The 108,171-nt window shown below is 33.4% G+C and overlaps 5 protein-coding genes across 8 annotated transcripts; 3 read left to right on the top strand and 2 right to left on the bottom strand.

Annotated features, from left to right (window-relative positions):
* The first annotated feature begins 6,677 nt into the window (after positions 1-6,677).
* On the top strand, positions 6,678-22,113 carry LOC111046687 (ubiquitin carboxyl-terminal hydrolase isozyme L3). The gene is made up of 7 exons (XM_022332295.2): positions 6,678-6,929; positions 8,308-8,319; positions 10,908-11,039; positions 11,887-12,032; positions 15,453-15,670; positions 18,855-18,913; positions 21,379-22,113. Exons 1-7 carry the CDS (start codon positions 6,897-6,899, stop codon positions 21,466-21,468), a joined length of 690 nt encoding a protein of 229 aa, XP_022187987.1. The 5' UTR covers positions 6,678-6,896; the 3' UTR covers positions 21,469-22,113.
* Positions 22,114-24,930: 2,817 nt separating this feature from the next.
* On the bottom strand, positions 24,931-63,759 carry LOC111046684 (protein Star). 3 transcript variants are annotated; one of them, XM_039430384.1, is made up of 5 exons: positions 63,631-63,759; positions 41,301-41,476; positions 35,341-35,535; positions 34,050-34,259; positions 24,931-30,734 (listed from the first exon to the last, which is right to left on the bottom strand). In XM_039430384.1, the coding sequence occupies exons 2-5, from the start codon at positions 41,445-41,447 to the stop codon at positions 30,594-30,596; spliced, it is 693 nt and encodes a 230-aa protein (XP_039286318.1). In that variant the 5' UTR covers positions 41,448-41,476; positions 63,631-63,759; the 3' UTR covers positions 24,931-30,593. The 3 variants fall into 3 exon arrangements, with proteins under 3 accessions (XP_039286318.1, XP_022187984.1, XP_022187982.1); XM_022332292.2 differs by lacking the exon at positions 63,631-63,759 and adding an exon at positions 43,373-43,520; XM_022332290.2 differs by lacking the exon at positions 63,631-63,759 and adding an exon at positions 42,759-43,395.
* A 67-nt stretch (positions 63,760-63,826) lies between these two features.
* On the top strand, positions 63,827-77,265 carry LOC111043977 (6-phosphogluconolactonase). Its single transcript, XM_022329025.2, has 4 exons — positions 63,827-64,612; positions 73,674-73,874; positions 74,524-74,807; positions 76,855-77,265. Exons 1-4 carry the CDS (start codon positions 64,468-64,470, stop codon positions 76,969-76,971), a joined length of 747 nt encoding a protein of 248 aa, XP_022184717.1. The 5' UTR covers positions 63,827-64,467; the 3' UTR covers positions 76,972-77,265.
* LOC120351835 lies at positions 75,700-76,771 on the top strand. Its single transcript, XM_039430385.1, has 2 exons — positions 75,700-75,810; positions 76,005-76,771. The coding sequence occupies exon 2, from the start codon at positions 76,172-76,174 to the stop codon at positions 76,769-76,771; it is 600 nt and encodes a 199-aa protein (XP_039286319.1). The 5' UTR covers positions 75,700-75,810; positions 76,005-76,171.
* A 545-nt stretch (positions 77,266-77,810) lies between the features above and the next one.
* LOC111043978 lies at positions 77,811-107,599 on the bottom strand. 2 transcript variants are annotated; one of them, XM_039430383.1, is made up of 4 exons: positions 107,236-107,594; positions 95,860-96,019; positions 88,019-88,420; positions 77,811-80,447 (listed from the first exon to the last, which is right to left on the bottom strand). In XM_039430383.1, the coding sequence occupies exons 2-4, from the start codon at positions 96,000-96,002 to the stop codon at positions 80,012-80,014; spliced, it is 981 nt and encodes a 326-aa protein (XP_039286317.1). In that variant the 5' UTR covers positions 96,003-96,019; positions 107,236-107,594; the 3' UTR covers positions 77,811-80,011. The 2 variants fall into 2 exon arrangements, with proteins under 2 accessions (XP_039286317.1, XP_022199683.1); XM_022343991.2 differs by lacking the exons at positions 77,811-80,447; positions 88,019-88,420; positions 95,860-96,019 and adding an exon at positions 101,132-102,488 and having other exon boundaries at positions 107,236-107,599.
* Positions 107,600-108,171: the final 572 nt, after the last annotated feature.

The following is a 108,171-nucleotide window of genomic DNA, read 5'->3' as shown; positions in this document are numbered from 1 at the left end:
GAATCTCTTGAATAAGAACTATCCTAGCCCAAAAACAACGAGTTGCATATGAATTTGATGGAATGCCAGTCAATATTGTGATTGTAGAATGTAATCTTTAAAAATAAAAATCGAGCCTCAATTTTTGACATTCAATAACTTTTTTATGTGTGCACCGAATTTGATGATTTTTTTATTTGTGTTCGTTAAGTTCAGGACCAGGTTTATGGCCTATCAAATTTATAATTTGACTTCAGGACACTTTTCTACGGTCCTTCAAAGTTTACATGTAATCCTTATGTGATAAGATTTGTGAGCTGGCCACAAACAGAAATAAAAATCAGCTTTTATAATCATTGCGTCATACAACAGCCGTCGGTAGATAGTAGACAAGAGTATGTGCTGCTCCATAACCGCCCATGTATTTAAACAAAATGACTGTTCTGTGTGTAACCATCCAGCAGTGCGGCCTCAGGTTGAAGACTTACATGCTCTAAAGAAATTGCTTTGTTTCGAAAAATTGTGCTGTCTTCGGTGTTCAGAATTAATTGATTTTTAGTAAATTATTTATTTTGCAGTTGGAAAATAAGGTGTATAGGGAGAAGGTGTAGAGGGAAAAGTTTGGAGCACAATTTTTGACCCCGCAGTTCTGATGGTTAGGGGACGAACAAAAAATCATACCGGTATCAAAATTCCTCACCCCTAATCACTGTGCTTATGCACATAGAAATAAATATTTCCTTCTACTTTGTGACTTATGTGCGATGGGGGTAGTTTAATGGTACCGTAACATTTTTGTGGCTTTCTCATCTATCTCGGAAACTATGCGTCGTATGGAAATAACCATTCTATAGGCTACAAAATAACCACCCCGGAGTATGGGCGCCAATGTATATATTGATACATCAAGTGGTGGCTTTCAACACCACTCAGCCGTAATTTCTAATTTGTTAATTAGAAATAAAGCATTTAGAAATGCGCATTAGGTTTCCTTCTGCCTCCTCACCGAACAACTTTGTAGTAAAGTCTATTATCGTTGTAATGGCAGTGGAGAAAGGTAAGGAGAACATCGTTGCCGATTCTCTGCATTGCCACTGCCTTCTATATATATAAAAAATATAGCTGATACCGGTAGCTGACATTTGATGGATTTAATCGTTCATTCTTGTTTAAAATGATCAATTATATTCTATTCGCTAGGAAAATATATTTATCAATGATTAATAAAAAATTTTCATTATAGAGATTAAATTTAATATTTTTCAGTTAAATATATTTTTACATTGTTAAAAAATGATCTGACAACGTTGCGGAGCAAGAAAAGCACAACTCTTTATGCTTTGTCAAATGATATGCTAATCAAATACTGCATTTACAACATGGACCTCACTATGAAGAGAAGAGATCATCTCATCATAGTCCAGGCAATGAATGCTCAAAAAAGGGTATAGAGGGAAATTTTTGACCCCGCAGTTCTGTTTAGGGAAGTAAGGAGGTGAACATGTCAAAAGTCCCCACCCCTACCCCCTGTGCTAAGGGGGTGGGGGTGGTTCAAAGGTACCATTTATTGGTTTCTCGCATATAACTCGGAAACTAAGTATCTTACGGACATAACTGTTATATACAAAATCTATATCTTCCCTAGTTTTCGAGATATCCCCTCTTGAAGGTGTGACATTTTTGAAAAAACACGTTTGCCTCCAATTTTTTTTCAATGTTTTCTCTTACAACTTTTTCAAAATCGATGGGAAAACTCCATATGCTGATTATGAACTTATAGAGCGTTGAATTCTCTTCAATTTGATGTATAATTTCACACTTTTACGAATTTCCCTACACTTTTTGCAGCAGCTTTAGTGTTGATGTAAAATCTCAATTTTTGCAATAATAGACCAATATTTGACAAAGGAATTTGGAGGTAATGTTTTAAACACAATTTTTGACTTTGCTGCTTTGTTAAGACTAGTTGGGAGAAGAACATATCAAAAGTCATCATTCCTAACTAATGTACTAAGGGGATGAGGGTTGTTTAAATGTTGCATTTTTCATTGTTTTGCTCTCACGCCCATATCTTGAGAACAATACGTTCAATCGAAATAACTAACTATTCAAAAATGAAGCTTAATAAATTTTCTACTCTTTTTGTTCGGTAGAATTTTGAGATATTCCCAACAGTTCCCGAGATGTTCACTCTTGAAGGTATGTAGTTGTCAAAATGACAGGTTTTTATTCAATGTTTTGCTCATTCAGGGCTTATAACTCTCCAACAATGAATCGCAAAAATTCATGCTTATCGTAGGTTTGTAGAGCATTGAATTCTCTTTGAAATTATGTATTATTTCACTATTCCAAGTTTTCCTTTCATTGTTTATAGCAGCTTCAATGTAGGGGGTGAAATTTTCATTGCTGCAAGAATTGATCGTTTGACAATGACATTTGAAGGGGGTGTCAGTGAAACAATTTTTTACTTTGCAGCTTAATTTGGACTAGTTAGTAGGAGAACATACCAAAAGTGCGCATCTTTATCCCCTCTTTTGAAGGTGTGCAACCGCTGAGTTGACACTTGTTGAACCAATGAAAATTTAACCCCCTACATTGAAGCTGCTATAACAATGAAAGGAAAACTTGAAATAGTGAGCAAAACACTGAAAAATGCAACATTTAAACAACCCTTATCCCCTTAGTACATTAGTTAGGAATGAGGACTTTTGATATGTTCTTCTCCTAACTAGCCTTAACAAAGCTGCAAAGTCAAAAATTGTGTTTAAAACATTACCTCCAAATTCCTTTGTCAATATTGGTCTATTGTTGCAAAAATTGAGATTTCACAATCAACACTAAAGCTGCTGCAAAAAGTGTAGGGAAATTCGTAAAAGTGTGAAATTATACATCAAATTGAAGAGAATTCAACGCTCTATAAGTTCATAATCAGCATGGAGTTTTCCCATCGATTTTGAAAAAGTTGTAAGAGAAAACATTGAAAAAAAAATTGGAGGCAAACGTGTTTTTTCAAAAATGTCACATCCTTCAAGAGGGGATATCTCGAAAACTAGGGAAGATATAGATTTTGTATTATGTCCGTAAGATACTTAGTTTCCGAGTTATATGCGAGAAACCAATAAATGGTACCTTTGAACCACCCCCACCCCCTTAGCACAGGGGGTAGGGGTGGGGACTTTTGACATGTTCACCTCCTTACTTCCCTAAACAGAACTGCGGGGTCAAACATTGTCTTCCAAACATTTCCCTCTATAACCTTTCTTTGACTGGTCTACAGTCCACTGACTCTACTGTATGATACCTATGCCTATGTGTTCGCAGCTATTTGTGCATCTAAATAAGGGACTGAAGTGTAAATTTTTCTTATTGATATTATTTATGGTCTCACTCAGGTGGAAAAATAATTGAAATCAATAATAAACACAGTATAATTTTCTTCCTTCATCTATAACAATATTAATAAAAATATATTGTTCAACTTTATCTCTATTAAGTTAAGTAGCCTATTACTTTTTAAATAATCAACTTATCATAAATGAACATAACTAGCATTAATTCGATGTTGTTTATTTATTTTATGTACACATGAAAATGGCTCTTAAACGATTGAAACTGATAGTATACAAATAAAATAGAGTGTACTTGATAGTTTTTTATACTAAGCTTTAATAATCAGTCGCCCTAAAAAGAATAGTAGAGGCACATTCAAGTATATACTTTTTTAGTAAGTTTGAACTTTACTAGCAGACAGGGCCGCCCCGAGGTTAATAGGCGCCCGGGGCGAGATTTTGATATGCGCCCCCTCCCCACAGTATAGCGCGGTAAGGTAGTATTTAAAAGTAAAGCCACATTGCTATTCCAGGAGGAGAACTTACATTATGGGCTGCATCCTTTTCTTGATAATCAAGCTATAGATTTTAAAAGCAGTGTTTAGCAAGCTGATCCTTCTATAGTTGTCACAGGAACAACTCAGTCCAGTCAATATAGACATAAAAAAGGGGGTGTGCTGCAATTTTGTAGTTCTGATTCTTTAATATATTATTTGGATACATGAGAGAAGTCCAGAACCAAATTCTTCATGCAAAATTTCCTTGTGCTAGATACAGTAATCGGACGGAAAAATTTGCTCTCGCCTTTGTTTTAGATTATAAAATTCTGAATAAAATGAGATCATTCGGAACTCTCTATCTCCAATGAGTACTGAGTTATAATTTTTTTTAATGAGTAAAATTTAAAGAAAAAATCAATTCTGATGAATTTTAATTGAAATTCTTTATTCTCCAAAAAATATTAACAATACAATTATATTTGCATGTAAAAAATACATTTCATTGGAGGCTCCTCTTATGGGCACATACTGTATGCCTGATTTTTTTGATCAATAATATCTTCCGATTGTTACCATTTAGTTAGATGTATAATTCAAATTCTCTCTGGGCGTATTTTCGTGCTCTACAATCTAAGATCAGGTAGAGCGCTCTATCTCATATAGATTTCCAGGTAAGCCTGACAACAATGCTCCTTGTATTGTGAAAAACGCCTAATTTTCAGCTTGAACCATCATAGCCAACTACATTGTCCTCACATTGATATTTCGCACAATGACATAAGTTCATGAGATTATGTTCTATAAGAATCACCCGTTAGATGCACTTTATTTCATTATTTTAGTGAACATTGGGACACCTCAAGGATTAAAATTTCAAACACTTATAACTTTTGACATAATGCTAGGATCTCATCGTACTACACTTCATTCTTCTCGGTTCGTCAAGGCGGTCCAAAATCATGCATCATAAGTCCAAATTCGGTCGAAAATTTATTGTTGAGTGTATTCAAGCCTATATTCCAATACACAAGAAATGGCCAATTTCTAGTAGCTAGTGATGATGGTTGAAGCTGAAAATTAGGTGTTTTTCACAATACAAGGAGCATTGTTGTCAGGTGTATCTGGAAATCTATATGAGATAGAGCGCTCTACCTGATCTTATATTGTAGAGCACAAAAATACGCCCAGAGGGACTTTGAATTATACATCTTACTAAATGGTAACAATCGGAAGATATTATTGATCAAAGACTAAAATTCATCAGAATTGACATTTTCTTTGAATTTTACTCATTAAAAAAAATTATAAGTCAGTAGACTACTTATTGAAGATAGAGAGTTCCAAATGATTCAATTTTATTCAGAATTTTTTAATCTAAAACAAAGGCGTGAGCAATGATTTTTCAGTCCGATTACTGGATTTGGCAGAAATAGCTGAAAACTGGAAAATGAACAGAAAATACGAGGTTTTTGGGCCACTCTGTATCTAGCACAAGGAAATTTTGCATGAAGAATTTGGTTCTGGACTTCTCTCATGTATCCAAATAATATAATAAAAAATCAGAACCAATATATAAATTGCAAGCACCAATGTATGTAGTGACTGGACTATATCTCCCTTCTTATAGATTTGACTGTAGCCACTTTCCAAACTTCTGGGATCCTCAATAATTATCTCCAGCATATATTTATCAAATGGAGGAAGAATTTTGAAAAAGATTCCCCCATGCTTGAACAGCTCCATATTCAAAACATCCGGCCCAGCTTGTCTTATCTTATACTCTTTTCTAGCCTTGTATTTTGCAGGCTAAAACCTATTTCATTTTAAATTTCCGTTGATATAACTGAATTTTCAATTTATTTTTAATTGAAAAAGTTTGAATTTATTTTTAGTTGAAAAATTTTCAATTTAGGAATATCAACGAAAATTTAAAATTAAATAGGTGTTAGCCTGCAGAATACAAGGTTAGAGAAGAGTATTAAGAAGTTTTATCACTTAGCTTGGGACAATGAAGCGACCAATGACGACTTGCAGGTTGCAGGAGCAGTGGGCGCGCACAGGCCCACTCATTGACTGGAGAAATAGGCCTATACGCCTATGCTATGCGTAAAGTGACTGCATTTACAAAAGTTTAGTCAGTGAACGTCAAGTTTTATTGTTTATGCCACAATTAACACTATACACAAGTAATGAGTTATACATAGAAATGGATTGATAAGTAATTATTCAAGACTTTTAACGTGAAGGTGAAATAAAGGTACTTGAACCGATAATGTCGGGGCGGTAATCATTATACGACCGCGGCGCCCCCCTAGCTGCGTCGCCCGGGGCGACCAAATTTGCTTGCTAATTGAATAAATTAGATGAACAATAAAGATGAGTGGGACCCACTCACTGCTCGGTCGAGGAAGGAAACTCAGTTTCCGAAAATTTCCGTTTCTAATGTAAGTTTTTAAGTGTTTTCAATCTATATATGTCTTGTGTCTCCTGTTTCAATTTATATTACAAACTTTAAAGTGTCTTCTGTTATGTGCTATATATATATATATATATATATATTATATATATATATATAATATATATATATATATATTTAAATGGCATCTTTAAGGACGTCTGTGAAGTTGGCCCGGACGAAAATTTGATTTAAATAAAGATTTCTAAATAAAGATTTTTTTTAAACACCAAGTGTCTTTGGTAAAATCTATTATAGTCGATTAATCGTTATGGAATAATCGATACCTCGATTAATCGGTATGGAATAATCGATACCTCGATTAATCGAAGCTGTCTGACATCAAATAGTAGTTGATCGATTATTTCTCAAAAACATCGACTATTCCGATTAATCGATACCTATGCCTAGTTCCGCTTGCCCCCGCAACGCCAATTGCCAGCATTAAATTGAGTTTTTGCCGGTCATTTCCCAAGTTTTGTCTTATCTTTCGTCACAAGTGTGACTCATAGGTATTTCAACAAGAATACACTATTATTTGGTTAAAGCCAGAACTTTATTACATTAGGCTGTCCTTTATTGAATTAGAATTCATTTTCTCTATTTCTTGAATTTTAAAACTCAAACTGCAAGATGGCCTGGCTTCCGTTGGAATCTAACCCTGATGTAAGTAGCCTTTCTTTACGTTTTTCAATTTTATAGTTTCTATTACCTTAGCAGGTTTTTACTTATTTAGAATTTCAATTATTTTTCCAAATTTGCTTGCTAATTGAATAATTGAATTAGATGAACAATAAAGATGAGTTATCCACTATAGGTTAACTAGGTACTAGTAAGCCTAACTTAAAACATTTTTATGTTTCACTTTTTTAATCAATTTTACACTTAATGCAATTAGCCTATTATAGTTACCAGCTAATGTATTATTAATAGAATTGATATACGGTAAGGTATTGAAAAAGTGAATACATAGGTAGTTGATAAATAATCATTAATATTAGTCTCCTATACTGTATGTAAAGGCCTATCGATCTTATAAAGTAGAAAGGGACATAGAGTAACTTACGATCATTTGTTTTGAGGATGGATTACTCATGTTGTCGTTTATAAACGGTACTCATACTGTTATAAATATTTTTAATACGTTACGGTACCGTGTTATTACATTCTTAAAACCAACCTTTAAATCGACCATTCAGAAGAGCAGATAGTAATTTATTGAACATCTTTGCCGCTAATGCACGGGAAAAGCTCTTTACTTGGGGGTGCATTTATGTTGGAGCTGTGATACTATATAGTTTGTGTAAAATAAGTTGAGACTTGGCCCTCCATCCAAAGAAATTGCAGGGTTGCCAAATCGTGTAAAATTAAAACTCTCAAATTTCCAATTCAACGTCAGAATTGGATGTAGAGTATCATCCCCGATATCCTAGTAGTACTAAAAAAGTTTCAGGGTTGAAGGATTAAAAGGAAATTTAACTTTTATGACATCATTGGAAATCGAAAATTTGCTTTTCTTTTGAATATCACTTTTCTCAGAATCATAGGGCGTCGTAATGCGTAATAATTTTATATCAAATTAATAGGGAGAATGTTTCCTTTCTATTGGTGTCTGGATCATTTTTATCCAACGTATAGTTATTTTTTAATTAATGATTATGTTTGTCAATGTCGAGACATTTCGAGCAGAAAACATGAAATTTTTGGACATGCTAGAAACCTTTTTTGTTTAAAAAGATAAGCAGGTGGTGAAAGCAAGAAAGATTCTCAGAAATGATTGAAATTATTTTTCCAATTGTCAAACGTACTCGGAAGACAGCTGCTGCTGCTTTATTTGCTGTCTTTTCTCTGCCATTTTTGTGGCTTATTGCCGCAAGCTATATGAACAGCCGATATTAGGAGAGCGCTACTCTGCTAGTAACGCTACTCTTAGTAGCGCTTGTATTGCTTATCACAGCTCCAGCATGAACATCTACAATAACTGGAAAAATCATGTCATGATGGCATTTCTTATATAAAACAGTTTTTTTCTTTTTTGTTTCAGGTGATGAACAAGGTACCTATGATACATCTAGCAGCAATTTTTTTCATTTCTCAATGCATTGGGGCTTGGCAAGTTATATTAGGCTATAATTGAAAAATTAATAAAAACCTTGTATTTATATAGGTCTAAATATCTATAAATTAATCAACTCCCACAGGATCTGAGAATGTTATTTAGAGGGTTGTTAAAAACGCAATTGATTGTTGAGGTATTGTCAAATTTTTGCCGCACTAAATGATCCGTTTTCAATGTATTTTTTTATTTCTTTTCACTTTCCTTGCCCTATTACCATAGGTAAGGAAAGTATTGCTCTTCGTGTGTGTGTGTGTTTGAGTGTATGTGCGTCTGTGTACACGATATTTCATCTCCCAATTAACAGAATGACTTGAAATTTGGAACTTAAGATCCTTACACTATAAGGATCCGACACGAACAATTTCGAGGCTTCAGATACAATTTAAACAAAAAAATTCAAGAGGAAAAGATTGAGCATGAAAATCTCTACAAGTAATGTTCAGTAACATTTTCATCTCAATTTGAAAATAAGCTAGGAATTCGAGAAAATGTGATTATTCAATTACAAACTGTTGGCAACTGTTGATTCTATTAAATCCTATTATATTCAATTACAAACTGTTGGCAACTGTTGATTCTATTAAATCCTATTATATTAAGCGAGGAATTTCTGTATTTATATATCTGGTTATTTATGTTTTAACGGATCTCAAAAACGGCTCTAACGATTTTCACGAAACTTGGAACATAGCAGTTTCATGATATAAATATCCGATTGCACTAGGTCTCATCCCTGGGAAAACTCGCTGAACGACATTAAAAGGATAATTCATGAGAGGAATTTTATCTAGCTAGATAATTTAATCGATTTGATCAACATAATCTGATTTGTTGACATGACATGATAATCCTCCTAAACTAGAGTATATCATCATTTTTAAAGTTAATCATTATTTGACAATTTCAAGTGATTAGTGAGTGTTATTTTGTTATTCAATTTGGTTTGTATATAATCTAAATTATAATTTTTTTGTTTTCAAATGTTTGAACAGCATATTGAACCTGAATTAAAGTGTATGGAACATAACCTACTTTCTGGACTATTTATAGTGTATAAATCAAAATTCGGGAAAGAAACAGTTTTGGGCTGTGCCTGTTAGTACTTCCCCAATCATTTTAAAGAATTGTGTTCGGTTTATTAAAAGTCAATAAATAATTAACGAGCGAAGCTTGGTGCCTCGATATTCATTCACTATGAAGAGATAGCAGACCTCGTGTGTCTCCAGCGTTATTGTCCTGTCACCAGCTGGCTCTGATGTTTGAAAAGTAGACTTGAGATGCACGTGAACACCAGCGTCAGGTGATCAATTTTCATAACGGCAAGGAAAGTTGTGTGAGTGCTTCACACCAGATTTTTATGTTCCAGTTTTATGTTTCTGTGACTCGTCTCCTGTTTGTTTATCAGATGCTTATAGGGTGTTATCTTGAATTGAATTGAATCAATGCTCATTAAATGATTAAGAACGTTATTAATTTATACTTATTTATTATAATCATAATGAGGCTAGAACGACCAAGGTATAATGCTCTTTATACTAATATTTATTAGTACAGTACTTTGATTCTTTAAATATTCTTTGAATATCTTTAGATATTTAACAACTTTGGTGACACAAATGACATTCATTATAACCTTTATATCATGCCAATTCTCATAGAAGAAAATATTTTTATGAGAGTGTTTCTTGAGGGTTGAAAATTTTTATAAATAACGTTTAAATGTATAATAACAAACGTTTTAGAACAGTTTATTTTGATTAAAATGTCTATTATGCTCGTCTCATTAAGCAACCAGTCGATCTACAATGGACTGCCACAGACCGTCCGCAACCTCCAGTTAGTGGTTTCGAGAAAGAAATTGTTACGTGAGAAACTTTGTATTACGTGTATCATTGTATAATATTGGTGATGGTGAGATGGCCAGTTTCTTTGAGTTATTTTGATCTTTACATCTTGAAGTGCCATCTTGATAAACATTGTATTTTAAATGTATTACTTTCATAATTGACGAAATCTATCCAGCATGAGGCTGGTCAACGACTGATTGAATTGAAAAGTCTCGGTCACCAGTGGGTTTCCAGAGAGCAACTATCGGGGGTCATGCGTAAAGCAAGTTTAGACACCAGCCGGCCAGTGTAAATAGAGCAAGAGAAGCCCACGCCCGCGTCTCACTGGTGGCCGAGTCTGGTGCCGTGATTTATTAAGAGCCTCTCTCTTAATTTTATAGAACTTTATCATTGATTGATTTATTATTTAGGATTTGAGGATTACTATTCTATAACCTTTTTTATGAAACTCTACAGCCGTCATTTTGACTGTCGCGGCCCAATTGCGACTCTCGAAGATCGGTTTAATATCAATTGGTTTCGATATCCTGAAGTAGGCCTACCAGAAAATTTGGGTCTGTTGCCATTTCCATACTAGCACACGATAGTCATTAAGTAACCCCACTGATATGAGACTATTTTAAGATGTTTTAAAAAATCTTACCCTAACAGCATGATTAATTTTGGTGTGATTGACAGTTCCTCACTAACCTGGGAATGTCGACTGAGAAGTGGCAGGTTTCTGATGTCTATGGACTGGACCCTGATGTTCTAGCTATTGTACCCAGGCCGGTACTGGCTCTAATCATGTTGTTTCCTTGTTCAGATAAGGTACGTCTTTTTCTATTTCTGTAATTAATCTATTCTTATGTTCAGTATAATCATATATTCTATTATTGTCGTTCTTCAAATAAGCTATTCTTGACATCGTGGGTGTAAATTTTTGTTGTTCAGTATTTTATCCAGAAAGTAGTCTAATATTAATTCGAAAGATTTACAAGTTTCATTTCGTTATGTGTTATCATCACAATTCAAGATATTCTAAAAGCGAAAAAATTGATTTAATCCATCAAAATAATTTGCATCCCTGCGTTGTTCTGCTTTACTGCATAAAATTTAATGTATTCTTTATTCACTTGAAATAAGGAGTTTTTGGTCTCGTTTTTATTGATGTATTCTCTTCATTGAATTTTTATGTTCAGTGCTACACGTTTTCCACAGTTTTATGGATTTCTCTTATTATTTTGATGTTTTATGAAGTTGAATAATTTTATAATCTCGAATAGTGTGGACAACACTATAGAAGAAGCTTCAGCATTGCTAGCGTTAGGCTATTCATCTACTCTGTTATTGACTTAGTAGATGGTTAGGTTATTTTTAAGAAGTTATTTGAAAATTCATCAAACATTCGAGTCTTCGTAATTCTATTAGTAGGCCTAAATTACATATTCAGGCGGTGGGACCTTCCCGCAAGGGACTCCCCACCAACAAAAGCCATACGAATTAACTTTTTTATTAGTAGGCCTATTTGTAACTCACTTTCCAAACCCACACCCATTTGTTCGAATTTTGAATTAATTCAATTCATGGAAATAAACGCAATTTATATTTAATTCATAGTTGAGAATGATATTGTATTTATCAATGTATAAATGAATAAATTCATTTTTGTTTCTAGTATGAGGAGTATAAGAAAGAGCAAGAAGAAGAAATCACTAAAAAAGGACAGACTGTTCCAGGCAACTTATTCTTTGTGAAGCAATACGTACACAATGCTTGTGGTACAATAGCTCTTATCCATAGTATTGCTAATAATCTAGACAGGTAAGCAAACCGAATTATAAAACAGATTTTTATTGAATTTTATATTGATAAAATTTATTGAAAGTGATATAAAGATGAATGAGATAAGTTTATTCAGAACAGATATTGAACTAATAAAATAAATGTGTGTAATCGATTAAACTTCGCTTGATTTTAGTTTAATTGATAGAATCCTCACAGATTATCATGGGCTCAAATCTTTAAATCACTATGGATAATTATTGATAAAATGAGTGTAAGAGAAACATCTATTGAAAATTTGTTGCCTTTGAGAGCGCCAGGCAAACATTATTTCTCTCTTAATTGAATGACATTAATGAAGTAAGTTACCTCACTATTTTAAATAATAAGGTTGAATTATTTTGTTCATTTATTCTGACATATTTAACATATCTTAATTCTTAGTTAAAATGAATAAATAAGTCCATAATGAATAACATCGTTAGGCCTACAGCACTAAGCCCTATAACACTATTTTCGGTAAATCATGTAGTGTTCGTTCCTTTGTAATAAACAATTAATAACACTTAAATAGCTTCAAACTCTATGAACCCTGTAAGATTGTTTTTTGCTTTCCTCTACCCTAAATTCTTTGCTCCTTTGTAATAAGTAAATGAATTAGCTCAAAATAATACATAATAAATATAACATATAGCTATATCCTTTTAAACATATAGCTATATGATTATTTATTATGTATTATTTTGAGCTAATTCATTTACTTATTACAAAGGAGCAAAGAATTTAGGGTAGAGGAAAGCAAAAAACAATCTTACAGGGTTCATAGAGTTTGAAGCTATTTAAGTGTTATTAATTGTTTATTACAAAGGAACGAACACTACATGATTTACCGAAAATAGTGTTATAGGGCTTAGTGCTGTAGGCCTAACGATGTTATTCATTATGGATTCATTAAGCTTTATAACCATTTTGGACTTGGTCCAAATAGAGTCGTTAGTCAATATAATATTCTGATTTAATTTTGAAACTTCTTTATTTGATATAGCTACTTATTCTTTATTTGAAACTTCTACTCCGTTCATTTGATATAAAATTATTACGCATTACGACGCTACATGATTCTGAGAGAAGTGATATTCAAAAGAAAAACAAATCTTCGCGATGTTTCCAATTTTATAATAAAAGTTCAATTTCCTTTTAATCCTTCAACCCTGAAACTTTTTTAGCACTACTAGGATATCGGGGATGATATTATACATCCAATTCTGACGTTGAATTGGAAATTTGAGAAAGTTGCAATTTTACACGATTTGGCAACCCTGTAATTTCTTCGGATGGAGGGCCAAGTCTCACCTTGTTTTACACAAACTATAGGTATGAATTTGATCAAAATCGTTGGAGCCGTTTTCGAGAAAATCGCGAAAAACCCTGTTTATGACAACATTTTCGCCATTTTAGCCGCCATCTTAAATTGCATTTGATCGAAATTGTTCGTGTCGGATCCTTATAGTGTAAGGTCCTTAAGTTCCAAATTTCAAGTCATTCCGTTAATTGGGAGATGAGATATCGCGTACAAGGACGCACATACACACACACACACACACACACACACACACATACAGACCAATACCCAAAAACCACTTTTTTGGACTCAGGGGACCTTGAAACGTATAGAAATCCAGAAATTGGGGTACCTTAAGTTTATTCAGAACAGATATTGAACTAATAAAATAAATGTGTGTAATCGATTAAACTTCGCTTGATTTTAGTTTAATTGATAGAATCCTCACAGATTATCATGGGCTCAAATCTTTAAATCACTATGGATAATTATTGATAAAATGAGTGTAAGAGAAACATCTATTGAAAATTTGTTGCCTTTGAGAGCGCCAGGCAAACATTATTTCTCTCTTAATTGAATGACATTAATGAAGTAAGTTACCTCACTATTTTAAATAATAAGGTTGAATTATTTTGTTCATTTATTCTGACATATTTAACATATCTTAATTCTTAGTTAAAATGAATAAATAAGTCCATAATGAATAACATCGTTAGGCCTACAGCACTAAGCCCTATAACACTATTTTCGGTAAATCATGTAGTGTTCGTTCCTTTGTAATAAACAATTAATAACACTTAAATAGCTTCAAACTCTATGAACCCTGTAAGATTGTTTTTTGCTTTCCTCTACCCTAAATTCTTTGCTCCTTTGTAATAAGTAAATGAATTAGCTCAAAATAATACATAATAAATATAACATATAGCTATATCCTTTTAAACATATAGCTATATGATTATTTATTATGTATTATTTTGAGCTAATTCATTTACTTATTACAAAGGAGCAAAGAATTTAGGGTAGAGGAAAGCAAAAAACAATCTTACAGGGTTCATAGAGTTTGAAGCTATTTAAGTGTTATTAATTGTTTATTACAAAGGAACGAACACTACATGATTTACCGAAAATAGTGTTATAGGGCTTAGTGCTGTAGGCCTAACGATGTTATTCATTATGGATTCATTAAGCTTTATAACCATTTTGGACTTGGTCCAAATAGAGTCGTTAGTCAATATAATATTCTGATTTAATTTTGAAACTTCTTTATTTGATATAGCTACTTATTCTTTATTTGAAACTTCTACTCCGTTCATTTGATATAAAATTATTACGCATTACGACGCTACATGATTCTGAGAGAAGTGATATTCAAAAGAAAAACAAATCTTCGCGATGTTTCCAATTTTATAATAAAAGTTCAATTTCCTTTTAATCCTTCAACCCTGAAACTTTTTTAGCACTACTAGGATATCGGGGATGATATTATACATCCAATTCTGACGTTGAATTGGAAATTTGAGAAAGTTGCAATTTTACACGATTTGGCAACCCTGTAATTTCTTCGGATGGAGGGCCAAGTCTCACCTTGTTTTACACAAACTATAGGTATGAATTTGATCAAAATCGTTGGAGCCGTTTTCGAGAAAATCGCGAAAAACCCTGTTTATGACAACATTTTCGCCATTTTAGCCGCCATCTTGAATTGCATTTGATCGAAATTGTTCGTGTCAGATCCTTATAGTGTAAGGTCCTTAAGTTCCAAATTTCAAGTCATTCCGTTAATTGGGAGATGAGATATCGCGTACAAGGACGCACATACACACACACACACACACACACACACACACATACAGACCAATACCCAAAAACCACTTTTTTGGACTCAGGGGACCTTGAAACGTATAGAAATCCAGAAATTGGGGTACCTTAATTTTTTTCGGAAAGCAATACTTTCCTTACCTATGGTAATATGGCAAGGAAAGTAAAAATGTTGAAGTGACACATAACCTAGCTACATTTGGACTGTTGTAAAAATTAGAATCGAAACCGTTTTGGGCGTAAGCCTGTGGTACTTATCTGAAAGTTGTGTAATTCTGAATGATTAAATCGGTTTGCAGCATCAAACTTGGCGACGGTCACCTGAAGAAGTACCTGGACGATGCAGTGAAGCTGAGCCCGGATGAGCGCGGCCACTTGCTGCAGAATGAGGTGGGGATCATCGACACCCATAAGGAGCTGGCGCAAGAGGGCCAAACCGCCGCACCCCAGCCCACAGACCCGGTCGCCTACCACTTTGTCGCCTTCGTGCACCACGACGGCAGCCTCTTCGAACTAGGTCATTCACTCTCAATTAAATAAGTTTCCAATATTGATCTTCTAATCAATAAATTATTTATTTATTGGATAGAGTAAACAATACAATAGTCAGAAAAGAAAAAATAGTATATTGCCCAAAATTTCAATTACATAATTTTGTCTCAAATTTTCCAATTATTATGTTGGTTATGTCCGTTTAAATTTCTACACCAAATCATCCATCTGAAACTAAAAATATATACATATTCATATAAATATACAATTCAGGTAAAAACACCAGGAATTCGTCCAAAACTGCTTTAAACCTTATCTCAAAATTAAAAACCACTTGAAGTTGGCATTATTTTGTCTCCAAACATGTAGTGAATAAAAAAAGTTTAAGAACATGGTACTTTAGTATATACAGGGTGATTCATAATTATGGTAAAATATTTCAATACGTGATAGTAGAGGTAAAAATAAAAAAAAAAGTTCATATAAACATATATCCATAAACGCTTCATTAGCGAGCTATACAGAGTGAAAGATTTCGCCCGGAATTCAGTTCCTCGTGAAATACGCCGATGCTGAATTGTTCGGCGACTAGTTTTTGAGAAACTTATGCTGGATTCATATGAAAAATATCTGAAAAATTGAATAAAACTAGTCTGGAAGCTGTAGTGTGAGTAGTTTTGAGAAAAAAGTTGTAATATGCAAAAAATCTAAGTAGAAAAACACAGACTTCTACGTTTGTTGCCCAATAATTTTCTTTAATGACCAGTAAACAAATAATTCCTCGCAATAAAAATTGTAGAGAATTTAATTCTGGAAAGAATGATGTAAGCTGTGTAAACTAAATTCAATTAAAAGTTGGATAAAATGTATTCTTATGTAGTACATTACACCACAAAAACTTGCTGTTTTATGAGAAGAGAACTAATAACTCATAAGTTGTAGCTGATTGCAAATAAAATATTCGGTTTTTATGAAAAGTTTTTTTTTATATGAAAGTAGCATATCTAAATGACATTAAACTTATACCAAAAGACTAGTAGATCATGCCATTAAGCCTGGGAGGAAGCTCGAACAGGAGTAGATGATCTCCTACGATTCCTGCCCAAATGTTTACTGAAAACTGATGTTGTGGAAGATTAGGATTGATGGCATGAGGATTCTCAGCTGCCCAAATATGTTGGTTGTGGACGTTAACGATAGCTGTTCTTGTAAAGTGTGCCTCGTCGGTAAATAAAACGGTTGATAAAAAGTTTGGGTAAACAAGTTTTACTAAAAACCATCGGCAAATACCAGCACGGGGAATACAGTCTCGTGGCAATAGAGTACTTTCTGGTGGTGGTATGGATGTAATTTATGCTATTTTAGTATCCTCCAAATGAAGATTGATTGACATTTAACTGCACTGACAATTCTCTTGTGCTCTTCTCTGGATGTTCATAAATTTCATTAAGAACTTGTTCTTCTAACTGAACAGTCATAGTAGATCGGGGTCTGCCTGCATAAATGTGCTCTTTGGATATCAAAGAATCTGTTTCAGACGGACGTTGATGAATAGTGGCAAAAAACCTTGAACTTGGATACTCGGTTAGGAAAGTTCTCTTGATACAAACGTCTTGCTTCAGTACTATTACAGTAGTGTCCCATTCCATACATTAAATGCATGTCAGCTAATTCGGAGTATGAATAATGTCTAAGACTACCTGCCATTTTTTAAAAAGTTAACACTTAACACAAAAGCAAAGTGGAATGGTTACAAATAGCTGGTTAATAGATTAAACAAAAAACACAGCGCGGTTACAGTAGGCCTAACTTAGTTTGTACTCAGTTTGTACTTAGTTTTTAACTCAGTTTGTTTTTTATTTTTTGTTCAACAGTGAGCAAAAATATTTCTGGAAATAATTTTCAGCTGATGATTTCTTTTAAATATTTTCTTATTTAAAACATAATAAATCAGCTGTTTTGGAACAGCTGTTATTAAAATCCATGTTTTATTTGCAATCAGCTACAACCTATGAGTTATTAGTTCTCTCCTCATAAAACAGCAAATTTTTGTGGTGTAATGTACTACATAAGAATACATTTTATCCAACTTTTATTTAAATTTAGTTTACACAGCTTACATCATTCTTTTCAGAATTAAATTCTCTACAATTTTTATTGCGAGGAATTATTTGTTTACTGGTCATTAAAGAAAGTTATTGGGCATCAAACGTAGAAGTCTGTGTTTTTCTTAGATTTTTTGCATATTTCAACTTTTTTCTCAAAAACTACTCACACTACAGCTCCCAGACTAGTTTTATTCAATTTTTCAGATATTTTTTCATATGAATCCAGCATAAGTTTCTCAAAAACTAGTCGCCAAACAATTCAGCATTGGTGTATTTCAGCAGAGGAACTGAATTCCGGGCGAAATCTTTCACCCTGTATAGCTCGCTAATGAAGCGTTTATGGACATATGTTTATATGAACTTTTTTTCTTATTTTTACCTCTACTATCACGTATTAAATTATTTTACCATAATTATGAATCACACTGTATATTATACAGTTTAGAGGTTATTTAGAGATGATTATTTGATTCACACTCAATTTTGAGTCAAAAATAAAATGTATCTACTGAAATTTTGAATTTACAGATTGTGTGTAATTGTGACCGTCTTGCAAGCCTAGTGACTGAATACAGACAATGCTGCATCGACACAAATCATCATTATTTTCATATTGAATTTTCATTTGAATGTTTCGTCTTGATAGGTTTTAGTTTTCATTTTATAATAATAATTTTAATTTTCATAATAATTTTAGGCTTTTAATTTTCACAAGTTACTTTGTCAAAAAATAATCAATTGAGATTAAATTTTAAGCACGAAAGAGCACTGTCACTTTAATCGATTAAATGCTAAAATACAGTTTAAGAGTTGAATTTACGCGAAATAGGTCTTACGCTGAACAGTTAATATAACGCAAACCATATACATTATAGTATATTTTTTAGTTGCAACAGTAATTAAACCTTCAAACGAGCTTTATTGCAGTAGAAATGCATGGGACCCACTAATTAAAAGTATAGTATATTATCCTAAAAGATAGTATATTTTTTAGTTGCATCAGTAACTAAACCTTCAAACGAGCTTCATTGCAGTAGAAATGCATGGGGCCCACTAATTAAAAGTAGATTTGAATTAATTTCCACTTTTGTATTATTTTAGATGGACGTAAATCGTTTCCAATCAACCACGGATCAACCACAAGTGATACTTTACTAGAGGTTAGTACACAATAGTTATTTGTGCAACTAGTGCGCAAAGTGACAGTTTGCTGCACCGAAAGAAACGTTTACGAAGGAATGGCTTCTTGAGTGCAGCAGAGGAACTTTGCTCACGTATTTCACATTAAACTTTTCCTACAGTTACCATTGAATATGAAAAATGAATAATTATGGGTAAAATTATGGCTGAAATCCATCAAATGTTTGTGTGTGTGATGCTGTTATTAATAACAATCTTAATTCGTTTAAAAATTAATAATCCAATTGGAGTTGAAAATTCTCAGCCAAAATTCTCATTTTTATTCATTCAAGAATCAGAAAAAATAAAGATAGAACAAAAAATTCACATTCAACATACACGCCAGCAGCTTGTTGGCTGAACCGAGCTGCAAAATGGCTGAACACAACAAGATGGCTGAACCGACAAGCGCGCGACCTAGCGGGAAGAATCGTACCTAAGTTTGTTTCATCCAGCTAAAAATTACTGAAACACGATTCAGAAATTTAGACGTTTGCTCAAATTACCGAGAAAAATGCTCAATGTAAACTGAGAAATATTTATAAAAATAACATAGACAACAGTGAATATTTATTGTAGTATTGTTATGTTTTTTATTATTTCTATTTATATGAATATCGAACGGTAATCATTTAACCTCAAAATTCGAATTTTATAATGTATATTTGCTACTTTTCTCATTTCTTGCAGTTGAAATAATAATAATTATTATTGATAATTATTATCAATAGAAAAGAACTATTATTTATTATTAAATGATGAGAATTCGTAAATGATGATTATTTAATTATGATTTAGATGAACATTATTCTTGTTTTGGATTTCTAGATTGGGATTTTATCATAAATGTAGGGTAGCCATTGAAATGATTCTTATCTAAATCTAACCACAGTCATTGTTACCAACTTAATTTTTGTTTTCGTGCACTAATCCTCCATATTTAACCCACCAACTATTTTGTGTTGCCATGTTGCAAATCTGGAGTGCAGAAAAGATTTTTCCCGCACTAGAGCGGAAAAGTGAATCTTTGCGTTCTGTAATCAGTGCAGGAATCGTCACTTTTCAAGGTAACTGTAGGAAAATATATTTTTTAACTACTGTTTAGTCGGTTCAGGAAGTGGAGCGACGATATAAACAAACCATGCGAGAGTGGATCTAGGAGTAGCAAGATTGATTAACAGTGCTCAGGAGTAGGAAATAATTAATACTTGACTGAATAATCACAATAAAGCAAGTAATAATCTCCAGAATAAATTCATAAAAAAATCATTGTGAACTGCTGAGTCCAGCAATTGATAGCTGATATGATGAATCAACACTTTCATATGCACACAAGTTTCTGTTATTGTTGCTTCTCCTTTCGATGAACAGACTAAAGCCGAATTTCACATCGTCGTAGTGTTGCTTGAAATACGTATTTGAATAGTCCACGTAACTCCTAAAAATGTTAATCAATCTGTCCATTTCAAACAGGCTTAGCGTATATTTATATTAGGAGATAACGTCGGCTACGTCTTCAAAGCTACGCTACGGCGATGTGAAATCAGCTTAAAATTGAATAAAAGTAAGGTGAAAATACATGAGTTAATCTGAAATTCGGCATCATAAACAAACAATTTTGACGTGACAACGTCTTATAAATTGGTTTGCCGGGTGACACTTCAAGAAACTGCGTTACGTTCCCACGTTATGCGCTCACAATGAGAGCGAGTGAGAGCGTTTGTTTCGGTTCACGGTCGTCTGGAAAGAGCACGAATAGGAGCAGTGGCGAGCAACGCAGCAGCAATCCGAAGGCATTCACCTGGAGAGAGAGTGAAACGGAGCAGTCAACCTGCGCAGGCGCCGCAAGCAATCTCCTGCGACTGCGCCTGCTTAGGTGAATAAGTGAATAGGTTATGTTGTAGTAATCACAATGTTGTGGTTCAGTGCGAGATTCTTTGTATAAATTAATGTTTTTCTTCTTAATTATTCATATTTTATATTTCAGTCATAATTATGAGTAAGCTACTATATTATTTTCCTAGTTTTAGTGTCCTAGTGCAAAGACCATCTTAGTGAAATAAATGTTGGAAAAATACATTAACAGTGATATGGGAGAAGATATTAATAATTATGTACTTGTAGGGTACTCTTGTGTACTTGTAATAAATATGTAGTTGCTTTGTATGATTTGATTTGTATTTTTGTTTTCGTTGGATCCATAGAATTATCAAGGAAAAAGTTCTATAAAAATGATTGTCTCTCATCTCGATCAATGTCCAAACAATTGTTCTGTATTGTGCAACAATAACAGAAACTTGTGTGCGTATGAAAGATTTGATTCATCATATCAGCTATCAATCGACGTCCGGATAACCGATACCAGGATAATCACATCATTTGGTGCTCCACTGTATTTTAATTATTCGATTGCTTTTTGCTTGATTACTTATATTTTCTGTTTCAGGATGCAGTGAAAGTTGTGAAGCAATACATTGAACGTGATCCGGACACTCTGCAATTCACATTGGTGGCTTTGGCTGCAGCTAATGCATAAACTATGCTTACATTTTGCTTCTTGAAGAAGTGGTCAACATAAAATTCAGTCAGCTCAGACTCATATGAATGTCCCCTTTTGTGCCTCATGTCACGAATCACATTACTTATTAAGTTTTAATTTCCAATAAACTAGATATGATTCAATACCCAATGCTTTTACTCATAATCTACACAATATCTTATTTATTGTTTTAAATAAGTTTTATTTATTGTTGTGTCAGCAAATTTTAAGCCTTATATTATTGGTGCATTATTTTAGGACGTATTTTTTAAACAAATTCATTTATTGTAGCCCATTGAAAAAGCTACATAATTAATATTTTTAGAAACGATTTTGAAATTGTTAAGTTATCAACTTGCTTAGAAATATTGAACACATATTTTAGGTTGACTACTCCTTCAATTACAAATTGAGATGTTGGCACCGTTCTTAACTGAGCTGAAAGGCATTTGCTCATTTTTATGCTTGCATTTTACAACGGCTGCCAAAGACTGTTGAGAGTTTTGTTCCTGAGTATTTTTATACAATTTATATACCAGAATAATCGTCTATAGCTTTTGGTGTTGAAAACACATTAGTTGTAATATTCCAAATATTGTATGCTTTAAAAATGCTTAATAAACTCCAGTTCTATTACCTTAAGTTGTTATCAGTATCATTCTCTAACTTAATTTTTTCCTATTGGTCTTTTAGTAGATTGCATTTATTTTTCCAAATAATTTCTATGAATTCCTGGAAATTTTATAGGTACCGTACTCATTATTCTAGATTGTATGTTTATTATTTTCGCTTAAAAGCAATGCGACATTTTTTGTTTTTGAATAGATAGGATTTCCAATTGAACCTATCGTAAAATTTCCCTTCGTAAAAGAAAAATAAGCTGCTTCCATAATTTTCACCAACCCTGTATAAAAAGAAGTAAGGACTTCTGCTAAAGCAAATATTGGCAGACGAAATAATATTTTCCATCTGTTATTTAGTTCTTCGTTCAATATTTGCAGTAGAAGAAGTCCTCAGTTTTATTTATATAGCTTTCATTAGATATTCGAATTAACTATTATTATTATTATTATAAACTAGCAGGTAACCCGTGCTCCGCAAGGGACTATTTTAAAACTTGACGTAATGAAATCTTGAAGAATTGAAAATAGGCCTGTAACCATCATAGGTTAGTTAAGAATCTATGCAAAATTTCAGTCCAGTAGTTCAGACGTGATAATGCGTCAAACATAATCTTCCTATTTAGTACGTGTATAAGCCAGTTTGCCCTTTATAGATTAAAAACTGCAGGGCATATTCATAGTAAATAAATAGTGACTGTTGTGAGTGGTTACAAACTAGTTACTACTAGCCTATACACTATAGTTCAGTCAATGAAAGGTTATGGAGGAAAATGCTTGGTAGACAATATTTTTGACCCCGCAGCTCTGTTTGGGACAGTTTGGCCTAAGGGATAAAAATATCAACAGTCTCCACCAATACCCAATGTGGTAATGGTGTAGGAGTGATTTAAAGGTATCATTTTTGTGGGTTTCGTCTTTATCAAGAAAACGGTTACAATCTTACATATACTATTTCCTTACAAAATTTCCTACATGTTCAATCTAACAAATATTTTTATATCTTTCATCTCAAACATTTTCCTCTATATTCTTTATAGCATTCATTGCCTGGACTACTCTAGTTCTTTTGTAAACAAAAACTTAAAGGGCCGGTTTCCGAGCTCGGGATCTAGCAAAGTTCTAGACTTAAACAGCTGCAGACAGAAAATTGACTTTCCGAAACGGGGCGTAGTCGTAGTCCACGTTTAAATTAAATTTCTTAAAACTAGAAAATTGAACAAAAAATGAAATTAAGAGAAAATAGTGTAAAGTTTCAAATATTTTCAATTATTTCTAGGAATGCTACATTTTGCCAAGGAAAAACGTTTCCATTGTTATAAAAAAGAGAAAATAAAGATTACCATAAAAACTACGACTACGCCCCGTATCGGAAAGCCAATTTTCTGACTCCAGCTGTCTAGAACTTAGCTAAATCCCGAGCTCGGAAACCGGCCCTAAGCACTACCTCCGTAAACAAATTGTATATTAAACTGTACATAAACTGTTTCAGGAGACGAATTAAAAAATTTCTGTCCTCGTCTTACAGTAGGCAGTTGCCAATACTCTATATTATTTGAAATGGCGCTTATTCATTCATAATCAACAGAACTAAAATTCTACTTGACCAAATACGTTCAAATTCGGCAGGTTTTTTCAGTTGGCCATCTGGAGGCGCACTAGAAACAGATTTGAAAAAAATGTCAAAGATACGCTCAAAAATCTCAATTTTTCCAGCGTTTTCAAGAACCAATTGGCAAAAAATGTTCAAACTTGGTACACAGATTCAGCTAAGGTGTAAAAATGTTGTATTAGAAGTTGAATTCCGCCCAAGTTCCGTCCAATATCTGCGGGTTTTGAGCGTTTTTAAGCCTTCTCAAGGACTAACTGACAGATCATGTTCAAATTTCGTAAAGAAGTTTAGAAAGAGTCTAGATATTTATTCTCAAGAGGACTCAGAATACGCCCAAAATAAGCGGTTTTACTGAGTTTTCCCAATGTTCCCTAGCTTATTTTTGTGAGTTTTCTCACATTTTGCAAGAACTAATTCAGAGAAAATGTTCAAATTTGGTACACAGGCTCAACTGAGGTACAAAAATATTGTACTGGAACAGTCTTCGAATAATGCCCAAGTTGCGCGGTTTTTGATCGTTTTCCTGCGTTTCCTACGCCTCCTCAAGAACTAATTGACAGATCATGTTCAGATTTGGTACAGAAGTTAAGCAAGGCTCTGGAAACTTTGCCTTGAGAGGACTTCAGAATTACTTCAAAGATACGTTCAAGATGGATGGATGATTTACTGCGTTTTCCTTGTGTTTCCTAGCGTATCTAATTGAGAAATAAATCAATTTTTATTAATTCTGATAAAAATAAATGCACTTTTTGCAACCCTGCACTAAATAATTCAAAGAAACTTGGTGATTGAATCGAGCCTGAAAGTCTCTTTTGACTTTTTGACGAAAGGAACACTCAAATGAAATGATGATCCTATTTCTGGATAGAAAATTTTAAAAATATGCCGGCTTAACGGATAAGGCGAGCGAAGCGAGCCTACCGGCTAGTACTTGAAGGCTATCAATCATAGGTTTTCCATTTCATCCAGAGCTTAAATTACGCAAAATAAAAATGAAAATAATGCTGAATGAGACTAGTGTTAACCTAAAGGTGCGTACAGATATACGCGCCGCGAACATGAGCAATTCACTTTTAATCAGCTGACTATATCTGTATTTTTACAGAAACGGTAAGATACAGATATAAAAAGCTTGGCATCAGCTGATTAAAAGTGAATTGCTCATGTTCGCGGAGCGTATATCTGTATATCTGTACGCACCATTATAGGTTAGATAAAAAATCCAAATGACGATTGTAGTCTTTCTTTATTTGACATTGGCATACATTTATTTACAAAAAATAAACTCCATTACTGTATACAAACAGAACAAAAATTTTCAAAATAGTTTTGAAACATTACAATTGACTCACACATTCACATACATTATAACTAGACAGTATCACTCTATTGTAAAAACTATTGCAATTACAATCTCACCTCTATCCTCAAACATTATTCGGCATAATACAAGTGAAACCTTAAAATTTAATTGGATCATTATAACTGTGCACTTCTATCATGAATATTATTTTATAATTATGTAGCTAATTTGATCGATATTGCAGATATTATTTCTAGAATATAAACAGGAATATTAAAGCTTATCATTTGTGTTGATCCAACTTGCATGATTTGCATAGTTTAATCTTTTGAAGAAGTATATCTTCAGGAATAATGAATGATAAATTAAAAGTAGCCTACTTGAAAAATGCAGCACCATCCTCGAGTCAAACAGTAAAACTGAGAAAATTCATTTTATTAATGCAAAACAAAATCGAAATTAAATTCTAAGTTACGGTAGGCAGCAAATTTAATATATTTTAATCAAAAAATATTAATAAGATATTTTTTAGTGATCTTACTAAGCCTTGAAATATGGTACAATATCAAATATAATTGAAAATACTGGAAACAATATATCTTATTTTATAACGATAGATAACAATAGAAAATATTTAAAAAACAGTGGTATAAATCAATCACAGCAAAAGAGAATTTGAAATACGGTATTTCCACGACTTGAAAATTTTAATAAAAGCCTTCGGGTGCTTATTGAAATATATCCAAAAAGTATATTATCATTATTTTGAAGAATGTGTTAAAGCAGAGGAAATTCTTGACTAAGTTGTGAGTTGGAAATTCAAAATAAGAATATGATGATTCTTGAAAAATTGAAAAGAGCATGAATAGAATTATCACAACAATAAATAATATTGGTTAACTGAAAATTGAACCGAGTAAACCACTACCTCCGTAAACAAAACCATAGTGCATTCTGGTGACGTCACCACAGGTAGGGGTCCTACACCAATAAAAATTTGTTTATTTCAGCTGATCTATATCAGCTAGTGTTTTTATTACTTTCCTTGCTCTATAAGGAAAGTATTGCTCTCCGAAAAAAATAAGGTACGGTACCCCAATTTCTAAATTTCTATACGTTTCAAGGTCCCCTGAGTCCAAAAAGTAGTTTTTGGGTATTGGTCTGTATGTGTGTGTGTGTGTGTGTGTGTGTGTATGAGTGTATGTGTGTTTGTGTACACGATATCTCATCTCCCAAAATTAACGGAATGACTTGGAATTTGGAACTTAAAGTTACATTATAAGGATCCGACACGAGCAATTTCGGTCAAATACAATTCAAGATGGTGGCTGAAATGGCGAAAATGTTGTCAAAAACAGGTTTTTTTTGCAATTTTCTCGAAAACGGCTCCAAAGATTTTGATCAAATTTATACCTAAAACAGTCATTGATAAGCTCTATCATCTGTCACAAGTCCCATATCTGTAAAAATTTTAGGAGCTCCGCCTCATCTATGCAAAGTTTGATTTTAGATTCCCAATTATCAGGCTTCAGATACAATTTAAACAAAAATTTCAAGTGTAAAAGATTGAGCATGAAAATCTTATTTATTCAATTAATGAAATCAGATTTTAATATGAATAACTTATATATTTTTTACAAATCAACATTCTTTATCTTGCATGTGCTTAATGAGATCAATGATTCTACAAGAATAACCATACTCATTATCATACCAAGTTATCAGCTTGAAAAATTTAGGATTTGGGGACATACTGGCTTTAGCGTCAAATAATGTTCAGTAACATTTTCACCTAAAATTTAAAATAAGCTCGAAATTTGAGAAAGTGTGATTATTCAATTGCAAACTGTTGATTCTATTAAATCTTTCACTATGAAGAGCTAGCAGACATCATGTGTCTCCAGCGTTATTGTCCTGAGTGCGCACACCAGATTTTTGGTGTAGGAGCCCTACCTGTGCTGACGTTACCATCAACCACCTGTCATGCACTATGGCTTTGTTTTCGGAGATTGTGAGTCAACTGAACTGAACTCTTCACAATGTAAGGTAACAACATTATTTTTCTAAATAATTCGAATAACTGATAAGATCACAGAGAATCAAAATACATAATCTCATAGTACTAAAATTGCAGAGTTTTTCTTATAATAATATTATGCTTTACTAATACGATTTAATAATACATTGAACTTGAACAATTCAACACAGTAACTAATACATTTTGCAAGCTGCCGGAATTTGTTCGAAAAATCAATATATTGCAAAGAGCTACCAATTTCTTTTAGATTTGAAATGAATATATTGCACCCAATTTACGGAATAAATAGAACGAAATGTATAGACTAGGAACACAGGAAACTTGTTTCGCCATCTCGTAGCATAGTCTACTCACAAACATAGGCATATGTGGGCATCATCATAAAAAAAACATCATCTTGAAAACTAAATACAGCTAATATATTTGTATTGTTCATAGCGTTGTTCTCAGTCATGTTGTAGACATGTTTCCGTTGGTCCCGACTGCCTAAAATGCAGTCGTTAGGTCATGTCAGAGTCCTGACAATGATCAGTTGCGACCTGAAAACTCTGACACCAGACCTGAGTCCAGCCAGGTCACTGGATATTATTATTATGAGAATTCAGGATATTCTTTAAATAAGAAGTTTTAAAAAAATTAAGATTACAAGTTTAATTCGCTTTGCCCTTGAGAATCAAAAATAAATGTTTTTAATAATTCATACTAAGCTGTCTTAGTAGGTGATGGTGGTACCCAAACAATTTTGCGTTAAATAATTAATTTGTGAATTAGATAATATTCCTAGTAAAAAATTGAGATTAATTCAACGAAGATTAAATCATAATTAAAATGGGTTTCATTCAATTTCCAATACAAGAATTTCAAATATCGATATAACAGTACCTTATCACCTACCTACATGGCACAAATATCAAATACAAACCTTGACAATTTGTTATTCTAGAACAAAACTAAATGGTAATTAGAATTAATTTATGTCATCTTATACTTATTCGTGTCTTCGTTTCCATCATTACTAATCAAGTCTTTCTTCTCAAGTTATGTGGTATTGAATTTTGATTATACGTTACCAGTAATTAAGGTAATGAATTCATTCTTGCAATGGGCGATAAATTTTATAAAGTTAATTATCAACGCAACTTGTAGAATAATTACAAATTGCAATCAACTCCCATGTCGAGAAGATAAACTTCTTGCTTCATTTCAACCGGATTCACAAGAGAGTTGGAAAAGTAATCTATAGTTTCAATAATAAAATTTATAGCAGAGCGTATAACTTTTGGCACGGAAAGTTTGGCTACATACTTACAGCAAGATCAACTAGTTTGAGCGATTTTCTTCTCTTTATCTCAGATCTTCAAAGAAAATACTGTGCATTTATTAAATTTTGAACGAATTACAATTTTATTGATCGGTAAAATATAATTTGTAGTCAAGTTGATCAATAAATATCTTTATCAAGGAGTCAATAAATATCTTTATCAACTTATACTAAGTATACGTTAAGTTAAGATAAAGTCTTTATCTATGAAGCACCTACAAACATTCACTTAATAGATATTTCTAATTAATTAAATTAAAAAAAGAGAGTTTTGAATATTTTCAGGATTTGATGAGACTATATTTTAATTTATTAATTACTACTAAGAATTTTTGGTGTTTTACCTTTTCAATACTTTGCTTTCTTTACAATAATGATAATTTATAATAAAATACGATAATTTTCAAAACATGAGAATATATGGATAGGAATTTACTTCAGGAAAAGCATAAACAATTAAGTTGAATACAGATATGGAACTTAGTTCATCACAAGCTATTCGATTGCAATAATTTACAGCAAGTCAAATCCATGAAATTTTATGTCATACTTTTTTACAGATCCTAATGTCATGAACTTCAAATTAAAATCCTAAACAAAAATTATCTGACAAGAAACTCTTCTAAACGTTATCCAAAAATACTAAAAAAATATCAAGTGAGTGTAGTGTGACCAAGATCTTCCACATACATAACCATTTTCAAACCAGTCGTTGCCTTCTTCCGTTAAATGTATCATGAATAAATAAGAAGTAGCGTTACAATCGACCAACCATAGGGACGGCTAGAGCCGCGTTGTTAGAGCGACTTGAGAACATATCCTATAAATTCCTTAGATTTGTTGATTCATTAGATATGAATGGTAAAAGCAATATAGTAGCCAACACTTCCAACACTTTTCATACAACATGAAAATCCAATGAATCACCGAATCTAATGAATTTATAGGTTTATTCTCTAAAAGCAGTGGCTCTAGCCGCGCGGCTTGAGTCGTCGCCAAGTAATTTCACCTATTCCATTTTCGTCTTAGCGGGCTGGATTTCAAAAACTATTTGTGTTTTCAAACAATAAATATTGACAATATTTTCATTGCACTGAAGATACAACATAATAATTGACAACAAATTACAGTAAATCTAGATATTTAGTAATACTTTAGCAATCTAATTAGACTAGAAACAGCCAACAAATATAAATCAATCAGTACTAGGTACTTCAAACTTAAATAAAATTATTTCGATGTTTTATAACTAAAACCAGTTAACAAAATATAATAGTTTAGTTTGGAACTAGAAAAAAATTGTTTAGAACTTAACAATTATAACTCGTTTCTGTGAAAATTAATCAAGATTCGTGAAATTTTATGCAACAAATATTCTACAATATTATTATAAAATAGTAGATTATTATAATATGATTAAAGTCAGATTGCTATAAATCATGTTTCTATGATTTGCAATACATGTTTTTAATTTTGTTTCCGTGGATTTGGTATGATATCAGATAAGGTCAGTTTATATAAACGTTGCATTTTAGTATCTCTGCATTTAAGCCATTTAAACGCTTCTGGCTGAGTAGCCTAATTAAGTCTTTATTATTTGTTCGATACATCTCAAGTTTTCAGATTATTAAAGCTTACTTTATAAGGGATTTTTCGTAAGTTGCTTACTCACGAAGAAGGGTCAAGATGGCACATGCATTTATTCCTCAAAAAACAATGGACTTCAAAATACTTGGCCCAATTTCAACAATCTGTAGAAACTTGTAATTATGCATGGAATATACAGGAGAAGAAGTTCTAATAAATAAGATTGTTCATTGTTCTACGCTCTTTGTAAGAATGTACATTGACAAGAGTATTGCATTACAAGTGTAATTTTTATACTTAGTTAACAGCCTAAATCAGCCTAAACGATTATTATACAACTATAAACTTGAAAACTGAATTTCAGCGGTTTAAGACTTACGGATTTAGTAGAGGACTAATAATCATTAAAAACTTTTGAGTATTCATGATGTTTGTCAAAATGCATTAATCTAGATGCTCACTGTAATCAATTCACCTCAACTGCAAAAGAGTACAGTAAATCGATTGATGAATTCTTTTTGTCGATTGGAGATTGCAATTCACTGTCAGAGTCTTTAATGTTGCGTGAATCATGAAGATTGTGAATCACTTGGGAACGGCCGTTAAAATGATGTTGCATTTGGCATTTGTTGCATTTCACATCAGACTTTAGTGAAAATGAAATCGTTAGCTAGCCAATCAGGATGAGTGACGTTGCTGTGGTATCGGTAGTTTTTAGATGCCATAAAGTCTAGTATTGACTGTTTTCCTTTGTCAACATGAACAAATTCAACTGACAGAGTCTGAAAAAGCAACATCACTTGTAGATGAATTTTGGAGTTACTACTGCAAACTAATGATATTATTTTAAAGAAAATAAGAGAATATTATTTTTTTGTGTGATTGTGTAATGCAAATTTTTCACGTGACAAGCATTTATAAAATTACTGAATTTATGTATTAAATTGATTCCACTTGACATACATACAATAGGTCTTTAGAAATTGAAAAAAAAACCCTGAAAAGGTTTTCATTGAAAAATATTTATTTGTATATCTATATTAAAAAGTGCTGTATTTTCTCCCTGAGGGAAAAGTTTAAAGCCAGAGGCGAAGCCGAGGGCAACAATTTTCCTGAGGGAGAAAAAACATTTTTCACTCGTGATATACACAACATTTTTCCTCCACCTACATTTTTATAAAAACTGCAAATAAAATAATTTTTCGCCACACTTGGATGTAATGAGCTGGTTTACGTGCGTCATATGGAGGCCGAAAGTGATTCTTTTCCGACCAGGCCGGTAAAACTTTACGGCCCTAGGGCTATAAAATGACCTTGAATAACAGCTGATCGTGTCCGATCTCACAAAAATCATAGAGAGAGATAATCTCATAACGACTGTAATAATCTATATAATTATGTATCGTGAATCGCGGTATTATGTCTATAATATATTTTATAAAATTACTGTTTAATAATTTAATATTTATTATTGTGTTTTTGATATCAAACAATGAATACAATGGCTGCATTGTCCATTGTCAGAAAGGTACGTATCGCAAGTATTTAAAAGTGAAGAATCGAATTTGAAATCAAAGTACAATAATTGTATCAATATTTAAAAGTGAGGTAGAGTAATAATTGTTTCTTTTTTATTATCGAATTCCACTTCTTAATGCAATACAATCAACTATAATAACAAGAAAATACAGCAAAGATCTGAAGTTTAAGGTAAGCCTACTGGTGAAACTCAGCCTTGACTAAAAAATTCCTAGTAATTTTTCCGTAATTCATTATTAAAACTTTTAGATAATTTTTCTTTAATATTGAACCATATAGAGAAAACATTAGGCCCACTCAAGATTGAATCTTCGAATGTTTTCTCTATGATTTCAGAGCAATATTTTGTTGTGAAAATGCCGGCAAACCGGCTTCAAATTAATATGCCGCTATACACTATATTATAGTAGCCTACATACGTTACCTGACTTAATTCAGAGTGAAAATTTTATTGTGAAACAGATAATAATATTAATTTTAATAATATAAGTCATGAGCCAAAGTCTGTTGTACCTTTGACTATAGAAAGAACCTTCTTCTATAGAAAGAACAACCTTCTTTCTATAGTCAAAGGTTGTACGCTTTTTAGGAGTGAAGTAAACTTTTTTAGAAGTCTAGTTTACAGAATTACGTGTATGCTAAGAGTTATCAGTCAGGCCTCTACGTTCAACAATACGCAATAGCCGAGAGCGTAAAGGCGTAATAACAAACACGATCTAGGTTCGAATCTCGGTCAATGACATTTTTTTTGTCGATGAATTTCGACTTTTATTAGCTATTTTTTATATTAGTTACCATAATTTAAATTTCAATCAATTTTTTTTAGATATATTTTGAGACAAAACTGTGAAATGCGCAATTATATTAATTTTTTCATCACATTATTTCAAAATAGTAATGAAAATTCTATTCATCCATCTATCCATGAAATATTGCACCGGGTGCAAAGCGCGAGCTATAAAAATTCAAACAATTATTCGAAATATTGAAATTAATTGATAGTAAAAGTTGTCATAACCAAGATTCAAACTATCAAAATAGGCTGTTTGAATTTTATTAATTTTTCAATTTCTTATAAATATTGGGAAGTTGTTTTTTTGGTGTGGCGAAAAATAGCGTTCGCAACACGGGCAAAAATGTTTTTCCGGCTCTCGAACGCTTCAAGTTCTCGACTTTGTCTCGAACTTGAAAACCGCGATCTCGAGCTGGAAAACGTACATTTTCGACCCTAGGTGCGAAATATACTATTTAAAAACGTACGTGACCAATGTGTTGTTACAACATAATCAAAAAGTAAACAGAAACAGCTGGCTTGTAATCACAGTTCTCCGCCGACAGCGCTATCTGTCGGCAAAAGTTGTAACAACAATGGCCGCCACAACTACAGCTATGATGAAGTTCCCGTTTCAAATTTGATTAGTTAATAAGGAATATTCGTTGGCTGGTATTTTGAATAGCATGAAATATAAAAAAATATTTATACATTTTTTTAGTATAGTGATATGAAGTTTGTAATAATTTTAGCATACAAACATATATTTCATATGTTGATCAAATCTGGTTGAGGTATTGAATTTAGTTGGCTCAATGACTGATCACTCTATATGCTTCCTCATCTGAGCTTAGACCTTCTTACCTATTACAATGTAAGTTTTTAAAATAGAGATGCTTCCCATGTTATTTAAATAGAGTCACTTTTCCTCCCTAGGGAGTTTTTCTGTTTTTTACTACCGAGAGCGAAAAAGTGACACTTCAGTATTATGTTTCAGGGAGTAAAGTAAGTACTTTAGACAGTAGGTGGAGGAAAATATTATTAAGTGATACCATAGAGAAAAGATCGCATAAGAAGATATCCAATGATATAGGTCGTCGTTTTTGTTCCACATTTGAAGCCGATTTATTGTTGTTGTAGGCAACTGAAGCCTATTACTGTCGACTACTCTCTATTATTACTGTTTTGGCTGCGTTAGAGTGTAAAAACGGCACAGTATTAGATTAGATTTCTTTATTTATGTATGTTACAATATTATGAGATAGTATGAAAGACTACCAGCGTCACATATCATCTCGGAAAGTAACTACGAGGATTAGCGGCTTGAGGTAACATTGAAATTTGGAAAATGAACGCCCTATACAATGAGATATCTTCTTATGCTATCTTTTCTCCATGGTGATACTAATACTAATCAGTGAAACGTAAGTAAAAGAATCAAAAGTTGTCACACATCACACTTTACATCAATACATCGAGGGCCGTATTCATAACCGATTCTTGAGTACTTTCTTATCTGAGAACTCTTTGATTGCCGAGAGATTCATATTGTTGTTTGAGAAAAATACCTATTAGTTTTTCAACTAATTCAACTAGTTGAAAATTTTTCAACATGTTACTGTCTCAGTTGTGGCATTTTCTTTTAAAACAACCAACTATGAGGCTGTCTTACTTATTGAGTTCCAATTCTAATATCCATCAACGATTGACGAAATGCAAAGAAGGAAAACAAAAATAAATTAATTTACCTGTTGAATTCAATGATGTTTTAGTAATGATTGCCTACCTTGATATCAACTTTATCAAATGGTATTGTTCTTAGAACATCCAATTCGGATCCTTCCACATCCAAACTGAAGTAGTCGACCTGTTTGATATTCAGGGCAAGCAGGAAAGTATAGAACGGGAAGCACTGGACGTCAGTGTGACCCTTATGTACGCTACCAGGTCTCAACGATGAGATTTTCCCAATGTTATAGTTCTGCTCGAAAGATACCTGTTAAGAAAAATGTGAATCTCCTTAGTATTTGTTAAGCAATTGTTGATCTTGAGCAATAATAATTAAAGGGGTTAAATCTTCAATTTTGCACATGAATATTAAGACTGATCACAACCTATGTGAAGCTATTATAAAAGAAAATATAGACATAATTTTTACTGGTGTAATGCCAATAATCTAGCTCTTAATTTTTTCATCACTAGTTCAAAAGGTTTCAGGCCAAAAAGAGCAAAAAATTAAAGACAAACGTGTTTTTTCAAAAATGTCACAACTTGCGGCCCGGATATCTCAAAAACTAAAAGAGATATGGAAAAGTTGTGAAATGGATGTTGTGAGAAATTTCATTAACTTTTATTTTGTGCTGAATATGTCCGTGAGAACCAATTCACACTGAAGTGACGCGGCGATGGCGTGACACTGACTTTTTGCCACTTCCCTATAAACAGAGGGCCTCGCTTTGTCAGGCCACTTCTGTTTGAATTGAACCATATGTTTATATGGAAGTTGAAAAGGTTCATACTCGCTTATCGCTTGGTAGGGCTGAGCGGAATAGTGTCATTAAAACTCACAGGAAGAATATTTCCATTGAACCGGCACAGAATCTGATACTGATATGTGGGAATCATACACCCTTCATTCTACTAGCACTGCCTGGTCTGCCGGTTTGTGAGTTCGAATCACGTCGGTAAGCATGGACGTTTGATCATCTCATCAATCACCTACTCACTCATTCCATTACAACGCACTAGTGAAAAGCTTGAGTGGTAATAATCTAGAAATATTATTATCGAATAATAAAATAAAAAACAATTTTGCTGTAATCTAGAATCTAGAATCAATCTGAAGATGATGTGATAAAACAGAGTTGGAATAAGAAGTGAGACGGTAAATAAATAACTGTTGGAGAACTAGAAAAAAAATGGAAAAGTGATAGAAGGAGAGTCCCAGTAGCACCTCATTCGCATTATTTTGTGAAACATAAAATCACACATTTTATGAATAAGAAATTCTATACTATTCAGTCAAACTAGGTAAGATACCATATATTTAAAAAAATGAGTTGAAAATTAGCACTCACAATTTCAGGATAAGGATGAATACTGAGACATGTTTGAGACAGCCAAGCTTTCCTATTTTTCTTTACCATATTGGCGTAATTGAGAGGATCGGCTTCTATAAGTAGACCAGTCCAGTTGTGGAATCGCTCGAAGTTGAGTGTATTCGAACGGACTTCACCATCTAGAGCTCCACACTCAATGAAAAAGCCGTTTTTCTGAAAAATTAAAAATTATAAGATTTTTTTTATTTATAACTGAATCAATATTAGCCTATTCTATTTTATAAAAGGAAGTCAATACAACAGATCTGATAATGAAATTACATTAATTATAATTAAGTAATAATCAATCCTATTTAATATAATTTAATTGATTATTTACACTTAATTTGTAATTAAGTTAATTGTGATTATGCAGATTCATAGAATGAATTTTCACACTTAATATCTACATTAGAAAACTCCCGAGGAGTAAATGATGGCGGGAATCATAATCGACATTCTCACAAGAGTTTCCATAGTCGAATAATAAATATATTCTTTATTGGTTCCCAACACAATACTGTAAGAGAACAAAAAAAAAAAATGAAAATTAAACATCTCTGCTAAGATAATAATGAATGACATTACTAAATTCAACTGTCCATTTTTTCTTAGTATTATTTCAAGTCCAAAATTGAATTTTCAAATGTAAAAAAGTTAAAATGGTAACCAGGTTCTTCATTGACATAGGCCTCTCCCAGGTTCCTCCACCTATATCCATCTTTTGCGTACACTGCTGCCCACCTACCCCAAGTCACTCTTACAATGGCATCTTCCCCTCTGAATCGTTGCCGTCCAATTTTCCTTTTTTACCAGTTGGGCTTCACAAAGTGAGTCTTCATCCATCTGCCATCCTCCAATCTGAAGCGTCATGACCTGCCCGCTTCCACTTCTCAGTCTTAATTGTATTCAGTACATCGTCCGATTTTATTATTGCCTTGATGGATGTATTTCCAACTCTATCCAGCGATTTTATGTAGTAGCCTACTGTTTTCTCCAACGCCCAGGTTTTGGGAGCCGTAAATAAGCGCGGGGAAAACACAGTTCCTCAATATTTGTTTGTATTTTCTTTTCAGTAGGCTACTAATCTCTTTATTCTTGAGAATACTTTTCAATGACAGATACTTTCTCCATGCAATTACACATCTACGTTTCACTTATTTATCGGTTCTGTCTGAGAAAGCAATCAGTTGACCAAGACGAATCCAATTTACAGTCATCGAGTGTTATATCTACTGTTTCCCTATTAGTCATAAGATTGGTTTTCCCCGCTTTATCACTTTCAGCAGCTAGACTGGTTATCATCATAGTTAATTCTGATGGAGATTCGGCAATGAGCACAATATCATCCGCAAAACGTGAGTGATTCAGATAATTTCCGTGGATACGTAAACCATATCTATCTCACTTGAGATAAAAAAAAAATGTAGAGCGGCATTGAAGAGAGACGGCGAGAAAGGGTCACTCTTTTTTACACCTTACTGCATGTTGAAAATCTCCTGGTGAATTTGATACTACTCGTGCTGTAATATTTCCGATGAATTCTTCGCATTTTCCATTAGTTGACTGACTGCTTGAAAATGGTTTATTGCCCATAGAATGAATCCATTTCAAAAACACGCCTGTTTAACCTGTTGGCACTTATCTATGATTGGTAGCAGGCGATATTGTAGAATTTTTATATATTTTCCGACACAAGATGAAATCTTAATTGGTCGATAATTGTTGGTGCATTGATCTCCTTTCTTGTACATTTCAGACTTCTTGTAATCTCAAACCGTTTTACAATTCTTTTGTGACCAATCAGAACATAATCCATTCCATTTTTAAATAATTGTTTGGTGAAATCAAAGTCAAGTTTTTGTGAAGAATATGCTACTTGTCCCGTAACCTTATTTACAAACTGTAAATCTCTCACCTTCTCCTGCTTTCCAACCTGGCTGATAGAAATACCAATAATCAAAGTTATATTCTTCCAATTGTTTCTTTCCCTGCGGTCAGTAAATTGTGAAAGATTTGTGTTCTGCTTTCTCAGCCATTAAAGTAGGAGCATAAACTTGGTAGATATGTAACAATTTTTCCTGAGCTCTTCAGCACTGCTATTCTTTCAGATATCTCTTTGAACTCGACGATTTTTTCTTCAAATCCTGCCCAACAAGGAATCCAACACCTTTATGACCTGTTTTTTCTTCAAAGTGGTAGAAGATGAGCTCTCAATTCAATTATTTTTTCGAAGTGTCTTCATACTTCTGATATACCCAGGATATCAATATTAAAGAGTCCTTTAATGCTTCTTCTAGTTCTATAAGTCTTGAGTCTTCTTGAATATTGTCTTGAGTATTCTTACATTGAGTGTTCCAATAATTAAACCTGGGGGTTCGTCTTGATTCCCCTTGATGAACAGTCGTTCTGGGGTGTAGTCACAGTTGAATAGATGAACAAAAAATGGTTAACGAGAGAATTATATGAAATTAACTGCCATTTTTGTAGTATCGAAAAACTTCTTAGTTCGTGGAGGTATCTCGACTCAACAGTGTCCCAGTGGAAAATGTATTAATCTTAGGCTAGGGACACACGAGCGTACAAAGTGCGTCCGTTGCAACTTACTTTTTGACGTCCATTGTAGAAATACATAGAAGTGAATAGGTGACAACACACGAGGTACGTGCGTACCAAGTAACGGACAGTGATTTTTGAACTGCGCGGAAATGTAGGTCGAGACATGCAAAAGTTATTGCTTCGTCTGGTTCAATTGCGTAAAGCCAACTGACGTTGACACACCACACTCAACGCTCGTGTGGTGTCATTGGCGACGGCCGCAAAAAGTAAGTTGCGACGGACGCACTATGTGCGCTCGTATCGCCCTCCTTAGTAATACAGATGGAATTAAATAGAGAATGCATTTATTCAAATGCTAATTAATATATAATTATTATTTAACGAAAATGCTAAATAGATGCTGCAAATCACCCCGAAGACCTCTGCTACTGCAGACATTGACAACAGGGCCAACAGCCAGATGGAAATTCGATGAGAACTACCATCCAAAAACCAGTCGCCAGCCCGGAAATCGAACCCGGCACCTCCAAATTGCCAGTCAGGAACGCCTACCCTTACACCAAACCGACAATATCCGGACAGCAGCGCTCACTTTATACGATGCCTTAGCGGCCAACCAGTTACAGATGGAATTAAATAGAGAATGCATTTATTCAAATGCTAATTAATATCTGTGTCATATGAATAGAGAATTTGTAAAATATTGTTGGTTTGTTGAACAGAGAGAGAACAGGTTTAAATTGAAGTTTCACTTTGAAAGAAAATTTGGCGATAATTTAATTTTTAACACGTTTTTCAAAGACGTTGTAGTAGTAGTTTCAATCAAGTTTGGGTGAAATAATATGTAGCGATAGCCTACATCTTACAATTAGGCAAGGCAAGCTCTCACTTTCCTCAACTATCTATTTTCCTTGTGCTGATATTGCAAGTTTGCATCAAAATTTATTCTCAATCAATTATTATAAAAACTCTTTGAGAGCATTGGAGAGTAGTAAAAAAATCAATGATTGAGTCTTTGTTTTTTTATCATTTATTGATAATTGAATTTCGATTTTATGTTCTTTATCATGAGTTGTGCCAATCACAATAAAAATTATTTATCAATTAAGATAGAAATATGTATTGTGGGCAGAATTTGTGTTCGCTGCTCTGATTGCTTGAAATTGAAGTATCTTTTGTAACACTGATTAAATTTTCATTCACTTGATTGCATTATTGATTAGTAAATAAAGCGGAGCTATAAAAATCTATTAGAAAATTGTGAACTGGGAAGTAACAGTGATTAATATTATTCTCAACATTTAATATTAATAATTAGGAATAAACAAAAAAATTTGTTTTGATAGACTTAACAGAATCGTTCTAGATTGTATCTTTAAAACTATTTCCTATAATTACTCAGAAACCAAAACATAATATAACTACCGGTAGTAATTCGTAATTTTTATAATCAGTATTGAGCTTCCCAATAGAAAGCATGGATATGAAATGATTCTAATTATAAAATCAGTTCCTGCCGATTCCTACAAGATTCATAGCTGAATGGGTGGTATATAACCTAAAGAAAACCCTTACTATCCAAAAGAAAATAGCTTTAATAAAAATGTATAATAAAGCGTGAACTTAAATATTTAAGATCTTACTAAAATCTATTACAAGACACAAGACCGTTTCTGTAAAAACGAGTCCTTGTTTTATTTTGGATTTCTAGATTGGGATTTTATCATAAATGTAGCCATTGAAATGAAATTTAATTTATGAGAAAATTTATTCAACTCTTTATTCTCTTTATTTAATGATTCTTTTAATAAGTACATCATCAAAAATGATAGGGAAAGAAAAAATAAGGTAACTGTGATGTAATTTATCATGAGCAATCAATGGGATCACGATTCACGTAATTATACAAAATGTAATAATCAAATTGATGCCACAAACTCACGACAGAAATTATGGCAATTACTTCAATATTAATCAGAGTGAATTGCTCCCTTGGAGTACACTATAACGGGAACAATGTTTCTAATCTAAGTAGGTGTTTCCTAAGCTGCGTTAAAGTTATGCTAAAGCTATAAAATCAGATGAAAATTGTCAACATTAGTAATGTTATTTTGAAACCATACGCTTATTGGAAGTGAATTCAACATAAACTTCCTATTCATGACCAAAAAGGCAAATGAACTCTTTTATTCTGATAGATAGCAATTTTATACAATAAAGGGGGAAAGGGGGAATTCCCACATATCAGTTGTTGATCAGTGAACAGTGAGAATATCATTCCCATAAGTTGTAATTGGAATATTCCGTTCATACTTGTTCAACCGAGCTGAGTGGGATAACTCATGGAAATATATTTTCACTGTACCGGTCACTGACTCTGAAACTGATATATGATTTTATATCCCACATTGTGGAAAAATACTTTCATAACTCTTCAATTCCAATGATTAGTTTCAATTTTACTGGATGCTACATTTCTGCGTGTGTCATTAATGTTTAATTATTTTATTAAAATTTTCCTGCATTACTTCTTTTCCACTTATATATTTTTTTATTTTATGACAATTATTGGTAGAGTGAAAATAAATTTTAAATCATTAAAAGAATTTAAGAAATGTCAAGCAATAAAAAATACATTCTTGATTCTTATTATATTTTTATCCATTCATTATTATTCTGCATTTCAATAATTTTTCTTCATAAGATAATAGGCTTCGAACATTTTAATTAATTCCTCATAATTTTTATTCCAAATGTATAGTTTTTACATACATTGGTACCAACGTGAAGATTTTTAATTTCATATTTTAATTTGTATCTCGTTTATTTAGACAGGTAAATGATTATTTACTTAAATTGTAGATCGATAGCTAATAATATCACAATGACTGGTATTTGAATATCTTTGTAGACGAAATCATCGCCAGATGATGTCGATTATGCAAAATTTGTGATATTTTAGACTAACTTGAATGTATGATTGTGCGGTGAAAGACAATAATAATACTCTTCAATGTTTGTTTCCATTACGAACTGCTTGTTAATAATCACTTTTGAACAATTAAATTACAACGTAGCAGTCAGATACGACGTTTCAGTCGTAATTCAATTGTTCAAAAGTGACAATAAAAATCTTTGATAATTATGAAAAAATCAAAGAAGAAAATTTTATGACTGAAAGGCACATAAATTTAATATTATTTTTCGGAAGCTCTTTAGGCGTTCGGACTTTTCAAACTATTAAAAGTTCCATAGTTTTTTACTCGGACAAACAAATAGATGAATAAAACCCCTCTTGTAAGATTATAAAAGATTACTTATTAGATTTATTTATGAGAATACTGTATATGATTAACATATATTACAAACAGGTATTTTACCTTATTTCCAAGAATTTCCCTTATCTTCTCAGCTTGTCCCATCGATGTGTCAATAACTGTAGGATTATCTAAATTCAAATCAGTCTTATTCGGAGGTGGCACTAGATACAAACTTCGCAGCTTTTCTATCAATCGTGGATCATCCATTCTTATATTCGGACCATTTAATTTATCATCTGCAACATTAAAATTTTTTAGATCATCTTTAGATCTGTAGCTGATAACATAAAATTATCGAAACAAATATTTTATTCAAATTAAGACGTTATTCACAAATGTGAGCAGAATAATACATTTACTTGGGTTTATATTATTTTGATATAAATACAAGATAGTAGGTCCAAGCTTCTCTATAAAAATGATTATGGAATACAAAATCCTATTAGGTAATTTATGTGTACAGTAATTTTCTATTGACTTTATCGAGTGACCTGGTTAGCTGAGGTCTGCTTTCAGAGTTAACAGCTCGCAATTGTACAGATGCACAGAGACATCAATTTCAACGCCTCACATCAAATGGGTACCCATTACACCATTAAATATTTAGTCTAAGATATTTGATAAAAGTCTGTGACTAGCTTCTATTGAAGATTTGACTCGCTTTTGGGACCTCATCAAACAGTCAAATATTTATTTTACAAAAAATACCTTTTTAAAATTAATGAATTCAGGGCTATTTATTTTTATTTATAAAATAGAATTATAGTACTCTTTTTGAAAATAAATAAAAAATAGTAGGCTAAAACGTTTATTTAAAATTAATTTTTTAAAACCTGATGATGGTGTGGATCACAAAAACTTGTTATAGTTTGTATTTTTAATTTATTATTTTAAAAAAGGGTAGACTACTATAATTCTATTTTATAAATAGAAAAAATATCTATCAAAGGCTTAATTTTCTATCAGGCTCCTAGAGCATAGGCTATGTTGTACTAGCAATTTTTTTTCAAGATGACCTAATACGGTACACCATTAAAGATGGTAAACCAAACATTAGAAATTGTAATGGAAGGAACCCTAGCATGGGTATATAACAATATAAAATATTTTGATCAAAGAATCAAATACATTTTATATTAAATTAAATTTTACCTTTTCAAGTAAAGCTTGATGAAATAGGCATCTGATCATGCAATAAGACCATTAACGACTGGTTTCGTCATAGGCATATGTGACCGACGAAATAATGTTCACCAGAAATTTGGAAGATGCTATGTAAAATATCTTGACCGGCCGGGGATAGAACCCAGGGATTATTTACAAAGCCAGCGTCTAAAATACTTGAATAAGGCCAAAAGTACATACCAAACTAATAAGAACATCCAACTTGATATATTTTAAATTGAATCTGTGTCAATGTAAAAGCTTTGTATCGAGTATTTAATTAACTGATTTGACTAAGCGGAATGAAAAATATAAAAAAGCAGTAAACTACTGTTAAATTTGCTTTTTGCTTACCTCGTACTATCATTGCAGAATTCACCACCAACATTTCGTTCATAACAGAAGTTTGTAAAACAATGAATAACAAAAGCATAAGAAGTAATGAGATGATGAAGAAGAATTTAACATTTTTAAAGTAAAACATAATGTTATACTTGAACGTTGTACTATAAAGATAATTATCAATTATAATAGCAAAAAATAATGTTTGTAAATAAATGTAGGCCTAATACATTTAGTAAAACTTGAATGTATACCTAGTGAATTTCAAACACCATTTGAATTTATAAAAATAATATTAATACCGGTAACGTGATCACATTTAAAAAAATTACCCATTAACTTTTTAAAAAATGTGTTTCTATTTCATCAAGAAAGTAACAAAAATTCAACCTCATTTCATGTAAGACATTATAACATTACCATTACAACAAAAATAAAATAAAAGTAGTATACAACAATATTTGATTTTGTAGTAATAATAATTGATTTCAATTCAGGCAAACTTTCTTATAGAAAATTTACAGTTTCAACAATTATTAACAATTGACTTCAACAACATAACTAACTAAAAAATTAAGCAGCAGTAAAGTTGAAATCTTGCTGTTAAACCGCAAGACGAAACTAACCTTTTTAAATCAGCTGTTTTTGTGTCCCTTGTGCTACTTTGTATAGATCGTTGAGATAATAGACGTACGGTACTATCCTTAGACCAGTTATAGAATAGACCTTAGTTATAGAATAACAATAAGAATATCAATAAGAACAACAATAAGAATAACAATAGAATATCAATATTATTGAATAACATCGGGTAGTTAGGTAGTTATAGAACTGGTCTAAGGAATAGACACGCTGGGAAGTCTAGCCTCTGAAGCCAACAACTACTGCCTTATCGCCCTATCGTAACGTCAGCATCGGATAGGAAACTTTTCTGCAGAGTTGGTTTACATTGTTTTTTATAGCTGATTGTGTCTCTTTCAGATGGAAGTAGATTATTATTATTTGAAATAGTAAACTCCCGCTGAAATATAAAACAATGTAAGCAAACTCTACAGAAGTTTTCTATCCGATGCTGACGTCACGATTGGGCGATATGGCAGTGGATGTTGGCTTCATCGACTTTCAGTATAGCTGTGTCTTTTCTATAACTGGTCTAAGTAAGGTACTATCAACGAGCTAAAATATAGTAAACTATAGAGTGGCTGCTATTCCTGTTACGAATTGAACATGGGCAGCCATGACAGAGAGAGGCAAAAGCGGCGGAAAATTTGAATGGCCCTATTGATATGATGGAAACTTGCATAAAAGACAAGGTGCAAATCAGTTATATTTAATAAATACTACATTGACTTTTCATTGAACATTCTAAATATATGTATTACAGTTGTTATACATCCATAAAATTAACTGTTTGGAATGCTTTACTTGAAGCCTTGGTGAAATTAATTTAGCCCAAGTTACAGTGTTAATACTGCTTAGCCATACAAGTGAGCTCTACTAAGTTAAAATGCCACACCGTAACTGCAAAATTATGATTTTAGAAATTTGATTATTTTTTATGCTATTTTGAGTAGGGAATTCGAAAAAAACCAGTTTTGACTAGTGAAGACGTTTCTTTGATACCAGCTTACGGTACTTATCTACTTTATCTCTAAGTTCAAAACAAGAAGGCAAAGTATGATAGTCAAAAAAATAACAAACTAAGGCGGGAGGCCGGTATTAGACAGTAATATTTCTGATCATATGAAATAAGTTGTAGGAAATCATATTTTCATCTTTTTTCATGTTACCGTCTAATACAATTACTATCTAATACCGGCCTAACATGATCATAATAATATTAGCTGATGTCTATAGTTTTCAGTAATTCAGTATATTCAGTCCATGACCGGCAGTCGCCAGACAGACTTCGTCAAAATATAAAACAATCAAAACACAAATAACGAGAGATGGCTGCAGATAGGTTGTTTTGTGTGGCTCTGTAGATGGACTGCCATAGTAACTCATGAAACAATCTCAAACTGGTCTACAAGTCCACTGGTCTCATCATCTCTCAATGAGTAGAGAGGGTAGTTGATGAGTTTTTCACGAACCAGCCTACAAAACTTCCCATACTCCAGCTCACGAACACAAATTGGCAGTCTGTTAAAAATTTTTAGCATCCGTAAGGGGTAACATTCCTGTGCTTTCGATAGTCTCGAGTAGGGCAGGTCAATGTTGCCCTGTCTCCTGGTATTGTGGTAGTGCAGCTGGCCCCTCTCCTGGTAGGCATGAACCTCACTCCTTAGGAGCTGTAGGGAGCCGTAGGGACATGTACTGACTGTACACTGTCAGTATTTTCAGGCGTTTGAAGATTGGCCGGCAGTGCTCCAGGTAATGCGATGATGTGATGACACGAAGAACTTTCTTTTGTAGAAGGAGAATCTTTCACAGCTACCTGCATGGCCCCATAGTACTATTCCGTAGCTTATATGACTATGGAACAGCCCATGGAAGGCTGTAATTAAGTAGTTGGCAGGCACATGTTGCTTCAGCTTCCGTATCAAAAATGTCACCCTGGCCAGTCGATTGCACAGCATGCCAATATGTTGATCCCATGATAGAGTGGGGTCCATCACAAAACCCAAGAGTTTGACCTCCGCCTCATCATGAGCCTGACCACGCCTTAAGGTGCACAACAGGTTCTGTGTTTTCCCCTCATTTAGACACAGTTTGTTTGATTTAAACCACTGGCAAGCCTCTTCTACAAGAAGATTAGACTGGGCAACAGCAGTTTGGGGGTCCTCATCCTGGGCCAGCAGGGTGGTATCATCGGCAAACAATAAGGCTCTTCCATGCACACTGAAGTCATTGATGAATACAAGGAACAACAGAGGACCAAGAATCGATCCCTGCAGCACACCATAGATCACCTCCTTCAACCGTGATTCCACACCATTCACCGATGTGACCTGCATTCTATTGGAGAGGTAATCCTCCAAGGTTTTCAGGGGAACTCCACTTATCCCATACATTCTACCCAATAGTCCCATTCTACCCTCTTCATTTTACCCAATAGTATGTCATGTGAGACACAGTCGAATGCCTTGGTGAAATCACACAAAGCAATGGAGACCGACTGCCTGCCCTCCATTGCCCCAAGAGCCAACTCCACTAAATACCGCACAGCTCCCGTGGTTGATCTCCCCTGATGGAATCCATACTGGTGAGGTTGGAAGATGGAATTACTCTCAAAATACTTTGAAAGCTGAACATACATCACCAATTCCATGAGTGTGTCAAATACAGGAATTATCGAGACTGGCCTGAAATTTGACAATTCATCAGGTTTACCTTTCTTGAAGATTGAAATTTTTTTTTTTAATTTTTTTAGAATTGTTCTTGATGTCTTCAGCTCCTTGGGAAAAACTCCAGAATCCAAGCAGTCATTGATCAAATCACACAGTGGTACAGCTAAAACATCAACTATTGACTTCAACACCACTGTTGAGATTCCATAGATGTCAGGACTTGTTGAGCTCTTGTATCCCTTGACTATTTTTATCAGGTCTACAGGGGAAATTCTCTCCCACTTCACAAAACTGCAAGTACTGACAGGAACATGATTCACTGCGTCATCAGGTGAGCCGGTGAGAGCCTCCACTATCCCAGCCACCGAGTGAATAAAGAAATTGTTGAAGTCATCAGGACTTGCACCTACTGACAGTACAACCTTCCTGCTTTTGGAGCTGTTGATACCATTCCAGGCTCAGTTCATTTCCAGGTAGTTCATTCCAGTCAAGTTTGCAATATCATCATCATCATAAATATAATAATTGTCATAGAAATCAATTCAATTCACAAAAACACACCTATTCCTGCAGTGGCACACTGGCAATAGAGGCACTTCTTGCCTCACTCTGTCATGGCTGCCCTTAGTTCGCCGTGTAACACAAAGAGCGCTGTAAGCACAACAACAGCCGCTCTATGGTTTACTATAATTATATTAGCTCGTTGGGTACCAAAGACCTTAAAGAGATATCCACAGAGAAGGATCAGAGGGAACATTCTTACCGACTATTGTTTCGCCTAATGTGTAGTATCACTTATACCGGTAGAAAGCGCTTGTATACGCAAATGACGATTTCTGTCTGAGCTGAGTTAGTACTGTAGTAGGGGGACGTAGTGGGGAGTCATTGGCATCCTACACTTCCCTCTCCAACAAACCAGTTCACACCACTCTCTCCCCCCAGCAAAACAACTGCTGACAGCATTTGTGGCTTGAGGCATGTATATGTCATTGTTTTGCTAATAGTACATAGACTAGACATTCATTTTTCTTATTCTAATCACTTGCTACTCTCAACTCTCCAGATCGCATGAACGCTGCTTCTCCAGTGACAAAGAGGATTAATTTTTATTTCTAATCAACAAGAACTAGAAAACAATAAGTGAATGAGTGGCCAGATTTTGTAACTTTATTACATTATGTACTTCAATTCAATAATTGAAAAAAATTTAAATCAATCTAATTTAATCCACAATATTGCGATTTTGAACTTAAAAATTGAGAAAGAGCATGGAATAATTTTAATAATGACATGTTCTTGAGGTGCTGTGTAATGCAGCATTATATTTCTCTATTATTGTTCTAAAATGATTTTAATAAATGATGTCAAAACTGCTCATTAACAATAATATTGTTTCAGTTACTTTTTTTTCATTGAATAGCCAAAGATTGTTAACCTTAATAATATTATTTCAGTTGCTTTTTGTTTTCATTGAATAGCCAATGGTTGTCAACCTTTTTCATGGACTGTACCCATAGTGGAAAGTTCTAATTTTGCATATGAGCTAAATGCTGTTAGGCTAGCCATCTAGCGGGAGATTGGGGAAGAGGGAGTAATTTGAAAATTCAATGAATCTCTCTCATTATAAACTTATAAGAGCCACTATCTTCTTAGCATTCAGTAAAATAACATCCAGTTTCATTGTATATTATAAGGAGGAAATTGATTGATACTCTTTAAAAAGATTTACCTACCCCTGTTATTATGTCTGTGTATTTTTGTCGTAAATGTATTTCCTTTCCTTGATATAATACAAAATTATAAGTAGAGCAATAAAGAGCAAAACTAAAATCGTAAATCGATTTTGAAATAATCTTCATGACCTTTTAGAAGAAACTTTGTGGCTGAATCTGCTAATCAATTCCGACCATGTTGATAAACTTGAAACGCAAAAAATGCTGTTGATTTTATCATTTTTATTCATAGTTCACTTGGAGGCACGGTACGATTCAATCACTTGAAAATATCAGAGATTGAAGATATTCTCCTCATATTCACGATCTCGGTATTTCTAAGATGGAAAACAGTAGTTGAAGATAAATATTTATGGTAACTGAGCTCCTATAGAATAAAATTTAGAACCAATCATGAGTTTCTATGATGTATGATCCTCGTTTAAGAGACTCTTGATTAACAGTGGAATTGCGAAAAAATGGTAAAACTTCAATCGTCACTTTTTCAATCGGTTGTAACTTTCTAATGGTATTGAAATCGAAGTATTGTTGATTGGAGTGAGAAGAGGAGGAAATTCCTCACATCCTTGACTAGATTTTGATTTTATATCTGTATTATTTCATAAGATATGCAGCATTGAATAAATAAATTGTCGTTATTCTGTGTATGGAATATGGGTTGAAGTACAGTGTACACTCAACAAAAAATTTCCCATTTCTCTTAGGAACTTGACTCATGATATATGATTTCCAACTACCTTGACAAGCCGAAAAGAAAGAGCGTACGGGAAGATCTGAACATTGTATCAAAAGTTATGAATGAAATTTCGATCCTTGAGGTGTCCTGAGAATCTTTGAGATAGAGCGTTCTACCTGTTCTCAGATTGTAGAGCACAAAATTACGCCTAGTAGGATGTTGAATTATACATTTTTGAATTGTGACAATCGGAAGATATTGTTGATTGAATACTATAGGATTTATCAAAATTGATTTTCCATGAAATTCTACTCGTTTTGGAAAAACTGTAGGATAGAACTGATTGAAGTTATAGAGGTCTGAATGATTCCATTTTATTCTGAATTTTAGGTTTTTGGTTTGGCCAAAGACCGTTCAAGTCAGAAGGAAGCTTTTCCATCAAGGGCCAAGCGTAGTGATAGAGTATGTGCATATTTTTTGTAAATATTGTTGTTCACTGATGTTTTTCACTTAGTTTAATCTTTATATTTTCATATTTCAAATAAGTGATTTAATACTTCATATTTATCGTGGTATTACAGTATGTTTTTTCACCTTACAAATCGTACCAGATAGAATAGAACATTCATGATTGTGTGCGGCTGTGTGGGCGTTATGCTCATGCATGTTGATGTTACAGATTTTGTGTTAAAAAATTAGAGTTGGGTAGCTTAGGGGGTTAGGTTTTTGTTTGGAATTGCAATATGCTGGAATGGGTTGGAGACCAGATTGAGGTATGTTTATTGAATGAGCGAAGCGAATTCTATGTTTCAAGTCAATCAGCGTTCGTCTATTTGTAAGATTTTTTTATCTTTCCAATCGTGCTTCTAAGCTCAAAAGTGTAGAGAACTTCTATTTCTCAGCGTTCTCCACCGATCCTATTGTATATATCATCATACTCTAAATCCAATTTGTATGTGTGTTTGTGTGTGAATAGGCAGACGTGTATGAGTATAAATGTTAGTGAGTGTAGCGAGTTCTACTGTTCTCCGAACTAATAGTTATGAAACATTTCATAACCATATAAAGTAGAATACCCGTTTCCTGATTTTATGATACAATGGTAATTAAAAGATTTACTGTTATCTTCAAGGTTTATAATAGTTTTCCAAACGAAAATTGTATAATAAAGTGATTGACCATGTCACCTCAATTTAATTAATTGATTATAAATAATTGATTAATAATTAGTAAATTGGGTGTGAATTAATCAATTAATTAATAATTTAATTAATTGAGCACCTCCGCTCTGTAATTGGCGCTTGTGCGAGTGTGCAGGAAAAGTTTGTAGGATAACTGCAGTGAACCATGATAACACGATTACAAACGCATCCACCCCTAGTAGGCCTAGACAAAAGAATACCTGGACAAAGATTGGGACCCTAGAACAGTCTGGTAGGGCTTCATCTCCATCTTCTCCAACAAAAATTTTTAGCACATGGAATTAGGGATATTTTATTTTTTTCAATTATATCACCTTCTGCTTCTCATACTGAGTCTAAAAGAATTGAAGACCACAGGCAAAGAACATTCTAAGTCATTTTTTTTCAAAAATGGGTTTTCCGCGCCATCTAGTGGCTCAAGCAGAGTACTACAAAATGGTCTACTTATCAAAGGGGAAGAACATTCTGTGTCAATGTTATTAATGCTGGAAAAAATCATATACAGGGAAATATCATTCTATGTCTAACCAGCTGATTCATTTACAGTGAAAGAATATTCTAAGTCACTTCAGCTGTTCGAGTTACCGTGAAGTAACATTCTATGTCTGAAATAACCTCTTAATTCTGGTGTGTTCGTGCAAAGGTGCAATAAGAATCTGTTAGTTTTGTTGTGTTTGCTTATGCTAGTAGGTTGTTTAATAGTAGTAATTGAAATATTTGTGATTTACATGAGTGATAATAGTGATAAAAAGACAACAAAACGTAAACAACATGAAAGATTATCTGACGCAACAAAAAGAATTCGTGCTATTTCTCACATGCCTGGGGATCCTTGTCTTTGTAAGCGCTACAAATGTTTTGAAATCATCAAAGAAAAGGAAAGGGATGAATTATTGAAACAATTTAATTTAATAGGGGAATACAACAAACAAATGGAACATTTGACAGGACTAATAAGTGTTTTGCCGATTAAACAACGTAGGCCAAGAATGAATGAAGAGGAATCTATTTCTCTCAAACAATTTTCTTACAAATACAAAGTTAGGGTTTTCACAGATGGAAAAATAAATGAAGTCAAAGTTTGTCAAAAAGCGTTTGTATCATTGCATGGGATAACAAATCAGACAATTAACACCATTAAGAAATCTTTGAATACCACTGGGAAAGCTCCAGTAGACAATCGTGGTAAACACAAGAACAGAAAGCATGCTAAACCACAAGAAACAACAGATAAAGTCCATGAACATCTTTCATCTTTGAGAGGACGTAAATCTCATTATAGTTTGAAAAAATCCAGTAAAGTTTACCTTTCTGAAGAACTCAACATTAACAAACTGTATAAAATGTACTCTGAGTTATACCCAAATAATCCGGTATCTTACGAATTCTACAGAAATGTGTTTAACACAGAATATAATTTCGGCTTTGGATACCCAAGAAAAGATTCGTGCTCCAAATGTGATGAGTTTAAAGCTAGAAAGGAACACCTCGAAATGGGGAATAAAGACCAGGAACGTGATGAACTCCGTAACTTGTCAACACAGCACCTGTTACATCTGAAGAAAGCAGAAGTATTTTACGCCCGTAAAAAGTGTGCAAAACAAAAAGCAAAAAGTGACCCAAGCTTCGAAGCTATTTGTGTTGACTTTATGAAAAATCTACCCTGTCTCAATCTTTCAACAAATGATGTTTATTATCGTTGTCAGTTGAGCTTCTATCTTTTTAATGTGCATGTACTGTCCAATCATGAAGTTATATTCTATGCATATGACGAAACCATTGCCAAAAAAGGAGCAGATGATGTGTGTTCTATGTTGCATCATTTCATAACAACATTTTTGAAGCCAGAGGTGAAGCACTTGGAAATTTTTCTTGACTCCTGCCCAGGCCAAAACAAGAACTTCACAGTTTTTCGTTTTTTGCATTATGTATGTACTCAAATGGAGCGACTCCAAACTGTGAAATTAACATTTCCAACTCGTGGTCATTCCTACATGGAACCGGACAAGGATATGGGAATTATAAATGTGAAAAACTATTCTATTGAAATGCCAAAAGACTGGGTTGAACAAATAGCATCATCTAGATCTAATCCATCTTCCTTCAAGGTATTTTGCTTTGAACAGACATTGTTCAAGAAGTGGGGAGTGTTCCTTGATGGATTGGGATATAAAAAGAAGTCAGGATTTCCAACTCGTCCAATAACTGAGATCAAGTTTGCTTCCTGTCATCCTAAAACAATTAATCTACGAACCACCTACAATGGTGTTTGGAATTCGTTCATCATCAAAGATAATAGGGGTGAAAGGAGTCAAATTTCAACTGCATTTCCAGCAAATGCCTACTCTGATTTTTTGAATGTATCGAATGAAAAATACAATGATCTACAGGTTTTAAAGAGATTCTGTCGAGAAGAAACACAAACTTATTTAACAAATTTAAAACATTAGCTTTTAACAGTAATTTTGGCAACTTAAAAAACTATTCGTATTGCTTTCTGATTTAAAATATTAACCCTCCAGTAGGCGCGCGGGGTACAGGTGTACCCCATACAGTTTTGTTTACTCAGTAACTTTCTCATCCTGTCACCAGGGGAAGGTGGGCATTACAGTACCTTCAAACCAAATCTTCAGTTACAAGATACAAACGACTAGAAATGTAAACAGGAATTGATAGCTGAGTTATTATAGATTGGATTGATCTGGGGTACAAGTGTACCCCGCGCGCCTACTCGTGTTTTGGTTTGGGGAAACGAATAATATGTGTAATTTACTCATCAAAGGAATGTCTCAAGAAGAGTCATCAGATGAGGACTAAATTTTTATGGAAATGACAATGATGGTGATTGAAAAGATATTGTGATATAAAATATTCAAGATTTCAATGCAGAAGAAGCACTTCAACAACCTTATGAGCTGATGATAAGATTTCGGACATTGTTGAAGGAGATGATGATGTCGTTCCTTTTGCATATTTATACTTGGTGAGAGACAAGGATAGAAATGTTATGAGATGAAGAAATAAAATTCACTTCCAAAAAAATGTGTAAAAAAACATTAGTCAGATTTCCTGGACCTGGAAGAGAGAATAGGGAAGCGGTTTTCGAAATTGAATTTTTCAATTTATTCATGTATGAGAAATTGATCCGACTGATAGTAACTTTAGGCTAACTGACATTTCCCATTCTTATGAGGAAATGCTAAATCAATTCATAATTCAAGCCATCCAAATTCAAAATGTATAGTTTTCATGTTTATCTTGGACTAAAATTTTATAATAATTGTACACGTGAAATTCTAACCTTATTCTGGACTGTGTCACCTATAAATTTAGAAGTAAAATAGCACAAGGACTACCTTATTATTTTATCTACTAATGTTATTACATTAGTGTCATTAGCATTGTAAATAAATAGAATGAGCCATATAAATAAGATTTGAACGATATTTTGTAAAGCGGGAATGAGTCTATATGTTGCATATATATTATTTTCTTGCATGTTTCCATTGCGAAAAATCACCTAAATCCAATAAATTTAGCTCAAGAAATGAATAGTGAATGGAAGTAATTGTTTGTAATTATTTGTTACTTTGAAGAAAAAATTAGTTCTAGAAGCCTAAAGATTGAACAAAATTCTTGACACAAATTTATTAAAAATCACATTTTTAAACTTTGTACAGTATGGTCGTAGCTAGTTTCTTCATTGGGAACATAATCACACATAGTAGTTCAGAAAAGGTGTATAAATGACCTCTTTATGTCATATTGAATCAAAATTCAACTCAAAAGATGATAAATCAATATATTTATTGTGGGGTACTGCTGTACCCCGCGCGCCTATCCACGTTATGAGAAACCACGCGCCTACTGGAGGGTTAACTTACTTGACATTGTTATGATTTAGAAATAGAATTTCAGTATCTGCAATAAACAATATTTTTTCCATTTTTTGACATGCTTGACTGTTTTTTTTTTTTTTTAATAATAATGTAATTGACGATTCATTGCATATAGCTTTGAAAACTTGTGTCCTTTTATAATAATAGATACTTATTATAATAATTATTTGATTTTATAACGTCTTCTCATATGTAATTAATAAATTCCTGTGTACCTCTTCATGAACATAGTATGTTATTTCCATGTTTCAACTTACTTAGACTGTTTTTTCACTGGTTTTCGAGACATTATGTTTGATTTATATTTTTTTTTTAAAAAACATAGACAAATAAAGATTGAAACAGTTTTAGTTCGTATTTCAATTATTTATTGAGTACAGGAAAATTTTTATTGTTTGAAAAATACATATTTCAATTATAATATGCCGTTTTAAAGACTAATTTTCAATTTACTCGGAAGTAAGGAAAAGTGACTTAGAATGTTCTTTGCCTGTGGTCTTCAATTGTTTTATCCACCTAATACGAAATTTAGTTTTATATTGTTTATCATATTGTATGTTGATATTCCAATACGCTCTCAACTGCAATGACAAAAAATAATGAGCTGTCTTTGTTTAAAATGAATGAATTGCCTTTCGTGACAGCTATTCTTTGTAAACTACCTTTGAACAGTTGCTCTAGTGAGCCAGGGTGTCAATTTGTAGATTGTAGATTCCAACCAGTTTGACACACGCACAACTGCCAACGCCCTTCTTGCAGAAAGGTGTTGCTGAAGCCTACGTGAACAATAGTATTTCAAAACGTTGTTATTCGAGGAGCTATTCACAAGTAATTGTCAATAAGGGCCTGTCTATTATAAACTGTAGGATGTTGAACAAACTAATATACAGTCGAACCTCTCTATAACAAACCTCCACCTAACGAAATCCTCTACACGACGAATTTTTACCTGGTCCCATGACATTTTAGAGTTTTTGCTGCTTATTTACCTCTATTTAACGAATTTCGGACCTCTCAACAACAAAGTTTTTTCTTGACTTCAACATACAAAGTGTAGTGTGTATAGGAAGCAGACGGTCATTTTCAAGGAATTCTTTAGTTTCAGCAGAAAGGTCAATAGACTAAAAATAATGGCAATTCAGGTAGGAAGAAGATAGGGTGGTACGATATTATAAGATCCATAGGATCGTGGCAGTTTTCTTGAGAGAACCTCTCAATAACGAATACCTCTCAGCAGCGAATTTTTTCTCGGGATAATCGACTTCGTTATACAGAGGTTCGACTGTATTTTCATTTTCATAGTATTGCTTTTCGTAACATTAAAGGACTGATGAATTTCGAAGTATTTTCTATTCTGGTTGTGAATATAGATGTTATTATGGAATGTTGAATATTATTGTTTAACTTTGGGCTCATATATTCTATTGGTATTCATGATAAATTAAGCTTGGTAAATATATTTTGTTCATTTATAGTGGTTTTGTATAGAATAATTATTGAACTAGCGTGAGTTTTAACTTTTGACTTACTGAAGGACAAAGTCGTTGTCCGTCTGTTTGTATGTTCTACAATAACTTTAGAAAGAATTGATCAATCTTCTCAAATTATGAACACGTATTCTCCGAACCCTTTTACAGGTCAAGTTTGTTGGACAACAAATTGACTCACTCTTTTGTCCTTTTTCAGGATATAAAAATAACATTGAAAGTGCATTAGAAAAAAATTGTTATGATCTATCATTTGGTCAGCTGAAGAATTCTTTGGATGCAATTACTACAGTTTTTCCATTCATTCATTCGTAACATCATCTGAGGTTATTTGGGAGCAAAGTTAGTAGACTGTCTACTAATGTTGATTTGGGAGCAATCACACACACATTCTGTTGTTGTTAAAACTTTTTCTTTTCTTCTCTGCTTTCATCAATTTTCTTCCCACAGTGGCACATGTTTTCCCTTAACCTGTTTCTATGCTCAATTGTAGGCCTATTCTTTTTATAACTTATTGGATAGGTTTTAGATGAGTTTGGATAAGTTAGATTAGTTTTATTCTGTATTTATTATTCATGCTTAGATTATTTACAATTACTTATATATTTGTGAATTGCATGTACTGTATCTCTCATTTTTATTTCTTTTAGTAACTTACTTTATTCGATTGTAAATGGTAGTAAAGACTGTTTTGGGCTTAATGCCTGTAGTCTGTAATAGTTGTTCTGTGATAAATAAATAAATAAATAATATGATTTTAGCTGGTTCATTATACTTTACAACTTTTGTATCAACAAAATGATATGGGTTGATATAATTATCAATTTGCGGTTTTGGCTATTTATTTTCTCTTGGAACTATGTATCGAAATCATGTATCAAACATTTAAAAAAATCTTTGAGTGTCAAAGATGTTGAAGCGACAGAGTAATATTTTTAGAGTAATTTTTCATTTCAAATAACATTCCCAATGGAAACTGCTGTCAAATTATTATTGTAAGAGAAATATTTAGCAGCTTTAGTAATTTTCATAAACTCTGTATAATCAAAAGTTGAGGGTTTCAAACATTACAATGCAAAACAGTTCTTGAGCGAGTTCTCTGAACCACGGGGGTCACAAGTTTATACAGATAGAAAAAAGATAAATTCTTTTAACCGTATATTATCATAATATGCTAGAATAGTATCAGTAGTTATTAGTAATTTTTCATATAGTGATAGCTAATATAGTGGGTTATAGTAATTGCAAAAATAATAGACTATTTATTATTTGATATAGCCTATTACTAAATAAGTTTCATAGAATGTGTAAATTATTTATTATGCAGATTTTTATATAATTTGCATTCATCAATTCCATTGAATTAAATTGAATTTTAATTCTGGGATATATTATGTCACACACTGTCAACAAATTTATTACTTTATATTTCTTTTCTATAAAATATATTATTGAAAGGAAATAAATTATGGAGGTTTCTGTTTTCTTCGTGATCTATTCATTATTTGAGTTTATGAATTTTGTACTCAGAAATAAATATGGCTGTCTAGCAAGTAGTCAAATAGAAAAAAGCATGAAATATTTTTTTCTGTATACCCAGTTTCCAGTAAGTTACAATTAATCCAGAAGATATAAAGAATAATTTTATTTGACTTTAATTTTTTATAATGGACTAATCATATGAATAGATGGTATGGTGATTTAATAATAAATTATTTGATTTGAAGTTTCACTTTGAATTGAAAAAAAGTATAACAATAATTGATGGAGCCTCAATTTAATCATTGATAAAAATTAATCTGGAAGGATCTCATTATCAGATTATTTGCCAATGTGTAATAAAATTGACTCATTTATTTATTTATTTATGCATTCATAGAAATAAAATAATTCCAAACTTATTATGAATTATATTGGAAAAGGAACAACAGCTTTTATGTTGATATCAGCAGCATGAGATAATACTGAGAGGGAAATTATGGAGTACTGTAGTATCACACAGAAAATATATTTTTCGCCCCACTTGGATGTAATGAGCTGGTTTTCGTGCGTCATATGGAGGCCGAAAATGATTGTTTTCTGACCAGGCCGGTAAAAGTTTTACGGCCCTAGGGCTGTAAAATAACCTTGAAGTCAGCTGATTCTGATTTGATGTGAAGGTGTTTACAAAATGGTTTATGAAACGGAATCAGTTTATGCTTCTAGAATTTAATAAGTATTCTGCAATAAGATACTATCATTTTATTTGGATGAATAAAATACAGATAAGATATATATTATAAACTATTCAAATTCGATTTTCAGAGTAGGATAGAACTTCTAACCTAAACTTCCAAAGTCAATGACAACAAGCATTGTTGACGTTGACATTCAGATTGGCCAAATTTCAAGTGTGCTAAAACAGCTGATCAAAAAACTTCATTATTTGTGTTTATTATTCAAGAATCAAAACATTTATAATAATATCATCTTATTGTCATTTGGAAGAATAAAAAGTATAAACTCAACCTCTTACATAATTGAACATAATCTTTTAGGTTATTTAGACAAATCAGAATAAAAAATAAAAATACTTGGACAATTTCCCAATATTCAGATTACCTTAGATTTGCTAGAGCTATGACCTTCCTGTTTTGCTTTCGAAAGTGCCTAATAAACAATTATTCTCATATTTATATTGTTTATTTTTCTGTGTGGCGAAAAATAACGTTCTCACCATGGGCGTAAATGTTTTTCCGGCTCTCAATCTTTTCTAGTCCTCGGCCTACAGCCTCAGACTTGAAAACCGATTTCGAGCTGGAAAAGTCACATTTTCGGCCCTAGGTGCGAAATATACTATTCCTTTCTCCTCTCTGAGAAGTTACTGTACTAGTGTGTGATTCACTGTATGGTGTGTGCATGTGTGCGTGTATGCGCTTCATAAAATTGAAAAGACAGCAGAGCAGAGCAGAGCAAGCCGATCATCTACTAGTAATATTGGATAATTGCCAATCGTGACTTGTTTTTATTTTGTTGAATGTGGATGTAGAATGACAATAGCGGAGCAAGGGGAGGAGGTGACAGAGTACTACAACTGTTGGTGGGGGATTTCTGAATTAGCGGGGAAGGCCTGTCGATGGTACTGATCTCTCGTAGCGAGTTGAAGAACTAACTGTTAGTCACCCACTTTACCCCCCTCCACACCCACTCCACACTGCTGGTCACCCATTTAGCGAAACATTAGATGAGTTCTCTGTCCTGTTCTCTGTGAGATATCTTAATATCTTTGTTGGGTACTATCTGGTCTTTGTTGGGTACTATCCAATTTTTTCAACCCAAGACGGCATGATAGATGGCGCTGTATGATACTGCTTATGAGCAAGGTCTATAAAAATCATTGATATAGAGAATAAGATTAAGAAGAGCGAAGTCCGCTATGATGCCACTGCGCTAGTGTAGCTACCAGAAATTTCGGGCAAGAAGTCGGGTATTTGTATTCGCTGTGTAGAAAAAGAGCCTTTTTCAAATGATAATATTTTTTTATCGAAGCAACAAAAAATATTCAAAGTATGGTAGTTTCATGCAGTGCTTATGGATGTACGAATCTGCATGTGCCAGATGAAAATATTTCTTTTCATACATAATTATTTTTATATTTTCATCGGTCATGTTTCATGCAGGCTAAGCCTAGTGCCAAATGATCGTTTCAAGGAATATTGTGCTTAGGTTGATTCATTAGCATTATTTGCCAAGTAATAAAATATAAGTCTCGGTAATATTATAATAAATATTTTATTTCCATAGATCCAATATAGGTATCCATATTCCATTCCATTAATTTGTCTTATATTGTAATATTTTGTGAACTATGAAAATATTGTATGCTAAATTTGTATTATAAAGAATATTAATTGCTAAAATTGTCTATAAATCCTACATCATTGCTATTGTTTCATTTTTCCCGTTCTTATAATATGTAGTTATTTATTATCTTATATCAAATAAGGAGTATAGAGTATGGTTAGGTACCTATACTTAAGTTGCAAAACGAATGAGAAACAGTTTTACGAAATATTGTGATAATGGTTAATTTATTATTATTTCCCATCTAATAGAATATACAGTAATATTAGCGATCTATAATTTTTGTTTTATTTTCCCGTTCTTATATATGTAGTTATTTATTATCTTATATTAAATATAGGAGTATAGAGTATAGTTAGGTACCTATACTTAAGTTGCAAAACGAATGAGAAACAGTTTCACAAAATATTGTGATAATGGTTAATTTATTATTATTTGCCATCTAATAAAATATACAGTAATATTAGCAATCTATAATTTTTGTTTTATTTTCCCGTTCTTATAATATGTAGTTATTGTTATCTTTTAAATATCTATATATATAAAAGCGAAATGGCACTCACTGACTGACTGACTGACTGACTCACTCACTCACTCACTCACTCACTCACTCGCATAACTAAAAATCTACCGGACCAAAAACGTTCAAATTTGGTAGGTATGTTAAGTTGGCCCTTTAGAGGCGCACTAAGAAATCTTTTGGCAATATTTTAACTCTAAGGGTTGTTTTTAAGGGTTTAAAGTTCGTCTTTTAGCATGTATATTCTTCTTCTCCCAATCTCTTAGGAGACTTGTACACACGTCCGTACAGATTCGCGCGAACAATCGTATGTACATATGCCTCAACATTCACTGTACGTCCTTGTGGACGCGATCCACGTATGCCTCAGCATTCAAAAAGCTATCTGATTTGCAGACGACACGAAGACATGGTAGATGTAGATTTTCCACAACATGACAACAATGGCGTCATTCCATCATTGAAGATAGTTATCACAAATTGCAGCAGAATCATTTTATTTCAATGACTTATATATAATAAAATCAAAAATAAAGCTTGACAAACAATGTTGGTGGGTTGAACGATTGTAGGTTAAAGTAAGGAAATAAATTGCTACATGACATAATATTGACAATTCAATCTTTCTTAGGTTGTCAAAACATTATGTTGTTAATATACTGAATCTAATTCAACTAGTTATCTAAACAAAAAATGATATCATCATGAGGGAAGCAATAACTCCACAAGAACGATTGGCTCTAACTTTGAGATTCTTGGCATTGGGCCGATTCATTTGTTGGTTTCCAATATCTATTCAGAATCTCAAAAAAAGAAAAATTCTACAATAATTCCAGAAGTTTTGATGACCTAATCAAAGCACTTAACACTGTCTCACAAAATTGACAGTCTTCTTTAAGGAAATTAGCCATAAATTGAATCAAATACTAAATTGCTGCCCATTTTAAACTAACTCTGCTCATACACATGACAAAACAAGATTCTCCAAAAGATTAGCTTTAAGATTTACCTTCAAGGGAATACTAGTTCAAAGTTTGAATAAATCTCTATAGATAGCCTAGCTATCTAAAACGTATAATATCATATTAAAGATTACAATTTTAATAAATAACTCTGATTGATAACATGAAACAAACACAAGATGATTTGATAGCCACAGTAAAATAATATTTGAGCTATACTTTCTTGTAGGAACCCTGCAGAGAAGCTTTTTTCACTTAAACTATGCAGTTCTAAATTTGTTAATCATGATAGTCTACAAATTATATAATACTCCATGCATGTTTCTATTTAAATATTTGAAATTCCACATATCCTACAAAATCACAAAAATCCTACAATTAGTTATTGGATCACAATTTGATTTGTCATTCATTAACCTAATTCATTGGAATTAGGTTATGACGCCTTCAATGTTTACGTTTTGCCTCACCCGTATGGCAAAATCGCGTCCACACGTACATTCAATGCTCGCCCGAGGCGCCTTTGAGCACGCCAAAATACCGACAGGGTTCCGGTTCGCCCACATGCCTCAGCGAACAGTGTCCACACGTGCGAATGCAAGCCCATACACGTATGCTCACCCGAGGCAAACGTACGTGTGTACACCGTTTAATTATAATTGAAATTTCCATATCATATGTTACTATAGAACTATAATCTAGATAGAGTACCTCTTCGAAACAGTTGTTAACTGGCAACTGAATTAATAATTTAGTCAGGTTGGCATTAAGTTGAGTTGACTTTGTTAGGTTGGCACCAAGTTGAAGATTTAAATGCATTTATGGCGGAAAAATTGATTGGGCACGGCTACTTCAATCCTGGGAATGTTATATTACTAGCAGTGAGGCTCGCTTCGCTCGCCATATCCGTTTAGCCAACCGTTTAGTCTGGACCCCCGACTGAATTGTCCTAACATTATGATAAAAATGCCCGCGAGCCTGCTGATCTCAATCTTGGACGATCCAGTCGTATCTAGACGGATATGGCGAGCGAAGCGAGCCTGACGGCTAGTAGGAGTATAAGAGTATAGTTAGGTAACTATACTTAAGTTGCAAAACGAATGGAAACAGTTTCACGAAATATTGTGATAACAGTTAATTTATTATTATTTGCCATCTAATAAATCTAATAGGTCTAATAGGTCTAAAATATATGGTAATATTAGCAATCTATAATAAATGTTTTATTTTCCATATCCTAAATACATGGTAATAGGAAAATATTGTAAAAATGAGATTCATTTGCTAATAGAATGGATCAAAATCTGTAGTGACGTAGGTTCACTAAATTAGATGTTTGGTCGAGTTAAAAATAAAGTTCAATGAACAAATCATTGTATCATATGGTAATGGAAATGATGAAAAGTTGAAAAAAATTATATTGAAATCCATCAAGTATGTCGAAAGATATAACGCAATGAAAGTCGATGTTTTCCCATATAAGTCTGTCTGGGCGCCTGACTTCTTGCCCGATATTCAATGGCGACGAAAAATGAAGGAGGCATCATGCTTCCAAACGCTTGATAGCTTAGTCATCTAACATATCAATGCTCTTGTTACTCATGGAGCGGCCATTTTATGGGGTCTTTATGGCGGTACATTTGAAAATCCAATCCAATTCAATTTGCTCGTAACAAAATTGTGCATTTTAAAAACAATATTCTAGTTCAGATAATATGTGAATTCAGGTTTTCAATTTTTTAATAATGAAATTTCAATTATAAATGCTTTAATTATCTATTTATTTATTATAAAAAATTGTTCTTATTCTTGTAACTCAAGGATTATGATTCAAAAGGCATTTGGACAAGACAGAAATATGTGAGGGCAATTTCAAAAAGAGTTTCAAGTTCCTGATCAATTAAATCTAAAAATCAACAATTCAGTTCCTAGTTGGAATCTAAGTATTATTATATTCTGCCGGAACAATTTATGTTACAATTCAAAGCCAAGTAATATCACTTGAACAATATTACAAAATAACACATCATGTTGTTCAATCCATAATGATAACACCTGATAAATTTAAAAATTGGTGAACTAGGACCCCATAAAATTGCGATTTTGCAATGCATCACGGGACTGTGTCATGACCTGTATTTATAGACCTTGCTTATGAGCAACGTCTGAGCGCGTTTTGTGTACACATCTTACTTCATGAATAGTCAAGATTGCTGGCCTATATAAGTAGACGAATATCAGTTGTTTGAAGAGTGCACTTTCAAATGTGAATTATGAACAATATTTTTCTGTTTCTGTTTGGCTTGAGAATGTGCAACACCAGCACGAAATAGTCGTCGCCACACCAAAGAATGTTATAAAATTTATAAAAATACAATAGCAAGAATATTAGTGAAAACAAGATGGATTACCAACAATGTATGAATGATATTCGATAGTGAATTGCCTAGCTACCAAATTCCAAAATTATTTATTCTTAATTTCATCTAACACACGTGAAAGGAGAACTCCAGGCTCTCCTCACTTCAGACCAAATTCAATTCTATCATCAAGGGCTTCCATTGGACAATAGATAGCATTGAGAACAGAAAAAAAGCACTTTTGATTATAGTTTTCCTAAAAACACATGCTGGTGGTAGTATTACTTAAAAACGTGTATATTGTGCAGATTAACTGGACAATTTATTAAGATTAGCAATTGGGACATTGAAAAAAAATCGACTCATGATAATCATTTCAAAGGTGTTAAAACGAGCTATAACCTTTGAATGGAACATTTTTCTCAAAAAACGGAAGCATAAGCTTTTATTAGATAAAATTTGACATTACAAGTAGTGTACGGTAACAATGGGGACTCTTCAGTTCCAGGCGATGTACGATGTATACTAACACCCTGTAAAAATTCAGCTTTCCTATAATTTTTTACACAAAACCATAGATCAAAGATACTGTTTAAGTGAAGATAATAGTATCATTTGTCTCTGGCAGAACCCTGTTTTCTTTTGTCTTCATTTACTGTGCATAATACGATAATAGTCCAGTCAATACAGACATGAAAAAGGGGGAGTGCTTGCAATAATATTGTGGTTCTGATTTTTCAATTTATTGTTTATATACATAAGAGAGGTCCAGAACCAATTTTTCCATGCAAAATTCCCCTAATATTCAACTAGAACGTTGAAAAAACTTGAACAATGTCACAGCCAACTCTAATTATGTTGTATTAGAGGTAACAATGTAAACGCCTCTTTACTGGCTCAATTAATGCTCACCTGTAGCTATGTATGATGGTTTGTTTTTTGATTCCTTCAACAATGGTCGAACTTCACGACGAAAAATTTCTACCGGTCCGGTACCGAACCGAATTCCATTCGGCTAGATAGGATGCTCTGAGGAAAGCTCTCATCGGGCTACCCGAACCCGACAGTTTCAGCTCCCAAAGTCTCAAGTCTACTGTAAAAAGTAGTTAGGCCTACTATTTTTTGTGGATCACTGAATTTAGCGCAAAAATATCTGATTTCAGATTCTTCTCAACCGCATGAATCGACAATATTGAATATTGATTGACGAGTTGTTGAATAGTAGCCTATCATCAGTGATCTACGATAATTTATTTCACTGCAATAAAAACAACATACCAATATTATAGCTTGATAATTTGAGTTAATTTATCAAGAAAACAACTTCACTTTACCAGCCAAAGCCCATGATAATTGATTGCTTGCTAAAAACATCCAAATCAATCGCCTTTGAAAATGACCTTGACCTGCGCCCATGCCCTACTCACTGACGATTGACGACCAAATAGGCTACTATACCGGTATGAGCTGAGATAACACAGAAGTTTTGACGTTTGCCTTTCACAATTTAACATAAGCCAGTGGGCTTCCGCTTCATTTTGGACTACTCTGTAACAAGTAGGCTAGAAGTTGGACTGTGATAACTAAATTCTATCAATAATTGAAAAAAGTTAGGTAGTGTAGGTACCGCTATTCATCAGAGGTAAACTCCATTCGTACACTGATAAAACATTCTCGCACTGATAAGTCATTGTACCTAACTTACCGTTAGATATCCAATTTTAATAACTAATAAACGTGATTGAATAAATGGCTGAGCCGAATAGTAATTTTATTAGGGAAATAGCTGTTGTCAATACAGAGAATGACGTTATTGAAAGACTTGCTCACATATTACAAGAAGAAGCGAATCGTTCGATCAAGGATGATGGATTGTTCAAGATTGGATTATCAGGTGAGAAAATAAATTCAACTTTTATTTTTACCGTGCTGGTTAACTTAGGTAAAGAGGTATGGATCATGAATGTACCGTACCGTAACTATTATTGTTCTATATTCCGACAGGTGGTTGCTACATGTTGCAATCAGCATTTGACAATACCGGTACCATATAATTATAGTAATTTTATGGCGGTATATTATAACGGTATAATTATCAATGCCAAATAGATACAAAATACGCACAATCAAACTCCCTCCCCACACCCGCCCGTTTGCATCAATCACATCACATTACCAAATTCAACAGAGCCAATAAAGCTGCCCCAACAGAAAGAATATAAGGCTATATAACGTTTATAAATTTATAAACTATAATATTATCCCACTCTATAGTTTAAACATCAAAAGTGCTACAGGCCTATAAAGGTACACTAAACTTAAAAATGAATTCAATCTCAATTATTATTGTAACAGTTTACAAACCCCCTGCTGGTTGGGGGAGCTTTGAGTCGAACATCCTACTCAAGCATTATTTTGTTGGAAACCAGAATACACCCACAGTATCCCTGCTTGTTGTAGAAGGCGACTAAAAGGGACCCCCTTTCCAAAGCCCTCCTTCTCCTTCATAACGCTTTGGAACTTTTCATTTCTAGAATGGCTCTTTTTCCATTGACTTAGCTTTGTGCCATTCTTTCTTTCTTTTTCTGTCTGTCGGCCTTCCTTGGTCATATTCTAACTTCTTCTTAGGCCAACCCAAGGTGTAATGTGGTCCTTTCTGATGGGTGGTGCTTTTATATGATGTCTCTAACGGTGCCTGCAGGATACCAGGCGCCTCTCCTGTAGTATTTAGCCTTGCCTGGACATGCGGGGCTCTGTCTGGGTTGACTCCACTTCCCAAGCTGTTCGTGAGGACCACATGAACAAACCAAACCCCAAGGCTACTCAAGAAGTTGCCTTGCCTTTAAATCCATCGGGATCTGCCCCATCAGGGCAGGTTCCTCAATCTGAAATGGGTGCTTTCAGGTACACAGGAGGTTCCGTTACACTCTTATGTAGAGGCTATCAAGATTGAAAAGGCTTCCACTGATTACAACATGGATGACATAAGCTCAATCACACCATACCATCCCAACTGGAGAGGAAGGATGAGCTTCTCAGACCACTGCTCAAAGAAGAACGGCCATTCAGGCAAAACTTATTGGAAGAAGTTGGGTTTTTGACTCTGCAAAGTTTCGGAGGGGCAAAAATAAAAAACCCAAGTGACCAGAGATGAGTGAAACTCCAGGCACAAATGTGGGTCAAGAGGCTGAGTCAAGGGTGGCCAGTCGCCAGGCGCTCTTGAGGCAATTTGGCGACCCCCTCCCTCAGCGGAAGGACCTACAAAAAAGGCCAGGAGTGGATCTCACATAGGTCACGAGATTGCGGGTGGAGAGAACAAACCTCACCACTGCTCAAGGATGGGCGGCCTTTCAGGCAAAACTTCTTAGTAGAGGTGAGGCTTTTGAACCTGCAAAGTTTCGGAGGGGCAAAAAGAAAAAAAAGATGAGACCAGAGATGGGTGAAACTCCAGGCACAAATGTGGGTCAAGAGGATGAGTCAAGGGTGGCCAGGCGTCCTAGTAATTTGGCGACCCCTTCCTCAGCGGAAGGACCTACAAAGAAGGCAAGGAGTGGAACTCACTTATGTCACGAGGATCTATCAGTCTCAAGAGACTGCCAAGCATATCACACTGGATTGCGAGAGACCAAGGGCAAGAAGAAGGCATCTGTTTGGCTGCAAGCAACCAGTTGATGAACGGGATATTAGTGTAGGGAAAACCTCCTGGATCTTGTAAAGGACACAGATATTGGCTTGTCCGCAACTAACGTACTTGGGAACACAACAAGCGTCTGTTGACGTATGGGGTTCTTTGAACCTTTGGATCCTTGAATCCGTCCCTTCAAACATAACATAATAGTTTACAAAATTAAATGCATAACAAAGCCAATATAATAAAGTCAATGCAAAGAAAATAATAAAATCATGTACGATGCTGTATAAAATTAAAAAGAAAAACATAACAAAACTGACATTTATTATTCAATGCTAAACAATCAAATACAACGAAAGCAGTCACTTTACTCAAATAAATTAACTCTCACAAACTCTAAAAAAAACAGCTCAATTCAACTCTACAAAAAATCTATCGAAAAATCGACTCTCCACTCAAGCAAAAAAAATCAATGCAACATATCACCACACAATAAAATTGCTATTCTGGTGCTGAAAGCTAAAATGCAACAAAACTCATGCACACACATCAACATTGCCCCTGCGCACTTGTATGCCACACAACAGACAGACTCAACATATCAACAAACATTAACATGAAACATCATCCTTTTCACAACAGCTCACATGGGCCTATAACATCACAATACGCACTATGAAACAAGAAACATCCAAAATACAATACAGCCATTTCAATATAAAATTCACTTTGCTATGCAAAATAAAAAATATAATACAAAAAATTGAATAATTATTTCGAAATGATAGCGTTTTTAACAAAATTAAAATAATCTAACAGATGGATTTCCTTTTTCAAATTCAAGGTGGATCTCTTGTTACAATGCTACCGAAATCTCTGAAAAGCATCTCAACAGAATGGGAAAATGGAGGTTTTTTTCTGTGATGAGCGTATTGTACCATTTGACAGTAGCAACTCAACATTTGGCGCCTACAAGAAAACTCTCATCGGATCATTCCCAATTGAAGAATCTCAATTTGTTACAATTACTCCAGGTTTATCAGGTTGGTAAACTGAGCTTTTCATATATTTCAAAGTAAACTGTCAGAATATTCAAACTATAATATATAAATATAAATACTTGAACTATCAATTTAATGATTTTGTTTCAAGAGATAAGTTTGTGGTGAAAGCGTGGACGTTTCTCAGAAGTGATTGAAATCATTAATCTAATTGTTGAGAGTAGTTTGAATAAGAACTTTATTTGTTGCAATTTTACACAACGCTGTTATTTTTGTGGATGGACGGCCAAGTCTCATTTTATACGGACTGTGAGTTGAGTAATTTATTTCAAACTTTAATAGAATCTCAACTGAGGAATTACTTTTGAAAAACTTACAGTTATAGTTCAAACAATATTGAAACGATAAGATTACATAAATAAATGAAAATATAAGAATGAACCTTACTATTAATGATAACCATTATTAACGATCTACTCACATTCTACTACGATCTACTCTCATCATTAACGATCTATTCACAATTATTATTTATTTATTCAAATAATTGAGTAGCTCCAAACGGTTAGGTAATATGAAGGTTTTGTTCAGGTAGTGTGAAAACCCGTGCATGGGGATAGCATAATATTGTAAAAATACACGACATTAAAATGAATTGAAATACTCAAGTTGAAAACATTTTTTGTTGCAGCCGAAGATGCAGCCAAGGACTATATCCAGAAGATGTGTGTCTACTTTCCGCCTGACACGTTGCCCAAGCTGGATGTGCTGCTGTTGGGCATGGGCCCTGATGGGCACACCTGCTCCCTCTTCCCCGCCCACAAGCTGCTCAAGGAGACCTCAGTGTGGGTGGCCGCCATCACCGACTCCCCCAAACCACCCCCCTCCCGCATCACCTTCACCTTCCCTGTGCTCAACAATGCGCGCTTCTGCATTTTCCCCATTATTGGTGCTTCGAAAGCGGCTATGGTCAAGGTTGGTTCCATCATCACTCTTCAATTGAATAATCATTACAATAAAATATCATTAAAAAATAGTTTTTTATCATTCAGCCTAGCAAGCTGCCGCAGGACAAATACCCCAGATGATATCTTATTACATATCCTCTCAATGTAAGGATGCCATGTTAATTTCCTGTCCAATAAAATTCCCAAGAATGCTACTTTCTCTTCTTGGTCTAATTCATTTTCCTCTACAACACATTTATTTCTCTATCCTCTACTGAATTATATTTACTTTTGAATTGTAGGAATTGACATTTCTTACTATTTATTGTTAATTGCCTTTGCTTCAAGAATTGGACAATTGACTGTACTCCAGTAAAAGCATTTATTTCTAGACTATCTAATAAATAATTGTTAAAGATAAGCGATGTGTCATCAGCAAACAACAGAGCTCTGTGATCTTTTAACTCTTTTGGTAATTGGTTCACATACAACAGAAACAGTAAGGGACCCAGAATTGAGCCTTGAGGTACTCCAGCCTGGACCTCCAGTTTTTGAGATTTAATTTTTACTATTTCATTCCCATCCACCTTGGTAAGCTCAACACACTGGTTTCTACCTATGAGATATGATTCAAACCATTTTAGTTCTATACCATTCACACCTACAGTTTTTAGTATTTCCAATAATATTCTATGGTTCACACAATCAAAAGCTTTGGATAAATCAAGAAATATTGCGGCTGCCTTCTCACCTGAATCTATTATATCTATTAGTCTTTCAACAAGGGATACTATTGCAGTCTTAGTAGATTTCCCTTTCTGGAACCCATGCTGTTCATCACATATGAAATTAATTTCTTCCAGGTGCATCAATAGCCTATTTAAAACTACTCTTTCAAAAATTTTACTTATTACATTTAGAATACTAATGGGTCTATAATTTTCAACTCTTTCAGAATCACCGCTCTTGAAAATTGGCAAAATTTTTCCTTGTTTCAGATCATCAGGGAAAATACCCTGCTCTAGTGAAGTATTAAGGAGATGCAATAAAGGGTCCAGTAATTCATTTTCACATTCTTTTAAAATTTTGCTTGAGACCCCATCCAATCCTACTGTTTTTTTGTTATTCAAATTTTTTATTATTCTTGACAACTCATCTCTTGATAATGGATGAAATTTAAATACCTTTTCAATTGGCTCAGCATTTAATGTAGTTGTATTATAAGTATTAGTGTTCAGTGACTTTTGGAGATTATATGCAACCTGTTGATAATACTTATTGAAAAAGTTACAAATGTCTATACTATCATCCATATAATTTCCATGTTCATCGATTATCCTAGGGACATTAGTAACTGTATCTTTTTGAGCTGCTCTCCTATTTCTATTAATTACCTCCCAAACAGCAGAGTTAAAATTGGTACTAGTTGTTAATATTTCAGCTGTTTTCTTACACTTAGCTTTCCTCACTTCTTTTGCATAGTTTTTCTTTAGACATTTGTATTTGACTTCACTCGGAACATCCCTCACTAATTTAAATTCCTCATAAGCTTCCCTAACAATATTTCTTTGAGTAAGAATATCTTCAGTTATCCATTCATCTACTTTGTTTAATTTACTTTTTACTTTGACTTTTTTTATGGACAGCATACACTAATGTGAAATCTTAGAGTATCAATGAATTGCTTATATTTGTAATTTAGGTTACAACTGTTATAAACACTACTCCAATTTTCTTGAAGCAGTTCCTGCTTCAAACAATTTATATTTCCTAGCTCATATTGCTGAATTTCTTTCACAAAAGTTTTTTTTCTGCTTGGATTCTGGCCCTGCAACTTAACATCTAAAATTTGATAGTTATGATCTGATAGATCTGAGCTACCTAACCTGACATTACAACCTTCTATATTTGTGAGGATATTATCAATAATTGTCTGTGAAGTTCGAGTTACTCTTGTATATTCGTGGACCTTAATTTCTAAATTATTCATATTAATAATATCTCTAATATCCTCTGTCATTTTATCCTGCCTGGCAAAATCGGTATTGAAATCTCCTACTACTATAACATTTGTGAAACGAGCGGTTGTAATTTCCAAAAGTGTATGGAGCAGCTCACAAAATTTTTGCCAGTCTCCATTTGGTGACCTATAGATACCTAACACTGCTACCTCAAATCGATCATCAATTTTTAACCTTAGTCCCGTCACCTCTAAATCCATCTCAACAGAAAATCTCTTAACAAAATCCAGTTCATAAGTTTGGGTATGTTTAGCATTGCTAGTGAATATACATACACCACCACTTCTATGAGCTATTCTACAAAATTCTGATCTCAGTGAATAGCCTGGAATCCTAACTTGATTTATTTCCTTTATTTTTAAGCCATGCTCTGTGAAAATAATGTCAGGATCCTCCTGTTTAAGAAATACTTCTAATCTGTCAATTTTGTTGCGAAGATACTGAATATTTTGATGATAAATACTAAAAACCTTACCATCTTGTGCTACTCTATCTCTAGCATTTGTAGCTATTTCCCTTTCCCTGTTTTGAGCCAATTTACTAAAAAATCGTTATTTGTTTTTTTGACTGTTTTTAAACCAGAGGATTGCAAACGGCTTTCAATCAGCTCTGCCAATCTATTACAAAAGATTACTTTGCCAGATCGATTTAGATGCAACCCATGATTAGTGAAGTTATGTCTTTTCAGCCTTTCATTTAGAAAACAAATCCCCAGTTGTTTAGAATTCTTATTTTTTAGGCTGTTGATTGTATTATGGATTGATTTGTTTGTCGAATTGATTGCTTCATTTAATTCTGGCCTATCAAACCTATTAGGAATAGTACTTATTATTAAGTTTGTTTTTTTGCTGAGTGGCACAATTTCCTTGATTTTTTCTGTTACTTGAGGAAGATGATTCAAGTTAGGTTCATTTATATTATTTGAGCCACCCAGTACAATTAGATAGTAATTTTATGGCGGTATATTATAACGGTATAATTATCAATGCCAAATAGATACAAAATACGCACAATCAAACTCCCTCCCCACACCCGCCCGTTTGCATCAATCACATCACATTACCAAATTCAACAGAGCCAATAAAGCTGCCCCAACAGAAAGAATATAAGGCTATATAACGTTTATAAACTATAATATTATCCCACTCTATAGTTTAAACATCAAAAGTGCTACAGGCCTATAAAGGTACACTAAACTTAAAAATGAATTCAATCTCAATTATTATTGTAACAGTTTACAAACCCCCTGCTGGTTGGGGGAGCTTTGAGTCGAACATCCTACTCAAGTATTATTTTGTTGGAAACCAGAATACACCCACAGTATCCCTGCTTGTTGTAGAAGGCGACTAAAAGGGACCCCCTTTCCAAAGCCCTCCTTCTCCTTCATAACGCTTTGGAACTTTTCATTTCTAGAATGGCTCTTTTTCCATTGACTTAGCTTTGTGCCATTCTTTCTTTCTTTTTCTGTCTGTCGGCCTTCCTTGGTCATATTCTAACTTCTTCTTAGGCCAACCCAAGGTGTAATGTGGTCCTTTCTGATGGGTGGTGCTTTTATATGATGTCTCTAACGGTGCCTGCAGGATACCAGGCGCCTCTCCTGTAGTATTTAGCCTTGCCTGGACATGCGGGGCTCTGTCTGGGTTGACTCCACTTCCCAAGCTGTTCGTGAGGACCACATGAACAAACCAAACCCCAAGGCTACTCAAGAAGTTGCCTTGCCTTTAAATCCATCGGGATCTGCCCCATCAGGGCAGGTTCCTCAATCTGAAATGGGTGCTTTCAGGTAAACAGGAGGTTCCGTTACACTCTTATGTAGAGGCTATCAAGATTGAAAAGGCTTCCACTGATTACAACATGGATGACATAAGCTCAATCACACCATACCATCCCAACTGGAGAGGAAGGATGAGCTTTTCTCAGACCACTGCTCAAAGAAGAACGGCCATTCAGGCAAAACTTATTGGAAGAAGTTGGGTTTTTGACTCTGCAAAGTTTCGGAGGGGCAAAAATAAAAAACCCAAGTGACCAGAGATGAGTGAAACTCCAGGCACAAATGTGGGTCAAGAGGCTGAGTCAAGGGTGGCCAGTCGCCAGGCGCTCTTGAGGCAATTTGGCGACCCCCTCCCTCAGCGGAAGGACCTACAAAAAAGGCCAGGAGTGGATCTCACATAGGTCACGAGATTGCGGGTGGAGAGAACAAACCTCACCACTGCTCAAGGATGGGCGGCCTTTCAGGCAAAACTTCTTAGTAGAGGTGAGGCTTTTGAACCTGCAAAGTTTCGGAGGGGCAAAAAGAAAAAAAAGATGAGACCAGAGATGGGTGAAACTCCAGGCACAAATGTGGGTCAAGAGGATGAGTCAAGGGTGGCCAGGCGTCCTAGTAATTTGGCGACCCCTTCCTCAGCGGAAGGACCTACAAAGAAGGCAAGGAGTGGAACTCACATATGTCACGAGGATCTATCAGTCTCAAGAGACTGCCAAGCATATCACACTGGATTGCGAGAGACCAAGGGCAAGAAGAAGGCATCTGTTTGGCTGCAAGCAACCAGGTGATGAACGGGATATTAGTGTAGGGAAAACCTCCTGGATCTTGTAAAGGACACAGATATTGGCTTGTCCGCAACTAACGTACTTGGGAACACAACAAGCGTCTGTTGACGTATGGGGTTCTTTGAACCTTTGGATCCTTGAATCCGTCCCTTCAAACATAACATAATAGTTTACAAAATTAAATGCATAACAAAGCCAATATAATAAAGTCAATGCAAAGAAAATAATAAAATCATGTACGATGCTGTATAAAATTAAAAAGAAAAACATAACAAAACTGACATTTATTATTCAATGCTAAACAATCAAATACAACGAAAGCAGTCACTTTACTCAAATAAATTAACTCTCACAAACTCTAAAAAAACAGCTCAATTCAACTCTACAAAAAATCTATCGAAAAATCGACTCTCCACTCAAGCAAAAAAAATCAATGCAACATATCACCACACAATAAAATTGCTATTCTGGTGCTGAAAGCTAAAATGCAACACAACTCATGCACACACATCAACATTGCCCCTGCGCACTTGTATGCCACACAACAGACAGACTCAACATATCAACAAACATTAACATGAAACATCATCCTTTTCACAACAGCTCACATGGGCCTATAACATCACAATACGCACTATGAAACAAGAAACATCCAAAATACAATACAGCCATTTCAATATAAAATTCACTTTGCTATGCAAAATAAAAAATATAATACAAAAAATTGAATAATTATTTCGAAATTATAGCGTTTTTAACAAAATTAAAATAATCTAACAGATGGATTTCCTTTTTCAAATTCAAGGTGGATCTCTTGTTACAATGCTACCGAAATCTCTGAAAAGCATCTCAACAGAATGGGAAAAATGGAGGTTTTTTTTCTGTGATGAGCGTATTGTACCATTTGACAGTAGCGACTCAACATTTGGCGCCTACAAGAAAACTCTCATCGGATCATTCCCAATTGAAGAATCTCAATTTGTTACAATTACTCCAGGTTTATCAGGTTGGTAAACTGAGCTTTTCATATATTTCAAAGTAAACTGTCAGAATATTCAAACTATAATATATAAATATAAATACTTGAACTATCAATTTAATGATTTTGTTTCAAGAGATAAGTTTGTGGTGAAAGCGTGGACGTTTCTCAGAAGTGATTGAAATTATTAATCTAATTGTTGAGAGTAGTTTGAATAAGAACTTTATTTGTTGCAATTTTACACAACACTGTTATTTTTGCGGATGGACGGCCAAGTCTCATTTTATACGGACTGTGAGTTGAGTAATTTATTTCAAACTTTAATAGAATCTCAACTGAGGAATTACTTTTGAAAAACTTACAGTTATAGTTCAAACAATATTGAAACGATAAGATTACATAAATAAATGAAAATATAAGAATGAACCTTACTATTAATGATAACCATTATTAACGATCTACTCACATTCTACTACGATCTACTCTCATCATTAACGATCTATTCACAATTATTATTTATTTATTCAAATAATTGAGTAGCTCCAAACGGTTAGGTAATATGAAGGTTTTGTTCAGGTAGTGTGAAAACCCTTGCATGGGGATAGCATAATATTGTAAAAATACACGACATTAAAATGAATTGAAATACTCAAGTTGAAAACATTTTTTGTTGCAGCCGAAGATGCAGCCAAGGATTATATCCAGAAGATGTGTGTCTACTTTCCGCCTGACACGTTGCCCAAGCTGGATGTGCTGCTGTTGGGCATGGGCCCTGATGGGCACACCTGCTCCCTCTTCCCCGCCCACAAGCTGCTCAAGGAGACCTCAGTGTGGGTGGCCGCCATCACCGACTCCCCCAAACCACCCCCCTCCCGCATCACCTTCACCTTCCCTGTGCTCAACAATGCGCGCTTCTGCATTTTCCCCATTATTGGTGCTTCGAAAGCGGCTATGGTCAAGGTTGGTTCCATCATCACTCTTCAATTGAATAACCATTACAATAAAATATCATTAAAAAATAATTATTTACATTATTCTTAGGCCCGGTTTCTAGGAAACTTATTGTATCTATGGACCATTTCAACTATATTAATGGTCTATTGCATTTAATAAAATAAGTTTAAACCTTATCAAAATAATGGTACATTCTAATCCAAATCTAATGGACCATTACAACTATAGTTTAATGGCTAATAATAATAATCGGTGTCGCAGATATACAGAGGCTGAGTCGAGAATACATCAGGCAACGTTATTCTCCAACGATGGAAGGAAATATTACAAACTTTTAAATAGCAATAAACACGGTGTAGTGCAACATCCTGGTGTTGAAGATATGGAAAAATTTTGGAAGGATATGTGGCAGGAGCCAGTTATGCACAATGAAAATGCATACTGAATAAATCAGGTGAAAAGCAAGATGAGAGATCTTGCTGGAATGCCAGAATGTGTAATCTCTACAGAGGATGTTTCTATTACAGTGAAGAAGAGTCACAATTAGAAAGCCCCAGGGCCAGATGGTATCCAAAACTATTGGTTGAAGAATTTTTCAAGCTTGCATTCTAAGATTGCAGGCTGCTTCAATGACCTACTACAACAGAGATCAGAAATACCAGTGGGTTTTGCATCTGGACTTACTTTCATGATTCCTAAGAAAGAGAGGAATATGAGCCCTGGAGATTATAGACCAATCACATGCCTGAACAGTACTTACAAGCTAATGACATCCACGCTCGCTTCCGAGATTGATAGCCACATCACTCTTAATAAGATCATGGCAACAGAGCAGCTTGGATGTAGGAAGGGTGCTAAAGGCTGTAAGGAGCTTTTGATTCTGGACTCTTTTATTGCAGGGAAAGCAAGTGCAAAGCAAAGAAATGTATCAATAGCTTGGATAGATTATGCTAAAGCATTTGACTCGGTTCCACATAGCTGGCTGTTGTATGTTCTCCAGCTCTACAAGGTGGATGTAGCTCTTGTGAACCTCATGAGGATGGTAATGAGCCAGTGGAGTGTAAAACTGAAAATAGGAAGTGGAGAAACACAAATTCAGACTGAATCAATCCAGATCTACCGAGGAATCTATCAAGGAGATAGCTTGAGCCCACTATGGTTCTGAAAAAATCTCAAAAACAGAAATGCTCACAAAAGTGGAAGGTGAATTCCGCAGCAGACTTGATAGGGTTCTAAAAGGAAAACTATCTGCAAATAATTGCATCAAGGCTGTGAATACTTGGGTGATCCCAGCATTGACCTACACCTTTGGAATTCTGAAGTGGTCAGATACTCGATTGGAGCAGATTGATAGGTGTGTCAGGACAAGGATGACTAAATTCAGGATGCATCATCCACGTGCCTCAGTTGCTCGATTTTACCTACCAAGGAGTATGGGAGGTCGCGGTTTGATGAGGGTATCAAGGTTGTGTGTAAGACAGGAAACGAAGTTAAGATCTTACTTCCAGAATGCTGATTCAGATTTGTTTGTGAAGGTATGCCAGCTGTATAATGGTTACACAGCCCTTGATTTAAGAAACCAAAGAGGGAGCGAGCTGCTATCTGCTCAAGACCTAAAAGAAGAATGGAGGACAAGAGAGTTATATGGACGGTTTTATGGGCACCTTAATTCAGAGCCAACAGAGTATATGTTGCGCCATAACAATGTGGCAAAAATTGTGCACTTGGAGCTGCAGATCAAGTTTTGGAATATTGCAGAGGTCCTCCCTTACTATAACTATCAGCCTCCTCCTCTGGTTGAGTTCAATCACGTCAAGATCTACTGGGATGTCCAAATGATTACAGACAGGCGAGTAGTACACAACAAGCCAGACATCCTAGTATTGGATCAGCTGGAGAAGAGAGCTTATATAATTGATATAGCTGTACCTTCAGATGAGAATGCTCAGAAGACCAGAGGTCTACAATAATTACATTGTATAAACCTGTTTCTTTGAAGGATTATCGAGCATAAGAAATCTTGAAATAATATTATAAATTTTTTTGTTTGCAGAATGTACTTGAGGACGAGTCATACCCTGCTGGACGCGTGAAAACTGTTCAACCAGGAAAGACTGTTTGGATTCTTGATGAAGCAGCAGCTACTGATTACAAGAACAGTTCTACTTAAATTTGCAAAACAATTTCAAGCTTTCCATTATCATTGTTCAACGTATAATAAGTAGTCTCACATTTATTATTGTTTGAATGTTGGAACAATAATAAGCCTTTTTTATTATTGTTTTAACTGTTAAAACAATAAACTAATGCGCCTTATATTTATTATTGTTTGAATGTGGAAATAATGATAAGCCTTCTTATACATTCCAATCACTCGACTGATCAGTTATAAATAGCTGGAAAGAATTGTGCATTTAATAATGTTTTATACACTTGTTTTGTTAATAAACAGTTTTTCAATGTGTATGCTTCCTCCAATATCTTACTCATAATAAGTACCAGCATAAACCCTCCTGATCTTGCATTCTCTCCTTACATAGAGTGCAGCCTGTAGCCTACTGTATGAGTCTCAGTTCCTCAGTTGTTTTGTGGGAGTGTTCTTCTTGGTACATGAACTAAATTTATTTAATCAGTAATATGGAATAATACAGTTGATGTGTTAATATCGTATAACTTTAAAAAATATTGTCTCTATAACCAACATAAAAATACCACTTATTGTAATTTTTCATTTAAACGTCCAGTTATTTCACAACCTTTAATACATTTAAATCAATATCGACTTAACCAATAAATTGAGAAAAGCTTTTACAATCTTCCATATTCATATTCTGAATATAATAAACCACACTTTTTCCATAGAGGACAACAGAATTAATTTACACATTTTAATGAAGCCCACTCAAAACTTCTCAAATTATCAGAGAAATAAGTCAATAATCCAATGATTAGCAATAACTATAAGATATATTTCAAGGAGGAAATAAGTTGTGATTTAAAAGAAACAAATACAATGAAAACGTACAGTATAATATTATTATTCTTTGGTTTTATAAAATTTACTTAAATATACCTAGCAATGATTCAGTACAATATTGAAGATGTAGAAAGATACACTATATTTATGTCAGAAAAATAAGTCTCATAACATTTCCCTTAAATACAAAATTTATAATTAGAAAAAGGAGTGAACCCTACTTTTATAAGAATTAGTTGAAAATTCAGATTTAGGATAATAATTAGAATTACGAAATTAGAAAATATAATGATGAAGGTACTTTTTATTGGAGGGAGTTTGCTACAAAATACGAATATTTAAAGACGTTCTATTAGTTGAATTAATTAGATTTTGTTTGCAGAGGGTGTTGCCTACATAAGCTCTTTTACTTTTAAACTATTTAATTTTGCTCTGGAAAATGACAAGACATCTAGGTACTTCAACAGTTGCTATGTAATTTTGGTGATTTATGAAACTTGAAAGAGGAGAATTGGAAATATTCATTAATTTGAACATAAGGGAGTAGAAGAGGAAGTTAAGTAAATACTTAACCAACTTGAAGTATCAAGCTACATGTAACTTAATAAACCAAAAAATAAAACATGAAATCGGCATTGAAAACCATTATAGTAGTTTCTGATAAGGCACTATGATAATACTTTTGCTAACAGCCAACTTTTACATTGCTTAGTTCATATAAGAAAATAACAATTCCAGCAATTCTAAAAAGTAATTCCGAACTGCAATAACAAGTGTGCTATTGAGCAAAGTGCAAAAAACGCTTATATAATCGGCCTAAATTATGATAATAATCAAATAATAAGAGGCACTGTAATATAACATGATCGAATAATGTAATGTAAACGGAGTTTAAAGACAAATAACGAAGAGTTACAATACTTGTATATTTGAAATATCAGACAATATGAATGACACCCAATATAAATTGAGTTTCGTCTATTTTACTGGAACAGATTGATTTGTTTAGACATATTGGTACCTACGTGTAATAAGTTTGAACAAACTTGTTTCAGTTATGGTCATGCATAATATCAATTTGGTATGATTTTTCCAGTATCTGTCTATCAACCGCTCAATCTAACTCAGACATCGCAGTAAGTTTACCACAGTTTAACGGACTTGAAAAAGTACAAATTTACACTGTTGTAAACTTTCAAAACTCTTATATATATACAATTAAACTCTTACAATACTTTATACAGTAGGAAAAGTTTACACTTTCAAGTACTATTTTCAACTTTCACACGCCAAGTACTGCTATGAAAGTGAAAATTAAAGAAAATCTGATATTAGAAATTAACAATTAACCAAGTGTTCAAGAAAATGACATTCTAATAAGTAATAATACACGACACCATAAAAGTAAAAAGTTTCAGAACTATAAATGATTGAAAATATTCATCAGGATCAATAAGTTATCTTTTAAGATAACTATCTGACAAGTAACTATAGACAATTATCTAATAAATTATTGAACAACTCTAGACAAATATCTTGACAAATTTATGGATGATTTCAGACAATGACTCTAACCAATAAAATGCCCGATTGCACGGTCAAATATGAAGTCAAACATATTTGTTGGTGTAATAGGTAGGTACTATTTCACAAAATATGAAATAGTCTAATGGGGAATATCAAATCTTTCATAAAATTTAGTTAAATTTGATCAAATATTCCTCACACTCTGTTTCTCTTCCCGGTTTTCTCGATAAATTTTGGATAAAAAAACTAAGTTGCATGTTATCCCATTATTATTTCTTAAATTATTGTTAATCATTGAACAACTCTGCGCTCAGGTTTTTCGTACCTTGCAGGGGGAAGTCCCGTTTAATATATTTATATTCAATCCTATTTAAATTGGTATTCCATTTTTCATTTTATATTGTATTCTTTGTGACTTTTTTGTGTTGTAAGCATTATCATTTTAATTATGTTTTTGCTACAAATTAAGAACTAATTTCATTCGACTGTGTGATTTTGAGCTCTAACAAATAATTGGATAATTTTAGACATTTAACTGGTAATTGAATAGCTTTAGACTTTTTTATCTAACCATTAATTTAGAATTGGATAGTTTTATAATCGTCTAACCAACAATACGCATAGAAGACTAGTTCAATTGGTACTCAGCTGTTGAAATGTCCAACAATCATCATAGCAGACTAGTTCAATTGGTAGGTAGGCCTACTCAGCTGTTGAACTGTTTCTCGACGAGTGTCAGAATGTACTCCTCACCCATGCCCGGCTCGAAGACGAGTCCGCCAAAGTGCGGATCTATCTCGACGGCAAAGATGGTGTCGAAGTTGGACTTGAGTGCTCCGTTGTCGTCAATCAGCGAGTGCACGTTGCCTTTCAAGATGGAGTTGCGGGCCTTGTGCGCAAGAGTGGCCTTGCTGTTGTAGAGATCGAGCATGTGTGTGCCGAGGTGATGCACCTCGAGCGAGGGATCGTACATGTGGTAGGACTTGAGCCACATGTCGAGCATGCGCGCATCGCGGTGCGCCACCATCAGCGCATTGCTGAGCAGGCCTTCGCTCTCCAGCGCCGACATCTCGTAGCGCCGCAGCTGCGACAAGTCTCTCGTCACGTAGGCTCGGTTGTCCACGAATATGCCGCCGTACTTCCTGAAATTCAAATAAATTCAATTAGAGGTGTCGCCAGAATAACAAACCTTTGAATTTATTAACAAAAATAAAATAATCAAACATTTCTATTTAAATAAATTGAATCAGAGAAATGAGAAAAATCATAAAAAACAATCAAATCTCTCAACAGAAACATAGAAAAACGCTGTAATCTGCTTTATTACAAAATTACAAAATTTAAAGATGGGGAATTTATTTCTGCATTAGTTATAAAATTATATTTTTTTGAACGGTTTGCTCTATACAATAGATAAATGTATAAATAAATAAATTGAATTGAAAAAAACGTTATTAGGCACATCAGAAGAATCAGCTACAGTTAACATAAAACGAATAGGCTATATATAAAAAATAGAAGACAGCTTTGTGTTCCTCCAAATTTACTCAAATTGAAACATGTGTGCCGGGCACTGTCTTTAATTCAGGCCTTTTCCCAAGTTATAATAGTAAATTTAATACGCAATAGACTAGAGCCATTATTGTAAGTGAGTTAGCGAAATAAATTATTTTCTCTCTCTATTATGAACGGCCATGACTTCGAGTTTCCCATGATAGATATTTAAAAATTGTGGCTCCGAGTCGTCGAGGAATGTAGATTATGGAATTATCTCTAAAACTTAGCCTTCTTGTCGCGACATAAAATGCGATAAGTTGGAAAACAGCAAGCATTGAAATTATAACAAACTACCGATTTTGCAGTTACTATTTGGTCCAAAGGCTGTAGAAGCCACGCGACGATTGGTCAAATTGATTCCATTCGCCCAATAGGAGACCTGTTTCTAAATACAGTAGTGGGGATTCCCCAGTCGAGAGACCAGATTACGTTCCGGAGGACACTTTGCTAGGAGCACTACGAGAGTAAAGATGAAGTCACTATGTTTCGCCCTTTTTGGGCAAGTTTACAAGTTTATATCATTAGTTAGTTTTATTTTTATTAAAGTTTAAATTTTCTGGTAGTGCCATGTCCTGAAAGGTTTAATTGGGTTTCTTCATCATGTACGAATAATTGTTTCTTCAAATAACCGCTAAGGTACGTAAAATAAGGTTAAAATATAATTTAGGGAATTTAATTGATTGAAACTTCCATAAGAGTATTGAATTAATTAAGCCTGTTATTTTTCAAGTTAATAATATTGATTGAGAATAATCCTTTTGATTTTATTAGTGATGGAAGATACTTATAAATTTTTTTTCTACAGAAGTATAGAAAGTTTTCAGTTACGTTACATTTGAGTTATTGTTTCTGGAGATATATTATCGTAGAGTATTGCTGAAAGTCAGGAAGATATCCTTTAAATTGGAATGAAACTTTTAAGATTATGTTCATATTGAGTTTATGACATTTTTTAATTTATATTTTTCAGACTCTGTTTTCTTATGTCATTAAGGCTGTCGAATGATTTAGTAAATTTTTTATGATAGAAATCTTAATAGACGAAGAAGAAAGTTTTTCTTTTCCAGGAAATTAATATTAATGAATGTTCAAATTTTAATACAATTTAAATTACTTTCTATGTGTTTACTAATTTTATTTAATTAAAGGTAAAAATTCCACAAGATGAATCTTATAAGGCAAACATTATCTTTCCTTAAAGTGAAATTTTCAATATTTTTTTCTTTTATTGTGTTATAAAGTGTCTTGTTTTATTAGGTGATAAATTCATAATTTCAGTTGATACTAGTTTTTGGACTTGTATTTGTAGGTAAATCAAATCATAAACTCTGGAATGTTCATTTTTAATTAAGGTTCTGAGCAGTTTTGGGCGAATGCCCGTTATTTACACTTGGATTGCGTCCTATAGTTCATAAATAATAAATAAAAATAAATGTTGGCTGGCGCACAAGTTTCCAACAATACTAGCCGAGCTACTATATGAAAAATTATATTTGATTTCGCAAACCAAACGAAAAATATCATATAAGTTAGCATCATTTCAATTTGATTTATTTGTGAAGAAAGATCCATTAATTCTGATAAAAAGAATCCGTAGTTTAAAGATAAAAATCTATATAAAATGAGGATTCAAAGAATGAGAGAATTTAATTAATTGTAATCAATAGATAACTCCTGTTTTAGCTTTTGATGAATTGTAGGAAGAGTTAGAAATTAATGCTGTAATACATTTATTTACAGCGGTTCATGTGTGTCCCCAAACCAACTTCTTGTACTACCACCCCTTTGGTTCCGCAACTTTATGTAACACCGCTTCAAGACACCCGTTCAGACGACAGGTCTAAGGACGTAAGAGGACGTCGCCGTCAAGCCAAATTCAACCGGTAAAAGCTCACCGCCAAAAACAAGGTACTGTAACCCCGACGATAAAGCAACGTACAGACCAACGAAAGTGCAGTGTAGTGAAACAAAGGTTCATTCGAGAATGTCAATCAAAAGTGGGGTTTCAAAATTATTATGAAATGGGTTATATGGGTTACTATCGACGAAATTTGGGTTCAACGGGTTTTTCTTTCTTGAGTAATTCCATGTTGAAATTAATTGGTTATTTTGTGACTGATCTTGTTTGGTTTTGTGACGTATTGCTATCTAAACGGGGATAGTAATGCGCCCCCGAATCAGATGAAGAATGTCAACAAATTAACATGATATTCTTGTTTCTTGTTTCTGTTGTTCGATTTTAGTTGCCAATGTAATTGAAGCTGTTTGTATTTTTTGTTTAATTATTTCAAAGTGTAGTGTTATTCTATAGTATAAACCTATTAAATCAGGCATGGCAAGATTAATTGAAGTTTTCTTGACTGTAGCCCGTTCACCTGCATGAATTAGGTCTAGACTCAGGTATTTTCTAGATGTGCCGGCCTATTTCTAAATTCTAAATTTTATTCAAAATTATCTTCTTTGGCACACATGGGTGAATTATATTAACTAGTCATAACATTATATTATTTTTTATTTACTGCGGATGATGCCCACATGAGCGTTCTACTTGTGCGTGGGTAATAGAAAGTGCCTTGGTGAATTGATGAGATGATCAAACGTCCATGCCATCGGCGGGATTCGAACCCACGAGCCAGGTGGTGCTAGCAGACCAAAGTTTGTAACGCTCCTAGACCAACCCGGTCAGTATATTAATTGGTTAATTGTCCAACTCTAGATTAACACAATTGGGGCATTTGGAAAAGACCCAACAGATTCATCATTTCATTCATGTAAATGAATGAACATCCAGCTACGGTTGAATTACAAGTTGAGTGTTCTCCCAATTCAAAGACTCACATCTGATAAGAAAGATGTGCCTACTAATCCCGTTAGACGTAAGACCATTTGAACTGATCTATAATACTATTTAGGTTATTTCAAAACAGAAATTTACTACAACATATAATACAATAAAAATGGTTCTTAAAAACATAATTATGTCTATGAATAGGTCAACACTGGGTTATACAGAATAAAAATTGTAATTTATGAGTCTCAAAAGAGTTCGGAATTCACCTTGAGCTTGTAGCATTCGTTTTTCTGTACACTCCACATAAACAGAGTGTTTACGAAAACCCAACCAATACTCTAGTGCATTGTTCCTGGGTAAGAAACATAGTGTGATGGTGATAATATTGAAATAAATAAATTAATTATGGGTTTGTGTTTTCATAGAGATAAATTTAGTATGGGTTCATTCGAAAAGTGTAGAATTAGGACTTCAACAATGAGACTTTAGTGATCTTGTAGCTGAATTTTGTGTGTACATTTTTATCGTGAGAAATTTATTTTTCTGTTAAAAAATAATTTTCTCACATTAAGATTTTGCTAACTTGCGTCCGGGAAGAATCCAATTTTATGCAGGGTTGAGGTATTCTCACGGAACTGTATTTCCGTTAGCGATGGAAAATACTCGTGTATTTGGGAATATTTCAAACTTGCATTATTTTCCTTTCCCACGGAATTATGCTCGTCTCCACGTGGACCGTTGTCTCGTTGGTGGAAGGGGAACATAATTTGCGTGGAATAGTTCAGTTCCAATCAAGCCGCGGCCGAATTCACATTTAAAATCCAGAGGTAGCCTCGGGCCTCGAGGGCTCAAAATTAACGTGTGTGTTGAATTTGTTTGCTGTTTAAGTTTGTTAATATGTATTATTTTTCGCCGTGAGTCAAGTTGAAGTAGTTTATTAATTATTTGAAGTGAATATGTCAATGTTTGTTTAAATTAGTAAGTTATCCGGGAGTAATCAGTGTAGTGAAAATTTCTAAATAGTAATGAATTTATAAATTGATCGATTGTTAGTGCCATTATATTTTCTAGCTCATGCTAAAAACCCTTGAATGACCGAGTCCCTAGTATCATAAATTTGTAATTGAGAAATGAGTAAAGTCCACGCTACCTTCGTGAACAGTTAGAATCCAAATAAGCAGTTAGCAAAATCTTACATGCAGTCATCTTGAATTTTTAGAAGGTGCAATGAACCGATATAGATTATTTTTGTTATAGTCCAAATTTGAATTAGTTTAATTCATTTAATAAAATTGTACAAGTTTAATAGAATGCTAAAGTTTGTTGTTTAAGTCCCATGACTCGCCCTTTAGAATTTAGAGATCTCTTAATTCTACCCCCATTCTGGGTCGTTTACAATATTATCTAAATATCATATTTAAATTGTCCGGAAGTCTTCAGTTACTCACACAGCAGCCATTTTGCTTTTTCCACTTATTTTTTTTCTAAATAATGGTTTAACATACGAAATTGAAACTTTGTACAATCATTTATAACCACTAGACAAAGCTACAAAAAATTATGATAATTTTTCAATTCATAAAACAAAATGGCGGCCATTTAACATCTTGTTTCTTAAATAACTCAGAAACCGTTGGTTCTACAAAAAGTTTACAAGAATAACTTTTTTTAGTAAATTTAATTACCTATCGATTGGCACCTGATATGTTGAGATTGGACCAATATAACCTGAGATATGGTAGCTTTAGTGATAGGTGACCGCTGGGGGTTAGTTGCAGTGCATGCCAAGGCATGCGGCTAAAGTCTGCCACAACAATGCAACAGTCAATGACAATGAATGAATGAATGTTATTTGTAAGCTATTTTAGATTATTTCAAACAATAATTAATGTTACACAACCCTCTTGGTCTTGGTCACCTATCACTAAAGCTGCTATATCTCAGTTAATATTGGTCCAATCTTGAAAAATCAGGTACCAATCGATAGGTAATTAAATTTACGGAAAAATTTATTTCTGTAATTTTTTTTGTAAAACCAACGGTTTCTGAGTTATTTATGAAAAACATTCTAAATGGCCGCCATTTTGTTTTATGAATTTGAAAAATTATCATAATTTTTTCTAGCTTTGTCTAGTGGTTATAAATGATTTTGCAAAGTTTCAATTTCGCATGTTTAGCCATTATTTAGAAAAAAATAGTAAGTAAAAAATGCAAAAGCAAAATGGCCGCTGTGTGAATAACTGAAGACTTCCGGACAATTTAAATATGATATTTAGATATGTTTCTCACACAGGAACAATGCCTTAGAGTATTGTTAGGGAGTTCGTAAACAACCTGTACAATAGATTTTACCCATGACTGTTATTCCTCGAATTGTATAAAGTCTACTGCTTGTTTTTTGCTTGCAGTAAAAAAAAGTCTTTTTCTACTGCTTGTATAACATCAGACGACATATTGAACCACACTCCCTTCCTTAAAAAATTTGTCAGAGGCTCTGTCATCTGTGCAAAATTATTAATGAATATTCGGTAGTAGCCTACCATTCCTAAAAATGTTTTCATCTCTTCAATATTCTTGGGGATGTGAATTTCAAAATCCCTTCATCATTGTTCAGACAAGAGTCTAAAACCTTTGATTGAAGTCTTTCTAGTGATTGTGTCATACGTTTGGTGAAATCGAAAATTGATTCTCCTGAATCCGGACTTTAATTGTAACAGTTACAACACACTCGCTGCCACTGGAGTCCGAGCACCAGCTTACCGCTCTTTCAATGTCTTTTTTACATATTCCCAAAAGGATGTGAATGATAATACTCCTATTTCTAACAACACTGAGGTATCGATTCTCGAAAGAAAGTAAGAGTGTAAATTATCCATTGTCAACTCATAAAACTATTTTGTATTATTCGAGAATGTACGGAATCCATTCGTTCCATGAACAAAGAAAGTTCCTTTACCTCACCTGTGAACTGATGAATTGAATTATTGACCATGTCCATCAAACACCGCACATTCATAAAGGCTAATTGAAGAGGTTCATCATCAGCCATGGTGAAAGGAAGTAATCCAAACGAAGACAAAAATCTAACAAATTTAAACAAATAAGTTAAAGAAATATGGTTTCGGCACCAGTTAAGTAATGTGATTCGTTTTGGTTCTAGAACCGAACAGTTTATTTTTGTAAAATCAACAAAAATTATATTCATAGTAGTCCAGGCTCAAAAAAAGGTATAGATGGAAAAGTTTGGAACACAATTTTTGACCCCGCAGCTCTTTTAAAGGCAAGTAAAGGGGTAAACATATCAATAGTCCTCACTCCTGCCATGTATTATTTCATCATTTTACGCATCTCCCTACGATGGTTGCAGCCGTTATAGTGTCTAGTGTAAAATCTTCAGTCCAACAACAATAGATCAATTGACAGGGAAATTTGGAGGGGGAGTTTGGAACACAATATTTGACTTCACAACTTGGTTTAGACTAGTTAGAAGGTGAATATATCAAAAGTCCTCATCCCTACCCCTTGTGCTTAAGGGATGAGAGTGGTTTAAAAGTTTCGTTTTTTCATGTCTGGCTTACCAAGATACATGAGCCAGAAATAGCCAGAAATGAAAAAACGAAACTTTTAAACCACCCTCATAACTTAAGCACAAGGGATAGGGAGGACTTTTGATATGTTCACCTTCTAACTAGTCCAAACCAAGTTGCGAAGTCAAATATTGTGTTCCAAACTTCCCCTCCAAATTTCCCTGTCAATTGATAAATTTTTGTTGAACTGAAGATTTTACACTCAACACTATAACGGCTGCAACAATCGTAGGGAGATGCGAAAAATAATGAAATAATACATGAAATTGAAGAGAATATGATGCTCTATGAGCTCATGATTAGCACGGATTTTTTCAAGAAATCGTTGAAAAGTTATAAGGCAAAAAAGATAGAAAAATCGGAGCCGGAAGGGTTTTCTTAAAATGTGATACTTTCGATAGCTCATACCAGGAAAACTAGAAGATATATGGAAAATGTAACAGATGAAACTTGTAGGTTGATTCGCAAACTTTAATTTTTTATTCCAATAAAATTTTCGAAAGATGCATATTGTTCGAGATATGAGCAAAAAACAAAAATATGGTACTACAAACCAACCCCACCCCTTAAGCACAGGGGGTAGGAGTGAGGACTATTGATATGTTTACCCCCTTACTATCCTCAAACATTGTGTTCCCAACTTTTCCCTCTATAATCTTTCGTTGGTTGGACTAATAGGGATAGTGAATCTGATGTATTAGCTGGGTTTACTAACTTGTATGAGCTACAGCTTATAATTATATTACCCGCAGTAACAACAAAACTGATGATAGCTAACCTTAGTATCCGGATGCGTGTGACATCCTGAACATGCTGCTTCTTGTAGACGTCGCTAAACTCAATGCCAAACACATGTTTCGGGGCCGGCCAGTACTTGACATCCAGCTTCCTCCTAAACCTGTCGTTGTTCATGAGTCGCTTGCCGTACTGCGACTCGACGAGCGTGTGGATGAGTCGGTCAACGTCGTCAGTGTGGATCATTATGCGGTCGGGCTTGGCGTTGTGGAAGGCCCCCATCAGACAGACGGCGTCTGCCAGGGTCAGCGTTTCTATGTCCTTGCCTGTGCGGTAGAAGTGCACTATGTTCGGAGCGATCTCGTCGCCGAACGGCTCGCCTGAGTTGTCCAGCTCAAATCTGTTCGCATCGTGCGCAATCGGGTGCGGCTGGCATGGTGAGTACCTACAAACAAATCAACAAATTCGACATTTATTTAATGCAAAAACTCAATAATTCACAAACAATAATAAAATGAATTGTATCAACAGTACCTTTATAGGAATATAAATTACAGATATTCGATAAAATATAGGTTACAGAAAATACTGCAGGAAATAATAATTAAATAACTGAAAAATAAATTGTCTTATGGTACTGCCAACAGAAAAGAGCATACTGTGTAGACAGTGAATTGAAGAATGACACAATTTTCACTTGAATGGATTGCATTCAACTGAGGATTTTTTACAAACAGTTATTTCAATATCACATTAAGTAATGACCAAGTTTACTGGATGAGGTAGCTAGTTGATTACCTAGTTAAGTTTATCATTACAATTGTATTTTTTCTTCTTTGAAATAAATTTTATCTCTATGCATGTATACTAACTAATATTAAACATGATTGATAGGCTACTCATAAATAACTTTCTTGAGAAGTGAACAGCTTCCTCAAATTCAAAATAATCCATCATTTTAATCAGAAGAAGCTTTAATATGTAACGTTTTGGCATGCTATTTTCTTGGTTGGTTAAAAATACTTAGTGGCGCAAAAAGATGGGAACTTTTGAAGAAAGAAAAAACCAAAGTTTTTTCTCAAACTTGATTCAGGGTTCTTAATGCACACCATTAGAAATTGAAGAAACTTTCAAGTTGTAAAGATAATATAGTGGATGTGATGTCAGTTTTGCCGAATGCATTCAGCAGATAGATTTTGAAAATTATGCATTACCTGGCGCAAAGAATAGAGTGGTATTGCTACGATCTCCTCTCTAATCCTTGATACGAGTACAGGTGGGGGTTTGGGACGTATATTGTAGACTACACTCTTCAAGTAGCCCCATAAATATAAAAATCGCCCACGTCAGGGAAAAATCATAAGTTGGGGGATCGAGGTGGCCATACAATATTACCGTTTCTGGAAATGACGTGTTCATCACACATGAGCCTAAACCGCTTTGATACTCATGCAGTATGTGTAGTTAAAACCAGGTCTTTTCAAAGTCAATATCATGTAAACTGTGCAGCCAAAAATGTCTCAAGCATGGTAACATAACGCTCAGAAGTAACTGTCATCGTGTTTCTCTGGTCATCTTCAAAAAATACGGCCATATCACTCCTCGAGAAGAAACTGCACACCATACTGCAACCTTGGGGCTGTATAGAGAACGTTTATGAAGAACAGAAGAGTTTTCTTGTACCCCGTAGCGAAAATTTTGTTTGCCATTCAAGTGAAAATGAGCTTCGTCTGACATCCTCAGATTTTTAATGAAATTAAAAACTATCACCATTTTGATACTAAGCGAGTACAGCTTCTACACGTTCTTGTACGTTCCACTAATCCATGGCTGAATCTCCAATGCTACTGCACAACTTTCCATGTTCGTCCCTTTTCTCCGCCCTTCACAGTTCTACTGACATTAAATCTAACTGTTCCCAGCTTTTTGCACTACCCGGCAACTTAGTAAGTTTATAATAGTGTAGCAGTAAATAATAAATAATAAGCATTTTTACTTAAAATTTACATTTTCTTTTATATATCTTTGCAATTAATGAACAATTAGAATAATTATAATCAATGAATTTATAATCCTTGCTCAGGTAAAACTTGTGGAACTCTCATTGATATTGTGGAAGCCGTCCATAATTGAAAAGAGTTGAAGATGTTGTCAACTTTACTGTGAGAAAATATTCTAGTTACAGGATCATAGGTGTCAATAACTGAACAACACTGTATTTGAAGCCTTTCTGGTATTAAACCAAACTATGGTCCTGTTAATTGATACTCATATATTTCAGAACAGAGAAACATGTGCATCCTGCAATTCTTTTTACGTGTTCAAATAATAGCTAAAGAAATAAATTTAGGAGATAGGACTCAACTAACTCTAGACTTCTAACAAAGACACATAGCACATGCCAAATGCATGTGATTTTGGGGTTCTGTGAACATCTAGCACATGCAAATGTTTCTTGTGCGCTAGGTGATCACATTATTAGAAAAATATATTTTGATGGACCTAACAGTTGGTTGAGCAATAGTAATGAATTGTATGAGTACACTCCAGTATAGTAGCATTCTGAGGGTAAATAAGTATTCAATATTGATTCAGGTGAATAAAGACTATGGATTAAAGGCTTTTAGCTTTTTTATTGTGATTCAAATATTTTGAAACAATAAATTTTAGTTTTAGAGATGAGTTTAACATGTAATTAGTATTAGTGAATTTATTCAACTTGAACTGGTAATGATTATATTATTTTCTATTGAAAAATAAAAGTTACAAACTTTTATTAAGGTACTACTTTGATTGAAGAGGTGGAAGAGATGAATGATTATTAAAGCTTTAATGGTGATGCTTTTATGGATATGATTGTTGTTGATGAAATGCAGAAGCACTATTATTTTTGTGAATGCGGTTTGTATAAATTCACATAAATAGTTCTCACAGTTGTATGTTGTTCATATAATACACCACAAATTGTTCTCAGAGCTATATGTTGTAAATACGTAAGTGTATGAACTCACACAAATTGGACAAAAGATTGAAATATTAAAATGTTCAAACAATTGAAAATAATAAGTGGTCCGTCACATTGGAATATCAAACTGCATCAGAGTTTTTATCAATTTATAATGTAACAATTAAAAATAAAAACTCTTTCTTTCTAGTCTCAATTTGTTGTGTAGTAAAAGGTTTTGTAAGGAATATGAGGAACAGAAAGTATTAACTGAACCATTTAACAAAACATTTGATATGCAATAACAATTTTTTGAAATCACATATCTCTAACAGTACTTTATAAAAAATAAAATAAGTATAGCAATATTTCAAAATAAAAAATACCAATATTTTTACAAATACACGCAGTTTTAGAAAATGTTAGTGTATAACAAATAATATTAAAAATATTCATTTACTGTACAAAATTAGTGAAACAAAGGTGTCATGAAAATTTCCAATATGTAACAAAAATCTTCAGAAAAGTTCTGAATGGAAAAATTTTGGAATGAAATTTAATATTTGAAAATGTATGTCATGCGTGAATTGAAAAATGTGAAATATGAGAAGGTAATATGGATAAATTGTGTGTGTATAATGTTATGCCATCAACAATCAAAGCATCTAAAAGCATTCACTGATTTGTGAGCATCTCTGATAAGCATAAATGTAAAAGTTTTAGTTCCAGGCTTACCTACTATGTAATTACGAAGTAAAACTAGACCAATGAATACTAGAGTTAAAAGTTTATATTGAAAGAAACTAGAACGTTATTGGGATTGTAAAATTTACATGGTAAACGAATGATTTCAAGGGCATTTGCAAAAAAATGGATAATTATCGGGGTTATAAGATTTATATAGTGAAAAAAATTATTTTTGAGTGAATTCTGGAACGCTTCATAAACGCTTATGTTTATCCTATGGGTTCGAGATTTTGTGGATGATTGAATTGCTATAAAAATGTTATTTATTTAATTGAAAGATTAGTTGATAAAATATCCTATGGGATAGAGGACTTGACGGTATATGACAGTGAAACTTGGATGATTGTATGAGTAAAAGAAGAGTGATAAATTAAATGGATTTTGTTTGTTGCTGCATTCAGGGTAAATGCAACACAACAATCAAGCAATATATCTCAAATAGCAATACCGGTACACATTGACAATGTGTTTTAAGAGTATGAAGTGACATATATGCATACATTATTATACTATGTTCTAGTTATGAATTGAGATTCAAAATTTAACAGATATTTAAAGTATCTTTTAAATAATTATTAAGGTATTTCCGACTCGAGTATTCTGGGCACATCTATAAGAATTATATATTTTCTCCAAATCTACAGCTTCTTAAAAGCTTTAATAGTAAAATAAATTGAAAATTTATGTCAACTAAGGTTACTGTACTGACAATAATCTATTGTGGAAGAAAATTACTATGATGTCATAATAAAATACCAAAAAGCCTTTTCAAATAAATGCAGTAACTTACAAATCTACGAATAGAAAAAGACATTTGAAATATCTCGGTATTCAAAAACAAGCTGACACAATAGTAGAAGGACTGACAATTTTTTTCTCCATCTAGTAAATTGTAACTTTGTTTCGGCGATAATACTTATAAATAGGGCATCACTGATCAATATAACGATGATGAAAGAAATCTAAAAAAAAAATAAAAATAAATCGATTGATATAATGATCCTAAAACTTGCACACAAGTTTTTTTCAACACTACTAAATTTATACCTTCAATAAGTGAAAGTTCAATTCTAAATTCTGAAAATTGAAATTCGTGTTAGGTGTGGGTTTTATTTATTTTTTGTTGATGAGTAGGCATTGAGAATAGCTCACATGATAGATTAAAAATTTGCCTCTCCTAGATAACATGAATATATTGAAGCAAAAAATGAATAACAATAGTTGTTCAAATAATATTGGTAGAAGTGACAATAATATTAGGCTGTATTTAGGAGTATTATAATTCATTACCAGTCATTACCTTGAACAGAGAATGGAAGTACAGTACCGATTATTGTTTTCTATAAGAAGTTGCCTCAACTTATTCGACAGTTTAATTTTCACCTTCCTCGATTAAGTAAGGAACACACTATACCGAGTATATAATTATAGTTTTCGATTAGGAGTAACATGAACGTAGTATTTTGAGGTTTTTCACACTGGGGCTGGCTTTAATGAAAACATCAACATTATAGTATTTACATGTGGCCATCAAGCTTGATGTGATCTGATGTTTTATCAAACCACATCCAATAAAATTCTCATATTGATATCTGCAGGATCTTGGTTCATTTATTATTTACAAGTTGTGTTTTCTACACCGATAAACAAACAAACTGATAACAAATAAGTTACGTGATTAGAAATGAAATACATAAACATCATCATTGATCAGCAAAAGTGAAGCAGTCAATGTCTATTGAGCTGTTCTCATCATTGTCTCATCATTGCTCACCCATGACAGCCATTGGCGTCTTTAAAGACCGACCGAGTTCTCGAGAAAGAGTTCGAGTCAATCTCGTTGCATCCAGATAACCTGTGGCACACCATATAACCCAATTTTTCTTGTTATAAGTTTTATTATTCCAGTGAGAAAATATTGGATACACACGGAAATAGTTAATCGTCAATTAATTGTCGAAATTGAAAATTTTAGGATAAAATATGAGTTTTATAAAAAAAATTTCATCTATAAATATTTCAATCTTCAAAGAAAATTAAAATTATGTTAATTACTAGCGGTTCATATCACATTTTTACATGAATATATTGAAGCAAAAAGGGAATAACAATAATCGTTTAAATGATATTGGTACTAATTATTATTTGAAGAAATACATGAATCTTTCTTATATGATGAAGGCATCAACTTTTGTACAATAATTGATGACAAAACTGACAAATTTTGGTTTTATCATCTAGAAAAAATATTTGGACACGGAAATTCTAAAATGATGGACATAAATTTGAGCCCGCATATTCTCGATAACGTGCTACGCACGAGTTTTATAGTATTTGTTAGCAGAGGACCTACATAAATACATGTAGAGTAAGAGTTTAAGACCTGAGAACTGAGTCTTCGAACACATAAACATATTTTAATTATTGAAATGGAAAATATTATTTTGTTTATCACAAGTCTGGAAACGTCTGGAAACAGCGGACCTTGAAAAAATGTAAGAATAAAAATTTACACATCCAAAGAACTTTTTTACACATCAGTATACAATTCTGGAACAAGGCTTTATTTTAGATCTAAAATGAAAATCTATAAGATATAAATTTATGAATGAATGATATGTAAAAAATAATATGATATTATGGAAAATGTATTTAAGTGCCGATGTAGAAGAGGTTCTCTTGAAAGGTTAAAGGTATATTGATTTGGTGTGAGTATAGAATTATCAGAAAATGAAAAGCTGAAACTTTCAATCTATTTTACCAATATATAAATAGAACTTTTGTAACGATTGATATGATGTATCATATTATTCAGTAATAGTGATCAAATGGAAAGATGACAATAATGTGTTTGTGGTACACAATAAATAATACTTGCTAAAAGAGCGTTATATGTTGTAATAGCACAAGCATTCAACGATCAAGTGAGAATGTGATACCAATACAAATTCAAGGGTGCTGCTCCAACAATGTAATTAGTAAAAAGGTGTTCAAGTTTCAATTTATTAAGCCTTGACACAATATCTCATCAATTAAAACTCATCATCTTTCCCACCCACGTACTAACTAGTAGGTCTACTTCAAGAACTTTACATCTAGCCACAAATCGCTTGAAAACAATCTCCATTGACTCTTTGGAATTTTGTTTTTTTTTTCAAGACTGTAGGCCTACTTCAAATGAGTATTTCTTAAATAGCAGTAGGATCTACAATATTTTCTATAGCTTCTTGGAAAATTTAGCAAACAAGGAGTAAATATACAAAATAATAGTATTCTAATAGTATAGAATTGAAGTAAAATTTTGAATTTATATACGGTAATGTATGAATTTATACCAGATTGAAGTATTAAAATGATATATTTATTATAACAACAATAACATAGATATTCTATAAAATTATATCAATGTAATGTAAGACATATTATGAAATTATTTTGCAATAATTATGAATTTGAAGGTGCCAAGTAGGCTACACTTTCCAAATATTCAGTGAGATGATTAAATACAATATTCAGGAATATTATTAATAGGCTTTAGTTAACTCGAATATAATTATCCAAAGAGCATTATTATTTATATATAAATTTTAGTAATAAAAAACTGATTTACTGTAGTAGAATCTTACAAATCCATTGAATATTATTTCAACTACTTCAAGAGGATGAAAATAAAATTATCCATTAATATTTTTATCAAGATATATAGAACATTGTAAGAAATGATTGATTTACTGTGGTAGTATCTTACAATAATTTATTTACTCTTATTGCAACTAGGGAACCTAGTGGAAAGTTACAGTAGCACTAGTATTTACATTTTCCCATAAAAGTAGGATGATCTGAGAAATCCATTCAAGAACTACTCATTGAAAAAGTAAATTGTTTGAGTATAATAAGCATCTGAGTATAAAATTCGTAGAATCTTGAATATTCTTTTTTGTGAATAAAATAAACTATGTGAATAGGATCTGAGAAAAAATGTACGTTCAACTATGAGGAAGAAATAGTATAGTAGTAAAATTTAATAGATATCCTTAACGAAGTGAAAGAGATGTAAGAATAATATTTGAAAGATATCTTCAATGATATGTTAGAGATCTGAGAATAAAATCTGATAAGAGATCTTCAACGATATATGAATAGAGATGTTTGATTGAGTGAAAGAGATATGAGAATAAAATTATAATTCATACCTGACTTTCTTTTCGGAAACAAAAGGCAAGACAATGAGGGCGATGATGACTGTGACAGCGACTAGGATCGACACCCGCCGTTGGTCTAGAGTCCAGTAGAGGTGTCTCAACTGCATCATCACTTCTCTCCTCATTCTAACCATCCAAATACATTTCCACTCTGCAATAACAGAGAAACAACAATTCAACTTCTAGGTAGGCTAATATTGATGCCAAATTATACCTTGAAATATTAATAAAATGGATTAGAATGGATTTACTGCTTTATTGCAATTTTTAAACCTGCAAACGTATTTAATTCCATTAATTTATTATTCATCAGCCTTTCAAAGAATTACATTTTCCTTCAAGTGAAAGGATTATTCATCATGATCGTTATTAATAATGAGGTGAGAAACAGTGATATTGAAATATGTTGCTGGATATTTCTATAAACAAAGGGGTTGGAAATTCTGAAATTACAATCCAACAGTAGTCCTACATGTGATACAGTAAAGAGTGATTGCTCATTTTAACGATGTAAATAATAATACATTAAAATAAGTTTTCACATTGAGGCAAAAAGTTACAAAGCGAAGCAATACTACTTTTGTGAAAAATAGATATACTATTATCATAGATACTGTTAAATTGTCTATTTGTCTCTGCTATTATTGAGAGTCATGTGGGAGTTACTATCAAAATGTTGAAAGATGAACAAAAAGAGTGTATATCAATATTATATTATGTGTAATATGCAAATTTCCTATAGGATTTGATTTTGACGAGGTTAAAAAATTGCTCAAGATAAATCAAATTTTTTGAATAGCACTGATATAATAGAAATGGGACTGTATTTTCATTATCGGTTCTCCACTCTTCTACTGTAAATAGGCTATTTCACTCCTGGCTTGCCTGAAAACAAGCAGCAATATAGGAGGGCAGAGTGTGGACTGGGTCGGGTCGGCTGGCCACATTTTCTCTCTCCTCTTCCAATGTACCTAGAATGTATTCTAGATACCTTGGATCAGACTAATAATGTGTTTCAATTGAGTCAGCTGATGGTTTTAACTAGAATTGTTGTTTAAATTTTTTGGAGAAAGCAACGAGTCGGCAGGACAGAAATTGGTTGGCGTTCGGGAATCAGCTGATAATCAGCCAATCGGAGAGCTTCCTGCCCTGTTAACTATATTTCATACAAAATTACTTCCGACTTGGAGGAATATACGGAGCAGAGAAATGGTGGGAGATCAACTGATTACTGAGATTAATAGAGTAATAGAAAGAAGCGCAGTTGCCAATTTGTCGATTAGACTCAGTCGACTCAGTGGTTTCAAACTACATATGCGTACCATGAGCAGTTGAAAACTCACTAGAGACTATAAAACGCTAGCTTCTTTAGCAAGGCAACATCGCCGCCGCTTTATCACTTCTTTTCTTTGCTCCGCATATCCCTTCAAGTTACATGGACTTGATCTGTATGGACTATAGTACCGTATGAAAACACCTTTGGCTTGGTCCTAAGGGCAGTCACTCACCTACCACAAGGTACTGCCACACGAGCGACTGTCGATTCGTCCATTGTTGTGCCGAGTCTACGAACACCAAAGCAATGCAACGACTCTATTTCCTTTTTCTGTGCTGATACTATCATCAGAATTCTTCAACATTTGAAAGGTTTCAACAGATAGCGAAGTCATTACTACTCTATGAAATGGTTAATTGAAATAAGACTCCGAAGACAAGTAAACCAAAATTTTATTGAAGATAAAATTATTCAAAAAAACAACAACATAACAAAAGTACGTATGGTGGCATTCTACAAACAAGATTTAAAACTAAAAACTAAAATCTCTAGATAAGGCTTAGTTTGGAACTATTCAAACTAAATTCTTCATATATTGTAATAGGAACAAGTTTATTTTTGCAAGTATTAATAATATTCTTGAAAACAAAAATCCTGAGAAACTTAGCCTAGGCTAATCTCATAAGGAATTACCGAAAAAGCTTGGAATAGTTCAAGATTGAAATGTATAAAATATATAAATCTAGACTCTAGATAGACTAAAGCAATAAGAAACAATTGTATGATGGAGGAAATAATGCAATGACGCAATTAATTAATAGTGAAACAATTAAACGAGAATCCTGTATGGTATTAACAACCATCCTCAAGACATTTGCGACTGAAAAAAATTGACAAAATTAATGGCTGACTGATAAATATTGATGAATACTACTTGGAAAATCATTTATCCTGGCCAGGATTCGAATCCAGCACACTTGACTTGTCTTAAAACAAGAGGTCTTACGACCTTTTGAATATAAATTATTCAATCATATTCAAAACTTGAAAAATTAGAGAAATATTGCCTTCAAAAATATTTCGTGCAGTCTCATTCATCGACCATCTATTTCTGCTGTTGTTTTTACAATAATAATCGCAAGAGTCCTCGGCATGGATGATAATGATAAAAAGGATTCTCTTTAACAACAGGAAGATTATTATCATATTACTATGTTAAGGATACGATATTGGTAATCTTAATAAAATGAAAACAATAAGACAATCTACATTGCACAAGCAAGATCCATACATGGGTCTGAATTATGTTGTAGAAATGTAAATGTACAAATTTTTTTATGATGAATCGCTCTCAACAATATTGATTTGCCAAGCTTTGAATCCGAACTCTACAATACACGCATTAATTAATATCATTTCCATGTGACCGCACTATTATCAAGCCAATCATGTAAGATTCGCAATATAACTTTCCAAGTATAACTCAAGGTTTGAATGTTTAGATTGATCATATTTTGGTGGAACACCAACAAAAACAAATCTCATACACTGATACTACATTCTATGGTTATTGAAAGCCCTGTATAGTAGTACACACACATGCGCTCAACTATGTTTTCATTCATAAAAATACCTTTAATTTAGATTATTCTAGGACACTACTTTTATAATATAGCAGTTCACCAAGAACTAACAATTATTTCTCACTTGATTCAAAGTAAAACCTCAGTAATGTGACATGAGAAAATATAATAATGAGAAATAAACATGAGATTGTAATTATTCAAATTCTATAAAATACATAAATATTAATCAAAATAAATTCTATTTATTGTGCTATCAAATACTCAGAAAACTTCTGCAACTGCAAATATTGACAACAAAAGTAACAGGTGCAAGGAAATTCGATTAACGCTCATATAAACTGCAGACGATGTAGCGGTAATCGAACCGTTAACATTAACATCCGGAACTTCTGATCTGATTGTCGGTCTGACATGATAGCTTTGTAAAGTAAATAATAATCAATTCAATGGATTGAAAACACTCAACCAATTTATGATGGTTGGTGTTTCAATTTTAATTACATACAGTAATACTCAAAGTCTAATTTGCATTCAGCATAAATTGGAACTAGTTTTCTGAAAGGGGTTTTAGGAAATTATGGTTTGTAATAATGAAATATCTTAGAATTTTACACAAGCCTTCAGGACAATTGAATTGCTAGCTTGGCCTTGAACATACAATTAAAATATTTGAGAACTATTTGCTAAGAAAATATAATTGAAACAAATTTTATTAGAGCATGAGAATTTAATTTTTTATGAATTTAGATGAGTTTGGTGAATTTAGGTGAGTGTTGGTGGTAAGAAGATTGAAGATTTTTCATTGCATGAAAATAGATATTTTGGATTGTTTCAATGTTTTCTACAAAACCACTTTAAAGGCACTCGCAAAATTTTGTCAATCTAAATTCAGTGTTATAGTTCTCGTATATTTTTTTTCGAAAATTGCAGCTAAATTTGCAATTATCAAACTAAGAATAGCAAGAGCCCATCTTCTGAATTTTTAGACTTATCAACTTTTTATTTTCGATTAAATTAACGCAACCTGGATTAGAAATTTACCTGGTGACTGAGTACTGAATGAAAAGATCTGAGTATTATACATTATTATTAAATTGTAGTTTGATTGCTTATTACTTAATTGCCATTAAGTAACAGATTAGTAGAGGAGAGTGAACACACATCACAATAATTAATTAATAACCAGAAACATACTTCTTAACTATTATAATTTCCCTAACTAAAATGCAAATGTTATAAAAATGAAATATTTTATAATAACCACAGATTATAAATTTTAAACATGTTGCAAAAGAGCTAAAGCTTGAGGTTCAACCCTGTTCCCAAGAAGTCATCATATTGAAATGATTTCAAGAGAGTGAACAATTACAATGTTTTTTATGTTTACAATTGTCTGTAATTAAAGTAAGATTTACTGCACATTTGCTCGTAAAATTCATCAATAAGCTACAAATAATTGATTATAAATACCACTACAAATCAATGATATTTTTATAAATATCATTTACAAAGAGCAGTCGTAAGTGGAAGCTTGAGTCAGCAGATTAAACTTTGACTTTGGATAGCAGAGAATGTTTTTTATGTAATTGTGATTACAAATTTGAAGCTCTAATTGAAAAATAAATATTACACAAGATTAGATGTCAACTGTGAGTTATGAATAGATTCAAAGTATTTTTTCAAGTAAAGTACTGACAAAGTATTTCAATATTCTATTCAAATATCGATTATTGGTACACAAAGGAAATTTTTTAAAGTGAGTAAAACAAAAATGATAGTATTGTTCAGTCTAGTTGTGATGTTTTTATAAACATTACATACGGTATACAATCTTTATTAGTGTCTAGTGGTCTAGTATATTGAAATTCTAGTTCGATACTGGAATTTATTTGGTTGAACCGTTTTACAATCATAGTTAGTATGTTTGTTTGTTAATAAGGTTCGAGTGATTAGTATGAAGCTCGTTGATTTCTATCACCATTAGTATTATTACCACTAGTATCACCAATATTATCAGTATCACTAATATTACCATTAGTATCAACACTACGGTATATCATTAGTACTACAATGATATTATGGTGAATTACTATGTACCGTACTTTTGATACCAACAAAATATTGGTTTCTCCTCATTACTACTACAACTGTATTTACAAGTTTATCAATGTTTTGAGAATTTTTATCAATATGGTTCAATGAAATAGTTTTTAATTTTTAATCTCAACTCTTAAAATATAAAGATATGAGTGTCATAGTAAGTACATATTTTAGATTAGAATTCCATGATTAGATTAGAATATGTTTTCCAAGGGAGTTAAGACAAAAAGATAGTTTAAGACATTTCATATATATATATATATATATATATATATATATATATATATATATATATATATATATATATATATATAAACCAAAACAGTATTTCAATTTACAGGACCCAATAATAAAAAATTCAAATTCAATGCAAACTATTCAATTGGATTGAGATATAGTTCGAGCTTTCCAACACTATAAATAATATTTCAATCTAGTCTAGATATTTCGGGAACCAAACGCACCTTCCCATAGGGCAAGTTGAAAGCAGTATGTTTCAATAATGTTTTATCTAGTTTCAATAGAAAAAATATTCAAAATTTCTTCAAGCTAACAAACATTATTTACAGCATAAATGGTAACTCTAATAATACAATATCAGACTTTTATAAGGCTTGGTGAAGTAGAAAATAATTGACTATCGCGATTTACAGTTGAACTTTTCAACAACCTGTCCATTGAAATTCGATTTCAAATCGTAAATTTCACCGATCATATCGTACAGAGTATTGTGGTAGGAGCTAACAAAGCCTTCTGTGAGATCAGCCGAGCCCGTGAAGTTGATGCCACAGCTGGCGAACATGGCGTTCAGATGACGGGTGAGCAGATGTATGGCGAACTGCTTCCGCCAGTCGGGCCAAATGCTGATGAAGACCTCGTCGATGAGAGGGTGAACTCCGAACAGCAGCTTTACTCGATGCACCAGCTCAGGCCTTGCCCACAGAATACTGACAGTCGGCCATTCACCGGCGTTGAAGTACCACAGAGTGGGGTAGTAGTGCCCCCGATAGCTGTTTAGCCACAGCCGCAAGAAGCGAGCGTCTTTATGCGCGACAAGCACTTGTGTTCCCAAAAACATTCCCTCGTCCCACCCGATCGCCATCTCAAACTTCCGGTACGGGTCCAAACTTTTCACAAGGAACGAATCGTTATCAAGAAATATACCACCGAACTTCATGAGGACTTGTATGCGCAACACATCACTGGAGTGGAAGAGATGATAGGCTTCGGAGAATTTCTGGTCGAAAATAGTATCAGGGAGTTGGGTGGCGACTATGGTCAACGATTCTTTGAACCCGGGAACCTTTTGGATGAGGTACTCCCAGTGAAAACCAGAGAACGACTTCTGGTCGGTGTGTATGTAGATGCGGTCAGGCCGTTGTTTTTTGAAAGCAGCCAACATACACATGGCATCAATGAACTTGACATTTTGCATGCTCGAGCCCATTCTGAGGAAGTGGACGTAGTTTGGCACGATGAGGTCGCCGGTGAGGATGCCGGTCTCGTTGTCGAATCCCTCGAATTCGTCGTGCTCGTAGCGACGCCACAAGTCGGCGTCGCACACCAGTTGACGCGCCTTCGTGTTCTCATATCGCAGCAGCAGGAGAGAGAGCGCCGCCACCACCACTGTCACCACCGCTAGCTTCTTCTCACTCATTCTGCAAACACCGTCATTCCCATCAGTCAAATGTCTCTTGACAGTAAATTTATGCATACAACACTTGTCACTACACAAATCAATCTCATCACAAATAATGTCTCTGGTTTGTTATTCATTAAAAACATTTCACTCAAGTCACTAAGAAAATTTTCGCTATGGCAAGTTTTCAATTGATCAATTCTAATAATCTGATCCTGTTGATTCACTCCCAATCGGTGTCTTGATTATGCACTTGTGTATATTAACAGAAAAATTCATTGACTTCCATTAAAGGGTTTTCATAAATAAATTATAACCGATCTATCAGAGCCAATTGATACTACAGCCCAAAATATTCTACTATTACATTTTTCTTTATTTAGAGACCAAGTTTTGATAATTCTTGATTATGACATCGACATCTTCGAAGTTTCTGGAGCATATATAAAAAACACAAAACACCCAGTCAACAATATTCCAAATAATAATAAGAATAGTAAATATAGGCTAATCATCATTTACTATTCTGAACATGTACAGTGCAAAACGCCGTAAATATTTTACTCTAAAATTTCTGCCGTCTTATTTATGTAGCTGATTGATCTAGCACTAGCGTCCGAGCAGTTCTGTCAAAAAGCGTCACTTATTCTCCATGTCTGGCCCAGTTCAAATAATTATTTTTTCGAATAATCATTACCGTATTAATATTTTTCAATCACATAAGCTTTGGAGCTATGGTAATATACGCTTGAATTTCCCTTAGTAATTGAAATTATTTTATAAATAATTTTGTCTTATTTTAGTTTATATTTTCATCATAACATAACACTGTTACAGTGCTACAACATAACGTAATTGCAATTGCGAACAATTTGACCAATAGGACGTTGAGTGACTTCTTGCTGTCATGATTTATCCATCTTGAATGAGCATACTATTATTCCATTCTCTGTCGGTTCTCGGTAACAGAGCAAGCATTTTTACCCAGAATTTGCAATTATTTCAAAGTATTTGAATAGAGCTACTTGATTTCAGTAATTTTCTATGATTGATTATTCATGTCTTATCTTATACTATTCTATAAATATTTATTTCCATCTGGAATACATCAAAATGACATTAGGACAATAATCAATTGTGAGTCATTCACAAGTGTCGAAAATATCAATTTATAATTATTGATTTCTTATCAATGTTTCCAATATTAACTGACATAAAATTTATAAAGGTTACTATTATTTGTAGGATTTAGATGTATTGCACCAATTCTCAATTCAAAGTCTGTTTTATTGTTGTGAACAAATGTATTTATTTATTCATAAGCATTATTTACATGCCAATATCATTTAACTAATTGACATTTATCAAAACGTATTCAACAATAATCACAAGATATTTAAACACTACAATAACTATAACCGTGACTGATGATTCAAACATTTTTCTATACATTCTTTAATTTTTTTTCAAAATTAAACAATCTTATCTATGCGATAATTACAATCCAAATGATACTTCAATAATAATAAAATTAAATGGATTAGAAAATTGATGTACTAATAACAGATAATCCTGTGTAGATAGCAATTTATTGGTTCATGGAGTATGATAGTACAGATGAATCACAAAAAATATGAAGCCAGTATGTAATTGCTTTGAGCAATACATGGCATAAGATAATTATCAAATTCAAACTTTTGAACCTTGAGAAGGAAATGATTCTGATTATTGTCAAAATAATTTAGTAGTAGTCACACCTTCTTGACTTATGAGTTCGACACAAAATAAATTCTTCACATTTTGATAAAAATGTTTCACATTGCATTTCCAAACGAGGCTTACTTGTTCTCTTCTAATTATAAGTCCCAAGGTAGGGAACGAACGGTTGAATAACCTTCATTTAAACGAACCGACGACAATGGTGAAAAAAACAAACGTCTCATACAATTGAAAGGGAGCATAGAAATGCTAATTGACGAACTCTCTACTTCAAATGCTACATCTGTCTTCTGCATCTGCAAGCTGAACCAACAGATTTACTAAGTGTAAGACTTTAGAAAAAGCAAACATTCCTACCATACATGCTTCTAGTGAATTGAATCATAATCATGACATAAATTATAATTATAAAGCAATTATTCATGGATGTGACAGCACTTGTCAGAGGGTTTTCAATAAAAGCATAAAAATTATTGCAGATTGACTCTTGAATATAGTGTAAAGTGATTTAGTATTCTCAATGGAGTAGTAAATGTTACCTTGTATAAGTGTAGTAGTATATTTTTTATACTTTTCACTCGTATGAGAACAAGTAATATTAAATATTCTCTACTTTTCTGTAAATAAAATCTATTTTTATGTAGACAACATATATATGGAAACTGACACAACGCACAAGCTCATCCATTGAAGCCAGCCGACTGAATAAGTATCTGATTATAAATCCAACAAGGATTCCTAAAATGCTTAGCAAGCATCAATTCACTCTTGTCAATTTTGACATGAATAGCCAAGTTTGGGTGGAAAGTTGCAGTCTGTTCTCTACATAGTGCACACCCCACCCACTTGAGGGTCTTTTGTTGAACGATACACATTATAAAAGAGTACAGGTCATGCAAACTTAATCAATACTTTCGAAGCATTAAGTTTAAGAGCCACATCGGCACAATGCATGAGTGTTGGCTAAACTATAAAAAGCGTTTCAATCTGATCTTAATCTGAAATCATTCACTGGAAAGCTCACATTGGAAACTTCAGTTGGTGTGGATTTAGTTCAAATAATAAATGCTGTTTAAAGAAAAATATGATATTCAACCTTTATTGCAAACAACTGAATAGTTTTATCTTATAAATTAGGACCACTTAAAAATATTATTCCTTCTTCGAAAAAGCAATAAATGGTACTAGTTGGTACTAGAAAATATTCAAGGAGCCAGTCTTCTTAAATAGCAACAAGAGCCCGTTCTGGAACATTGATCTAATCTAGAAGCAAAGTATATTTAGTGGCCTAATTCTTATGCTCTTATCTAGTGCCAAAATTCCTTGCTACAGTGACTGAAGATCCCAGTTGCTTTGTTTTTACAAGAGAAAATTTAAAATAAATGATTAACATTTTCTTCTCATACATGAACAACAACACAAATCGCATTTCATTTTAAATAATATATAAAGTACCTTAATAATGAATTGAGTTATTTGTCGCATCAAGTAATTAATAGATTGGTGGATAAGGAGTTATGAAATTTATAATTATATAGCATGAGCTATGAAAAACAAAATAGGTCAATGGAAAGAATTCATCTGGCCATTATTTTTATATATTATAAAAATGATCTAGATCTGCACTGCTCTATTTAAATTGTACATGATATCATAGAAAAATAATTAAAAAAAAAACATTTGAAAAGTTTTATTGTCCTTGAGTTTTATTGAGTATGTTGTATCACATATTGTTGGGCAGCACTAAAGCATGTATAAGTGTATCATGCATCAAGATATCAACATCATAAGAGTATTCATATCTAAATGAATCGTTATTGGGTGATGAGCCAGTAATCAATAACTGATTATATATATTAACCGTAATGCTGCTAGCTGCATTGACAATAAAATGTAGATAGAGGTTTCATCTGCCATTGGAAAATATAAACCATTCACAATCATGTTACACCCACTTAAGATGTCTGCATGCTCTGTATCAATACCAAGAGCGGCGTAGCGTTTCAATGAGTTAACTATTAACTGTCAATTCTATTTATTAATATAAGATTCTCTTCCGGTTGCAGAAATGTATATTATGTTACATCTTAATCGTGATTAAATGCTACGAGATCCAATGAGAGAAGCTGCTGATTACTTTTATGCAACCGGGCCTTAGTATTGTATTTGATGTATAATAACCAATTTACAAATCTTAAAGGATGTAGTAATATTTAAGAGAATATATTCAACACCTACTCAACCATAGCCTAAATTACTTGTCTTTAAAACCCGGCGTTGATTTATAATTTCTCAAGTTATTGAAGGTAAGACTGAATAGCATAGGATTTATAGGATTACAAATAAATTGACTACTTATTAATTTTCAGGCATAGTTGGCTTTGAGGTCTGGAGCGTTACAAACCTCTCTGCTACAGAGCACTGCCTGGTACGTGGGTTCGAATCCCACCTAGATGATCTTCTCATCAAACACCCACGCACTTCACATTAGGCTATTGAAGCATAGACAAAACAATGATAAGGGTATTATCCGCAATTTAAAAATTGTGATATATTTCAGTAATTGGTAACGAAAGCATCTAAAGCCGAAATTTCAGGGGATAGGGGTCCAAAAAAGCTAATAGTATAGGTACCGTGTGTGAAAAACATAGGTCTATAACTATTATGCTGCTTGTATAGAGAACCCCTTACTCATCTAGTAAGGGTACCTTAAAAAAGCAGAAAATTTTTTTCTTTCCTTGAAAATCCTATCTAACCAACAAAAGGAACAAGGTTGGCTACATGTCTTATTCAAGAGCTATTGTTAAGATAAATTTTGATACAATAAACGCAAATGAAGAAAGCATTTTAAACTTTTGAAAATACATTCAAATAGCTTAAAAACTAAACGAGCTGATAGGCTAATCCAAGCCTATTTATCACTTAGGTAGAATCGTATAACAAAATTATGCCGCATAGTTGTGCATATTTATACTGCGGCAAATTATGACGCATTTGAAAAATACAAAAATCAGTAGACTATTTTATGTTTACAGCTTAATACTCACATATAGTTGAATTTCAAGTTTTCAGTCAGAGTAAGCTATTTTCGTAGCTTTTATTTTATGAAAAAATAATATGTAAATAAAACATAAACTTAAGTGCAGTCACTAATGCTTTCTCAATAATGACAGTTTTCCCAAACAACACATCAACGTTGAACACTATTGGCAAAAATTACTTCATTTTAAACAAGCTATTGATTCGTTTGATTGGACGGCAAAACAAACTATTAAAATGTAAATTAAACAACTTTTCAAGTCAAAATGAAAACAGAATAACAATCTTTCAGATGCATTGGGTTTTCTGTGCATTCTGCAGTAATCACTAATCAGTGTTGAGTGTAGTGCCACAGTATACATACAGTATGGAAACTTGGCTAGTACCCTGACGCTAAAATCCGCCATCTTGTTAGGAAGCGCCGCATTGTAATAGTAAAAGACCTTAAAGAGATATCTTTAAGGTCTTTGTTAATAGCATTGATATATATAGTTAGATGACTAAGCTATACCTTCAAGCGTTTGGAAGCATGATGCCTCCTTCATTTCTCGTCGCCATTGAATATCGGCAAGAAGTCAGGCGCCCAGACAGACTTATATGGGAAAACATCGACTTTCATTGCGTTATATCTTTCGACATACTTTATGGATTTCAATGTAATTTTTTTTCAACTTTTTGTCATTTCCATTACCATATGATACAATGATTTGTTCATTGAACATTATTTTTAACTCGACCAAACATCTAATTTAGTGAACCTACCTTACTACAGATTTTGATCCATTCTATTAGCAAATGAATCTCATTTTTACAATATTTTCCTATTACCATGTATTTAGGATATGGAAAATAAAACATTTATTATAGATCGCTAATATTACCATATATTTTATTAGATGGCAAATAATAATAAATTAACTGTTATCACAATATTTCGTGAAACT

This window comes from Nilaparvata lugens, chromosome 6 (genome assembly GCF_014356525.2).
Source record: "Nilaparvata lugens isolate BPH chromosome 6, ASM1435652v1, whole genome shotgun sequence".
In the NCBI taxonomy this organism is placed as follows: domain Eukaryota; kingdom Metazoa; phylum Arthropoda; class Insecta; order Hemiptera; family Delphacidae; genus Nilaparvata; species Nilaparvata lugens.
This window is presented reverse-complemented; position numbering and strand designations above follow the sequence as displayed.

Excerpts from the sequence above, each read along its gene's own strand:
- LOC111046684 (XM_022332290.2), bottom strand. The coding sequence starts at position 42,888 with ATGTTTTACTTTAAAAATGTTAAATTCTTCTTCATCATCTCATTACTT. Across the intron at positions 41,477-42,758 it reads TTCTGCAATGATAGTACGAG|ATGATAAATTAAATGGTCCG; the intron begins GTAAGCAAAAAG and ends TTAATGTTGCAG. Across the intron at positions 34,260-35,340 it reads TTCATCCTTATCCTGAAATT|GTATCTTTCGAGCAGAACTA; the intron begins GTGAGTGCTAAT and ends TTTTCTTAACAG.
- LOC111043978 (XM_022343991.2), bottom strand. The coding sequence starts at position 102,487 with ATGAGTGAGAAGAAGCTAGCGGTGGTGACAGTGGTGGTGGCGGCGCTC.
- LOC111046687 (XM_022332295.2), top strand. The coding sequence starts at position 6,897 with ATGGCCTGGCTTCCGTTGGAATCTAACCCTGAT. Across the intron at positions 11,040-11,886 it reads TGTTTCCTTGTTCAGATAAG|TATGAGGAGTATAAGAAAGA; the intron begins GTACGTCTTTTT and ends TTTTGTTTCTAG. Across the intron at positions 15,671-18,854 it reads CGGCAGCCTCTTCGAACTAG|ATGGACGTAAATCGTTTCCA; the intron begins GTCATTCACTCT and ends GTATTATTTTAG.
- LOC111043977 (XM_022329025.2), top strand. The coding sequence starts at position 64,468 with ATGGCTGAGCCGAATAGTAATTTTATTAGGGAAATAGCTGTTGTCAAT. Across the intron at positions 64,613-73,673 it reads GTTCAAGATTGGATTATCAG|GTGGATCTCTTGTTACAATG; the intron begins GTGAGAAAATAA and ends TTCAAATTCAAG. Across the intron at positions 73,875-74,523 it reads AATTACTCCAGGTTTATCAG|CCGAAGATGCAGCCAAGGAT; the intron begins GTTGGTAAACTG and ends TTTTTGTTGCAG.
- LOC120351835 (XM_039430385.1), top strand. The coding sequence starts at position 76,172 with ATGACTAAATTCAGGATGCATCATCCACGTGCCTCAGTTGCTCGATTT.